The 144,179-nt window shown below is 42.8% G+C and overlaps 1 protein-coding gene and 1 long non-coding RNA gene across 3 annotated transcripts in view; one reads left to right on the top strand and one right to left on the bottom strand.

Moving 5' to 3' along the window:
- Bmp2 (bone morphogenetic protein 2) overlaps positions 1-1,831 on the bottom strand; it is a 9,734-nt gene extending 7,903 nt beyond the window's left edge. The window contains exons 1-2 of one of the 2 annotated variants that reach the window (XM_052725445.1): positions 1,519-1,831; positions 47-396 (exon numbers count right to left, since the gene is read on the bottom strand). In XM_052725445.1, the coding sequence (XP_052581405.1) occupies positions 47-389 (343 nt within the window). In that variant the 5' untranslated portion in view covers positions 390-396; positions 1,519-1,831. The remainder of the gene's footprint in view (positions 1-46; positions 397-1,518) is intronic. The other variant, XM_052725446.1, reaches the window with a different exon arrangement.
- Positions 1,832-37,343: 35,512 nt separating this feature from the next.
- Positions 37,344-107,412, top strand: LOC128101973 (uncharacterized). Its single transcript, XR_008215280.1, has 4 exons — positions 37,344-37,553; positions 80,639-80,694; positions 101,916-101,996; positions 105,974-107,412. It is a non-coding gene; the product is annotated as an uncharacterized LOC128101973 (long non-coding RNA).
- Positions 107,413-144,179: the final 36,767 nt, after the last annotated feature.

Below are 144,179 nucleotides of genomic sequence, written 5' to 3'. Positions count from 1 at the left end.
GAGTCCCCGCCCGCCGTCCCCGCCCCGCCGCCCGCCACCCGCTCACCTTCGTGGTGGAAGCTGCGCACGGTGTTGGCGCGGCTGGCTGCCCTCTCCAGCCGGTGGTCCGGGGCGGGCGCTCCTGGCTGGCCCGAGTGCCGGCGGTACAAGTCCAGCATGTAGGGGGGCACCACGGCGTCCTTGCTGGGGGTGGGTCTCTGCTTCAGGCCGAACATGCTGAGCAGCCTCAACTCAAACTCGCTGAGGACGTCGTCCGAAGGCCGGGACAAGGGGCGGCCGGATGCCGCCGCGAACTTCTTGCGGCCCAGCTCCGGAATGAGGCCGGCCGCGCCGCCCAGGAGGACCTGGGGAAGCAGCAACACTAGAAGACAGCGGGTCCCGGCCACCATGGTCGACCTGCGGACAGGGCCGACGTGAGTCACCCACGTTCCCCGCCCAGTCCTTCGCCCGCCCCCGCGGCCCCGGCTCCCATAGGGCTCGCTGGCCTTCTCCAGGATGCTCTCCTGGCATGTCATGCTCGAGGGCTACAGCCCCGATGATCAAGAGGATGGTGGACCCCAAGTCCCTTGATTCTCTCCTCCCCTCATTCCATTCTCTGCCTACATCGGACTTCTCACTTGGGGCTTGCTCTTCACTCTCAATAAAAGTCAATGACCATCAGTCACCTTTTCTTGTGACACCAGCTAGGAAGGTGGTGTCAGGAAGCGGGGAAGCCACCGGTTAGTCTGACACACTGCAACTCTTAAAAAAAAAAAAAAAAACAACTATACTCTGCAGTGCTCATTTGCACATAAACAGACACAAACGCACATGTGACTTCCTTAGAAGCGCTGTATAGAACTTCCTGGTAGGCGAATATATCTAACTTGCAGATTCATAAGCGCTAAACTCAAGATTTATGACGCCACTTGCAAGTTGTGGCCCACGCCCCAACATCAGGGTTGACCCACTGGACAGTCGGTCCTCTTCCCTAGACCCCTGTTCAGTCAAGGAACCCGTCCATGCACCTTCCCGCAATTATGTAAATGGATAGTTTCTATGAATGCACGTGTAAACTGTGACACATCCTCACAGTAAACACGCACGGAGAGCCCCAACTTTAAGTACCGTCCATAATGGACCTAGTTCTTTGGACAAACTCTAGCTAGGTTCAGGAGTAACTTAAGGACGGCCAACGTATCTCTAAGGCCTGAAGTACTGGTCTGCAAGTAATGGGTGAAATCCACTGGATTTCTGTAACTTTTTTTTTTTTTTTGTAAAGTCATTAAGTCTTTAACAGACCTAATAATATACCGAAAATTGGGGGAGAAGGACGGCCTGCAGGAGAAAGCAGGCCAGGTGGACAGGGCAGAGGGGTCTGGGGTTTGGGACGCCTGACTCCTCTAGGGCTTCGCTGCACGTGCACCGGGAGAGGGTCTGTTTATGTCCACCCGACCGGTCCTCCGTGGCGCTCAGCGCCGCATGGCGGGAACGCGGTGTCACCCGTCAGCCCCGGGTCCCGGCCCGTGTGTCCTCTACCTTTAGGAGACCGCAGTCCGTCTAAGAAGCACTCGGGGGCACGTCCATTGAGAGAGTCTCCACATGGGAAAAAAAAAAAAACTCTGTCCGAGGGACCTGGAGCAGGGACCGAGATTCTGCTGTCTTTCCTCGTCTTCTCCTCCTTCTTTGGGTGCCAGCCGCGTCGTCCCTCTCCCCGTGGGGAACGGTGTCTTGGGGTGGACCCAGGCGGCCGAGGAGCAGAGAGGTGACGGGGCTGGAGGCGGCAAGACTGGATCCGCCGGGCGAGGACACCGGCGCGAAGTGGGGAGCCCAAGTCACTCTCCCGGCAAGTTCAAGAAGTCTCCAGCCAAGTGCTGACACACAGCCTCAAGCAGGGGGAGGAGTGCGGGGCGGCAGGGACGGGACGGGAAGGGAAGGCAGAGGCAAGGCTGCCGCTGTCGTCGTCCTCAGGGACCAGCGCTGGTGGGGCGCGGGACCGGCTCCGGGAGTCGCCGGGCGAGGGTCGGACGCTCCGCGCTAGCTCGGCCGCGACCCATGGCTCGGGGCAGCCATCCTGGGAGACGCCGGGTCCGGGGAAGGGTGCAGCGAAGATCTGGGTGGCGGACGGGCCGCCACTCCGCATCCCTCAGCCTGACTCTGGCGCACCCCCATCAGCGCTCGCCAGCAGAGCCCGCACGGCTGCGGCGCCCCGGCGTCCTGGGGCGCATTCTCCAGCCAGTTCAGCCGCGTCCCGGACCGCCAAACCGGGTGACCTCGCGGTCGGAGCCCTCAGGCCAAATGTCTTTTGTGGCAGCCTGGGGTCCGATCACTCCTCTTCCTACGCGCCCCGGGCGCTCACTCTCCGGATGGAGTGGCCCGGCATTGCGGGCGCGGCTGTGCTCCTGACTCTCGGCTCTTCGCGTCGCTTCGCTGCTCCGGCTTCTCCCGGGGCAGCCGAGGCCACAGAGCCCGGCGCGCACAGTCAGGAGCTCCGAGCCGAGGCGTGCCGGTCCCTCGAAGCCACGGGTGACCCGCGCGCCGCTCGCCCCGAGGGCGTCCGGTGACCGGCGGCAGCTGGGGAGGCGACGTCCCGGGCTGCCTATCCCGGGCAGGCTGTGGGAAGCGCAGCGGCGGGCGCAGCGCGAGCCGGGCTCAGCGCGGCGGGGCGAGGACTCCGGCGGCGACGGCGGAGGCGCCGTGGCGCGGCGCTCGCGGCTTTTAAAGGGGACGCCGCCTGCCGGCTCCCTCCCGGCCGCGGCCCGAACACCTCCCCCTTTGCAGGCGCAGCGCGCCGGGGATCCCCGAGCGGGCGGGAGCGGCGTGCAGGGGTGTGGACGGCGCGCCCAGCGGGGCGGCCGCGGTGGGGCGGGGCGGGGCGAGCGCGCGGCCGCTCAGGGTCTGGTCCTAGACGAATGTGAAGCCGACCCTGGGGACCTGGACTTGTGCTCTCCGCTGCCCCGAGTCCAGGGCAGATCCAGGGTCTGGTTGCCTCTGAGTCCCCCACTGGGCCGTTATTCAACTTGAGTTTGAAGTTTTTAGGTAATAGAGCATTGAACAGAAGAAAAGAACTAACAAGTGATTAGACATCTTGGCAGAGATTCGGGCAAACACTTCTGTGTTTTGAGTGATGAGAAGAAAAGGTCAAGAAATAGCAGATACACATTGAGAGCATTATTACATTTGTATAAATATGCATGCATATATATTCACACCCACGTGAGTGCGTCTAATATAAAGAGATGTATATATTTTATATGTATTTGTTTATGTAAAATATACAAATGAAGGCACAGGTTTCTGTACATAGATATACGAATGTAAAATGGATGTCTCCTGTGTAGTGTGTAGTGTCCATGTGAGGGGACAATGGGGGTTGATTCTTTTTATAGAAGCAATCACGTCACTACTTTGGATATTTATCTCGACCCCCACCCCCACCCACAGAGGCAGGTAACAAGATAATTCCGGTTTGAGACCTTAGAATTTTCCGCCTGGCCCTGCTCCACCAGGTCTCCAGAAGCAAGACTCTGGCTGTGGCCAAGCCACTTTTCCTCAGCTGGAACGTCCCCAAAGCTGCTGAGCCAGGATTCTTTTTGAACTCTTTCCACTGCTCCCAGAATTTCGGGAGCCTTCATGCATACCACCACCTGGATGCCCACATGACCCCGCAAAGTCAAGGGCAGAATATTTTTGTAGAAGACCAGATTGGTAACATCAGCTTTTGAACTAGATCTTTCAAGTTTGCAAAGCAGAGGCAGAAAAAAGCCAGAAGCAGGGGCTTTAGTAATCTATTATCCATGTGTATTAGCTTTTCAGTTGGGGAGCTAAAATAACTCAGGGTTCCACTCACCTAAATCGGATTAGCAACCCACAGAGGGAAATGAGGCCCTGGCTGTTTCTAGAGCTGGAAAGGTCAAATAAGGTATTTTGAAGGAAGACAGTCTCCTAAGAAAAATTAAAGGACGGGAGGGAAAGATTCGGGAATCTGCTACCGTGTTGCTTTTTAAAGAGTGTTGTAGAAGTTGTCACTCTGAATCATGAGACACCAAACACAATAAAACACTCTACGCAGACACCTAAGTCAAAGTGCCGATCATTTCTGAAACCGTTCACTTCCCTATCAAGTTTAATTGAGAAGTGAACAATTGCTTCTGTCATCAGTGAGGCGGGAGAAGCAACCCAAACCCAAACCTAACCTATATGAGATTTCAATCGGAATGTTGCCTTTAGTGAGGACGAGAAGGCCGACAGCTGTTGGACCCACCCCAAAAAAAGATGAAAATGAAACCTCTGGTGATGACATCAACAATGCCTTGCAGCCTTTGGGCCTTCAGAACTCCAGAAGTAGAAATTTAGCCATTTATGACACCCGTAGTAATCAAGACTCTGAGGAGACTTGGATGCTTCTGGACAGTCGCTCCACTTGGGTGGTGCCTGGTGGGTTTTCTTCTTCTTTTGTATGGCACGCAATCCCTGAGTTGCTGCTGAAAGCCTTTCCCAGAAACTTTCCTCAAGTTTGGCCCAATTTCTCAGAAGAGCAGAACTGCTGTTTTTTAGAGATGGCTGCCCTCTTGTGGTAGAAATGAGTGCAGACACATGGGAAGTGGATCCAGTTTGAGTGAATTCTCTGAAGGAGGATTTGGAGTCCAAAGGATGATAACGTTCAGTCTGCTTTCCACGAAGCAGAAATAGTAGAGAAGCAATACAGATATTTATTGCTTTTTCACACTCCGTGCTGACGGCCACCTTCCTTCCACAGCTAAGGCTATGAGGTTACTTAATACTCCCAGGGGACAATATCCGTCTTCTCTCTGAGAATATTCAGTCCTTCTGGTCTGCCTTGATCTTACTATTTACAACGTTTCTCTCAGAATCTGTCAGTCCAGAAAGTGGAATTAACTCTAAGTTTATCATATTTAGTGTATCTGTCAGCGAATTTGTAAGGAGTAAGAGGGGACAGGGAGTATTGGGGCAAGATGTGGTAAGAGTTACAATTCCAAATTCTTCAGAAGGGACAGGCAAGTTGTATCAAAACACAGACTACTGGCAAGGACTCTACATAAAGGAGGTTGCTGCTATTCTAGTCAGTTCTTGCCAGTTTTTCAAGAGATACCGGAAATCCTCATTTGATTGTGTGTGGACACGACCTGGGATGAAATTAAGTACTTAAAGAGTCATACTTTGGCAACTTTTCCTTTAGCAGTTCAGCCCAGATAATGTTTAATTTTATTGCATCCTGCAGCTATTAGCATTCAGCATTGTTCCTGCTAGGCTGACCATTATGCAAATTAACATTAAAATAATGATCCTCATGTATTGTAAAGGTCACAGCAGGCGTGACATGATCCAACTACCTTGTAATTGTCATTCCATTGGAACCCGTGGCAACTCCCCGAGAAACCTCTTAGCCTGTCTACCATTTGTTACTGGTGTGACACCCAACCCTGGCCCTACTCACTCCTGGTTGAGATTCTTTCCTAGGAACCAGAAGCCACAGCCAAGAGTAGCATTTGCTCTACCAAGGGCTCACCTATTCAATGTTTGATTAGACACAGTAGGAATTATGGGTGGAGTGATTTGTATGCCAAACTAGGCCAGGTTGGCCAAGTCACATTGTTCTAGACAGCCATCAAATCTTATTTAATTGCCATATAGCAATATACTTGCATTTGTGACCAATGATATTAAAATGTTTTGCTATTGTTTTAGACTGTGAAGAGGGAGGGTTTAGAGGAAATAAAGGAAAGAGGGAAATGGTATAGTTATAATCTCAAAAAAAATAACAGAAGTAATTGTTTAAAAGGGAGTCAAGCACAGTATTGATGTTTTGATGTGTGAGCTACCCAGTGAGGGTTCTTCCCCCAGAGCATCTGTACGAAGAACTCCCACAGTGCAAGCGCTCATAGGTGTAGTTTGGGGGATGTAACTAGTTCATAAGGGTTTTAACTATGTCAGTGGATTTGTCTACTGACATATTCCAATTTGGACAGCTTTATTGGGAGGTGATAGAGGTGTTGGGGGTGGGGACTGGTTGAAGGAAGTAGTCACTGAAGACAGGCTTTCAAAGCTCCTTCCTGGCTTCCTACCCGTTGTTCCTTCCTGAGTTTTCTCCTGCTGCCCCTTCCTGGGTTCCTTCCTGTTGCTCTCTTTGCTTCCTGGCCACCAATATGCAAGCAGCCTTCTCCTGCGTGTTTCTTTTCCACCACACTCTTCTTCAGTTCAGGTCCAGAAAAACATGGAGCCATTTACCATAGACTGAAATTTCTGAAAATCAGAGCCCAAATAACAACTACTTTTCCCCAAACTGTTTTAGGTATTTGTTTCAGCACTAAAAGCAAAAGTAAAAACAAAACAACAACAAACTGACTAACACACATCCAGTCTATAAATCTTTATCGAGTTTCTGTGAAGTCCTTAACACTACGTTATTTGGGTCCAGTGCATAACAGACATGTAATCTCTGCACATCATTTACAGAGGAGAGCCAGTGGAGGAAGTATGATATGTCCAAAGGTAAGTAAATATAACACATAGGAATATGATGTGGACACTTTAAGAAAGCAAACAGTTGCTGAAGGGTGAAGAGAAAGCATTCTTCCTTCTGCAATGTGGACTCAATAAGTTCATAGCAAAGAAAGGGTTGTGGTTTGGGTGTGAAATATCCCCTGGACTCTCCCAGGCTTGAGCACTTGGTCCCCATCTGGCGGTGCTATTCCAGAAGGTCGTCTTATAGAAACATAGGAGGTAGAGCCTTGGTGGAGCAAGTAGGTCTCTGGGGCAGTGGGCTTTAGATCCAGATTCCCATGGGCTCTGTGCTCCCTGCTCCGCTGAGATGTGCTCCCACCTCTGTTAGTCCTCTCCCAGCATGCCTTCTCCGCTAAAATGGACTGTTTGCCCTCTATTTTGAGAGCAAAATGGACCCTTCAGTTGATACTTGTCAACTGTTTTTGTCACAGCAATAAGAAAAGTAACCAGTGACAGCAGCATTTCAGGGGAGTATTCGGGTGAATACAATAGCTGGGAGAGGGTTCGGTGGGTAAATTCATAGAAAACACCAGCAGCAGAAATTTCACGGGAACTATTAATTGCTAAATTTTCTTTCCCTTTCCTTTCTTTTCCTTCCTTCTCTTCCTCCCTCCCTCCCTCCCTTCCTCCCTCCCTCCCTCCCTCTCTTCCTTCCTTCCTTCCTTCCTTCCTTTCTTTCTTTTCTAGACAGGGTTTCTCTGTGTAGTCCTGGCTGTCCTGAAACTCACTCCATAGACCAGGTTGGCCTTAAACTGACAGACATCCGCCTGCCTCTGCCTCCCAAGTGCTGAGATTAAAGGCGTGCGCCACCACTGCCAGCTAATTTCTAAGTTTTAGATACTACCTGTTTGCCGTGTGTTATTTCCTTTAACTTTCACAAAACCCACTTCTTGGTGGGTATTATTAAGCCCATTTTATAGAACAAGGAAGCTGCTTAGGGAGGCTAAACCTCTTGCCCAAGGTCTCACATCTAGCAAGCAGCTAAAACCTGGTTTTTGCAATCATGTTAATGGTCTCTCAATTTCATACAGTGGTAGCAACCTGAAGCCAAAATATTAGGTGAATGAACACAGAGTGGTGTACAAAGAGGCAGTCCCAGTGTGGAGGTGGGTTAGAATAGGAGTAAGTCAGTACTGGAGAGTAGATCAACCCTCAGGAAGGACACTGATGGCTCATTCCAGAGGGGAAATTGAAGCCTGTCAAACGATAGAATATTGTACACAGTTGTAGGCAGAGTGAAGGAAAATGGTACATGATGGTGAAGTCCCCTGGATCTTCTGGAACCGAGGAGGGGCAACTGCAGCTGCAGGACAGTCGTCGGCAGAAATGGAGTGCTGTGGGCGGAATCATTGCTTCAACCTATCCTTCTTTCTCTCCTCAGCATGTGTCACTGTCTTCTATTGATCTAATTTCACCACAAGGGCAAGTGTATTAGGTATCTACTGCTGTGTAACAAAAGATCATAATCTCGCTGGCTTACTGCCCGTTTATTACTTCACAGTTTCTGTAGGCCAGGGCCCCACAAGGCTGCGATCAGTGTTGCCCAGGGCTGCAGTGTCTTTTGACACCCCAGTTCCTGTTCTAAGTTCATGTGGTTGTTGGTAGGATTCACCTTCTTGCAGCGATAGCTCTCATCTTCGATCCCTTCTTTCAACAAAGCCAGCGGGAGACCCTCTTTTTCTGGAGTTGACTCACCTTGGAAAGACTTGCCTGATGATATTAGGCCTGCCCAGGATAATCTACATTTTGACTAACTCACATTGAGTTAACTCTGCCTGTGGAAAGCCCTTCATTGTGGCCATATAATGGAACCCAATGAGAGTGATGCTCTGCTATATTCACAGATACAGCTTACACTCCCAGGTAGGGGACATGCAAAATCTATACACCAGGCACTCAGAGTCCCCGATCTAATCTGTAGAACTAAATGGTTCAGGTACGGAACAAGACGGGCTCTAGGGATATCAAAAGAGATCATCAGTCGTAGGATAGCTATAAACGAGGCTATTTTAGCTTGTAACTCTGGGCTGCTAGTCCGAGCAGTAAGCATCAAGGTGAATTATTTGACCAGAGGAATACCAAGGATGGAGATGTCTATTAGGAAGATAAATCTAATGTTTGGCAGAAGGAAAAGTAGAGAAACGGTAGGCACAGGATCAATGAGTAGCCTTGGAAATTATATGCATGTGTGTTCCTGGGAAGGGGGGGATGTCCACATGAAAACTGTCATGTAGGTTAGCAGGGCAGGATAAGGCAGGCGTGTAGATGGGTGGTAGAGCTTTGTGAGAGAGAAAAACCAGCAATACTTTCCAGGTTTGGACTCGAAATGGCAAAAAATAAAAAATAAAATGGTGTAGAGAGGAGCACAATCAAACGCTCAGAGAGACTCTGGTCTAAAGAGCCTTGGAGAATTCCAGAACGGGGCATTAGACCCTAGCCTAAAACTCAGGTTAGAGATCAGGCAGTGGAACATTCCTCATATGAAGCTTACCTGTCTGGAGGAGAAACGGTTGTTGAGAAGAGACGAAGAGGACGTTCCTAAAAATGTGTTCAGAGAAGGAAAATAGTGAGCAGTGTTCTGTGTTAGAACACGTTTGATGCGGGTCTTTAGAAGGGCTGACCTACTGTGGTCTCAAATGATGATGAGGACAAAGGTCCAGAAGATCCAGTGACCAGCTCTTCAGTGATGTTTCTAGATCCTAGATCCAGAAGGAAGAAGGTAAGAAGTGGTGCTGAGGAAACTGAGCAGAAGAACTGGAAGTCAGCAATGGGGAATTGGAAGGTGGGCAGTTAACCTGGAAAACTTGGATGGGAATTTAACTGCTAACTAGAAAAACTCAGCACTTTAAGCATGCCATGATTTCTCAGGAGCCATTGTTCTTGTTTTTTCAAAGACTCTTACTGGGATCTGGGGCTTTCTGATTTATCTCTGCAAGCTGGCCAGTGAGCTTTCAGGATCTGCCTGTCTTTGCCTCCCCAGTGCTGAGATTACAGTTGTTTGCCAACCTGCCAGCTGTTGATAAGCATGCTGGGATTGAAAGGTGGATTCTTAGGTTTGTAGTAAGTACTTATTATCCAGGCTACTCCTTAGTGCCAAAAATCAGTTTATAAACAAAACCTCAGTGATGTGCATAACTGTTATAAATGCTCTTCATGAGTGATTTTTCCCTCTTATATTTATTTCTAATAAGTAAGCTGAATTTAAGAATGGGAGAGGTAAGCCGGGAGTTGGTGGTGCAGGCCTTTGATCCCAGCAAGGCAAGTGGACTCTATGAGCTGGGGCCAGCCTGGTCTGCAAAGCGAGTTCCAGGACATACTCCAAAGTTACACAAAGAAACCCTATCTCGAAAAAAAATAAATAAATAAAAATAAAAATAAAAAAAATAAATAAAAAATAAAAAGGAATGGGAGGGGTGATGGAAGCCGAGAAATAAAATAAGGCCAAGTTATCAGTAGAGGAAATGAATCTCCAAATAGTAACGTCTCCTGTTTTTACGACTCATCACATACGAGCTGTTATCTTTCTAGTGATTTAAAATTGGGGGAAATAAATTTTTCTAGTGTCTGGAGACCTTTAGCTATCAACCACAGGTCATTAGCTTTGTTACAGAATTTCTGTACAAGTATTAGTTCTTTACAAAAAGCAATCTCGCTGGGCAGTGGTGGCACACGCCTTCAATCCCAGCACTCAGAAGGCAGAGGCAGGTGGATCTCTGTGAGTTCGAGGCCAACCTGGGCTACAGAGTGAGTTCCAGGAAAGGCACAAAGTTACACAGAGAAACCCTGTCTTGAAAAAACAAAAAACAAAAAAAAAAAATCTCATGTACAGAAAATAGTACAGTTGTAAGCTCAGACAGCTAGGGGTTTGTATCACTTAAAACAATTTGAATGTTTGTGCAACTTCAACCTGGTGGACCCCATAAAGTCTCTTATGCCTGGCTAGTTGTCTCTCAATTGCTGGTTATTTGCTATTATCCATAGGACCATCATGGACTGACAGACTAAGAATTCTACTCATCTTGGTTATACATTAATTCAGTGAGAGTATTGCAAATCCAACAAGAATTTAAGAGTGGTAGCTTTAAAATTCAGTTAAAAAAATCACTTGGGGGCTGTAGAGATGGCTCAGAGGTTAAGAGCACTGGCTATTTTTCCAGAGGACCTGGGTTTAATTCCCAGCACCCACATGCCAGCTCACAACTGTCTTTAACTCCAGTTCCAGGTTATCTGACACCTTTATACCAATGTACATAAAATAAAGCTAAATAAATTACTTTTAAAAATCACTTGGGTTGAACAGTAGCAGCAGCCTAAGAGAATTACTTTGACCACTAAGTCTTGGTGGAAACACCGCTTATGAATTAAAAAATTTTGCTTAGTGAGACATAAACAGTCTTCTTCCCCATTTTTTCCCCTGAGAAAACAGTGTGGGGTACATATGACCTAAGAGATTCTGAGATGTGTCTTTCTTTTAAAGAGGAGAGCGCTGTCTTGTTATGTAGCCCAGGTTGGCCCTGAGTGCTAGAATTTCAGATGTTTGTCACCAGATCTAGTGAGAAATACCATATTTCACCTTAGGGTGTTTGCTCTGCAATTGTGCAGAAAGCCAGATGTAGCAGATGTGTTTCCCCACCACAGTCCCCAGCACCCTGGCCATCCCAGTGCTTCCTTCTCTGCTAAGCTTTTCCCATTCCGTACAATTTGTTCTTCTCATGTATGCTGCTGGCCAAGCCCTCAACCAATGACCAAGGACCATTAAAGTAGCAATTCCACAGTAGCTGACCCCCAAAGCTCTCCCTGGCTCAAGACGACGACAACAATGACGACGACGTCGACGTCTGCATCCTTTGCAATCCATTCTCCCTCCTCTCCTCTCTTTCTCCTAACTTTGTGTCACTATCCATAATGTACTTACACTCAAACTCTTACCACCAAGTCAAAAACCCTGGCTATTCAACTGACAGGAGACAGTGTTTATCAAATCGCTTTGAATTTAAGGTTGAATTGCACTTCGACAAAAATGAAATGAAATCGTGGGTTTGAAATGCTGCTTGCTCTGCTTGAGTCAAGCATTCATTCATGGACTTTCACTTTTCCAGGCACTGCTAAGTTTCTGGAGTGACAAAGTCAAACACGTCAATTTAACAAATCAACCAAATAGAAGTTTATACATGGCCCGGAACCTGAGCCAAGAATAGAGTTACCACCTTCACCTGAAGGTCAGAGCAGCTTTCCTGGGAGGACGCAACACTTGCATTGGATCATGAAAATTGAGCAGGTGTTAGGCAGATCCACAGGGGTGGGGGAGGGAATGGCAGGCAGGAAGAACAGCGGGGGTAAAGGCAGAAAGGCATGAAACATCAAGATGCATTAAAGAAATGATCTGCAATTAAGTGTGACTGGACGGAAGAGGGGAGAGAAGTGCCAGCATTTTGCTGGGCAAAGGAATTTGGTCTTTTTCCCCATAGGATCTACTTTGCTCATGAGAAAAATATTGTTGGTAGAAGTGGGCATGATGGCTTGGAGTCAAGCCAGATTACAGGCGAAGACAAATTAAAAGGTTGTAATTACTTAAGCACGAGATGGGGAGTCTACACTCAGCAGCTGCATAGTGTGAAGGGGAAGGCTAGAAGAAATTGAAAAGATGAAATTTGATGGGACTTAATGGCACAGAGAGATGAAAAAGGCGTTGGAATGGCATGGTCAGAAAATGCAGGAGCATGCCCTTCTAAAAAAGAAATGTGTAGGGAAAATTCTTAAGAGAACCCCATTGTGCTCCTAAACCCAAACTCTCAATTTCCACAAGGGTCAATGATGAAGTTCTTATGGTTGTTCCTTCAAAGCCATTCATGGTAGAAAACACATATTCAAAGGTAAGCCAAGTCCTTTTACCAGGCAGGTTCCACCTTAGGGAGCCATTTGTGTTTTAACAATTCATTAACAAAAGACCCATTTGCATGTATAAAATGCTAAGGGATAGAAAAATATTTGGTCTGACCCAGAATGGTAGCAGTTATAAGACCAATAAGAAAAACAGATATGATTTCATTAGACGACTTGAAAACTAATCTTAGCAATAGATTTGCTTCCCAACAATTGAGTGTTTGCTGATAAGGCATTGACTCAGGAGATACCCCTTTCCACAATTTTTTTTTTTTTTGACAAATAAACTACTAACTCCCCAGGAACGTGGGGACTCCTGAGTATTGGTTATTTTGATATGCTGGTAAGTGAGTGATGATGGGATATGTAATAATGGAAAGGTGAAAAGAAAAATAACTTTACAATTGTGTTATGTATAGACTACAAACAATTATAGGAAAGTGTCAGTGAACAGGATTCAGTTTATTTTGCCTGTTAAGTGTGCTGGGGTTCCTATGATGAAAGTGTGGGGTCATGTATCACGAAGTTTGCCCCTTAAGCCAGCTGTTTATCTGGAAAAACACAAAAGTTGTCTATTTGTCCTGACCACTTGAAAAACTACAGAGAAAAGCAAGAAAGGGAGGGAAGAGAAGATGGGGCAAGGAGATCTACCGCATGGTTTGCTTCTTACAAAAGGATTAGAAAAGGCGCTCTGGAGGTTCAAATGTTCCACTCCTAATTCAGAGTGACTTTGGGGTTTCACACATTTTAGAGCTAACAGTACCCAAAGTGGCAGACAGACTCTGTGGTTAGCGTCGCTGTGACTTTCCTCCCTTGCATTAGGAGTGGGTATCACCGGGGAGGTAATAGAGAGATCCGAGCTTCCTTCCCACGGGGCCTCCTGCATCTTCAGCAATAAACACATGGGACACTTTCAGACAGGAATCAGCTTTCGGATGAATTGTGTCCTGCTTCATGTCCTCATCAAAAATCAAAACTTTAAATAGCAAATCTGCCATTCTGTTGATCTCATGTCCCACCTTGAATTAAACCACAAAAGAATTGAGCAAGAACAGCTTCCCCATGGTCATCTCTCTGCCTCTTTCTTTGATGGTTGTGTTTATTACTCTATAGTGCTCCATAACACAAGTATGTCTGAGTTTATTCGGTTATTGTCTGGTTTTCTTTTTAAGTAGTTCAAGTGAGGCAGATTAGCTGAACAATACCTGAGTGATTAATGAGCACTTTCAGGATTAATTCTAAATTACTTCTCTAGTGCTTCAAACTGTGTGTGAACACTATGGTCTCACCTCCAACTCTACCTAATCAGAAGCCTCAATGCATATCTGATTGTTTTATTTATTTATATTAAAACAATGAAATTAGCAAGTAAAGACTGAATCTATTCAAGATAAGTATATATAATTTCATATACATATGTGTTGTGTAAATTAATTCACAACTCCACAACCATTCAGGCTATATATTAAATCCATAGATCTTGTCCATGCTGTAATAGACACTTTGTACACTACCCTTGACCCCAAACCTCCCCATTATCCACCCTTATCCTCCAGGTAAACACCATTCTCTCTGCATCCGTGAGCATAATATTTTTGGATTCCTCATGCATATGAAATCAGAGTTTTTGTCTTTCTGTATCTCCTTTATTTCCTTTAGCACAATAACTTACTTCATCCATATTTTTGCAAGTTTCCTTCTTTTAAAGCTAGCTAGTATGCCACTGTACATACACATTACAAATTCTTCCTGATTGTGTTTGCAGGGGTCTAAATTTGTATATGTATGTGTATTTCTCTGTGTGTCCTCGAGGAGGCCAGAGGACAACTGTTGACCTTGTACTGTTGACCTTGATTTTTGAGACAGAACCCCTTGCTTCTACCTGATGCTCACCAATTCAGCAAGGTTGGTTGGCCAGCAAAACCCAGGGATCTTCCTGCCCTGGGATTACAAGCAAACAGCATGTCTAGCTTTCTATATGAGTGCTGGGGTTCAAACTCAGGCCCACCTGCTGTGTGGCTAGCACTTTCTCAACTGAGCCATCTTCCCAATCTCAACAAATTCTGATCTATTAACTTATCAAAAGATACTTGTTACTGTAACTATAGAAGCCAAATAATCCAAGATATTTTTAAATATCTTTGTTTTAAACAAAAACAAAGAACCAGAGACATCACACTGATTTAAACCTATATTACAAAGCTAGCACAGTCTAAGTGATATGGTGCTTGTATTAAAAACAGACTAATGTAGCAAGTAGCTGAGAAATAAACTCTCACACATTTTGTTAACTAAAATGTGACAATGTCACCAAAAGTACACTAAGTCTACTTGTTTGGAGGCTATAACAGAATATTTAGTAATTTATAAAGAGTAGGTATGTGGAGTGGGGATTATTAAACAGTGGCAGCCCTTGCCTACTATGTTAAAGGCCTCAGGATTTATCCTTACTTAGTCTTACACACAAACAAAACAAATACCACAGATTTATCAAAGTCACAGTTTTAGGGGCTGAAGTTCATGTCAGACAGTTGTATCTCCTGAGAGCCTCTTGTTACACAGCAGAGCTGCCGAAGGGTGAGAGGCCATGGGAAGAGCTGTCAGGATAAAAGAGGTGGTCTTCATTTATAGCCATTTGCTCCTGTAGTAATAAATCCAGGCCCATGAGAACAATATTAAATCTATTCATGAGGGTTGTGCTCCCCATGACCTAAGATTTCATCACATTTCAATATTGCAACATTAGTGTCAACTTTTCTATACCCAAATTCTTTGGGATATATAGAAATGCAGAAGGGAGAGCCTCTTCACTAGATGATGTTGAGGAAATGTTCACGTGCAAAACAATGAACTTTGACCCTATCTCACATCATAAAAAATTTAAGGAATATGTTAAAGGTGTAGGTATAAGATTTAATGTCATAAAAGAAAACTTGAAGGGGTAGTTCCTAGACATTGGCCCTGACAATGCTTTTCTTGCTTATGTTGTCCAAAAGCAGGCAACAAAAGCAAAAACAAGCAAGTAGAAATACACCAGGCTGTTTCTGTGAGGCAAAGGGGAAAACTCAAGGAAAGGTGCCCCATGGATTGGGAGACACAAGCTTAATGGGCATACTTTTAGAAGCAGTGGGTTCAGAGTCTGGGAAGTAGCATGGGGAGCAGACCACACTCTCCCACGTGGATCAGGCATCTGTCAGGGCAAAAGGAGCCTGCACCTGCAGTCTGTCCCCACAATAAAGGGGAAATACTGGCATTGCCCTTAAAACACCTCACACATAGAAAACCGAGTTTTTACTAGGACTTTACAAACACTCAGAACATTTCAGGGAATTATTTTTCATGTTAATAGCAAAGTTTATAAATTATGAAAACTTGCACAATCACATAATTTTATTGCCAACAATATTTTAAGTATTTTATTTATTAGAGAAAAGTAGAAAGATAGCTATGGTTACCCAGGTTCTCCTACTGGATTACCTAAAAATAGTAATAGACCCATATATTAGAACATTCAACATGTCTCTTGCTCACTGCTGTGTACCCCAGGCTAGCTTGCCCAAGAGCTTCGGAGGACTGTCTTTTTTCTGCCTTCCGTCTCACTGTCAGAGCATAGTGCAGTCAGAAGTTTTCTTGTATTCCTCCCAGTCCCGCAGCCACTTAGACCCAAGTAAACACACAGAGACATATTAATTACAAACTGGATGGTCTATGGCTCAAGCTTTTTGCTAGCTACCTCTGATAACTTAACTCATTTCTATTAATCTGCAAGCTGCCACATGGCCGTGGTGTTGCTGGCATCTTGTTGCTCCTTGGGTGGTGGCTGGCATCTCCCCTTACTCTCCTATTTCCTTTCTTCTTTCACTATCTCCCTTGGATTTTCCCACCTGGCTCCATCCTGCCCTGCCATAGGCCAATGCAGCTTTATTTATCAACCAATCAAAGCAACACATATTCACAGTGTACAGAAAGACATCCCACAGTAGCATAGGGATTATGGATTCCAGCTACTGCATCCATTTCTGTTAATTGTGGGGATTTGAACTCAGGTACTGAATGCCGCAAGCACTTTACCTACTGAGCCATATATCCAGCTTTCAAAGACTTTTTCCTACTCTGTTTATAAATTCACTGGTGTCTTTTCAAAATATTTTAATGGATTAATCATTTATCTTTAAATCTTGACTCCCCGGAAATTTATTTTGACTTGCCAGTTCCCCATCACATTTATTGAGTTATCTATCTGTTATTATTGGCTTGAAATGATATCTTTAGAATATAATTTCCATTTATATTTGGGACTTTTTAACTGACCTATTTTGTGCTTATCTAATTGCATTTGCTGGTCTCTTCTCACTAGAATATAATGAATATACTGCGGGAGGGAGCAAAGACAGTGCATGCTTTGCTGATAATTACGTGTATACCACTTAAAACAGTAACTGATATATATGAACCACTCCAATGCTTTATGAACATGTAATGGTAGACTTACTTTATCTGTCTCCATACAAAAATGTAGACAATAACACATGGACACATCTCCCCAGCTTTGCCCCCACTCTGTCAATATCTTGTTGCTCTTTTATCTTTACATTTTAAAGGCTGAGAATATAAAACTGGGCATGGTGATGCATTCCTATAACCCCACTACTAAGGGAGGTGGAGGTAGGAGCTTCAGAAGCTTAAGGTCCTCCTCAGCTAGCTAGTGAGTTCAAGGCCAGTGTGGGATACTTGAGACAGCTCCCCAAAATAGGAATGAGAAATGAACCTCTTGTCACTGTATTTCACATCACATTAATTGTAGTTCTCTGTTTGTGAACCCAGTGTACCCTCCTCAGCCTTCTGTGTGTGAGCCCAGTACACATACCTCAGCCTTCTGTGTGTAAATACAGTGCACATACCTCAGCCTTCTGTGTGTAAATACAGTGCACATACCTCAGCCTTCTCGACTTCTCATGCTGGAATAGATTTCATTAAAATACTGTGTATATTTCATGAATTTTATATAATAAATTAACTAACATTTACATAATACATTTAATATGTCATTCAGTTATCATAAGCTCTTCAGTAAGTATTAAGTAATTTAATCATAGCAACTTACAGCTTTGGAGTTTTTGTAGCTGGTTTGGCTGATATTAAACATACAAATCTCTTGGCTTACTTAAAATTTTTACATTAGACCCCTTTTATCTACTTACCACCATGCCCCAATATGAAGCTATTCCTCTACCCTTCAGCAATAGATATGGCTGTAAAGAAGTCTATGCCAATTTATTTTTTCTACCTACATTCCCTAGAACATCATTGTGACCTTTAAAGCTATAATTTTACAGGCCATATCTGTGTTTGCTATCACTAATTCAGTTTTTTAAATAGAATACATAACATAAAATATTGAATAGATTTCTTAGTTCACACAAGTAATATTTTCCTGTAGTCTATCCACCAAACCTCTGCTCTTTTCCTGCTGTCAGGAAATTTCCTCACATGGTTACTGGCCTGTCCTCACACCTTCGGTTATAGCCTTTCCTCTGGTAGAAGCCCAGTAGAAGTGGGGGCCTCAGAGAAATGGTGACAGGGCACCAGGGTCCGCAGCTTGCCTCCACTCTGACTCTGTCCCTCTGAAGTGGGTGCCTGGCCTTTTCTGCTCTCTAGTGTTATGTTTATTGTCTCATTTCCTTTTAAATTCTAAAATGGCAGAGTGAATTTTGTTTCAATTGACATTTTTCTTCAAACTACACATGTCTATTTATCTGCCAGGCAGTATCTCAAAGCCTGGATCAAAGCCATCCATCCCCCTCCCCTCCCCCACATAAGGATATCTGTATTATTATGCGACAATGTCATTGACAGGTGGGTTCCTCATGACCACCAGACCACTGTGTTTGAGGTAGGACCTATTTTACTTTCTACAGGGATGGTGGCAAAGGCAAGTTATATTAAAGAGATATAAAGAATCCCAGAGGCCTACTGTAGAATCAGTGGCAGTCACATTTACTGAGCACTTAGGTTATGTTAGCCACTCTGAACATAAATTAAGTCATTTCATCCTTTCAACAACACTGGAAATGGGCATATATAGAAGGTAAATAAAAAGCCTTCTTTTTATTTACCTTCTGTGGTTAAGTAGCATATCCAAAACTACTCAGGTCCAAGCCTCCGAAATGGGATTGAGATCCTAGTGCCCTCATCTAATTCTACTATCTAAGAAGAAATCAAGCCACATCACGCTCTCTGTAGATTGCATGTGCACTTTGAAAAGAAGGCAGAGATAGTTTCTGGTGAGGTCACCTTGGTCAGTTCTGTCCAGACATCTCATGCACAGCCAACCCAATGACCAGGTTTATGTACATTCTTGCTAAACTGATTTGATTTCCTATTGACCCATCCTTAAGCAATAACAATAGCTTCATGGATGGCTCCTTTAATAGTTGTCTGCACACTCAGAAGAGCAACAACAGGGCAGGAAAAGGTGAGCTGTCACTCTGCAGGGCTGTCACTTGCCTGAGTGTGTGATGGTGTGAGAGTAAAAGGCAAGTCGGCCACATAGTTAAGATCACCCCCAGCTGTGAAGGTGGAATGGATGAATCAGCCACTCTCTCTGTATTAGATGGGTGTGGAACTTCTCTCACAGGCCCCAATACAGAAGGAAATGTTCATCTTAGAAGTTTTTCTTTATGTACCAATCCAATTGTTCCCTTGGGATCAATCATAAAGAAGTATCATTGGACTCTCTAATTGTGGCAGTCACTAAAGCCACTTTTTAAAAAATAGCAACATTGGTCACAAACTCAGATTTTAATCAAAACCAGAATTCTGGTGAGTGGAGTTGATTTCCAATGTGTTTCAGTTGAGCTTTCTGGTGGTCAGCAGGATCATAAACTGAACCTGGACTTAAAAGATTTCAGCAAAACTAGTTGGGTGGTTTACAGCGAAGTTAAGCTAGAGAGCCTGCATTTCTCCCTGAAGACAATGCACGTACACACACACACACACACACACACACACACACACACACACACACCAATACTATCGCCTCATCTTCCCAAAATACTTTCCCAATTCTACACTGAGGATTGCTCAAAAGTATCTGAAATTTTAAGGTCTAAACTTGGCAACTGTACAATATTCACAAGGGAGAAAATCCAGGGGAATTAAAAAAAAAATTGGCTTAGCAATGTGTTTTGAATACAGGTAACAGAACATTTCTGTGGTGGTAAAGCTGCATCAGTAAACTTGAGCCAGGGGAATTCTTGTTAGATGTCATTTAGAAGGCTGTCAGAGCGAAGGGAGGTGTCAAAATACCAGTTGGAGCAGAGCGCTGCCTGAGAAAGACTATTTCCTGCTATATATAAATGAAGACCAAATACAGGAAGTCATAAGGTCATTTCAGCAAATAAAAACCAACCCACCCTACTGTGCATCATATATTGCAGATACTGGTACTGGTATTTTGTTCGCCGTGAGGGAATCAAAGCCTGACTAAAATTCTTTGACACTTCGCCACCCCTCCCACATGTGAGTAGGCTTGTCACTGCTGTGACTGAGAGATTAAAGCAGAAGTTACACTCAGTGACTTCTGAGGCCACATCATCAAAGGCCAGGCAGGTTCTGCCTTGTTTGCTGGAACGCTTGCTTGTGGAGTTCTGCGTGCCACGCCGCAGCACTCAGTGCCTTTGGGCTGCCATATTGGAGAAACAGAACAGCGTGCCATCCAAGATTGCAGGAGAGAGAACCAGACTGCCTAGCTTCTGACTGTCCACTGCTTCATAGTACGACTTCAGGACTGTAACGTCAACTCTGCGTGGTCCAGTTTCCTCATCTGTTCAGCTCAGAGAAGTGATACTTACCTGCCCATCAACTCATCCTCTCATTAGGTCCCTTACACAGCTGCTTAAAGAGCTGATACTTGCTAAATACTTTGAATAATAAAGCATTGAGCGCTGGACTGCTAATTAAAACATGCATGCCCTCACAGATATGCCTCACAGGCTCAGAAGCAGATCCTACTAACGGCGGTCAGAAGAAAATCATTTCTCTTTTGGATCATAGAGAACAGAGTCCCCTAGGCAGTCATTGAAAGGGCTGTTAAAACTCTGATGAACTTGAGCGGTTCAGACCAAAGGGAATAGCAGGGAAGTTTCTAAAATACTTCTTTTGCTAACATTTCCCTTCCCACATCCCTGATGTTTACTGTGTTTACATCATAGAGCCAGGTATTGCCCGACTCATGTCCTAACACTAACATATTTGAACTTATAAAATTTACAAGTCTAAAATAGTTACCAGCGTGTACTCTCCCACCCCCACCCCCAGCTTGCCTCACCCTCTGAGGGATTAGGTTATAAAAATGAATGAGGTCATCATTCCTGTTTACTGGATAATCCTACTGCTAAAATTCAGGAAAAGTAGATGAAAGAGGGGACAGCAGAGAACATTTGAGAAAAAATAAAAATGGAGAGAGACTGGTACAGAGACCAAACTAGCGATGACCTGAATTAGAGGCAAACACACAGCAGCCTGGTTGGCTCTAATCGTCTTTCAATCAGCCTTAAAATAAAACTTCATTTGAAAATGATGCTAGAACTCTCTGCTCAAAAAGTTCACTCCAAAGCCAGTTCAATGAGCTAATGTAAACAACACAAAAGCACGTAGGTGCTGAGATACTGAATACGCGTCAGTGTTCTGATCTAGAACCTGCTTCCCTTGGCCTGACAGGCTCAGTCAGGGGGAGGTTCTGTGCTAACACTGGAGGTGGGAGCAGAAGCTGTGTGGTTCTCCCGAGCTCTGTTCCTCAGTTCCCTGGTAATGGGGCCTCCCTGGTGAGGCACTGTCCCTTGGGAATACCTCCCAATGGCGGCTCCTTCCAGTGTGAGCACCCAGATCCCGGCCCTAGGGAGAGCATTTTCTGTTAACCGTAGAGCGGTAACTGATTCTTGCTATTCCCAATCTCTGGGTGTCCTCATCGCTCCCTCGTGTGGCTTCTCCCCTCCTGCCCCCACTCCAGTCCCTTTCTTCAGTGATTTCTGTTTGAGTAGTAGAATATCTTTTTTTCTGACTTCACAGATAACCACCATCAGTTCTTTATTATTTCTGACCCCAAATAGAAACAAATGGCATTGTTCATTTGACCTCACATTTCCACATAAGATGTGTCATTTACCTAAATTAAGGATGTTATGATAGGCACATCCGTTTTGATTTTTCCCACGAGATAGCATGCTTTTGATAAAGAAGCAGTATGTCCAGTTGCTCATTTAAGTATTGACATGAGGGATCTGACCAACTGCTCATATGAAGCCATGTTCTCTTACATTTAGCTTTTCTATTATCCTTAAACATACTGTTTGCTAACGCTGTTGTAACAACTGTGCAGCATGTTAAATACACACAGGGCTTGTGGTAAATAACTCGCTGCTCAGTTGAAGAAGTGACTCTCACTACAGGATTTAACAAAAAAATTAGTCTTCACACTGAGGTTTCTTTTCCCCCAAATAGACTGTATTGACACTCAGGACCACCAAGCATCTCGCAGCCACAAGCTCCTGTCACCCATTTTGTTTGCTGGTAGAACATGACCTTGGATGCTGGGTATAGACTATAGGTTAGTGAAGTCATGTCACTGTGCCCACGGGGACTTGCTCCTCAGCCCTCAGAGAGGGCTTGTTTGTGCGGCGGCAGCTTTACTGCAGCTGGAGAGTTAGCCCATATGAAAAGGTTTTCTGTACTCAGTTTCTGGATAAAGCACATTGCATCATCAGGAATTCCTGTCCTCTAACACATAGTGACCAACACGCCTTAATAAGCATTTGCCTTTTTATTTTCAGGTCAATAACGTAATGCTTTCTGTTTATTATAAAACTAGGTTTTTTTTTTAATTTTCTTTTTTTTTTCAAGCAGAAGGAAAGACATGAAATAATGATTCTAATCCTCTGACTCTGCTATATCCTTCACACATGTCCCGAGTTAGCTGAGCTTCGTATGTCAAGGCAATGTCTGCCTTAACATAAGGCAGCATTACCCAGCATCACATCTGGCAACAGCACTTGTTGTCAAGGGAAGAACCTTGCGTATCTTTCCATGAGGTTAGATGCTCTTGGAGAGGGCAGGAAATTGGCCCCAGGCAGAGTCAAGGACAGCATCCTCTTAGCAATGGAGGGGTCAAGAGCCAAAAGTTCAAAGTTATCATTGGTTAAAAATCACTAACATCAGGAACTGAAAGGCACAGATGTAGCCAACAGGATGAAGCCCATCCCAGAAAGCCAGAGGATCTGTGTCCAACCTGCAGAGCACAGCAGAGCCATCCAGCCCCCATCAAACACTGCGGAGAAAGAGGGAGGAGAAGTAGAGGAAGGCTTTGGCCATAAGCTACCAGTGTACTGAACCAAGAGATCTAGTCCCAGGGCTGCGTTGAAGGAGTTGCTCTTTAGTGTGCACGACTCTTAGCTGCAGAGTTAACTTGTTTCTTTAAAATGCTTCGAAAATGCCATGAAAAGTCTCCTCCAGAAGTAGTAGCCCCAGAGGGGTTCTGCAATGCCATAAGGTAGAGCAGGATGTTTTAGCACTCAGTTCTCCATATGGGTGGAAGAGCCTTTAGCCTCTCAATGACAAAGAGCAGATGGGTTTTCTTCGGGGAACAAGGAACTCTGTGTGTGTGTGTGTGTGTGTGTGTGTGTGTGTGTGTGTGTGTGTGTGTGTGTGTGTGAGAGAGAGAGAGAGAGAGAGAGAGAGAGAGAGAGAGAGAGAGAGAGAGAGAGAGATTTGGCAACATTGGATCTTCATCAGTGTGCTACACCAAGGCAGTGGGGTGTCCTTGCCAGAAGAGGTAAATGCCCTTTGTTGCATTCCTGGCCTTGAGTGCCACTGTTATCACACTTATAATTTATTTTGTTAATAGACAATAAGATAAAAACATGTATTATGCCAACAGTGGTATTGAGTATAGGGACCAGATGAATCTGTAACATCTACACATTCTAAAGCTAATGTTTTTACAGCCCAGTCATTCACATAGAAATCGCCTGCATGGCTGCTGTAAGCATTGCATTTCATGCCTGAGATAAATATGCTAGAAGGGCGTGAATGACACTAAGTTTGTCAGTGACAATCTACAATGTGAACAAGATCACTTTAGGGAGCATCATTATGTTCACCTCTATCTGTAGACAGCCATGTGGATATGGACTTCAGAGACAGTGATTGACTCAGCTCAGGAACGCCCTGCTTAAATCATCAGGGCTTATTTGACTGGTCCAATTGCATTTTTGTAAGAAGGCTGAGTGACACAGTCCTTACTAACTTTGGAAATGATTGCAGAATTTTGTATGAATGCTAGAACTGGGGACATGACCAATGACCTCTTAGAGTCTAGCAGGTTTAGACAGTGGTAAGTTAGACAGTATATGCTGCCCAGCAGTCCAGACTCTAAACAAGCAAGTGTGGGCTGCCTCCATAAAAAAGATTGTCTTAAAAAGTCTCTGCTTGATCTGTAAACTCCTTACACACACACACACACACACACACACACACACACACACACACACACACACACAGAGTTGGAAATACTGCTCTAAGGAATCCTGAGGACAATATTACAGCTCCTCCTATAGAAAGTTTTAAATAGACTAGAGTTAGGTTCAAAAAGAGAGGTCTGGTGTTAGAGTGGACCAGTTTAAACAGAAAAAGCATACACAACCACAGCAGTGAGGATAGTGGGCAACACAGGTCCAAAGACAGCTAAAATTAAGCCAGTGAATGGGATAATATGGTTCCGCCAGGTGAAAAGCACCTTTCTGCCAGGGTGTGGGGTCTTGAAAATTGCAGTATGATGGATGAACTGCCAATCACGTACTGTCTAAAGCACAATTAACTTCAAGAACCAAGCCTACTTCTTTGGATGGAGCACCCCCCAACCTTGACAGTTCTATTTTGCAATTTCTTAGTTTGGATCTTGTAGCTAGAGTTTTCCGGCATGGCCCACAGTCAGGACAAATCTCTGACACCCGCCAGTCCCACAGCCACTCAGACCCAACCAAATAAACACAGAGACTTATATTGGTTACAAACTGTATGGCTGTGGCAGGCTTCTTGCTAACTGTTCTTACAGCTTAAATTAATCCATTTCTATTAATCTATACCTTGCAACGTGGCTTGTGGCTTACCGGTACTTTACATCTTTCTTGTCCTGACAGCGCCTGGCAGTGTCTCCCTCACCCAGCTTCCTGTTCTCTCAATTCTCCTCTCTGTTAGTCCCGCCTATACTTCCTGCCTGGCCACTGGCCAATCAGTGATTTATTTATTGACCAATCAGCAACACATTTGACATACAGACCATCCCACAGCACTTCCCCTTTTCTTTTCTTAAAAAGGAAGGTTTTAACCTTTACACATCTCCAAAGTCAGCTTGGTATATTTGGGAATTTGGGCGTAGCTTCTCTTACTACTTCCTGCTGGAGGGGGGGCGCTGTATCTTATGGGGACACAAAGAATACTTTAGGATTATGGAGTAGTCCATGAGGGTGTATCGTCTGAGCCAGTTGCCTTGAAACGGTTCTGGATGTCGGATCATCTGGGCCATGGTGTCATCGGAGACCTTTCAGGGGGTCTTGGCTGGTCAAACCTGATGTATCTTACTCTGGAACAAATCCATAGCCTCTTGCTTTCTGTGGAAACAAAAGAGACTCTTTTCCAAAGCAACATATCCTTACATCCAAATTTTGAAGTCAAAGTATCTTTAAAATATACATACTGGTTTAACTCAGCTTCTTTTACAATCAAATATCTCTCTGCAGTTAAGAATCCCAAAGACAACACAATCCAGATTCTCTGTGTAATAGTCATCTCTATGTGGCTTATTTTTTATATTACCTTTACTGTCTCTTTAAAGACTTTATTTTAAAAAACTATTTTTTTATATAACTGTATATATTCCTTTTTCTCTCTCTTTCAAGTCTACGTATATTTTTACACACATTGTAAACTATTACATCTGAATCTGTCTTATTGTGAATCTGTTGCTTTAAACTGCAGCAGCTGTGGCTGGCTCCGCCCACCTCAGCTTCCCAACATGGCGGTGTTACGTTTTCCACCAGCTCTGGGAGCTATCGTGGGTCTATGCTTTTAGCCAAGCAGCGTGTAGCCCAGAAACCTCTCTTTTTTTTTTTTTGTTTTGTACTAGCAAAGTCTAAATCCACCACACAGCTTAATGTGCCACTTGCAGAGGCCTCATTCCCACCATACTGCTGGTGGAGCATGCATGCACGCTAGGAACCCGCCAGTAGCTCAAACCAGCAGCTGCCGCTCATTTGAGAGAGACAATTAGGAAGCTGCTTTTAGCTCTGTTTTAGAATCTTTTTTTCTCAGTTTTTAGGTGGAAACTCTTGCCAACACGTTGGGCGCCAGGATCTTACTACAGGAAACAAAGTCCAGAAAGGGATTCAACATATTAAATATCGGATTTCAAATGTTGGTTGATTAATCTCTTTGTGCCCCCTCATCTCCTAATTTGTTCTTCTCTGCTGTACCCTACTTTGCATCCTAGGAGGTGATATCTCTGGGTGGAGTCATCCCATCAGGGAACTTGTGGCTTCTGACTTCTGGGTCTATTAGCAGGAGGTTTGAGGCCAGGAAGAAAGAGATCAAGATTTACTTGTAGGCTTCCCCTTTTCTCATGAGCTTTATGCTATAGGGTTATCACTCTGGGCACTGCCATTTCCTTCCATTGTGCCTTCATACCTCAGGGTGGTCACAGCTCCTTGCTGCTGGTAGATCCTGGGGTCTCAGTATCTTTTATCATTTCTCCTAACTGCCTAGCTTGTCTTCCTCTGCTGCACACAGTCTAGGCATTAAACTTTCTATAGCCAAAGCCTTTGTTTAGGCTACTTAGCTCCTGGCATTATGATAATAATAACAATAGTTGAAGTTCAGTGCTCTCTACAGACCAGGAAGTCTAGTTTGCATCTGTCTTCTTATGCCACTCTCACATCAACTTAGAAGTAAGGAGTTGCTTTTTATCATGCAACTTTGATTAGGGAAGTTAAAAGCTTAGAGAGATTAAATCGTTTATCTGAAGTTACACTATGTAAGGGACCAACTTAAGACTCAAACTTGGGTCTCTCTGAAGATATGATAGAAATGTAGTACATCCGAAAAATTGGTTCTGAGATTTTTGAGATGGAAGAAGACTCTGGTTTCTTCTGTGAGCCCCAAGGGCAGAATCACCCCAACAAGGCAGTGGAGAACTGTGCCCACAGGTTTTCACAGTTGGCTGTCAGTGCAGTGAGAGGCAAGTTGCCATGGAAATTCTGATCTATAGCTTTTGGCAATTTCTGCAGTGAGAACGCACCCTCCATGGCTCATGCCAAGCTATGAAATCTGCACCACTAGGCATGAAGTTGGGAAGACCAATGCACAGTCAGCCAGCAAGTTGGCCTGAGCAGATGTAGATTTTGTTTAAATAAAAAGAAGAGCCATCCACATGAGTGAATCATTATTGTAAGTACCAGAGGTTTAATAAGCTGTCTCAGACCTTATAGAGAGGATTGCTGTACTTGACAGGGGCAACCATGGCACTGAATGATTTGAGTTAGGGTTACATGAAGTCTATATGAAAGAGAAAGAGATTGTTACAAGAATCTAAATCAATGAGAAGTAAAGAAGGACAAGAAGGGGGAAAAGTCAGAGGAACTAAGTTTCTTGATCCCAGTTTCTAGCCCTGTGTGAACTTGAACAAATCAATAATTACAATCTCCAAGCCTTTGTGTTTTCATCTCTAAAATGGAGGTAATAGTTCTTCCTTTTCTTGGTACATGGTTAAATATCAAAGCCTCAGAAAAGTCATAAGTGCATTTTCCACAATTCTCATTCCTATACATCCATCATACTCATACCTAGGATGAGGAGCCTACATGGAAATAATTTTGTAAACATATATAAGTATATATCAAAATAACATCTAAATTTTCTATTTTACGGTTTGAGTTGTAATATTAAAAAATGTGTATAATACATTGAGCTGTAGTACAATGTGGTTCCATGGCAATTGGCAGGAAATTAAGGCAAAAAAAAGAAGGAAATCTGATAGACTCTTGACCAGGTCTAGCTGAAGGCCAGAGGCCCATTCTGAGACACTCCTATTAGAAGCCAAGCCAGCTGGAATTGTTTGGTAACCCTGCCTCCAGTTCAGTGCTATCAGAGGAAACAAACCAGCCACCTGCCAAATTGCTTTTGGACGCACCAATCTCGGCTGGCACCGTACAGCAATATTCCAGAAGAACAAAATCGAAGTCCTCCTTTCCAAGCCCTGCATCATTGTAAGGGTCAGAGTCAGCATGTGGTTTGCCAGCTTCTCTTAGCCTCTGCAAATCATGCCCAAGTCTTCCAGGAACAACAAGAAAGCCCTGCTACCCATCACTTGCTTTGTTCTCCTTTCCCAGTGCCCTTCTTGAAGCGGAGCTGTTTGGGCCAGAGCTGCATCCATGGTGGCAGAGAGCTGCCAGACTCAACTACATGTTAGATGTCTTTCTTGACTTAGGACAGTGAGCAGATAGAATGATGGAATGTATACAAAAAGCTACTGCTGACCAGCCTTGGGTCAAAAGGTTTCACTACAAAGAACTCTAATTCTACTACAGAGGAGACATCCTCCTCAATTTTAATTTTTAAAGTTCGTTTTTGAAAAAAAAAAGTTTATTTCAAGTGTCACTACCTAATATAGGATACAGCTAGATGCTAGAGAGGTAGACAAGGAAAGACAGGTCATTCATTGCTAGACCAGAATAAAGGTCTACAAAGTATTTTGAATTTCAAGATGGAAAGACTAAGATCTCTCCAAATGACACTAAGAAAGAAATTGTCCTTTTGTTTCATTCATTTCCCCCTGACTTTTCTCTGTGTTGTCCTGCTGGGTCTTCACTATAGCTCTCTGTCCTTGTCTTACAAGTGTGAAAAATGGAGATTCTAAATCACAGAGAAACTTTTTAGATGACAAAGAACCCAGCTGGTAGGCGCTGCTGTACTTTGGCTCTAAATTGTTCCCAGCAGGCTCATGGCTTTGAATGCCTGCTCCACAGCTGGTAGTGCTGTTTAGCAATGTCGTGAAACTTTTGGAAGGCTGCATCTAGTCAGAGCAAGTGGAAAACTGGGGAAGGGTGGGGCTGGAGGTTTATATACAGAAATCCCACCACCACCTCACCTTCCTGGTCTACTGAGAGGTGAGCAAGCTGCCACCATACACTTCCACCACCTTGAAGTCATCCACTATGTTTGGCTGACCCTTCAAACCATAAACCTTCCTTTCCTTAATTTGCCTCTTGTCAAGTATTTGGTCAGAGCGATTGTTACATAGAGCAGTGCCCTATCACACTACAAAGAACTATTTCAGCTAGTGAATCTTCCTGATGATAGATCTGGGTCTATTTGGTTTTATAGGTACCTTTTTTGGTATGCCAACAGGCACTATAAGTAGCTATTTTATCCCCTATGCCAGGGAGTTTCCTTTTAATCTAACATTTCAGCCTGTTGGAGTACAAGGGGCAAAGTACTCTCTTCTGTAACTACTTCCTGCTGAGACTACAATGATGTTGTCAGGGCCCAGGAAGGTTGGAATGCTAGTCAAAGGCAAGGAGGGAATTATGCAGTGGGGCATCAGAAGCATCTGGTTCACTGATCTAGCTGAAGAGACAGGAAACATTCACATCGGCTGAACTGGTCCACTTTACCTTTTTAGCAAATCCAGGGTTCTCAGTTGTTTGGAGCATGTTGTAGTGAGCAGCTGAATTTGGATGTGTCTATCTGCTGAGACTGATATAGACTAGGGACAGAAGTTAAAATTTAGTAACTTAAAGGAAAATCTTACATTTGGAACTTTCAGGCCCATGGTCCTAGTAATTAGGGGAGAGGAGGAGTCCCAAGACCAGGAGAGAGAGAAAGAGAGAGAGATCCCATCCTCAAGAATAGACAGATAAGGAAACTTAGGCTGTATTACTTGGAGTCCTTTTGACCTGTGAAGTGGATCCAAGTCTTATGACTCCCTCAATTTTCTGAAGCTTACATGAATTTTTCAGTTTACAAAAAGACACAAAAATTTTAGATATATTAGCATTACTAATCTGTACTAAAATCCACAGTGTAGAAAAAATAGGTAATTGGTGTCTGTAAAACAGCTGGAGTAGAGTCACACTTTTGAGTCCTAGCAAAAGCTATAGATTTGGGTTAAAAAGCATGAACATTTTTTTCCTCTGTCCAGAGAGCTAGCTATAGATTGGACAGAAATTTCTTTAGCCCAATGAGAAGCATCTTTAAGTCTATATTTAGAAGACAATCAAAAGAAATCTAAAATCCTGATCTTGTGACTGAAAAGTAAGTAGTCAATGCTCTACCAGTTTATGAGAACTCCATTAATCAATGTTGAAACTCTGAACTTTTAAAATCTTAGTGTAACAATAGTGTATAATGGGGAAAGAAATCTGAAACATTTTCCATTTTCATATACCTGAAATCACTTACTTATATCTTTATAACTTGCATTTACATCTTAAATAATTTTCTGAGGCCCTCAAAACTTACTTAAGCTTTCATATCTCGAACTTTCATATATCTTAGACCCTTAGAACTTATATAGACTCTCATATCCTCAGACCTTTATATACCTTAAAATATTTTCTTAGACCCTCAAAACTTGAATAGACTTTAATATTAATTCTTTCCATCTAATCATTTACCAGAAACACAAACAGTTATTACAGAGAACAATCATTTCAAATAATGTTTCTTTAGTGGAAAGTTACATCTGAAACCTGTTTATCTTTTGATATGAAACCTGGTAGCAAGGCAAGCCCATTTGCCTTTTTTCTACTGGAGAACTACTGGCTCTAGAAAAAGCAAAGCTTGATTTTTACATATAAAATGAACTAGCAAGGTAATTACAGCCTTGGGGAAGAACCTGGTTGCCTGTTGCTGCTAAGCTAGTCCAGCCATCAATATCATCAGAGATCTGAGAAGGATAAATTATAGCAGGAAGTATAATCCAAATGGCCCACATAGCAGTTAAAATGGCAGAGACTAGTTTATTACCTAGATGGGCATTCCAGACTCCTGTGTTCTCCATGGTATTGGGGGCAGAGGTACCATGACAGCATCAATATTCAACTGGCAGACCTAGAAGGTGAGAGGCTTCCTGTGGAGGAGGAACATGGGAGAGACTGATCTTACTTTGTCTAGGCAAAGTGGGGCAATCAACTCTTCAGTGTCCTGCTTGTCCACAGTTTGGTCTGGGTCCTGGCAGCAGGTGCTGTATTAGGGCAGTCTTGCCCAGTGGTTAGCATTACCATAATCCAAGTGGAGACATCATGGTGTCCCATCATCTTCTTTGGATACCTTGGGGTCACTACTAGGAGCTAGGAGTTTCTGTCTGTCATAGTAAGCTTTTTCAATTAAACATTTTAAACCCCATATTCATCAGATCTCTGACAAGTTTGAGGACCATTATCTATTAATTATATCTGAGCTAAACAAACCTAGGCTTAACCTTGAATACATACCTAACATGATTACAAGTTTGATTATTATAGATGACTAACCACTTTTAATTGTACTTTACTTTTTAAAGTGAGCTGCATAGGTACAGAACCTTAAACAAGATTAGAATGTATATATACAGTATGACAAAAATAACCTTAAATTGGTATCAATATGCAAAAATCCATACCAACATGAAATATTTGAGACTAGTAGTTGGTTTTTTAGTTTAAAAGTGGATTCCATAATCTATCCTTTTATCCTATCATTTTTATTTTAAAAGTAGATTTAATAATCTACCCTTTCCTATATCCCCCTCCCCACTTTTTTGGAAAAAGATCCCCAAATCTAACCTCTTTTGTTTAGTTTCCTCCTTGACCATGTCCAGTAACAACTTAAAACCAACTCTCCTAAGCACTGACAAACATCCACCGAATAACCAGAAACCACCCACCTCACCTCTTAGGAATGTGGGCGTCATGTTCTCTAGACTGCTTCCTGTTGTTTGGGGGTGATGGCATCTCTAGGGGACCCTAGAAAATTGGGCTAATGGTCAAGTCCTGGGAGATCTAGCCATATTATTTTTTGTTTAGTCTCTGTGTGATGGGAAATTGTAAAGCTTATCTGAAATCTTGGCTGGAGCAATCTGTGAGGCTGGACCATCTCAGCTAGCAGCTTTGAAGTTGTTCTGGATGTAGATTTTTGAGGAAACTGTAACTGAGGCATTCTGAGACTGGATTATTTGGGCTACTTGTTTTGTCTTTGTGTTCAGTCCTTTTGTTCTGAAAACATACAAACTTTCAAAGGTAACATACATATCTGTATTAACACAAGTATGGAATGTGTGATGTGCACAAGTCAGCTAAAGATGATTTGTTTTATGTTTGAGCAGGTAAAAAAAGATCTGCCAACTTTATAAGTCCATTTGGACTGTACAACCAAACTGTTATGAGGACTCTGTAACCAACAAGATTTATCATGTCTCATCCAGTCTCAGAGCTGTTACCATGTAGAGGGATCAGCATACATGTCATCTGTCCTATAGTCTTTCCTGGCTTCCTCCCTCATGTCTGCAGCCAAGATCCTCAGGAGGTCTCCTTAGTCAAATTTGATCTTTATTAATTTTTAAGGAATCCATAGCATTTTGTTTCCTGTGGAAATAAAAGCACAACCTTTCCCAATGCAGCACATTTCCTGACTCATTATGAAGCCAAGACATCCATAAAATATATAGACTGGTATAATTCAGCAGTTCCTTCCACAATCCAGTGTCTCTCAGCAGCTACTGTTCACTCATCAGCATTTAAAAAATTCAAAGTCAACAAAGCAACATACAGGATCCAGGTGCCCTGTGTATTTCCCATCCTTACACAGTTTTTTTTTAAATATTACTTTATTCTGTCTTTAAAGATTTTATGTTAGTCAGATTTTTCTTAATTATCCTTAACAGTTTACTATAACTTACTAGCTTTCATAAGACTAGGACTTGCTGGGGTAGGGCTTGCTAGCAGGGACTGGGGAGACTAGAGACTAGCATTGCCCTTGACAAGTTAATAGGCACCACAACCAGGTATTGATGGAAGGGCCACAAGTTCCTTTTGCCAGAGATAAGAAGAATGATTCCCTTTTTAGCAAGCAGGAATTTCTTCAAGCCCCTGAAGAAATGAGAACTTTTGTCTAAAAGCCTGATCCTGGGAAAGGATTTTATAGCTTTATCTCGGTTAAGTTTGTCCCTTAAAAAACAACTTCTGGCCAGGTGGTGGTGGTGACGCACGCCTTTAGTCCCAGCACACAGGAGGCAGAGCCAGGTGGATCTCTGTGAGTTCAAGGCCAGCCTGGGCTACAGAGCCAGATCTAGGACAGGCACCAAAGCTACACAGAGAAACCCTGTCTCAAAAAAAAAAAATCTGAATTGAAGCTCCTTTAGTATAAACCTTTTAACTCATAAACATAGTCCACAGAGAGACTGGGAAATTTCCTGATCCTTTTATACTACAACAGAATATAATAGTTTCTTATATGACTCAGTTTACCAATATAGCTTAAACTTAACAAAGTTAGCAAGGATAAGGATGCTAGACATACGTTCTTCAGCATGAATAGACATTAGGTAAGGAAAGACATTCTATAAGGCAGTGGTTCTCAACCTTTCCAATGTTTCGACCCTTCAATATCATTCTCCATATTGTTCTGTTGCTATCACACAACTGCAATTTTTCCATTGTTATAAATCTCAATGTAAATATCCAACATGTGGGTGGTCCTAGGCTACCCCTGTAAAAAGGTCTTTCAACCCCTAAGGGATTGAGACTCGTAGGCTGAAAAGCTACTCCAAGCCCTTTGCCAGACTGCTTAAGTCATTGTCTTGCTACATTATAAGATAGGAATATCCCAGTTTCTGGTGTTTAGTATTTGGTGCTCATAGCTGTGGCCTTAACTTTTAGCCTTATACTTATTAAGTTCAAATATTAATAATAAAAAACATTTTATAAACTTAAAATGTCCCATAGCCTTATAAATTTAAATATTTTAAAAACTAATCTTTAAAAAATATTGTTTTTTAATTTTCTGTAAAACTCTAAACTTTCCCCTTATATCAAAAATAAAGTACCTTTTTTTTAACTTCAAGAGGGAGAAAACAGGGCATAAGCATAATCTGCATAAGGCAAAACCAAGTTCCAACAGTGCAAACAATTTAAAGCCCAATTATCTGGGGTTCACTCACAATCGCTCTGGTTTTCTAAAGAAGCTTGGATCACCAAGCCTCTTTGGCCCCACCCTTGACAGCATATACATAGCCTGCTCCATTTCATTGTGGCTGATGCTTCTGGTGACAATCACATGGCTCTAGCATTTCAAAACTGCTAAAGTCCACCATTGCAACTCGGTTCTCTTTAGGAATTCTACCTGCCACACATTTGCAAACCTCAGATGTTCCCCATGATCCCTTCTTGTCTTTAAAACCATTATCACCTGGTGACTCTTCAATTGCAAAGTTTAGCTGCCAGAGCAAGGTACATTCTTGCTTATAAAAGCATGGAGTTGCAGCTTTAATATCTTATTAAACAAGCATTGTTTTAAAATACTATCCTTCATAAATCCTGTTTTCAGGACAAGACAGTAATTACCACACAAAAGTCCATCCTAATCCAAAATATCTTGGAGACCTGTTGTTGCCACCTTGGTAGACCCACTCCATATGGTCTCTTTTAATCAAGATGGCAGTGAAATCACATGACACCCATCTTCTCTAACCCTAGCAAAGATGGCTGCCAGACACGTGGCAGCCCAAAGATGGTGAAGTCACATGACTTTATGCCCTGGACAGGAGAATATGGAGGCCTCATTGAACCCCCTCCACATCCCAGATAGGGATCCCACAAAGCAGTAACAGACGATCATTCACCAGGAGGCCTCCATAGGTGCTTGCTGCATTTCTTGGCATGGCAGTTTACTCCAACAGTCTGAAAACTGAAGGCAGCCTAGGAGCGTTGGACCATCTCAAAGCCTGTGGTTCCTCAAGCAGCCTCTCCCCTCTGCAGTTCCAGAGTGAAGATCTAGCTTTAGATTATATGTGGGTGGTCTGAATCTCACTGGAGGCCTCCAGAAAATATTAATCCCACTGACTGAGACTAAGACCACTACCATAGTTTAAAGCCAAATTTGAAGCAAGCTTTAGATAAATACTGGCCAGGTGGATGGACTCTGGCCAGGTCCATACCCACGTTCCTGGGAAATGGGCTAGAATCAAGTATGGCAAGGGCTTAAAAGGGAAAATCCATAATTCACTGCATTTCCTATCAGGTCCAATCAAGAGCAAGCATACATCCTGACATAACTCCAGCCTATAAACAATCAGGGGCAAGCATATATCCTGACGTATTTCCTGCCTGTGAACCTCCCGCCCACATGTGAGCAAGCACATCTGGTGCAGATGGGTCAAACAAACTTGTTTAGGGGAGTGAAAAACAGGGGACTTGTTATCTCCCATAAACAATAGCCTCCAGCATTTCAGGAAGTGTCTGTCCTTGGGCAAGGGGTTTGTAGATAAGAGGCATTTTTGTTTTGTGGATCTCTAAGGCATAGTAATTAAAACTTAAAATGTAACTTTGGCTCTCACATGATGAGTAACATAATTAACACACTTCTGAAACTGAAGAACAGCCCTAACCTTAAGACCTTTTGTTTTTTGTTTTGTTTTGTTGTTGTTGTTTTTATTGTAACCATATCACTAAGTATCCTACACTATTTAAGTTCTTGAGTGGTTTTAATCAGTATTGAATATCCACACTAAAGCTGCTAGGCATCAGAGTGACTGGACAAATACTACAAGGTCCAGCTCAATGGGAGCCTGGCCCACTCTCCTCTGAAGTAGACTCGGTGGGTTTGTGTGTGCATACAAAAAGAACCCAAAGAGTTGTGTGCTATCCTGGGAACTCTGCCTCTGGGTGAAAACACAGAGGAAATCTGGTGCCTTGCCAGGTACAAATGAGGTAGCTCCATGTGTGAGTTGCACAAAACTCAGTACATGAAGAAGGGTGGAGGAAATGTGGGAACAGCAGTAGAGAAGAAAGTCTTCCTTCAAGGAAGACGTGATGACCAGCTTGGCTGCCGCTAGGTTAGGGGATGACTGGAAATGCCCAGTAATCAAAATTAGCATGTGGGAGACATGCACAGTAAACTTACAAAGCAATTTCACTGAAGAGTAGAAGTGAGCACTGAAAACTGTGGGCACTCTCCAGGATGAGGGTCCACTGGGACTCTCAGACATTGCCTGAAGGGTGCAGATCAGCTATGGAAGTTTCCAGAATACTATCAGGGGCACAAGTATGTATAGCTCTGGGTGTACTGTGGAAAGTAGGAACAGAATACCCCACAATACAAAACAGGAAGTTCCCAAACAGGATGCCAAGCTAAAGAAGCCTAGAACAAGAGTGCATTCAGTAATTAAATTCATGTTAGTCTCTAATGCAAGAATTTAGGTCACCCTGGAGTTTGAACAGTTCCTGGGAGAGACATTAAGGGAATTTCTGGGATGTTTGAATATTCTTTTTTGTAGCCTGATGCTTGTAACCAGGTGTGTTCAATTTTGGAAAATCCAAGAGGTTGTATACTTGAGAAGTGCAAAGCATAATGGCACATGCCTGTAATCACAGGTCTTGGGAAGCAGGAGCAGCAGAATTTTGAGTTTGAACTCAATCTGCACTCAAGCTGAGGCCAGTCTTGGCTCCCGAACAAAAATCTGTCTAGAGTGGAGCATGCACGTGCTTACCTGCACCCTCCCTGTCTCTCTCCCAAGAAGAGGGGCTGACCATCTTTTCCTCTGTCACTAGTGTCCTGTGTTTGATTGTGGTGGGTTCCTGAGAATCTAGCAATGGCTCTAGGGAAATGTGTTGGGGGTGGAGCGTAATTTCCTCTTCTAAACTCCCTGCCTCCTTCTCTCTGCATCTCCAGCCCTGTCTCTTCCTACTAAAAGATCAGTGAACCACCCCACACCTGCCTAATATGTATTTCTATCTGAATATGACTAGGTTTACATCTGGGTTCTGAGTACAAACTACAGTACTTGACTCTTAAATTTATGCATAGTTTCATTTTCTTGCTCAAAAATGAAATGAAGAATGCATTAAAACTAAGGAAAAAAAACATACCATGATTTGAGAGCTAACTTGCATGAATACAGTTTCTTCAGCAACAAAAATGTATTTGGTATGTTCCTCTATTATTGAGATCAAGTAATGTGCCTGGATTTGGATGACACAAAATGGTTTGAATTAGAGTCACATAATTGCCATTTAGAGTGGACATAAACTTACTTGAGGGAAGTGGTGAATGAGGATAACAAAGTAACTAATAAACTCTGAAACAAAGCTGATATCTAAGACTTAAACTTCAGAGGTCTTCCAAAAAGAGCCTTTTATCCAGAGGTGGGGGTGAGAGGAAGAAGAGGAGGAGGAGGAGGAGAGGAAAGGGAGAGGGAGGAGAGGAATGGGAGAGAGGGAGAGAGGAGGAGAAGGAGGAGAGAGAGGGAGGGAGGGAGGGAGGGAGGGAGAGAGAGGGAGGGAGGGAGGAGAGAGAGAGAGAGAGAGAGAGAGAGAGAGAGAGAGAGAGAGAGAGAGAGAGAGAGAGAGAGAGAGAGAGAGAGAGAAAGAGATGCATTTGAGCAGTAGGAGTGGTTTTCCCAAGCTGATTTTTCATACAGGGATGACCCAGAGTGGGTCGGAATGTTACCATGTGATCAGTTAGGACCGTGGCCGCGACACAGTCTCAGCACAGAAGTTCAGACTTCCTGCAGCATCATTAAAATAATTGGAAGAGAAAAAAAAATGTTAAGCTCCACAAGCTTGAATCACAAGCCTCTTGGAAAGGTTAATAAGCTTTCTGCTTGTGTGCTCTCCTCCCCTCTCCTTCATGCCCTGCCACCCCCATCCTTCCAGCTCTCAGTGATACTGCGAGGGAAGATTCAAAATAAAGTGTTTTTGTTCCCAGCAGCGGAGTATCTCCTGTCCCTCTGTGGATGCCAAGGAGACTCCTGTTTATGGTGATGGTTGTGGAGCTCCAAGAGAGGGGATGCTTTCCCTCTCACGGCTGGGAGCTACCAAGCTAGATTCATGGGTTCTAGAAGAAGGCAGTCCCGCAGAATAAAGGTATGTCTGGCAGAACAAAGGCGAAAATACTGTACCTGGTCGAGGCCGGAGGGTGGGGGTGGGCGGGTTAGAGGCCATGTGCAGTCTGGGATTGAACTCTGCTAATGAGAGAGAGGCGAACTGCACAGGCCCAAGGAGAGGCAAGAGCTGGCTCTAACTAGAAAAGCAGGAACAGTTTTGCTGTGGCTCCCAGAGAGTGTCTGAGCGTGGAGTTGCTACATGACCATAGATGCTGTGCCAGCTAGAGGGCTGAAGCAATTGGATAATTGGATTTGTGTTGGGAAAGGAGAGAGGAGAGGAGAGAGGAGAGGAGGCGGAGAAGGAGGAAGGGAGGGGGAGAGAGAGAAAGGGAGAAACAGCAGAAGAGTGAAAGATATTGGGCAGAGGGGTAAGATTTCTTCTTTCTCGGCCCTCCTTGGTCTTGGACTGGTCTGTAGTTGAAGGACGATGCCCTTCAGCAGAGGTTTCTGTGCGGTTATCCTCGTTGCTCCCACCCCATAAAGCCTTGGCTTGAAACTGGGTCAAGACATGGTTAATGATTATCCTCAGCAGGCGCGTATTCTGCCTATCCAAGTAGGTATGGCTCGTGCCCGCGCAGGTTTGTAATGGCGGCCAACAGTGCTTTCAGCTTTGTGAAAACAGATGGATTTCTGTGAGCAGAGTCCCGAGCAGAAGAGCGAGGTTGACTTGATCAGAAAGACGCTCAAGGAGCAGAGGAGCAACAGGCAGCCAGCGAAACTCTTCACATCCCTCTGCTCAAACAAAGGTCTCTGGTGGATGGTGAAGGAAACGTGGCTGAGAGTTTGGATGTGGGATGCAAGCATCACAAAGGCCGAGTCCTTGACAACTTCAGCTGCCTTCTTATGAAAGTCAGTTGTGGGCTGAGTGTGCAGCGGGAAGTCCTTCTGGAGCACGGCACATCTCTTCAGCTGAATGCTCTGATGCGCTGAGGGACCTTTCCACTTTGCTTAATCAGTATCTAGTCCCAGTGACTGACACACTTTCTGGCATGATGGGATAGGCAGCCTTTAATAACTGCCATCAAAAAAAAAAGCCATGAAGGTTAACTTCTCAGTGTTTATTAATTGCTTATAAGAAGCCATCCATATGTTCTGCAGCGACCCAGAATTTCTACCTTTTGACTCTCCTCACCACCAGGACATTAAAGCCCTCCACATACTTTAGCTTTGACTAAAGAGGTAAATTGTAGAAAGAAAGCATCAGCTTTAGATGCTGCTGTTAGGGAATGATATGTACCATCTCTGCCCACATTTCACTGGAAAAACTTGATCACCTGGTCTGTGATGATAATCTTGATTGTCAACTTGCTTGGATCTGGGATCAAGCTATGGGCCAATCTTTGAGGGTATTTTCTGAAAGAGTTGGCTGGACATGGAAGACCCTCCCCCATAGCAGGCAGTGCCTTCTCCTGGTAGCCCAGATATCAGGGGATCTGGAGCAGCCACAGTGCTGCTTTTGTCCCCCACCAGCCCCTCCCCCACCTCTACTCTTTGCATGTGATGCATTTACTGTATTGCTGCCCCTGCTGTCATCCTTTGCTGACGTTTCTTCAGGGCTCAGTTTCTTCAGACTTTTCACATGGAATGAGGACCAGTGGCTACCTAGGAATCTTCTAGGCCTTCAGCCTCAGATTGGGACGGCTAAAGTATCCAGCTTTGTGAACTGAGTAGCTGTTGAGTTCTCAACCTCTCCAGCAAGGTGATAGTCATTGTTGGACTACCCAGTGCACATCATCTAAGCCAACCTAATAAATCTCCTTCATGGTATATATTCATTCTCTTGGTTCTGTTCCTCTAGAAAACACCGACTAGACCAAGGTCCAATCCAGTTTCAAAAGGGACTAGAGCTGGAATAAATGTCTGTCTAGACATTGAAGGCAGAGATTGATTTTCATGTCCCTAAGGCTAATACCCGGCGTTCACTTCTACTCCAGGGAGAATCAGCAAAGCAACTGAGGGCGGCAACAGCTTCACAGGACTAAGCATAGAGGGTGATTCCGAACACTTTTGAAAGAAGCTGAGCTCTCGGATCCAGACACATCAGTTCTCAGCCCGAAGCAGATGTCCTAACCCATCTGTCCAGGGTCTGTGAAACGTAAATTCTTATTCATTACTCCTAAATTTTGGGGTGGTTTGATGTAGCAAAGGCTGATGAAAAGGAATGTTTACTACTTCCCACACCTAAGAACTCTCTCTCTCTCTCTCTCTCTCTCTCTCTCTCTCCCTCCTCTCTCTCTCTCTCTCTCTCTCTCTCTCTCTCTCTCTCTCTCTCTCTCTCTCACACACACACACACACACACACACACACACACACACACACACACTTTTCAAGCTACTCTGATACATTATTTATTCTAGGTACATCCTATAATCTGTCCACTTCTAGTTTGTAAATCTTCATTTTGTTTGTTGGCTTGTTTTAAGACTTATTTAAATTTACTTTATGGGTATGAATGTTTTGCCTGCAGGTATGTATATGTACCATGTGGGTACCTGGTGTCCTTGAAGGCCATGTAAAACCACTTTTAAAAGTCAAAACAACCTTAAAGCAGTAACATCCATACATTACAATATTATGGATAGCTTTTACTTATTATTGTACTTGTCATCTTCTACAGACAGTGACGAATACAGTGTAAGCAGGCCTAAGGAGAACCAAGAAAATTGGCAGGATACAGACCATCCGGGTGATTTGGTGGGGCGGGGATTTCCTAAGAATCAGACGTGCTAACTTTAGGCTCACCAAAAGCAGTGGAAAGCCCTTAATTGTGGCAGAAATGGTCTCCCTGATTTAATTACACATTAGGGAAACAGGTCCAAAGGAAATTTTGTATGGTAACTGCATGAAATTATTTATAGTAGACACAGTATAGTTTCAGACACATTGGAGAATGTGTTCAAGAGAAAACACTTAAAGGACTCACTTTTTTTCAGATTAAATGAAATACACCAATCAGAAATGATCAGTGCAAGGCTCTCTCAGCTCCTCATCCCTTCCCTTGGCCAAGCACCCCCTCCAATGTTCCTTTTTCTCCTATTCTGAATGCATCAGTGTCCCAGAAATTCTGGCAGCCCTCCTAGGCCAGCTGCTGCCTCTGACCTGGACATTCCCAGCCTTCTGCAAGGTCACGGGACACGCTGTATCCTGGGATTCCTCTTGTGGACGATGGGAAGGGCTTAGAACTTCATGTTCCCCACTGCGCCCGTGACTCCATCAGCCGGTCTCTGACTGATGGGTACGGTTCACGAGCTCGGGCTTTGACTTCAAGCCTGTTGTCCGGGTTCGATGGGCTTGAATTCAATGTAATCCCAAGTTTATAGATTCAGTCCATCAGACAGCTCATGGAATAAATATCAGCATTCTAGTTTTCTAGAGGACAGTAAAGGTGGAGACCTTCAATGAGAGTCCCTGAGATCACATATAATGAATTAAATGCCTTATTTTTGTACTCCAGAAGCTGAGAAGTGAGGAATGAGTACCTTTGTTTCCCAACGGTTTGAAGTATTCTCTCTAGCTTTCTGGATCCCAGACCCCTCTTAGAGCCCAGGGTCTTACTGGATCTGTGTGAGTTGTGTCCACTGGCCTGCTTGTCTCAGCATCTTTCAGGGGAGCCTCTGCTTCACCTACAAACACCCTGGGCATCTCTAGAACGTGGGCACACAGCAAGTTTCCAATCACTTATTCTTGACTGTGCCGAATTGGAGCCTGATTACAGCTCTGTTTGGCACATGAGCTGTCAACAGATACTGTAGCCAGGAGCTCACAGTCTCTACTGGTCACCTCTTCCTTTTCCTCGTTTCTGTGAAGAAGAGACCAAAGCATATGTGCAGGTGGTTAAGTAAAAGAGAATCAAATAAAACAAAAATAAATGAAAAAAAGAAAAGAAGAATTTCAAGTTGTCGAAAAAAGAGGAACTCAGGACTGCTGGCACAGACCCAAACCTGGAAATCCAAAGAGGTTTGCCTATCACTAATGACCATATAATACGTTCCCAGGGGAGGGGCCGAGGGCAGCTATTAAAATACCGCATCTCTGGTGCTCGGCGGGAGAGGATCCTTCTGAGACACGGGTGCCGTCTGTTCTCCCTTTGGGAGTTAAAATTACAAGTGAAGATTGGATTTGCAAGGTAAAATGTTGAGGAAAGCAGCCGGGGATCTTTCTTTTCCCAGGTCAGGGTTTGGAAATGCCTTGTTGTAGATTTTAAGCGTGGTGATGGGCCAGCTTGTTAAGTGTGCTGTTGGCTGGTTTGTTGAGTGACTGGCAGGGAGCCTCAGGGAACGGAAACTAAGTCATTTGTGGAGTATGAGGTGACCAAAGTAGCCAGAACTAGGCTTTTGTGACGTCTTCCACCAAAACAGTTCTTTCTAAAGGTACTGGCAGCTGTTTCCTTCTAAGTAGACAAAGCTCTCTACTGGAGTGCTCAGGAGGTTTTTGACATTTTGAGTGATCTCCGTGGAAGACGAGACACCCTAATTTGACCGTGTCCTATAGATTTCAATAGAAGACATCCGTAAAAGAGTTTTAAAAGTAGCAAAGCTACACAGAGAAACCCTGTCTCGAAAAACCAAAAAAAAAAGTAGTTTTATTAAGGTATAATTTAACACAGATCACCCATTTTAAGTGAGTAGTTCAGAGTCTGAGCAAATGTATATACTGATAACCCATATTGAAATCAGAACAGGACATTTGGATTATTCCAAAGTAGTTCCTCTTCCCCCTTTACAATCAGGACAGTCCTCAGGCCAAAGAAACCACAGACCTGCCTTTGTCCTTGACGTTGGATTTCCTGTTCCAGAAAGCCAGACACTCATGTGGTGGATAGATTTACATGCAGAAAAAAAAACCCATTCACATAAGATAAAAATGAAGTATTTCTATACTAAGCCTATCTAAGCATCCACAAACAAGGTAATGGAGAAAAAAATGTAGTAAATTTGCACCATAGGTCACTATACAGCAATGGTAATGAGTGCTATATAACTACATGTTACAGACATAGCATGGATAGTTCATAAGTGGTATATTGAATAAAAGCTAGACATAAAAAGAGTATGTATTGAATGATCCATTAGTATGTGTTTATATTAAGTTGATAGTGGCTGCCTGTTCTTGGTATAGTGATTAGAATTGAATGCAGTGGGAACATCTATGGAGCTGGTCAAGTTCTGCTTCCTCATCCGCTTACTTAAGCAGGCATTAGTGTAAACTTTAACATCTGCTGTTAGCAATTTGTTCACTTTTTTCTTTCAGTATAATATTATTCAATAAAGAGTACTAAAAATTTTAAAAAGCTCCTTTCATATTTTCAATTCTCTACTCTCATGCACACACATACTCTCTCTCTCCCTCTCTCTCTCTCTCTCTCTCTCTCTCTCTCTCTCTCTCTCTCACACACACACACACACACACACACACACACACACCACACACACACACACACACACACACACACACATGAACATGATTGTTGGCTCGGTGTGCTGCCGATCTTGGTCCATAAAGTGGGGTATTTTAGTTTAATTTCTGTTGGTATGGCAAAACTCTCTCACAAAAGTGGCTAAAGTGAGGAAAGAGTTTATTTGGCTTGTATTTCTAGGTGGCAGTCCATTCATTATTAAGGAAAGTCAAGGAAGAAACTTAAGAAGGAACTTGAAGTCAGAAACTATAGAGCAAACTTCTTGTGGCTTCCTCACAGGATCATGCTAGCTAGAGAGAGTTAGCCTTCTTGTATGGCTCAGGACCACCTGTCCAGGGAATAGTGCCACCCATGGTGGGCTGGGCCCTCCTCCACCAATTAGTACTTAAGACAGTATCCTGTAGGCATGGCCATAGGCCAGTCTAGTCTGGGCAATCCCTCAATCGAGAATCTCTTCACACATGACTCTAAGCTGTAACAAGTTGATAATCAATGCTAACTAGGGCATGGAGTTAGTGAAGAATCAGGTACCTAGCAGTCCATATCATGGTCAGAAGCCAAGAGTAATTGTGGCAATAGGTTAAGGTACAATAAGTAAGCCATTAAAATCTACTTGTGAGTGTAAATACAAGTGCTAAGTAAATAATCATCCATCATAAAAAATGATGTTAGTCTCTGGAGTGAATCCATGGGAGTTCTGATCCTCGTTTTGACAGCATAGGAAAGGAGTGATGACACTCTAAACCTATCAGTCCCTGATTTCCTTCAGTCTCTCATATACCATAAGGATTCCTGTAACTGAATGTAGGGGTTCCCAAATTAGCCAACAGCAAAAGATTTCTGTACTCTCATTGACAAAGATTAATTCAAAACTAAATTACTTTCTTGTTGGTATAGTAAAATACTGAACAAAAGTAACATTGATTTGGGTCCCATTTTGAGGGTTCTGTCCATCACAGGGAGGAAATTATGGCAACAGGAGCTTGAGGCAGATGGGTAGTATTGCATCCAGAGTCAGGAAGCAGAGAGAAATGGATGCTAATTCTCTGCTCTCTTTCCCCTTTTTATTTAGTTTGAGATCCCAGCCCATTCACTTAGGGGAATTTCCCACCTCTATTAACCCAGTTCTAGGTGGAGTTTTCCTTTCCCAGGGCTTCTCTTAAATTACTACATGGAGACTTAATATTAATTATAAATGCTCAGCCAATAGCTCAGAGTTATTACTAACTAGCTCTTACATTTTAAGTTAACCCCTATTCCTCATTTACACTCTGCCACATGGCAGTACCTTGATTAACACGGCACTTTCATCTCCTTTTTCCACTGCATCTGGCTGGTGACTCCTCTGACTCCACCCTTTTCTTCCCACCATTCTCCCAGTTTGGTTGCCTGCTTATAATTCCTGCCTGGCTACCAGCCAATCCGCCTTTTATTAAACCAATCCAAGTGACAAATCTTTATAGTGTACAAAAGAATTATTCCACACCACCCCAAAAATAAAATCCCCCACAGTGAAGTCTATAGGGTCATTTCCATGGTGATGCTTGTCAAGTTGGCAATAAATATTGAGCATCACAATTTCACTCCTTGTCAACTTGATAGCCTTAACCCAATACAACCCTTTTAAGCCATAAGCTTTCAGCCCTTCCCCCATAGGCTCACGGTCTTCTTATAATGCAGAAGTCATTCAGCCAATTTCAAATTTTCAAGCAGTCTTTAAGAGTCCCAGCCCTGTTTAAAAGTCCAAAGTCTGAGCTGGTGAGATAGCTCTGTAGGTTAAAGTGCTTTCCACTGAAGCCTGGGAGCATGAGTTCAGTGCCCAGAAGCCACGTAAAAGTGGACAGAACCACCTCCATGAAACTGTACACACACACACACACACACACACACATACACACACACACACACACACACACACACACACACACACACACACACACACACACTTTTAACTTTTTAAATGTGTAAATTCCAAAGTCTCTTCTGGGAGTCGGAGAGTCTCTACATTCTCTGAATTGCGAGTACCTATAAGATCAAAACCAAGTTACACAATGCCAGCATTCAATGATATTAATTAAAGTCTTATTCCAAAATAGAAGTCAAGGGACATAGCTAGGGATGACAGGATTAAAGGAGGAACAAAGCCCAGCAGGGAAAATACAAAACTCCACAGCTCCACATCTGGCATCTAAGGATCCTAATGGGGCCATGTAGGTAGCTCCACCCCCACAGCTCTTCTATCTGCAGCATACAACTCCCTTTTGGATCGATTCCATCCATGATTACCACTTTCTTTAGTGGACGTCATGTAGTTCTGGCATCTCCAACATCATGGAGTCTCCACTGAAACTTAAACCCCACCTTCACAACTTCAAGCAGTGGTCAGTCAGGGCATTTTTGAAAGGACTCAGACCGCCACACTGTGTGGCCTCAGCAGCTCTCTGGAACTGTGACACAAGCCTCCCTAACCTCTTGAATACAGGATTTTTCATGCCTGCAAAACAGTACCATGTGGATAATGCTGCCAAGATCTGCTGCCAACTGAGGTTGGAGTCCAATCCTTTTAGACTATGGGGACTATGGTTTTTTGGTCTTTGCATGCTGGTCTTGGGAAAATACTGTCCTAGGCAGTTGTTTGTAAGCAGAGAACTCCTTCAGTAGAATTCTGCATTTAGTTTCTCTCCTTTCAAATGAATTTGCATTTCATGAGATGGAGCCTTCCATGAGTTGGGTCTTGTTATCAAGGTACTTTGTTCTTCTGATGTTGAGAACAGAGTTGCTCATTAATGGCACTAATCTCATTAACACTTACAGCTGCCTTTGAATCTGTCTTGTCTGTAAGGTTAAGTTCACTGGCACTCTTTTCCTCACCAAAATACCTAGTTTTTATATTGTTCAGCTCCACAGCTGGCTCTGTCCTTGTTTCTATCTGAAACTATGATCTCAGTTAACCTAATCTAGAAAAATTTTCCCATACGTGCTCAGAGCTTCATTTCCAGGGTGATGGGTCCTGTCAAGTTGACAATTGGGATAAACCCTCACAAAAATCAGGCACATAATAAATTCAAGATGCTTCTGGCAGTATTCACCATGTTGTATCACATACTTTTGCTTCTGCCTTGATTCTGAACACAAAGGTGTGTACTTTGCACTGCGTGTGGCATCATGCCAGGCAGCCCCAGTGAATGCTTCCTAGTGCAGCTCAATTCAGACACGACTCTGGGTTGTGAATTCAGTGCTTCTATTGCACACATTAAGTATTTTCCCTTTACTGAAACACAATGCTTTAATTGTGGGAAACAAATATTTTTAGTATATCCCTACAAGCATATTTCAGCACATAAGAAAAAATAAGTATATCTTTGGGTATTAGTATATTAAAATGTTTTATTTTAAATTTGGCTGTTTGAGGCTAGAGAGATGGCTCAGTGGCTGCTCTTCCAGAAGATCTGGGTTCGATTCCGAGAACAAACATGGCAACTCATAGCTGTCCATAATTCCAGTTTCAGGGAATGAAATACCCTTTCTTCACCACCATGGACACTGCACACACCTGGTACACAAAACAAACATGCAAGCAAAAATATCCATACACATGAAATAAAATAATTAACAACAACAAAAAACCAAAGCTTTAAAGAAATAAAATTAATCGTTTCAGTTGGTCATTTAAGATTTAAAAAAAAAATCACGAAATTAATTTTAAGTTAGGATTAGAAGAGAATTTCCAACCATTCATGAAATGGCCCAAACAAGATTTCTGATGTTTCTGCTCTTTTGTAGTGTATATTTACAGGAGGCAGAATTCTCAGCACTGATGATAATAAAATCAAAGTATCTACTTGGAAAATTGTTGAAAATGCTTTGTGATTTTTCAGTCTAATTTTGAGTGCCAAATCTACCTACCAAATAGTCAAACAACAACAAAAACCTTCACTTTGAAATCATTTAGACTTACAGAAAAGTTGCACAAATAATACAAAAAGTTCTTATATGCCTTTTGTCCAGCTTCCCCTGAGAGTGTGCCTGAAATGACTGCAATATAGTGATTGGAATAAGCATGTTCAGTTCAACAGAGTTTAACTGAGCAAAGGACAATTTGGAAGTTGAACAGCTCTCCAGATCACAGTTCCACACCCCAGCAGCCTGCTGTGATTGACTGAAAACAGGTATAGAAACAGCTTGATTGGTGAGAGCCCCACATTTGAATATGGCCTTTCAATTGGCTGGTTATGATAGGTTGAAGCTTGGCTGCTGTGATTGGCTGAGAATCACCTGTTCATTTTAATAGAGGGTTGGCAAAGCCTCCTTCTGTTCATGTTCTGTTAGGCTACAGTTCATGAAGAGTCAAAGGAAAGGCATCTTCAGGCTAAATTTAACTCAACATCTTGTCACCCAACTGCAGTTATTTTTGAATTCCACTGTATTTTTTCCATTAATGTTTTCTCTGTGTTCTGGGATCTAATGTAGGACTTAAGGTCCCACTGAGTTATGTATCTTTGTTTTTCTCTAATCTGTCTTCACTGAAAGACACTATGAACTATTTCACTTTTGCAGAATACTCTTCAGTTATTTTATAGTACGTCTGTCTGTTTAGATTTATCTTATTCTTCATAATTAAATTGATGCTATGAATTTTTGTCAAAAAGGGTGATGTTATGTCCTCACTGCATGCCAGAAAGAACAGTTTGAATGTCTTGTTACAAGAGTCAACACTGATCACTCACCAGATAGCATTTTACCAGAATGAGGTAGGGAAGTACGGGTTTACATGGCAGGAAGCAAGTGCACAGAGACACTGACAACTAATAACTGTGATACATCTTTATACACAAAGCACCATATTTATCACTTCACTAAAATCAATTAAGTTGATATCTAGATCACAATGGTATCACATGGCCTGGGTCTCCATGACAATAAAGGTCATTTATCTGATATCAGAACCAGTGTCTGGGCATCAGCATCCACACTATAGGATTCAAGGAAGTCACTGGAAAGATGGGGTGTCAGGAGGGAATCTGGACATTGTAAAGAGCAGGTTATTGTTTGAAGTCACTAGATGAGACCTAGCCACAGACACTACTGTCCTAGGCTCACAGGGCTTTCCCGAATTGTTCTCTTCAGAGGTGGTCTGCCGGAAGGGTTTGAGGCCCTGAGATGTGGTTCTGCTTGCTGATACTCTCATGCTACTGTTCATTTTAGAATCTTCTTTTCCATTTGCAAACCAGTGACACCTAGAAAACAGTAAGCAGTGTCTGCTCAGCTACTAACCCGTCAATGAAAGGTCTTTCCAGAGCAGCAACATAGCATGGCAAGCAGTGTAGAGATTCCCAGCCTGGCACTCCACCTCAGTCTCAACTCCACAGCATGACAACTGGGTAACTCTGAGACTCATAAAACAACACTGAGTTCTGGAAAACGTGGAGAGAGCATCGTCTCATTTATAATGTAGGATAACAATAATGTGTTCTCTCCTGACTTACAAAGGGCGTCCAAACCCATCATGCTTTATTTTTACTACACTGGATTACATCTTTTGCTACTTAGTTGGCCTTTTTGCAGGAAAAAAAATCTGCCTTTGCTGTGTCCTCACAAGGAACTCTGAGAGTTTGGGTTTGGGCTCTAGAATTGGACTCCTGAGAAGAACTGAGTGATTCGAGAGCAGCTCATAGATCTCCGTGGTGCCAAAGCCATAGCAGCCACATGATTCTTTTTTAAATGGCACTGGTACAGAGAAGGAAGCTGTCTAATGACTCAGCGGTAATTAACCTCCAACCCTCAAAATGCTTGCACATCTTGGTATGCTCCTGAAGGAAGCATAAATGCAGAGAGTCGGCAGTTTGGAGCTGGCGACCAGCCGGGATGATTGAGATTTTATGGCAAACAGTGAACAAGGATAGATTTCCCTTCTGGTCATATAACTGCTAGCAGCATTTCCAAGTAGAGGGAAATCCTGGTTTGAAATAAAACAAAGCTGTTGTAGAACACATCTTGAGCATGCCAGAGTTTGAGTGGAGGATGATTCCTCCAAAAGTGGAGGAAACAACCTGAATGTTGATGGGAATGTGTACATGTGGTCATAGTGTAGGTCACTAGGAAGCATGATACGTGGGTCACCAAAAAGAGCTTTTCTCCTGTTTTCTTGGGTGGTACCAGAGAAGCAGCAATGCCTGTTCAGGACTTCACTGCCTCATGTACAAACCTGTGAGAATGTTTATGTTCAGATGCCTGGAGATGCCACATGTAACCCCAGGTGACTGATGTCAGGAACACACAGTGGGTGCTTCATAAGCCTGTGGGCTTCATAAGCCGTGGGTGAGTTTAGAAGAATCCGCACTTGGTACAAATCCTTGGGTACAGCTGTGGGTGTGCTTGCAGTCATCTCCATAGCCTGATATGGATGTCTGCACCTTGTTTTACCAGAGCTGACAAGTATACGTTCAGCAGCACCTATCAGCATTCCTGAAGGCCTTCCGAGTGGAAAGCCTGCTGCCTGGCATCGTGATCTTCAGTTCCCTCTGTGCCAAGAACTTCCCAGGAAAACGCAAATAATGAGTCTCACTCTTAAGCTTTTCAAACAAAGAACACAAGGATTTTATTTAACCAAATGAGGCAGTATTTTTTTTTATTATAACTCTCTCCTTAAGCCAGCCAGAACTCCTAAACATCACTTTCCAAAAATAATGACTTGGAATGCTATATGCAAATAAGATTCACAACACAAAAAAAGAGCAACAGAGACACCCCAAAAGCAAGAATGAATGAGGCAAGCACTCTTGCCTGCTGTTGAGTTAGTGACACATTTCTGTCAGATAGATGATCTTAACACACTAGGACATACTCTGCTGTGTCTCCATGTACATGGAATTCCAATGGTCTCTCATGCTAGAGACTGGCAGCCTTATGAAAAAGGATGCTATCCTAATTAAAACTGCTTTCAGTCAGGCACGGTGGCTCATGCCTGTCACCCCAGCACTCAGATGGCTGCCCAAGAGGATTACAAGCTCAAGGCCAGCCTGGGCTACATAGCAGCCCTTGTCTCCAAAACGTTGCAATTCTTGGTATGTCTTGGCTTCAAGCGGTAGCACTTTAATCTTGGTCTCTGTTGTCACCTTGTGGGTCTCTTCTTTTCTTAAGAGCACCAGTCATATTGGGTTCAGGACCATCACCATTCCCGAATGACCTCATTATATGCAACAGTCCTATTTCCAAACAAGGGCACACTCTATTAGGCCTTCAGCAAATATTTTTAGGGAACACAGTTCAAAGCATGCATCCATCTACTTGCAAACATCTGTTAAATAGGAACAAATAAAGCTAAAGATGTTCTGTACATAAGGAGTTGGAGAAACAAAACAGTCGATGGCAGATATATGATAAGCAACCTATTGTCTATGATGGCCATCATGCTATGCACGTCTGTGTACCCATCTCCCAAGCACACTGCACTTATATACTGAATGGACAGTGAAGTTTGTTGGCTTAACTATTTGACCAGAGCATGCACTTCTCTACATAGGCTGTGTTGCAGTTTAATTTCTTCCTAGAAACTCTTACCACACCAAGAGTTGAGTGTTTCCCAAAGGCTACCATTTGGTTGTTTGGCTTTCTAAGAGAGAGGAGACTTTTCTGCTAAAACTCACCAAAATACTCTAATAATCCTGTTCTCTCTCGATGAATCCAGGGTCTCTTCACCTGTTGTGACACCCTCACCCACCTTGGTATTTGATGAGAGTTAGAATGACTGTGGTATGCCTTCGGTTTTCATTTTTTTTTCTAGTTCACACAAGTCAGCTGCTGCAAGAGCTAGTAGTGTACACACTTATTCTAGACAACCAGCCTATGGCAGTCATCCTAGACCTAAACTAGCCAAGTGCAGCTTGACCAGGTATCTGTACAGAGATGGAGTCAGTCTGATGGAAGCAGTTCCTTCTCTTGAACATTTCCATCACATCTGCAGTATCAGGCAACACTCCACCCCTCCCCGGATTTTAATCTCCTCTGATTTTCAGTATAACCTACCACTGCAACTTCTTTCTTTTCCCTTCCGTTTCTCTTCTTCCCGAATTAGCAATCCAGTGCATGAGCTGATCTCAATACGTATGTCCAGTGGTTCCCCAGTGTTGACTAGCATTGCCGTAGCATGACCTTATCATTGTTTTACCTCTTTTGTTTCAGTTACCCATGATCAACTGAAGGCCAGGCGTATTAAACAGAAAATTCCAGAAGTACATGAAAGTTTTATTGGTGTGCCATTCTGAGTGGTGATATGAAATGGACCCATTGCAGCTTTGTGTAGCCTGTGGCTTGAACTGTTTCTTTGAAGGTGTATCCATGCTGTACCTATGTAAGATTGACCTGTTAGTAACTTTGTAACCATCTGGGTTATCAGACAGACTCCAAGGTATTAGTATTGCTATCTCAGGGCTCATGTTCACGTACACCCGATTTCATTTCATAATGACCCCAAAGCACAGGAGTAGTGATGTTGATAATTCGGATATGCCACAGAGAAGGTAAAAAGAGATTCTTTTCAATAAAAAAAGTGAATGTTTTTGATTTAGTAAATAAGAGCAAAATAAAGTACCCTAAGGTTGCCCTGGCTTATACCTTCTGAAAGAATTGGTTTTGAAATTGTGAAGAAGGAACAAAGACAATTGTGCTATCTGCTCTCAAGCCACAGAACAGCCTTTTATAAGGAAAGGAGGAAAAAGCATGGAAGCTGTGGCTAGTGTTCAGCACCCATCATTTTGGCTGTTCACCGGGCATCCTGGAACAGATCCCAGTAGGTTACTGGGATACTATATGTGTGCGCATAGCACCGTGTTTCCTCCCTCCCTTCACCATGATTCCCGGTCCACTGATGTCACCTTGGCTGTGTGATCTACCTTGGTTCTTGGGATGTGAGTAGCTGCTTCTAGATATTCCATTTCTGTGCAAAGGCTTACAAAATTAAAAACAAACAAACAAGCGTGCTCCTCTGATTGATCCTGTGCCTTCTCTTATTCTGCTCCTCCACGGTGATGACACCATGTCCCAGATGCTTGCAGCCAGGAACAGACTAGGAGACACAGTGCCCAGTCCACACGAGATATGTCAGGTGTCATGCTGTGAAAAGTCACTAAATCTTGCAGTCGTTACATAAGATTAAGTGAAATACAGCAATCACAACCAACCACTCTCAAGTTTACCATGGTTGTGCCCTGGCGCTACACAGTCCACATTTCTGTCTCTAAGTCTTGCTGACGTCTCCTACTCAGTTGGTTTAAAAATTAACCATTAAGGTTTTGCATTTTTTTTCTATGAAGTTCCTCCTTTTGACTTCCCTGTTTCTATAAATAATGACCTTGATCCTGGAGGCAATGTGGACTTTAAACCCTGGAATCAGCTTCCAATTTCCCTCTCTTTGTTTTACTACCTCTACATTTAGTGAACTGCCAACTTGAAACTTCCTGTCTGTATTTCAACAGGTGTTTGTGAATGCCTACTCTGGATACCTTTCGTGTCTGTAGGGCTCAGGGATGATAAAGCACCAACCTACCACCAAGAAATTTCCAGCCTTATCTGGGGATAATGTCATAAAGATGATTTCAGTTCAACAGAATTCAGGCAGTGATAAAATTGTCTTGGCTACGGAGAGGAGGGATGGTTGACCTAGCCTGGGCATTCATAGAGATCACCTTGCGGGCACAGTAATCTGAATGAGCTTCCTGATTGTGGTGTTTCTCACTTCACACTTGTCCACAGCTTACCACTGCTCAGCCTTCACCTCCTCAGTGTGGCTTTGATGCCATAGGACATCAGAATATCTGTATGTATGATCCTACTAGTCCCTCACCATTCCAGTTTGCCCAGCTCTTCCCTGCTTTTCTTGGGCATTGGGTCTGGATATATCACTTCTCTTTCTCAATGCCTAACTGCTAGAACCTGCACTTATTTCAAGACTCTTTAAAAAATATCCCTTCTTCCATAAACCTTCCTCAGTTACATACAAACTGTCTTTTGTTTGTTTGTTTGTCTTTTGTTTTTTTTTGAGACAGGGTTTCTCTGTGTAGTTTTGGTGTCTGTCCTGGATCTTGCTCTGTAGACCAGGCTGGCCTCGAACTCACAGAGATCCCCCTGGCTCTGCCTCCCGAGTGCTGGGATTAAAGGCATATACCACCACTGCCCAGCTATGAATATTCTTTAAGAACTAAATCATAAATAACCAAATGAAACAGAGAGTTACCCCTGGGCTGGTGGGTTCCCTGGAGGACCTAAAAAAGAATGACTTTGAGAAGCAATTTATAGACATCCAGTGTGTGGAGACATAGCCATCCCTAGACCCAGATGATGTGCCTCAGGACCAGGATCCTGCAGAGAGAAGGTGCTATACCAAGTGGGCAGTCATCGACCCAGTGCAGATTATAAAGCAATAGTATGCAGGAGAAGCCTGAATGGATTTCATGTTTTAAGAAAATTCATGTATTGTTTACTCTTTTCTGGATTACTCCTGGGGAAGGATCGTGAAGGTGAGTGTGTGTTTCTACCCAGCCATGCTTGCCTCACTATAGCAATGCCGTAATTTCCTTTTCACACCTGTATTTAAGTGAGACATGAACAAAAATCAAGTATCATTGTCCTAAGCCTCAGCTCACACTTAATGAAAAAGCCAGTGTGAATTATTTATGGAATGTCATACTTCGGGTTTTAAATTCAATATATTGTGATACATGTGCTACATAATTTAAGAGGTGGACAGATTACAATATGGCACCTGCCCATGCTTCTCCGCTCTGTCATTTTCACTGTCTGGGTGAAGTCTCAACACATATCAGTGCTTTAGCAGAGGTCCTCCAATTCTTCCCCTTAAAATAAGGCAGAATCTGAGCCCTAAAGGGAAAGCAAAGCGTTTGGCTCTGCCCGGCACTCATATGGCAAACGATTTAACAGTCCATTCTCAGCCTCGGGAAGTCCCTGAAACATGCTGTGAGCAGAGGGATCAAATGCAGGCAGAGAAAACCTTCCCGGCTGGCCAGCTTTTGCTGCCTTCGGGTCACCGCTGCTGCTGGTGTTTTAAGTTTTTCATTTGCGCTTACTCCCAGTCTGTCCCCCTCTGCGGGCCGGAACCCACGCTGACTGTCTGGCCGGTTGCTTTCCTCTGTTTTCCTTCCCATTAGTAATTATTTATTAGTCTCTGAGGCGCAGCCCAGGATTGTTCACGGTCTTTCTCCCACTTCCTCCAGCCCATTTGGTCACCGCTGAGTGTTCAGAAGGGGAAAGTCGGCTCTGACATGACCGGTTATGTGGACCTGGAGTGGTTCACTGGAAAAGCTATACAATTACAGATTCCCTGGCACCGTCTTCTCTTAGCCTCTCGGCCAGGAGAGAGTGATTGCAGAGGAAGTGTGGTTCTAGGCTTAGAACAAACCGGGGTAGAGAAGTCTGGCCCAAGCTCTGTCTCCTGGCTTCTCCACTAACTCCAAGTCTTAAAACCCTTAGGCAACTGCCTTTCACCTCCCCCAAGGTAAGACAGCTTTGGTAACAGACACCCTCTCGCCTGGTATACATGAGTGGAAAACAGAAAACAGTCCACTGAGCTTTCGAGGTCAAAAGGGGTGTTTTATTGTGATTTGACATGCTGAGTTGGGAGTACTATTTTATCATTAGGAGGTTTCCTCCTCCTCCTCCTCCTCTGAGCAGGGACAGAGAGCTGGGGTCATTGGAAGCAGTTTATAGCAACTCTTCCCTCTTCCAACTGCAATCAACCTCCCTAGTTTTAGATTAGTGCTCACAGAAACTTAATTGGCACCGTGTTACCTGGTGATCTTGTTATATGCTGATTTCCATTCAGGAGCCTGAGCGAGGGCCAGGGCCTGCCTTTCTAACAAGCTGGCAGGGGGTGCCATGCCCCTGGTGTCCAGGCCACACTTGGCAGGTGCTGGATCCCTTTCCACCCCACCTCATGTGCGCTGCTCTCCTCTCTGGCCACCCTTCCCACTCTCCCTGTAAACTCACCACTTTTGTGTCCCATTGTCGCAGATTCTGGCACAGTTTCACGGCTTAAAACTACTTTTTCACGGGCCGGGCGGTGGTGGCGCACGCCTTTAATCCCAGCACTCGGGAGGCAGAGCCAGGCGGATCTCTGTGAGTTCGAGGCCAGCCTGGACTACCAAGTGAGTTCCAGGAAAGGCGCAAAGCTACACAGAGAAACCCTGTCTCGAAAAACCAAAAAAAAAAAAAAAAACTACTTTTTCACTGTCGTGTGGCAATACCTCACCCTTGTTTAGGTTTCTGTAACCTACTGCCTTTTCTCGCCACTGTCACTTATGATCGGATCCGTCTTAGTCACTGTGGATACCGGCCCTTGAGTCACGACGATCATTGCCAAGCTGCATCCTGTCATAGTCTAGGAGGTCCAGAGTCAGCCCCCCCTAACAGTGGCACTTACGAATATATTTTTCCTGTGTTGAAAAAGTGAACATGAACTTCAGCTCCCCTGCACAGCAGGTGCTACCGCAAGAGCCGATCCCAGACTTGGCTGCTACCCAGAACTGCAATGTGTCTGAGAACTTAAACCTTGATATCCTATGCCATGACCTCCTGTCCTCTCCTATCCCTCTACCCTCCCCATGGTGACCCTTTTCTTCTGGTGCCTCCATTTTTGAGATTCCACAGCCTTGACAAATGCAGCCTGGCTCTTTTGTGTGAGTGCCGAGCCGTGCTCAGGCACATTCTGTCTCTGGGTTTCTGTCCTGTCTTCACTGTATCTACACCATGACCACCATCACATGCCCTTATTTTCTGGAAAACTACACATGGAGGGGAAGATTCACCAGCTGTGCCAATGGGTACCAGCACAAACATAGACTCATAATATTCGCTGGGCCTTTGCACCGCCCAACCGTTCACGCAGCTCCCAAGTTCCTGAGTCCTTCATCGGGGCTTTGACTCCCTCCTCAAAACTCTGGCTGACATAACAGCCCTGAACATCCACACACCTTCCAACTCGGAAAATACTCGCTTGCAGTAAAATGAGAGACGTCTTCCTAGATGATAATGATATTCATAATACCCACTTCAGAGGGCTGTCGCCAGGATTTAAGGTGCCAACTCGTGAAGCATTTACTATGGCATGTAAGGCACATGCAGTACACAGGTGGCATCAAGCAAAGACTGTATTATTATTACAAAGTCGGATTTGAAAGCGAATACCCCCAAAGAGGCCTAGGAAGTGAAGCATGCTGTTTGGAACACAGTGGTGTGGACGCCGCTGTAGGCCTGTCTCCCCACCAAACCCGTCTTTACTGACTTCTGTCCCTCCATTCTCAGACGGTGAGATGTCCTGCCTTCTGGTATAGCCACACCCAATCACCCCCGCATGCCAGCTGTTTCTTTCTGCTCCTCGTTTCTTCCAGACTCAGATCGGTTTTCCCCATCAAATTTCTTCATCCCCAGTCTCTTCCCGACACCTTTTCCGACACGCTGAGACATATCATATAAAGTTACCCTGCGTGACTTCCAGCCTGGTCTCCCACAGCCTCCCTGCCTCATGCATTTGGTGGCTTCCATTCATTCCATTTACATACTCTGCCATTTTACCCCTCGATATTTTACTGGAGTCTTTCCTACATGAGATGTCTTTCATGGCTGTATAGTCTGGTAAACGCGGATTCAAGGTACAGACATGGGTTGAATGCCTTCACAAAGGCTTCCGGGACTCCCAGCTTCCCAATTAGTAGCCCCAACTCCAGGCATCCACACCTGGGTTTGGCTCTAGCAACTTCACCCTATTTCCATATCTTCTGGGTTATCTGTTCACACGGTGTCTTCCTTGTAGACTGAGTACTCCTTGAGGGCGAGGACCTTGCTTTCTTTGTGGTCCTGTCCTGAGCAACTGGAAAAGTGCTTGAAACAGTGTGGTGAAGAAATAAATAGGTGAATTACTGAGTAAGACTCACTCACAAAACAAATATTATCTTCTCTGCTGCCCTGGTTTCAAACGGCTTCGTTGAAGAAGGCTCTTCATCTGGGTGGGAGGCAGATACACATGTATCGCACAGTCAGCTTTTAAAGCTTACATCCGTAATAACAGTAATAACAGTACAATTCTGACATAACACTGACTATTGACTGTAGTGATTCACACACACCACGCCACTGAACCCCTATGGCAGCACTTGAAGGTAATGTTATTATCGTAATTCCAGAGGCAAGCCGAGGATCAGAGAGGTCAGGCACCTCACCAAGAGGTTGTACAGCTAGTTCTCAAAAACGGAGCCAGCTTGGCTGAAGGATGCAAGCCTCCTTTTAGTCTTTGGTGACTCGTTCCCGGATCCTGATCTCGTCTCCCCGGTCACAAGCCGGGCTTTTCCTCTAAGACTGCAACTTCAGCAACTTGCTTCCCTCCGCTGTGTCCAAGCACCGTCACCACAGTGACATTCTGTTCTGGAGCCATCCATTTCATCCCTGGCACATAATGATTATTTCTAAGAAGCCCAAGGGTTCAGAGATTTCGTTTCTTAATAACCATTAAGCAATGAAGCGCCACTTAGTACTGTTTACCTTGTGTAATTAGGTCTCTACAGCAGCCGGGCCTCCTATGCCCTGTCTTCACTGGAGCACTGCTTGAGGTGGTTGTGAATGGTGAATTCTGGTTGGTCATTTCCTTTCTGGCTTTGTGGCTAGTGACACCCTAGTGTATCATGAGTGCAGGACAACCACCTTGGACAAGGAGTGAGTGAAAAGCCAGGGCCAAGCAGATTAGGAAGCTGAGCGGATCAGGCCTAAGGTGTGTGGTCCTCTGAGGAAGTCTCTGATGGGTCAGGCCAAGTGAATGACGTCCCCTCCACCTGCAAGAAGAGCTTATAGTATCGCACATCTTCTGAGGCTGCCCAAGGGGACACTCTAGACCCTGGATTTAGGAGGAAATCAGGGTAAAAGGACTTTTTATCAAAGGTTTATTTGATCCTTATCATCGCTCTCCACCGCCAGGTATGTGGACTGTCATCTTATATACAGGATTGCAGTATGACTTTTTTTTTTTTTGAAGTCTGATTTCTTTAGACTTGAGTTGCTGGATGAATAACTATCAGAGTTTGTTGGGTTGGGTTTTGTTTTGTGAGACTTCCACTATCACCAGACTTTCCCAGCTTTCTCTGACCTACAACCTGAAGTGCTGCTGTCCATGTTATTATTGATATAATCTCTTAGCTAATAACTCTTACATCTTAACTTTATTTCCTGTTTAACACACCCTTGAAGTTTGCATTCACCTGCCACAGTACACTCAGTTAAATTGAGAAAAGATGTGTTTCCCTTAATAAATAGGAAAGCATGCAAGTGTGTGTGTGTGTGTGTGTGTGTGTGTGTGTGTGTGTGTGTAAAATAATAAATGTGAGCAGAGAAGAGATTACAATCAATTTGAATTGTCTGCACATTTTTTGGAGGTCAACTACCCTTGAATGTATATCCTCTGGGTATACTTGCTAGAAATGTTACAAGTGGGTCTTCCTGTTGCTAGTTTGTTAAAGTCTCATTATAGGATGGGATCATACCGTGAAATTTTATGTCTTTCCACAGGGCTATTTTATCTTTGAGAAGTAACCTTCAGTTTGTTAAAGGCCAAGTGCTTTGAGGATGCAGCTGAGACCGTTTTGATTTATAATTCACTTTTAAACCTTCTGACTCGATCCCTCTTATTTCCTGAAACGAGTGCACACAAAGTGGTAATGCCTTTGCTGGCTTACCTTGAGGTATTAGCCACTTCTTAGGGTTACTCCAAACAGGCTGCTCAGACCCCAGTACACACAGTTCTTCCTCCACTCTGCAGACAGGTAGACAGCCTGGAGCTCACAGAGATCTCCTATATCCCAACAATATGGAGCTCACATTTCCATCTGGGGCTGTTTACTGAGGACAGGCTGTGTGGAAGGCGGAAGTGATGGGAGAAAAGCAATTCCAGATCACAGCGTTCCTGGAAATTTGTCTCCTTGATACACTTTGATAAGAGCTGATGTTTGAATTACAACTGAAAGGGCCTACTTTCTACATGTAGAGTTAAACCCATTTTTTCAGTGTAAATAGGGCCCCTTTTCCAGTGTTATTTTTCCATATGAAGTCAAAATATTCCAATTGTAACATCATCGCCACTTGTGGAGGTTATCCAAAATTAAGTCTACTGTCCTGAATGAAATTATACAGCAAATGAAAACACAAGAATGAAATGCATGGTCCTTCGTCTGTTCTCTGCCATACATGTGGGGTACAATAAAGATGACCCATGGAGGAGGAGGCTTAGGTCAAGTTCTCTGGGAGAAGTTAAGGAAGTATCAAATTAACCCGCCTGACACCTTATCAGTCAGTTTTGAGTAATCAACTTAGTTAACATTCTTCCCATCTACAAAACATTAAGTCATGCACCATGGTTACGGAAATCTCCCAGCGACACAAGGTATGGCTGGAATGTGAGGAAATGTCAGATTAGGAGGACTTTTCCCAATAGAAGTGTGTGAGCAATTCCCTGGGGACTTTAGCCTGTTCTAATCTGAGTAAAGTCCTCTTCAATTAGATTAGGACTATCACTCATCCGTAATGTGTTCACTGTTTGATGGCTACACCAGGTCCTGATGGAAACCACTAAGTACTACGAAGAGCAACCATGCATGGGATGCCAACTGTTGTGCCGCACCATGACCACAGCACAGGACACACGACGTGGTTGCCTGGTGAACTTGGGCTTGTTCTTCATGTTTGCAAGAAGATGGGCTCCTAGGTAATCTGCTTCCATTTCCCTTTATAACAGAACAAAACAAAACAGCAGCAGAAAACCAAGAACCTCTGTAGTGAGCCCAGGCAGACATGAAGAAAACTTCCTTGACCTTCCAAAACGGGCCAATCTTGGGGGTGTGGGGGTCCTAGAAAACAGAGGCACAATAAATTCTTGGTGGATATTTAGGCATTTTCCTATCCACTAAAGATAATCCTCTGCTTATTAAAATATATATAGATATCAGAGTTACACATGAAACTCTGAAAACTGTACCTGCTTATATCTGAGGTCAGAGCCATGCTGTATGCAGTTGGTGGTCCCAGAGGCCAGCAGGACATGGCACAGCTCCCCACCCCTGGAGTTGTGGGGGTTCTGTCTCTCTGCAGTGCTTTGGGCGTGTAAGATGTTAGAAAAATTGACAAGGGCACCACTGAAAGGAAACCATGTAAGTACAACCCAAGATAGCTGTTTCTTTGCAACTTTATAGTAACTGTGCCCTTATCTCCTTGTTCCTTCAGGTGACTGCCAAATGTCTGCACAAAAGCTCCCCTCACGTCTGATTAGTGGGCATTGCCGGCCTCTCTGTTGTTTCCAGAGCAGGGGCTGTACAACTGGGTATATGGACAATACAGGCTAAGTGAGATCACACTGTCAGCCCCTCCAGCAACCCTTCTACAGAGACTTTTGTCCTCATCCGATGGAGGTAGAGGCACCTGTGAGATGTCTTTACTACCAAAAAGGAGATGGGATGAATGGCATGTCCTCCTTCACCACTGTGCCTGTATAAAACATTCCTCCTTTATATTGTTATTTTTTCCAGTCTTCTGTCCAAAGATCTGTATTTGGGGAAATCTTTTCAGCCAAAAATTTACAATACTGGCACTCTCCTACTTCCGGCCCCCACCATTAGCACAGTAGAGAGGCTTCCATCTTGAATTCAGCCTGAGGCACCCAGAATCATTCAGACACTGTTTCAGTTATCTATGACTATCCACAGCATATCACCTTTAGAACATCGTCCCTTGAAATAGCAATCATTTCTTTGTTCATGATCCTGTGTGTCAGGAATTTGGGCAGGGAAGAGTGGCCAGTCTGATACATGGAGGGTGGCTAAATCAACCTCTTGCAGCTGTACTAGTTAGCTAGGCTGGGCTGGGCTGGGCTGGGCTGGGCTGAGGGTCCATCATGACCTGGCCTTGGTTCTCCTTGTCTGAAGGGACATCTTGATTTTCCTCCTTATGGCCTCTCTTTGTGGTATCTTCTCCTTCAGCTGTCTCTCACCAGATGGCTTCTCTCTCTTTACCACGTCAGCCTGAGCTTTTATAATTTGCTGTCTTAGAATAGGAGCAAGGGTTAAAACGTAAGTTATAGAAGACTCCATGAAGTTGGGAGGGGTGAGGAGTAGGGGATAGATCAAGAAGGAGTTAAGGGGAAGGGTTAGGGGTATTGACAGATAAAATACGTTATATGCATGTGTGATGTTCTCAAAGAATCGATACAAATATTATATTAAAGACCATGTTATAAGCTATCTCTCCAAGGGCTGTTTGGAAATCCCAGAACATTCCTTCTGCAACTTTCAACTGGTCAGAGCAAAGTTCAGTAACAGCCCATACTCAAGAGATGGAGAAGTAGATTCTCCTTTTATGCAGAAGTGGTGTGACTATTGTCTCTATAGGCAATCTACTCCAGAACCTGTGATTAGAAGGCTGGCCATTGCTGTTCTCAGGATGACCAATTTGATGCATGAAGTAGTCTCCAAAGTCTTGCCTGGCCCAGTCTCCATTTGTATCTTCATCAGAACAGACATGTAATATGCCTTAGCTGAACTTTGTCCACTCAAGATGACACCTGGCATCCCTTGGTATTTACGTGTTCATCAGAACAGATATGTAATACGCCTTAACTGAACTTTGACCACTCAAGATGGCCCCTGGCATCCATTGGTATTTATGTGTTCATCAGAACAGACATATAATATGCCTTAGCTGAACTTTGTCCACTCCAGATGGCCCCTGGCATCCATTGGTATGCATAATCAGGACTTGGTCACTGTTCGTGTGTCAGAGAGAGTTTTTAAAGACATTAGTCTAGCTTTCCAAGAGAATGGAAGGAAGCGTTGATTCTCACCTGAGCTCCCTATAGCTAGCCTTGTTGCTCATTCTGCATTGCCCTGAAGATATTTCTTAGGTCCTTGGTGGTTGAGTCTGCCTCAAACTTTCCCAAATCAAAGTATAAGGGCTCTTATTTGCTTTATATGTCTGTTCTTTAATGTAGACCATATGTTTTAGCTTATTCTGCCTACCCTTTCTCTAAGTCCCATCTCTCATTCAAACAGGCTGTGCTTCATATTACAGATGGTGGAGAAAGGAAAGGGAAAACTTATTAGAATGTGTGGCTTCAGTCTTACCTTAACACCGACCCTTTGTCCCTGCCCACCCCTAATCTTAGGCTGGATTCCAAGCAATGATCTTTGCTCTCCTTTGAGAAGGGCTATGCATGACACACCCGTCGATGCATTTTTATATACAGGTGGGTACAAGGTCACATACTTTGTGTGCACCTTCAGACTTTGGTTGAGTAGCTGTGTTTGATTTGGTAAGGATAACAAGACAGTAAAAGACCTGGGATGGCATCAAGCAAAATATAATTTAGTATGATCAGAAAATCATATACCTAATATTCATGTGGAGATAAATCTACACCTCATACAAATTTCACTCATATACATGGGACTCCTTCACTATTTCCCATGGCATAATAGTTCTCAGGGGTCACAAGTCATGCCATAAATAAAGTGAAAAGGGGGCAAACTATTTCATCTAAAAAAAATGCACAGGTAAGTAATGCTTTATACTCATTTCAAGATATTTGCCCATACCCTAAGTCCCACCTATAAATGTTTCATACAGAATTCATAATTAAATGGGGGTGGGGAGTGGTCTTTTGGAAAATCTCAGAGAAGATAACAATTAATTTAGAGTAAGCTACGTGAGAATTCTGTGGTCAGGGCATATGTATTCTCCTTCCACATTCCATGTTAATTAACATCTCACGCGGACCTTATTATGGATTTGACCTCCTGCCCTTTGGTCATCTCCACCTTTCTTTCGAAAGATATGATGAAAGTATCCCATAATAACCATGCAAGTATTCAGGCCAGTGCTTCTTCCTTGGGGGGAAATAAAATCTCTCTTAACCTACATGTCACATGTATCATATTCTGTATTTTGTAAGAGGAGGATACTATCCTGAAGCATTTTGGTTACAATCCAATTTTCACATGAGTATAATACACTGAAATTACCAGTTGCTATGCATCCTGTCTGCCAGCCACGGAGATACAGAATGTTCTACAGAAACAGAAACAAATCTGCAAAAAAATTCATGTGTAGCTTCAGCATTTCTGAGGCCACTTACTAAGTTCATTTTTGATGGACAACAGAAGCACCTAGCCCACCTTTAATAATTTATTACTTTTAAAGAGGTTTAAAGAGAATCTTGAAAAGTAACCTGATAGTTGAATCTGAAGGTAGCTGTGGCTTCCCACTTCCTGCACACATAATTCAACAGAAATTCATTTGTTAAGGTGACCTTCATCACACTTGACATTTTACTAATTTGTCTCATTTCTAAATTATCAGGGACGAGATCTTGGCTCTAAAGAGGAAAATAAAATAATATAATAACACCCTGGGTAGGTAGAGTATCTTTTATCAAAGATCTCAAAACACCTGGCAAGCATTAATTACCTCTCCAAACATGTGAAGAGTAGATGTGGTTGTGACCATTCCATCATGCTGATGAGGAAGCAGATGCTGGGTCAGGGATAGGTGACTTAAGATAAACTACTCAGCCTTGATGAGGTCTGTACTAGAAAGGAAGAAAAATTACCAACTTCAAGGCACAACATGTTGGCTGCTTGCCTACCTTGATTCATCAGCTGGAGGCATCCCTGTTCTGGCTCAACTATAACCAACTGTTTGTGTTTCTTCCTTGCCTGGCCATCTCTAGTCTCATCACCAGGTAGCATAGCTTCTATTTTAAGACAACTTTGTCCAAGCTGAGCATTGAAAACTGGGATTCCTGGATACCAAATAAAAGGGGACCAAGAGACAATTAGGTATCACACGTTGCTTAGGCCTCCAGAGGATTTGTTGAAGTGATAGTTTGAGTTGTCAGCTTAAGACTATGTCAAGCCTGACTCAAATTTTAATGAGTTGTTCTATGAGAAGATGCTATCTGGTCCTAGGGCATTTCAATATGTTGGATGAAGAACTGCTCATTTTTGCCTTTCTCAGTGGACATTATACTCCACAGTGGGCAAAGCCCTGTATTCACTAGGTAGGTTCATGGCAGCCTGTCCTTTTTCTCCCTCATCTCTTTAAGAATTTTTCAGTGAAATACTCAGTTTAAGATTGACTTCAGAGCCAGGACAAAGCTACCTCATACAAAGCTATGGAGATAGCCTTATGAAGGAAAGTTCTAGAAGCTCCCCATCTGTCAGAGTCCCTGAGAGGGCAACATGCCCCCTTCCAGTATTAATATATCAAACATTTAACAAACACAAACCCATTTATCATTTTGGTTATTCCTGCTGTTTCTCTCTCCCAGTTGGCCTTCTTCAAGTAGGCAATGAGCAAAAGATTAGGCCTAAAACAATGACAGCCACTGTGGAGTAAAATGTGGATCACAAAATAAAATCGTGATAAGTTAATTCCATGTAACGTCACTAGAGAGAAAGGTTACTCACAGCTGAGGGAAAAAAAATCTTTCTTTTCCATTGACCCACTCAAAAGCAGCCATGATGTCACCAGGGCTGGCTATCTGGTGAGCTTCCCCGGAATAGCGGCCTCTGGAATTTAGCAATAAGAGGAAGGGGCCAGAGGAGGTTTTAAAATAGACCTGGATGGTGGTCAGCCTGGTTTGCAGATCTGCTGGCTGTGTAGCCCATGGCCCGCTGGGAACTGCAGCGCTGATGTGTTTTACTTTTCTATTTCAAGCCTGTGACTCACATTACAAATATTGACTTCTATTTCTCTATTAGCATCAGGGTTTTTTTTTTTTTCTTGAATCCTCTGAATTGACATTGACTATAACTTTGGTTAATATTAAACCTCTTGGGTCAACACATTTTTATAGCCGTGAGCTGCAACCACATTGAGTAGGGATTGGCAAGAGGTGGTTCAACCAGGAGCAGGACAGGAGAAGTCTCTTCCAGTCCCATAGCCTGCCTACTCACTGCTCCCCCACCCCCAACTCCTGCTGCTCACCTTTCCAAAGCATCAGGAAAACCCTTCAGGAAAACCCTTCCATGGCTCCACACTCCCGAAGGAGGAAGGTCTGAAGTGCACCCACCCAGGTACACCAGGGCTTGAAAAACTTCCCCCTTACAGACCTCGAATATTTCACCAAACAAACTACCAATGAACCCACCTACCACCTTCTCTGAATTCACTCTACCCTTCTTATGGCACACAAGTAAACTGGCATGTAAGCAAAATTTCACCCACCTTCTCCGGCCTCCTCTGTCGCAGGCTCTGATACACTCATCTTTTTATCCTCTCTATACCTAGCACCCCAACCAGGCCCAGGAGAGATACTGAATAAACATTTGCTGAGCTGAATTCCATCTCGGGTTGGTTTGTTTCCTTTAGGCACATGATTACTAGTCATATGAAGTAGTTAAAACAGCCATACAGCAATCGGCTGAAGCAATGTGTCTTAGGGAAACTGAATGGGTTGTGCTAATGTCCAGCATTTCAAAAGAAAGCACACACTAGTAGAATTTTTACCCTATGTGGGATACCAAACTAAATTATTTACAGTTACAATAAACAGAAAATGTAAGTCAGAGGAAGCCATAAAAATGGGGACACACAGGGAGGGAGCAAGACAGCCTCGCTGTCCTCCAACCAAGTCGGCTGGGGAAAACACACACCAGCACCAGGAGGACACAGCTTCCAGGAGATGCAGCTTCCTTCCCTTTTTACAGCTTCAGCTGTGTGACGATGATGACGACGGCGAGGACGACGGGCAAGGAGAAAGCAGCGGAAAGGTAGGGAGAGGACCTGAAAGGCAGGAAGGATTTTCAAAGAAGGGAAAGCAAGCTCAGAACCCAGTATCTCCCCAAACAGAAAAACAATCCCTTGACAATGTCAGATGACTTTGACCTCTCTGCTTCACAGAACTGGAAACAGCCAGATAAAGCCTTATCCCTTTGTTTACAGAGAAGGAAATAGAAGGCCAGGGAAGCTAGATTGTTTCTCTTCCTAAGGGGGCAAGTGCCTTAACAGAAAGCAGGATTTGGGGCATGCTGGTTTGATATCCTAATCAAATTAGCTTGAAATTCTCCACATACGCTGTTGATGGAGTCCTTCCAGTCAACAGGTGTCCGTCACCCCCAGGTCAGTGTTTGCGCATGTTTTTGGTGCTGAGGATGTAGGAACGAATTTTTTTTATTGAGTTAAAATAAATCTAAGAATATGAAATAGTCCTTTAATTTCGAAGGATGGGAGAAAGGGGGTGTTGGACCGAATGACTCTAAATTAGTTCATAGTATGTCATCACCAATGTTTGACAAGACTTCACATCTTTCAAAAGTTTGATATTTCTTGTTTATATGTTATTAGCTATGCCCACTGATTGACATCTGCACAAATGTGGCCATGATTGGTTTCCTTGATCTGCAATTTATTCTTAGAGGATTGTTAACCTATTGTCAATTGCCAGCCTGTAGGCCTCTTTGACAATGTGGTCTAAGTATATAGAAGTATATAGGTGTGGGAAGTCCTCTGCAAGCCCTGATTAATCTCCTGGCCAGCTTCATGGTTTCACAATAACAATAGTTGGTCAATTTGCAATTTGGGCCTTCCATCGGCCTTTTTTTTTTTTTTTTTTTTTTTTTTTTTTTTTTTTTTTTTTTGTCCATCCTGAAATGCAAACACCTAATAAGTTTTAAGAAAAAATAAAAGAAGAAAAAAAAAACTACTTGACAGTCCACCTTTCTAGAAAGCCTATGAGAGTTTAGTCAGTTTCCACATGGTGTTTACTAACAGACAAACAAGGGACTTACATTTCCATTGGATTATATCCCCGTGGATGCCGCAAGTCCATATCTTCCTGTTGCTGAGACTTAATGCAAACAAAACTAAATTAACAAAAATAATCCCTCAAAAGGAAAGCAATAACACTTCTCATATGGCTCATTTTCAATGTCAATAGATAGGCTTGCTTCTTCCAAAGGAGCGTTTCAAAAAGAAGAAATGACTGGAGAAACAAAACACAAATTAGCCATGCATTTTACTATAAGACTGAAAGGAAAACAGATATTACAAAAATAAATTCTCCCATCCATTTGTGCGTTCTCCCAAGGCAAATGGACTAGTCCATCTTCCTCTTTCCATAAAGGCAACTATAGTACATTTATAATATAAGGAATTTTTGCCCTTTGGTGCTAGGGAGTGAACTCTAGGCCTTGTGCCTATGAAGCACACACTTACCCTGAGCTGTATCCCAGCCCATTTGTGATAGAGCTGAACAAATACTCAAGTGTGTTAGGAACCCAATTTGAGATGTGAACAGGCCATCCATTAGAATGAACGAGGTCTTCACCTTGCTGTAGACTTTCCATGGTTAGCACATCTTTATGGGCCCTGGAAAATCAATGTTTCTCATTGTGAGCCTACTGTCAGAATTTTCCGAGCATCATTCTTTGATCCTGCAAATGATTTCACTGGGCATCAACCACTGGCTTTTATTATTTCAAAGATGCGAATAATAATAATTTCTACACATTGATCCAAAGTAGAATGAGTGACAGGTCAGAGTTGTTTGTGTCTTTAGAAAATCAACTTGGTACTTAGTCCTTCGGATTTGAATATGCTTTACTTCCCAGAACACAAAATAGACCAGAGGAGATGAGTTCACAGCATCACGCTGGCTAATCTGAAGTCAGTTGATAAAGACAGAGCAAAGAGATGCAGTGTGGGCCCCTCTGGGCCTCATCTTCACAACTGTTCTCCCGGCAGCTGTGATTTAGTGTGATCAGGAGATGTTGGCTGGTGGAGAGAAGGCTGAAAGGATTTCAGAAACATTCTAAACCTCTGTTCCTAAGGGCAGTTGGCCTTCGAAGTGCCAAGAAACAGAGTCTTCCTCTGGGCTCAGGACATCTATCTACTAATGCCAGCAATTTCAAGGTTGCTGGAAAGCCTTGACAAATTTTTGCTTACAAACAGTGCAATTAGCCCCCAATCTATGTAGGACTGTATGCTCAGCTTCCCTTTCCTGATCTCTCTCTGCTCACAAGACCCACAGGCCAAAAATACACCCTCTTTACCACCAACAAGGCCACAAAGCCCGTCATAGGGACTGCCCTCTGAATGCCCTTCCCGTTTCTGCTGCCTTTGCTATCCGAAGTTTCTTTCCTGTTGGGTTTTCTAGCTTAACAGTTAGCATAGGCAAAGTGTCCGGAGAGAAACTGTGTCCCATGAGCTTCCTGTGCACCATCTCGGGGAACTCCCACCTCACATACTGAATGGCCTCCCTGCCTCGGTTTGTGCCACCTTAAACCCTACACTTAATTCTCCTGTGGAAGACTTGAGCTTTCTTTCCAAGGTTCCAGGGCAGTTGCTCAGACCCAAATATGCCTCAGGTCCCCAACCTTGCTCCCCTTTCATTGCGTGCACATTTTATCTAAAGCATAACCATTGTGCTGTTTCTAATTCTAACTAGACCATGCATGGGAATTCATCAAATTGAAGCATCTGTGCTAATGGAACTCTTGTCTTCCAGGAGACTGCCTTAACCTAGTGTGAAAGGACACATTTTCAAAGGTTCTTCAAGACCTACAAAAGTAGCCATTCCAACGTAGTGCAAAGCCTGGGGCCAAGTCTGTGAGGAACACCTCCTTGTGACACCAGCAGGCAGATTTCTGTGAACTCTGATTCTGTTTCCCACAGCTCAGCCTTTCCTGCTGCCTTCTGCTCTGCTGCGTGGCCTTTTTGTGGCCCTCTGGAAGGACTTGATAAACCATTGACCTCAATTATTAAGTGTGGGGCAGCAACAATATTAAACCTGACTCTTGGTTCCCTGTTGAGCTATCATGTGTCTCTCAGTAACGTGGTAGAAACCTTTTCCTCACCCCATGTCCTTCCTATTACCCTGCAGCATGTCCTGAGCCCTCTCAAGCAACCCTAGAAATTCAATCCCAGTCTCTCAGGACTGAAATGGTTGGACACCTGTGCCGGTGGTTACAGGTCAACACTTCATCAACACGTTCCTTCCTTCCTGAGCAGTCTGATGGTCACCCCAGGTCAACGGGGTTATTCTGTCTCAATCCGTCACTAATCATTTCTGATTCCTGGGAAGCAGAGTCGGTCACAGTCTTACCAAAGGAAGCTGAGTCATCCCCAGCAAAGGGTTGCTTTTGTATTTTGCTTTGGTTTTCTTTTTTTTTCTTTTTCTTTCTTTCTTTTTTATTTTTTATTTATTTATTTATTTTTTTTTTTACAAAACCAATCTTTAGGGAAATTTGGATGTGATAGGAAGCATCTTCCCTCTTAACCAGAAGAGTCTGCAATATCTAGGATACCTGGTTCCCCTTGAGATAGTCAAAAGGATATCGAGGAGAAACTCCACCCACAATTAAAATAGTCATATGAGCAGGTCTGTAGCACAGCTATTTTTATTTAATCGAAATATTCCCTCTTAGAGGAAAAAGGAAGACCCCTGTTACTAAGGATATACATAAGACTGGGGGAGCTCAGGAGGATACAAGATTCACAAGGACCCTCCCAAGGGTATGGAGGCAGTAACCATTGGTGGAGAGGAAATTCTCCAGTGGCGTGGCCTGTGAGACACTTGTGCTCCTATGAGTAATCTCAATAAACTCGGGGTTCACCAAGTTACACTTGGGTGGAATCATTCCTTTGGTGTGTCATTGGTACTCTTCCTGGAATGATTAAATATTTGCTAGGAGAAATCACGCAAAAATGATTTTATGCATACAGTTAGCAAACACTGTGTAGCATGCATGTCTTCCATATTGTTCTCATTCTAGAGGTGAAAAGATATAGGCAGAGGCAGAGTATGTTGCTAAATGTTCACAACCGACTTTCTAGGCAAAGAGAAGCAGCCCTGTGGCCAGTTTTTGCAGAAATGGAAATGGCATTACATCTAGGAGACTTTAAGTCAGTGAGCACAGAACTGAGGGGAGAACACAGGGTCTTTTATCAAACAATTTCCAGCCTACTACTAGGTCCAGAGGTGGCCAGCTCCTCAATGTCACATAGCTTGTGTCTTCTATAACTGAATTCTAAATACAGGGCAGACTAGCTCCAAAAATCTACCCTTCTACCCACTACTAAAGCACAGCCAATGCCAGCTAGAAGGGTCTCCTCTGATTAACAGGCTGTTTAAAATGTTTATCCTAATTAATCAGGTAATTTCACAGATAATGACAGTGGTATATTTTGACAGAGAACAAATGACCTTTCAAGTTACTTTTGGATCCCTGTATCTTAGACAGCGCCTGCATGCTGGAGGTCTCAGTAGAACTTGGCTGAGTTGAATAGATTTCTACTAAAGAGATACAAGATACTGAGTGAAGTCCCAGGAAGACTAAGGATCAGTATTTTGGGAATGAGACTAGTTTGAAGTGGGAATGGGGAAGAGACATCTTCAAAGAATAGCGATTGGTAGATGGGCTTCTTGCAGCAGCGACTTGCCCTTTGCCTTTTCTCGTGGGCTGCTCTTGGTACCCAAAACCCTTAAGTGCCTCATGGTTAGGACACCCACCCCACCTATTAAGAACTTGTTTTCCTTCTTTGCTGAATTAGGCTGCCAGTGAGTCACTCTGGTTTGGCTTTCAAGTAACAGGTGGAAATGGGGGAGGCGGGGCACCCTTTGCAGATCAATTGCCGCAGCTTCTTGAGGTGGGAACCCAGGATGACTGAGGTCTCATCACATTGCATCTAGATCAAGGGACCAATTTTCAGTTTCTCCAAATGAATACTTCGAGACTCTTTTTATCAAAATACCAAACTGGCTTTCCTTGGAGGTGGAGGAAGATGATTGGAAGAATCTGTAGCATGTCTCCATGACATTTTTTTAAGACATAAAATATAGTGAGATAACAACCATGATATGATGCTGGTTTAAAAAAAAAGGTCTTCAGCTTGGTATGGTGTCCATGTGTGAAGTCCCAGAACTAGGAAGGGACCCTGTCTTCCAAAAACAGACAAACTCAAACAAAACCTAAATGTTCATCTAGGTCACATGTGGCAATCGTATACATGGTGTGATCTGACCTGCATTCAACCCTGAGAAGGCAGTTTTAATCTATTTTCAAAGTAAGAGACCCTCAGTGTGCCTCTGTCTCAACAAGAAGTACTAGTACTGTCTGACCGTTTCAACGAAAAGACAGCTTGCATCTAGAGAAAAGCAGGGTGGAGGAAGGCCTTGGGAAGCATGGACCACCAGGTCTAGCAGTGATGGGGGAACCACCATGACTAGCAGTGATGGGGAACTTCTTCACCCTTGTCTACACTAACCAGCAATTCAGAAGGAACGGCAGCAACCACATGGCCATTCTCAAAGAGCCTATTTCCTGTCGAACCTGAAATCCACATGAAAGAATGTGGGGTACAAATGCCCCACTCCTGCTTCCATTAGCTGGAAGCAATGGGGAATGGAAGTGGTGGCCAGAAGTTAGCTTTGACACAAGGCAGGGCAAAGAGTGGTGAAGGCCATGTTAGAAGAACAGAGATCAACCAGCACGTGATGGGTATCTTCCAAGCTTTCATAGTGAGCGCTTGATGGACTCTGGGGAAAATAGAAGCATTATGTGCAGAAGAAACAGATAGAGACCAGAATCTGGGTGGCCTTGAACAAATCTCTTCTGTCCCTTTGGTTGGGGTATTTTCACCACTCAAATGGGAAGTAAGACTTAATTAATTAGGAGAGTCTTCTACTTAAATGCGTAGAGTTGTTTTTTTTTAATTTATTTAAAACTTTTTTATACACTATGTTTTGATCATATGTTCCCCTTCCCCCGACTCCTTCTAGATCCTCCTCTCCCCCTACTCACTCTTATTCTTTTTCTCTCCCTCTTTCTCAAAAAACAAATCAAGAAAAAGGAAGAAAATCAAAATAGATAAACTAAAAAAAAAGAAAATCAATGAAAAAAATTCAAAACAAAACAAATAGTATGCACATACACACATGAGGAAAGGGACATGGAGTCTGTTTTGTGTTGGTCAACTACTCCTAGGCATGGGGCCTTCCCAGGAGTGTGGTTGATAAACTCAGTGACACTCCATTGGAGAAAACTGATTCTCACCTTCCCAGCAGGCATCAATTGCAAATAGCTTCTTGATTAGGGGTGGGAATTAGGTCCAGTTTTCCTTCTCAGTGCTGGACTTCTGTCTGGTATGAACCCGTGCAAGTCCTGTGCATGTTGTCACAGCCTCTGTGAGCTCATAAGTGCATCCATCAGTCCTGTTGTGTCTGGAAGACACGATTTCCTTGGACTCATCCTCCACCTCTGGCTCTTACAGTCTTTCCTTCTCTTCTGCACAGATCCCTGAGCTGTGAGGAGAGGGGTTTGATGAAGATATCCCATTCAGAGCTGAGTGCTCCAAAGTCTCTCATTCTCTGCACACTGTCCAGTTGCAAACCTCTCTGTTAATTATCACATATTGTAAGAAGCAGCTTCTCTGACAAGGCCTTAGTGAAGCACTGATCTATGGAAACAGCCGTGTGTCATTAGGATTCATTTTATTACTATGTTTCTTTAGCAGAGTAATAATAATAATAGGTTTACCTCTAGGACTATAACTTACCTAGTCCCAGGTTCATGGCCACTTCAGCAGTGGCAGGCATGGGTTAAGTCATATGGATTGTGCCTTAAACCCAGTCAAAAGGTGGTTGGTTCTCCTATAACATTTGTGCCACTATTACACCAGTATGCCTTGAAGGCAAGTCTCTGTTGTAGGTAGGTTTTAGGGCTTGTAGCTGGGTGAAATTGATGATTACATTTCTCCTCCAGTAGACTACAAAATGCCTTCCACTGGGAGCATTAGTCAATGGGGGGTGAAACTTCTATTTGGGCACCAGCTCAATTTCTCTGTGTTTGATGACGTAAGTTAGTGGTGTCTTTAGGAATTCGGTCTTAACATCAGGGTGCTGAGAAGAACCAATAAACAACAAGATGTAACCCATTCTGGGCAATGGACGTTTTACTTGGTGACATAAGGTGTCTAGTGGGGACACTGTCTCCCTCATTTCATAGTGACTCTATTTAAATCCCTTTCATATACATACACATATTTCAGGAAATTTCTGGAGTAGTAGGTTTCTATATAGATTTTCAAGATGCTGTAGCACTAGTTATTCCTCTCTGTGTACTCCTCTTTACCCTGCCCTCCCAATCACCTCCACATATAATCCTCCTACTAGTCCCCCCTTTATCTCTTTATAATACTATACTTTATTTCCTCTTCCTTGGAAGAATCCCTCTCTCCCCTGGTCTCTTACTAGCTACATAACTGCTGTAGTTATTATAAATGAAACACATACACATATCTAAAGCTTAAAAGCCAACCTCCACAGGTAATATTTGTCTTTTTGGGTTCTGGGGTACTACACTCAGGATGATTGTTTCTAGCTCCGTCCATTTACCTGTAAATTTCATAATTTCATTTTCTTAACAGCTGTATAATATTGCATTGAGCAAATGTACCATGTCATTATCTATTCATCAGTTAATGGATATCTGGGCTGTTTCCAATTTCTGGCTATTATGAATAGAGCAGCAATGAACATGGTTTAGCAAGCATATCTGTAGTAAGATGTAGTATATTCTCAAAAGTAGTATAGCTGGATTTTGTGGTAGGACAATTTTCAGCTTTTTTAGGAAGCTCCACACCAGTTTCTACAAGAATTATACAAATAGTTTGCATTCCCATCAGCAATGAATACACATTTCCTTTTCTCTACATTCTCACTGGCATGTGTTGTCTGTCATTTGTTTTATTGATCTTGCCCACTCTGACTGTGGTAAGATGAAACCTCAAAGTAGTTTTAATTTGCATATGGATATCAGTAAACATAATTTACCACATAAGCAGACAAAAAGTACATGATCATCTCATTAGATACAGAAAATGCATTTAATAAAATTCAACACCCCTTCATGATAAAAGTCCTGGGAAGACTAGGGATACAAGGGACTTACCTCAGCCTAATTTACAGCAAGCCCACAGACACAGAATACTAAATGGAGAGAAACTCAAAGTGTTTCCACTATAATCAGGAATAAGACAAGGTTGTCCACTCTCTCCATAGCTAATTAATATAGTCCTTGAAGTCTTAACTAGAGAAATAAGACAACCAAAGGAGATCAAGGGGATTCAAATAGGAAAGGAAGAAGTCAAAGTATCCTTATTTGCAGATGGTCTGACTTTATACACAAAAAACACTAAAGATACCACCAGGGAACTTTTATAACTGAGAAATACTTTCAGCAAAGTATGAGGACATAAAATCAACACACGAAAGTCAGTAGCCTTCCTATTTACAAATCACAAGCAGACATAGAAAGGAACAGGGGAAACAGCACCTTTCATAATAATATAATCTTGGGGTGACTCTAACCAAACAGGTGAAAGACTTGTATAATAAAAACTTTAAGATTGAAGGAGATACCAGAAAATGGAAATATCTCCCATGCACGTGGATCAGTAACATTAATATTAGCAAAATGGCCATTCTACCAGAAGCAGTCTACAGATTCAATGCAATCCTCATCAAAATTCCAACACAAAACTTTAAAAAACAATCTTCAACTCATATGGAAACATAAAACCCCCAGAATAGTTCAAATAATCCTGAATAATAAAAGAACTGCTCGAAGTATCACCATCTCAGATTTCAAGTTGATTTTATTACAGAGGTATAGTAATAAAAACATCGTGGTACTAGCATAAAAACAGACACTTTGACCAATGGGATAAACTTGAAGAACTGAACATAAGTCCACAAAACTATAGACACATAATTTTTTTACAAAGAAGAAGAAAATGCACACTGAAGAAAGAACACATCTTCAGTAAATGGTGCTGGTCAAACTTGAGGGCTGCATGCAGAAGAATGAGATAGATACGAATTTGTCACCCTCTACAAAACTTAATTCCAGATGGATCAAGGACCTCCACGTAAGACCAGATATCCTGAATCTGACAGAAAAGAAAGTAGGGAATATGCTTGAACGCATTGGTACTGGGAAGAACTTTCTGAATGGAACGCCGATAGCACAGCCATGCCGATAGCACAGCCACAAGGAACAGTTAATAAATGGGACCTCGTGAAACTGGAAAGCTTCCGTAAGGCAAAGGGCACCAGCATTTGAGCAAAATGGCAGCCAAAGAATGAGAAATTATTATTGTTATTGTTATTGTTATTATTTACCAATCATACATCTGTGAGAGGGTTAGTATATAGAATATCTAAAGAACTAAAACAATTGAATGTAAAGAAAACAAATTAATCAATTAAAAATGGGGTAAAGAACTAAACAGAAAGTTCTGACAAGATGAAACACAAATGGCTGAAAAACACTTAAAATTAAAAATACAGTTTTTTTTATTTTCCCCAAATGATACACATATAACATATCTGGTTAAAACTGAAATCAATCTCTCTCTTTTATCTTAGCACAAAATAAGACCTATTATATATGAAACAACAAAGTGAACCAGAGTGATAGTTTCTGAGTCATCACATGGTAGCATAAAGAAAAGGACACAGGAGTGAGAATTCATGCTACCTAGGAACTGCTCCTAAATAGCTCAGGGTATGTATGTTGGCAGGGGTCGGGGGAGGGAGTGGAGGTGGAGCTGTCTCAGGTAACAGGCATCATCTCTGTGTCTAAGCAGGGCACAGGACTGCAGAGAGTTCACAGGGCTGGCAGCTTATGCCATGCTGGTGGATAAATGTCCACATGTCTTAAGGTTACTGTTGTTATGATGAAACCTGTAACCAAAAGCAAGTTGGGGAGGAAAGGGTTTATTTGACTTACGCTTCCATATCATAGTCTATCACTGAAAGAACTTAGGACAGGAACTTAAAAGCAGGGAGGGAACCTGGAGGTAGGAGCTGATGCAGAAATCATGAAGGGATGCTGCTTACTGGCTTGCTCCTCGTGGCTTGCTCAGCCTGATTTCTTAATAGAACCAATGACCACCAGACCAGGCATGGCACTACCCGCAATGGGATGGGCCCTCCCCCATCAATCACTAATTTGAAAAATGCCTTACAGCCAGATCTTATGGAGGCATTTTCTCATTTGAGGTTCCTCCTTTCAGATGACTCTAGCTTGTGTCAAGTTGCCATAAAACTAGTCCATCATACCAAATATCAGGATACATAAATCCCTGCAACCATATATATATATATATATATATATATATATATATATATATATATATGTATAAGACATGTATCACATATACATATACACATGTACATACATAACACCTAAACACACAAACATTGGACACTTGTTCACCCATATGTACAAATAAGCACATACACATAAGCACACATAGGTACATTCATACTTATGACATATATACAGTCACAGGGCACATATTAAATCTGTGTAACACTTTGTGCCATGCCATGATTTCCTCATTTTTTTAGAAGGTAAACAGGGTCTTACAGAAGCCTTGAGGAATGTCCAAGATCTGGAAGTTGTGACTTTGTTTAGCCACTTGGGCAATGTATTTTACACTGAACAAATTCAAGGAGACAGACATTGCTGGAAAAGCCTATACATCACATGCAGGGAAAGTTAGTAGAGAAGCCGTGGAAACCTATTAAGGAAAAATTTCTTCTGGTCAAGAGAATAGAATCTCTGACCTAGGTGAGGACCTAACAGTCTAGCTGGACTGGGTCAATCATGCGACCAAGGGACCACCCCTCAGGAAGAAGGGACCACCCTTAGGAAGACTGGCTCACTTTGAGCTATGCTACAGAAACAGAATAATGATTCATTAAGTAAGATGCTATGCTTTTCCTACCCAGAATTCCTGCCCCTTGAGTAGTCCTTACAAGCTACCACGAGGTTGCCATGATGTTTGTTGGATCTGCTCACCTTTCTTGGTGGTACAAGCTTTCCTTTTTTCTTTTGGATGCTGGCCAGGAAATAAGAATGTTCTTTCTCTAAAGTGTCCCCTTACCTCTTGCCATGTGGCTGAGTGGCATCAAATGATAGACCTCCATACTGAACTCAAAAGGCATGTCTTTCCTCCCTTTTCTCCTCTATTCTGCCAGCTACTGAGATCAACAGCTTGCCTGCCTTGGGGTGTTTCTCTTTTTAAATTCTAATAAAATTGTCAGTGAGCTTCCATTTGAGTCATTTCTTAAATTTGTTCATTGATAAGACTGAGAACCCCAAGAAAGGACCCAGATTTCCTCAGTCAGTCTGTGTCAATGTATGCTTTAAAGTGGTATTATTCCTTACAGAATTTATGTAAATGACAGTAATGGTGGCTGGCATTTGGAATGTGGTAGGATCACTAGACATCTGGAACCAATATTTTCCCATATACTTTGCTTCTAAAGGAATGACAATTGCCATTCTTATAGTCACATTCTCTGAGAGGAGCAGTTAAAAGACAGATGTCATTGAATTGAATGAAGTCTTGCACATAGACAACCATGTCCCTGAATATTCTTCCTGGCAAGGCCACCATGAATGACTCTTGTTCTCATGAAATTACCTACAGGGAGTTTGTAACTCAAGAATGGTTCCCCACAGCTGGGCTCAGTCAGAGTTCTGATCCCCACCTGTACTGGGACGCTAACACTCCAGAAGTAACCCTTAGCTCATGAGCTAGGGGAGGGAAAGGAAGAGACACCCAGGCCCTTTGGTCCTAACCAAGGCAGTTCTGCTCAGTTTTCTTGTTCATAGCCCAACTGTCCATCCACTGCTTCCCTTTGCTTTCTCACCAAATTTTCTCATGCCAATCTTTGCCGAAAGACCACTTTGGAAGAAGGCAAAGGATTACAATGTCTATGTGCAAATTAGAAAAAGATGCTGCCTCCCCCTCCTCCAGGCTGTTTTGCAAATGTTGGGCATGGACTTGAATCCCAATGCCTTTCTACTTTATCAGACCCTTTGTGCTGTGCACATCCTCCACCACTGCCCATGCAGACACGAGCGCCACAAACCTCACTTACTTCATGCAAAAATTAAATGAGCGGATGTATAAACACATAACCTATAGTTTGTATCACAGAGAGCCTTTCCTCCTTTCTTAATACCCTGTTACTACTTTGTCTCTTCATCCTAGTGAGGGACTTTGTGCAAAATGTGTCAGGAATGCTGATACCATGTTTCCATCACAATAATAAAAATCGATCACACATTACATACTAAGAATAACACAGTAGAAAGTCCAAGTCTCAGTTTTCTCCTTACAACTTCTAAGTTTGATTGGGTGAATGTGTTTGTGGCTTGCTTCAAGCACTAAGAATGTGCTCAGGTAGCCAGGGAAAAGACTCCTGGGATGACGACGCTGCTGCCGAGAGAAAGCCTGGCCTACACCTGCAGCTGCTGTGGCACCTCCTGCCATCCTCTCCCCTCCCCCAGAGGATGGCAGCCTCCTAGAAGCTGAGGGGAAAGATCACATGAGGACAAGGAGCTTTATCTGCACTGGTCTCCCAACTCACCTGCTTTACCTGATTTGACTTGTTAACTCAGTGAAACAAGTGTTTTGGCTAACATTTTGCCCCCAAATCAACCACTCACTTGGACAGCGTAGAAACACAGGCATTCTGTGACATAAGATCAGGGGGCTATGGTTCCAAGCTGGTGTGTGTTGAGGAGTCATGGTAAGAAGGTAATTTAAAGTTTGCTATCATTTTGAGGGGGCAGGGAATGATGTTTAAGCCTCTTATAGTTAAGATTGGGAAGGAAATTGACTGCTTGTCCTGGGTCCATCCCCCTGAAATGTGTTGCTGTTTGCGTATCTGTTTAAAATCTAGGAAAACCTGATGTCTGTCAAAAACAAAACAAGACAAAAATGTCTGCTTTTCATTCTGTTGCTTTCAGGGTTTTAGCCTTCACAAGCTGAATCTGTTCTCTGTGCAGAGGTGAGAACCCGAAAGTGGCCTCCACTGGGTAACAGGGAAGCCTAGGTGGGGGTGTTGCTGTGGGAGACCGTGAGGCCAGACAGCGGTTGCAGAGAGTTCTTCTGAGGATGAGTGATTGATGAGCGCAAGCTCACAGGCCCAGGAGTAAATGAGTCAGCCACAGGCACAGGAGCAATGAAACGGGGGTATTCTCTTGAACGCGTGCTTATTTTGGGACAGTGTGATGCTCTTCTCAGAGGGAGCAAATAAAGTGTTCGTGGAGGAGACCGGCTTACGTAACTCATTTCTAAAATAAGTGGATGAGGTCATCGAAGGAATCAACAGCTTAATTAAAGAAGTCAAACAGAATGGATGTAAACACAGCTGGCCCTTCTTCAACATGGACTAATGCTATCCTGAGCTTCACTACTTGTAAGCTGTGTGGATGTGAGTAAGCATTATGGACCTCAGTTTCTTTGAATATAAATGTAAGAGTTGTCCAAGGCAATGCTCTAGGCATTCTCCAAATCTAACATTCCTTAATTCTACCATCAATTAGCACTTCAGCAATGACTGTAATAACAATAGCAGCTAATATATAAGCCCCCGGGAGAATCTTTAAAAGATTATATCAAGACACATGATGTCAACAACTCCAAAGGAGGAGATTGCTCATTCTTGGCACTAGGGTTTTTATGTGTTAGCCTGTGGTGTCTAGCCAGGACACAGTTGACCCATTATAGAATAGTTACATTCTCTCTCTCTCTCTCTCTCTCTCTCTCTCTCTCTCTCTCTCTTCATATATATATATATATATATATTATACACATACACATATATAATATATCTGTGTGTTATATGTGTGTATGTATATATGCATCCATATGTATAGGTATGTCTGCATATGTACATATATGCAAATATGTATAGACATATATATGCATAAACACACAATACATATATTGAATATTGAAGCTTCTTCAGTAGTAGGCAGGTTCCCATTGGCTCCCATGTGAATTTTTCCAAAGGTCTTCGGAGATATTTATTTCTCCTTTAATATTTATTCCTCACCTCCTCTACCCTGTCCTTCCACCATCCACTCCAATTTAACCCTTCCTCTTTCAGATTTTTTGGTAATTGAGGTCCCTACACCCTCAAAAGTTACAAGCTATTGACAAAGATATTGATTACCATTCAGAATTTAATGTTAAGACCCTATTGATAAAGACACCACATACCTGAGTCATAGGATATGGAGAGATCAAGCTAGTATTGACCTAGAAGCGTTATCCCTATGGACTAGCTTTTACAGTACTAGTAGGTGATATGCCAGAGGAGAAAAGTAATTATAAATCTTACCTATCTACAATAAAAACTGGCCTGGCAAGACATACTCACTGGTGCAATATGTCAGGAACATCATGGTAGTAACCAAGCACTTCCTGACTTAAATCCTGCTTTGCAAGATGAAATCCATGCCTGGTACCATTGTTGGGCCAAGAACCTGTGGTAGACAGGTCCTAGCCCCTAGGGGAGAACCTACTACTACTATTCTGCTAATTGAACATATCTTTATACCCTAATGACTTATCTGTCATAGAGAATGACTCTTTCAATTATCATCAGAGAAATGTCTATTTGCAGTAAATAGTGATTAATAGAAAGGCCAATAACCAGCCAAGGTGCAGAAAATAAGAAACTGTGGAATGCTCAGACCAAAAATAAAATATCTATGTTTCATGTTCCCTCTCTTTCCAGGGCTCAGAGATCACTGCAGAAGAGGGGATGGGAAAGACTGTTAAGAGCCAGAAGTGGTAAGCAATACAAGAAAGCCTCTCCAGCCATCTACACATATGACCTCACCATGGTTATGACAGAATGTGTAAGTCCCTTGAAAGCTCAAGCCAGACCAAATCATAACATGAAGAGGGAAGGTAGACATTAAGTCCTATCCCTAGCTGAGGAGCTACTACCAATTGGTAGCTGCTGGGAGGGAAAGATTCAGTTTCTATGAGTGTCTCCACTGGGAAGTAGAACATGCTCTAGGGAAGGCCAGACATCTGATGGATATGGACAGCACAAATCGTATTCAACAGGTGAAAAAGGAGGACACAAAGTTGAGTAGATAGGGAAGGGATCTGGGAAAAGTTGGAGGAGGGGATTAATATGGTCAAAGCTCATTGTTTGAAATTACCAAAGAACTAATTTTTTAAAATGATGTCATTGTTTCCTTCAAGCAACTTCAGGATAAAGGTTGGACTAGCAAGGAGTTGGATTGGTTGGTGCCTCTGTGGGAAAGGAGTGGCTTATTCCAAATGGTTGAACTGGGAATCCTTAGTGTAGGCCTCAGCATGGGCATGTGGGCAGAGCAAAAGCAGCCAAGAGGGAAGGGCTGGTCCCCAGGGCTGGTGACAGTAACAGGGAGCTGAAGGAGGCATTGGGAGGAAATGAACAGCCTGGACAAGAGGATGGGACACCTGGCAAGAGTTGGCCACAGATGATCTCTGCCACCACTAGAACCAGAGAGAAGTTGGACATAAGTGGAATAAACTATGTGGCCTCCTACTTTCTCTTCCTGCCCCTACATCCTGCCACAGTCTCCCACTGCCTGAACATAGCCTTGGGGGCCAAGTGAGGGCAGAAGACTGGAAATAATTTGATCAATCTAACTGGGCCACTGACCGAACAGAGGGTCAGTAGCCCAGAAGGACGGGACTGCAGCAGGGCTCTCTGAGTGTCATCACCACACACCTCCTCACCAGGTCCAGCAGCAGCATAGGTGTTAAAAGCAAGACCACAGTGTAGTCTGATCACTAGAGTGTGGGAAATTCTGTTTCACTATCAGCCAGTGCCATGTGATTGTAGCTGTCAATGTGAATGTCATAACAATAACTCAACCTGTTTGCTAGCAGACTGACTGCATTTAAGCATCTGTCCACAGGGGACATGTCAGTGGGCCTCAGAGTTGAGGGAATGTGACGGGCTGTGGTAACGGAAGGACCGTGCATATATGGCTTGTCATAAATAATAGAATGATGTTTAACTTTGGAATGTAAATTCTAAGAAAGAGGCTAGCTGATATCTATAAACGCACAGGTGTGCACACAGTGAAGTTCTACATCTCACCAGTACACCCCTAACCCACACATCTCTCTCCATGAATCCACCACACATCTAACCCTGTGCTGATAACTATCCTCAGTCCATTATGCCTGGCGACTTCTTTCCTCTCTTGGTGAAACTGGATTTCTTCTTCAGGAAATAAAGCAAGGTTCACCTCTCCTTTTGAGGCTTCCCTACTTCCCTGTTCAGATTCTACTGCCCTTTCTTTTTACCAGGGTCTACTGTAGCACGTAGACCTTGTAAAGACTTGCGTTTGCGTCTGTGCTGGACTGTGGACTCCCCAGGAGGTCTGCTGGTTAAAAGGAAAATAATAAATGAAACCCAGGAACTAACATTTACTTATTACCTACTCAGTCACAAGCATATGGAAAAGTTGGGTAATCCCCACAAGAAGTCTACGAAGTAGGTATGATTTGCTCCTGTTTTACAGATGGAGAAACTAAGGCCTGCAAACACTTATGTGCCTGAAAGGTTACTTCATACCGCATGAACTTGTAGATGTTTTGGGATGTTCTATATGTGAACAAGCTCTTTCAAATACAGCATGTACAAAGTACTAAAATGTGGGGTACAGGTTGTTCATAACTGTGCCCAAAGCCCAAAAACAGATGAGCAACTTCATTAAGAAATGCTTCCATGGTGGGCATTGGAAACAGAAGCAAAGAGAGGAAGTCATGCCTTAGAGCTTTCTCTTGAACAGTGTACATTGCTTACACACACACACAGGAAGTTAAAAGGAGTTACATCTGCCAGCAAGGTTTATTTGCTTATTCATATGATATCTATCTTGGAAAAGTTTGATTTAAAAAAAGTCCTAGCATTTGTTAATTCTAAAACCTAACTTCAACGGGGTTTTCTTGTGTCTTTGATTATGGATTAAAAAGTTTTCCAAACTCAACATATACACCAAATGCTTAATATCAGTATATCTATATCAAATGGGCAAGCTGCTAACACCAAATGAATATCAAATGAAAGTTTGAACAATGAAGGCCTCCTGAATTGTACAGAGAAGGGGGGTGAATACCAGGGATCAGTATCTGAAGGACATCTCAGGTCAAGGTCTGAAGGTTCCCAAAAGTTTATGCTTCTAGCTGTTGAAAATATATTCCCCAGTCAAATCTTTGCTGTGGGATGGTCTGTATGTCAAATGTGTTGCTGATTGGTCAATGAATAAATCACTGATTGGCAGTGGCCAGGCAGGAAGTATAGGCGGGACTAACAGAGAAAAAAGTTGAGAGAACAGGAAGCTGGGAGAGAGGAGACACTGCCAGCCGCCATCAGGACAAGGAAGATGTAAAGTACCGGTAAGCCACAAGCCACGTGGCAAGGTATAGATTAATAGAAATGGATTAATTTAAGCTATAAGAACAGTTAACAAGAAGCCTGCCACGGCCATACAGTTTGAAACCAATATAAGTCTCTGTGTTTACTTGGTTGGGTCTGAATGGCTGTGGGACTGGTGGATGAGAGAGATTTGTCCTGACTGTGGGCCAGGTAGGAAAACTCTAACAACAAATGGCGCCCAACGTGGGGCAAGAGTTTCCACCTAAAAACTGAGAAAAAAGATTCTAAAACGGAGCTAAAAACAGTTCCTAATTGTCTCTCTCAAATGAGCGGCAGCTGCCGGTTTGAGCTACTGGCGGGTTGCTGGCGTGCGCGCTCGACCTGCAGTATGGCGGGAATGAGGCCTCTGCAAGTGGCACATTAAGCTACATGGTGGATTTAGCCTTTGCTAGTACAAAACAAAAGAGGTTTCTGGGCTATACGCTGCTTTGATAGAAGCATAGACCCACTATTTCTGAGAGTTGATGGCTCCCAGAGCTGGCAGAAAATGTATCACCACCATTTTGAGAAGCTGAAGTGGGCGGAGCCAGCAGCCACAGCACCAGCGCCGTTTCAGGTTTAGAAGGCTGCAGTTTAAAGCAATAGGCTCAAGCTAATATAAAAAAATAAGCCACGTAAAGATGGCTACCACACAGAGAATCTGGATTATGTTCTCTTTGATATTCGTAACTAAAGAAAAACATTTGATTGTAAAAGCTGTTGAGTTATGCCAAAATGTATATTTTAAAGGTACCTTGACTTCAAAATTTGGATATAAAGATATGTTGCTTTGGAAAGGAGATTCTGCTTTTGTTTCCACAGAAAGTCAGAGGCTATGGATCTGTTCCAGATTAAGACACATCAGGTTTGACCAGCCAAGACCCCCTGAAAGGTCTCCGATGACACCATGGCCCAGATGATCCAACATCCAAAACCGTTTCAAGTCAACTGGCTCAGATGATACAGCCTCACGGACTACTCCATGATCCTAAAATTTTCTTTGTTTCCCCATAAGATACAGCGCCCCCCTCCAGCAGGAAGTAGTAAGAGAAGCTACGCCCAAATTCCCAAATATACCAAGCTGACTTTGGAGATGTGTAAAGGTTAAAACCTTCCTTTTTAAGAAAAGAAAAGGGGAGGTGCTGTGGGATGGTCTGTATGTCAAATGTGTTGCTGATTGGTCAATGAATAAATCACTGATTGGCAGTGGCCAGGCAGGAAGTATAGGCGGGACTAACAGAGAGAAAAGTTGAGAGAACAGGAAGCTGGGAGAGAGGAGACACTGCCAGCCGCCATCAGGACAAGGAAGATGTAAAGTACCGGTAAGCCACAAGCCACGTGGCAAGGTATAGATTAATAGAAATGGATTAATTTAAGCTATAAGAACAGTTAACAAGAAGCCTGCCACGGCCATACAGTTTAAAACCAATATAAGTCTCTGTGTTTACTTGGTTGGGTCTGAATGGCTGTGGGACTGGTAGATGAGAGAGATTTGTCCTGACTGTGGGCCAGACAGGAAAACTCTAACAACAAATCTTTTTTTTTTTTTTCCTGCTAAAAAGCTTAGGATGTCCAACTGCTGAATCCCCACACGGTAGAACTCTACCGCACATGGCTTCGTGTTAAGAAAAAACAGCAGTGAGGCCACTACCCATTCACACTCCTACGAGGCTGCTGCTTACCTCTTGCCTCTGAAAACTTTGGTAACCACACTCTACTGACCCCCTTCTCTGTACAATTCAGGAGGCCTTCATTGTTCAAACTTTCATTTGATATTCATTTGGTGTTAGCAGCTTGCCCATTTGATATAGATATACTAATATTAAGCACTTGGTGTATATGTTGAGTTTGGAAAACTTTTTAATCCATAATCAAAGAGACAAGAAAACCCCGTTGAAGTTAGGTTTTAGAATTAACACTCATTTTGTGTGCCTGTGTGCATGTATGAGTAGGTGTGTTCATTTGTGTGAATGTATGTGTGTATGTACATGTGTATGTAAGAGTCTCAGCATGCATTGTATGAATGTGTGTGTATATGTGCATTGTATGAATATCAGTGTATGTGTTGTTATTTAGTAAACAAAACTGAGGCCGAAAGCCACAATAGAAGTTCAAACAATCAGAAAAAAAAAGCAATGATATTTGATACTAAATTTAGATGCAGTTGCACCATCCTCATAGAATGCAAGTGAGCTGGGAAGACTGACTGGTGCTCACCCAGCTGCCAAGTGTACGTAGAGGTGACATCCTTGACTGTTTCCTGGGTGTTCTGTCCTGTGATGCCACAATTCTGGACCTCAAAAGAAAGAAACAAAACAGAAATTAGCTTCAGGCTTAAGGATTGATGGAAGTATTATATAGTCACTTAGAATACTCCGAAGGAAAGCAGCATTTCCAGTATTCTGCATATCAGCAGTGCAGGGTGGAATTAAGTCTGGCATAAATATGGACAGAAAGAAAGAATGTTCAGAAGGAACCAATATCTCAGTAGACTACTAGCAATGTCGGCCTCTGGAGTCTGCTCATCCCATCTCCTCATTGGGTCTCCCAGCATGGCCTCACTAAGCACCAGAGGTTATTGCATTTTCTTTTTAAAAAGTGACTTTGATGTCCACCATTTCCCCCAGTTTCCACTGGGAAATGCCACTGAACTCCACTCCTCAAAAGTAAAAGAATTACCATATGGAAATTTTAACTAAATTTTCATACTCAATATTCTAGAAGGCCCCAAGTTCCAACCCTCGACATCTTGGCTTCTGTCTACCTTTCACTCTTTCCCAGGTCTCTCGCCTCTCCTCCCACCTCTGCCTCTGTGGTCTCCTCTGACCCTCAGGGAGGGTACAGCATCACTGGGTGCTTGCCCACCAAGCACCAGTCTTTAGAGGCAATCTGATGCTTATCTTTTCAAAAGAAAGCATCTGATTCAGTCAAGGTCACACCAGAAAGGACCCTGTGTGTGACAGTGACTGACATGGTTGCATTTGGGACAGCCACCTTACCCTACTGCCACAGCACCTTAGATCACTAGGATCTTAATTTGCTCTTAGCCTGAGTGTTCCAGGGTCTTTCCTGCTTACCTTTGCCACAATCCTTCTTGCCCCCTAAGTGAAACACCTATGTTTTCTGGTCTGTGCTGACTCTTCCTTGAGGATTGAGTTTGCATTTGAGTCCCCTACCCAACCAAGGCCCATGTGTGGAAGGCTTGGGGTCCAGCCTGTGGCGCTATTGGGAAGGGGTGGAGCTTTGAAGAGGTGGCACCAAGTGCGAGAATGTTAGGTCACTGGGAATATAGCCCTGAAGGAGAGATTGAGACCTGGCCCCTTCCTATCTATCTCTCTACTTCCCAAAACGATCAGGTAAGGAGCTTGTTCTGCTGAGTGCTCTCCCAACATGCCCCAGGACAATGGAATCAACCAACTTCAGATCCATGAGCCAAACCAACATTTTCCCTTAATGAGCTGATTAATCCAGCTACTTGCCATTTTAGCATACAGTGATTAATACAGACTCACTACCATCTTGGAGTCTCCTTCAGTCCTTCCCTTTGACATGAGATAGTTGTCATTATTATTGTCTGTGTCTATGTACTATGTGCCAGGTGGCATCCATGTTCTTTGCATGCATTTCTCATTTAATCCTCAAACACAAGTTTGGGGTAGTGTTATTATTATCGCCACTTAGACCAAAGTTTAAGCCCCAGAGTGGTTAAATAGCTTTCCCAGGCTTACACAGCTCACAAGTAAGAGACAAAGACCAATAGGAGCCATCTAAGTTCACTTCAGTTGGTGTCTCAGCCTATCTGGCCCCGGGTGACAGCCCACACCTTGTTTTGTTGTTCCTGGTGGCTCTGTGTCTTTCTGCTCCACCAGACTGCAGGTTCTTGGACTTGTTGCTGCTTCCTCATCAGTAGGACCGCACTGGGGTCCTCTTGGGTGTGGAGGGGATAGAGAGCACATGCAAAAGTAATGGAGGATCGTGGTCAGACTTGGGATGACGTTTTCCAGGCTCCTCATATTTTCCCTGGTAGCCTAACCCAGTTTCCTTCTTTTCCTCATGAGTGTTCACTGCGAGGAAACAGCCTGACCCCATGCCTGGGAAGGTTGTGTGCATCATGGCACATTAAAAAAAAAAAAAAAAAAAAAAAAAAAAAAAAAGCCTTACAAACAGCAAGTGTCTTGAAACCCCGTACTATATTCCCATTTCCCCTACCTACCTTCACCCAAAAAAAGCCAGAGAGTTATGAAACTTGTGCTAAATATTGAGCCATTAAACTTAGGAATATTGAGGGAACTGTTTTCTTAAAGGCTTATTTTTTCAGCTCTTCTTGTTCTGCCTGAGTGTTTTTAGCAGTTTAAACAGGTTGGGTTGCCCACAGGATCAGGGCACAGGTTTTTTCCACCCCGTAGGTTGAGGTATTCATTCCCACTTTAAACCTCTCTAAATTTATTTGCCAGTATTTTCCAAGGAGATGTATTTGCAGGTATGTTCAGGATAGAACTGGACATTCATAGTATTGCCTGAGACTGGGAGATGACAGCTGGGCAAATTCAAGGTTTTAAGCTTCATCCTCAGGCTGACCTTGGGCAGCAATGGAAATGTTTACGCTTTGCAAAGCTTGTTATGTTCTGTGTGTGAGTGGGTCAGTGTGTGTTTGAGTGGGTTAGGTGAGTATGTGGGGGGGGTTAGGTGAGTGTGTGTGTGTAGGGGTCAGGTGACTGGGGGAGTTGGATAAGTATGTGGGGGGGGGTTGGGTGAGTGTGGGGGGGTCAGGTGAATGGGGGGGTCAGGTGAATGAGTGGGGGGGTTTGGGTGAGTAGGGGGGTCGGGTGAGTGGGGGGTCAGGTGAATGGGAGGTTGGGTGAGTATGTGTGGGGGGGTTGGATGAGTCGGGGGTTCGGGTGAGTGTGTGTAGGGGGGGTTGGGTGAGTATGTGTGTATGGGGTCAGGTGAGTGGGGGTTTGGGTGAGTGGGCAGTCAGTGAATGCATGTAGGGGAGTCAGGTAAGTGTAGGGGGGTTGGGTGAGTGTGTGTGTGTGTGTCAATGTGTATGTGAGTGGGCCTGGTGAGTATGTATGTCTATGTGTGCAGTTGGGTCAGTGTCTGTTTGTGTGTGTGTGTGTGAGGGGGGGGGAGAGGGAGATGGAGAGCACTGATGTTGATAATAATAGAATAATTGTAAGAAGGGGTCAAGACCAGAACTCGTGGCCCCAGGAAACTATTATCAACTTTGGGCTCTGGAAGAGAAGCCTAATATCTTATTACTCCACTACTAAACTTCTTTGTGGCTTTTCTGACACTTCTGATGACTGTCTATCCATCTCCAAAGCCACCATTACCTTAGCAACTTAATACAGATCTACCAGTTTTCTCTTTCTTAGTTTTTGGAGGCAAGCTCACTGAGGTATAATTTATTTAGCCAGTTTTGACAGGCATATATAGCCATGTGGCACAGAATAGTTCCTCACCCTGTAAAACCCCTTGTCCCCTTGTCCCCCTCCTCCTAAGATTAGGGTTAGGAAGGTCCAGGCAGTCACAAGCCAGTGTTCTATCCTCACAACCTCGCTTTTTCATAGGTATCATCATATTTTGGGGGACTGTTTAGTTAGTAGTCTTTTCTTACATAGAATACTGTAGCTGAAGTTTTCTCCGGTCCTGCCCAGTCCCACAAACCCTGCAGCTGCTTATAAAATAATCACTCAGAAGCTTATATTAATTAAAACTGCTCCACCATTAGCTCCAGCTTATTACTGACTAGTTCTTACACTTAAATTAACCCATAATTCTTATTTATGTTCAGCCACATGGCTTAGTACCTTTTCTCAGTTCTGCCTTCACATCTTTCTTCCTCTGTGTCTGGTTGGGGACTCCTAACTGAGCCTTCCTGTTCCCAGAATTCTCCTTGTCTGTTTATCCTGCCTATACTTCCTGCCTGGCTACTGGCCAATCAGCATTTTATTTATCAACCAATGGGAGCAACACATTCACAGCATGCAGAGCACCATCACCCATCAGAATGCCATATGGAGATTGCTTCACACTGCTGCTCAAGATAATAGGTTGTTGCTTTTTAGTCTTAGGAGCCCACTGACTGGCTGCACCACAGCATGTTATTGGCACACCAGTTATTTATTCATTAGTTCTCTCTATATTTTATCAGTTATCAGTAAACTCACTACAAACAACTACATGTAGCTTTGTCCATGAGCCTCAATTTCCATTTCTCTTGAGTCAAGACTCAGAAGTTGGATTCCTATTTTGTACAGCAAATATAATTTAATAATGTGAATACATTATGATGTCTTTAAAAATAACCTATAATTTATTCACCTATCTAAATTTTTTTTAAAGTCAACATGCCCCCTGATCTTGTCTGTTAATGCTAAAGAATGTGATGGGTCGGCTGAGTCATGAACCCACTTTAGTGAATACAAAAAAGTAGATGACCTGCAGAAGGTCCCTGCCTTTGCATCTGTATAACGCTGCAACCATGTGCCTATGTGACCAGCCCACTTGTTACTTTCAGTACAGAATTCAATTAATCATAAGAAATATCCAATATTTTATAATAAAGTAAACTTTGCATTAAACAACCTTAACATAAGTGTTCTGAGCTCATTTAAAGCAGGTAAGGTGGCCTTAAATGCCTATGATATTCAGTAGAGTGACTGTGTTTTAAGTTTTAATGCACTTTGGACTTAAAAGGTTTTCAGATTTGCAATGGGCTTATGGGGTCTTCATTCCTCTGTAAGTCCAGGAATATGTGGTATTACAACTTGCCAGCATCATTACACTATCCTTTGCCATAGCGCTATGGCCTGTAAGGGTCAACTTATCCCCAGGTTATATATGACTAAGCCTTTCTGGCTCATGAAAGAACCAGGCCTTTTTGTATGGATTTCCCCATTTCCCTGAGGAGATGGAAAGGCCTGGAGAACTGAAGAATGACCTGGGATATAGATGTTCTAGTACCTAATTCCTACTGCCACAGTGACTTAGCATTCTAGTACACTGGCTTAATGAGACTCAGTATCCTACAGTCTGGGATAGGGCTGTCCTATTGACTCAACCCATTGCTTGGGACTAAATGGGAAGTGTCACATAGGAGTTAGAGCTCCTAGTCTCAGGGCATCATGGGTCAGGGCACCTTTCTTCCCAAGAATGGCAAAGGCCATTATTATGCCAGTCCCTCGGTAGAGACTCTCATAAAGAGAAGCCACCTGACTAGCCCTGTGAGACACAGTGAGTCAGAAGAGTTTGAAGGGTCCCCAGGACTCCTGCCACTCTTTCTGAAGGTGCCTGGTGACTCACAGACTCCCTTCCATCTAGAATAATTTACAAGTTGAAAACACTGTTGAACATGTAACTTGGTCCTTCTCAAAGGTGTTAATAGATGAAGTCATTAATCTACCCATGGGCTGCATTACCCTCAGTTGCCCCACCCCCACAATCATAATTCTTTAAGGAATTTGTCTAGGATGGCTTTTGAGTGTCCTCTTGTCCCTTATTCTATACAAATAAACTGCTTTCCCTGAAATCCTCATTGTGAGTGTCATTCTAGGAAATTTCAACTAAGACAGACTCTCTTGTTTACACACACACACACACACACACACACACACACACACACACACGTGCATTTTTTTTCCTAAAGGCATCTAGAGCAATTCACCATATCCAAAAGAAGTACATGATTCATTTCAAATAATTAAACAGACTGGCTTCTCCTGCCAGCTTTTGAGGTTGAAGAATGAACAGAGCCAGGGCCAGAGGCAGGAACAAGACATGCTCCCTGATCTCCTTTGGAGGAATCTGGAGTTCCCTGGTGGAGCTCTAGCAGCCCTGTGGGGCATGTAGCCTCTGGTGGTTTCCCCTTCACTTTATAGAGGGTTAGAAATTGATCTTGAGATAACAGGATCCCAGTGTGCTTTGGCTAGCTGCTGGGTTTACAAAGGTCTGCCCAGGTATCTGGTTGGCGTGTGTCCATACCTCTTCCAGCCATTTTTCTTCTTATTAGTGGAAGCATCAGAAGATACCGTACTAATAGTAATAAGGGACACTATGACACATGCTCCTACCTTGTGAAAACCCCTTTTCTTCCCTTCCTATAACTCATGTCCTCTACAAGCCTCAGAATACAACCCCACTTGCTATTAAAGTCAGTCTACCGGAACCTTAAACTTATGCACATTATTATTATTTAATTGGTCACAACTTCTCACAATCTATAATAAATAAAGACATTAAATTCCAAGGAATATTTGTATTCGAGGAGATAGGTCTACTCTTTACAAGGAACCCCAATAATTCTGGGTGCCATAAGGGGAAATTTCAGTCAAAGTAGTAAGAAAAAGCATGAAGCTAGTAAGTGTTGACCATTATTCTAATAAAACATTACTCTGTGTGTCTCATCACGTAGATGAGGCTCTGGCTATTGAGTTTATATGAGAACGCAAATCTTACATGCAGACCAAAGACAATATAAATCTTACAAGCATATAGGATGGACACAATTGCTTTTAACTGTCCATAAAAGTAAAGGTGTGTACCTCTCTAGAAAAGGTGAGCAGCTGGGGGGGTCATTCAAACAGTTTTACTCACTCATTTATGACCTGTGATTCCCTGTGTCCTCAAGTTACTCTAATGTATGGAACACACACACACACACACACACACACACACACACACACACACACACACGCACATACACACAGGAGTAAACATATCAAATCAAATACACAACAAATTTTTCATACACAGTATCAGTATTAAGGAATATCATCTATCATAGTGGTCTGAGGCTTATTTTGTGCTCTCAAGGAGTCGTGGAAATGTATAGACAGAAACACTGGGTCATAGCAGGGCTTTTATCAGTTTACTGAATCTGAAATTCAACACTATCATAACTCCCAATGTTCTCACTTCCTTGCCTTAGGAAAGGGGGAAAATTCATTTTCTTCAGCAGAAGAAGACCACTGTCTCATTCAACAAAGCTTGTGTTTGATCTTCATGTGCCTACCCCCTAGCCAAGAAACACAGGTCAAATCCCAGCTCCTGTGACAGGAAAGAAATATAACCTTGAACTTATTAAAGAAGCGGTATGGATGTGTCATTGCCATGGAACACTGCCAGACAGAGCCACTGGCTTGTGAAAAGAATCCACTCAGTGCACATTAGCAAGGACTGTGAACACCCATCGGTTCCACTGTCTGGAAAGCAGAGATGTCTACATGTAATCAGACCACTTCCTTCACGCACAATTGACAATCGCCATCCTCTATAAGCCAAGTAAAACTGTCCCAGGCTGGAGGAGTTGGAATTGTGCATTCGCTGTTAGCCTCGCAGATGGTTGAGTCTGGCATGCCCATTCTCAGGGATGCCACATTGTGTCTTCCAAAGAGTAAGAGTTTGGTTAAATAGAAAGTGAGATAAATATTTTGACATAAAACAAGACTCCAGCTTCCAAACTCAGGAGATAGTTCAGTAATTAAAGTCCTTGCCTTGGAAACACAAGGACCTGAGGTCAATCCCCAGAAGCCACATTCTAAGGGCCGATGTGGAGGCATGCACTTGTAATTCCAGCACAGGAGAGGCAGAGACAGGCAGATCCTTGGGATTTACTGACTAGTAAATAGCTCACTTAGCAAATTCCAGGCCAGTGAGGAACTCTGTCTCTAAAAACTGGACAGCACCTAATAGCAACCCAGATTGACTTCAGGCCTCCATACACATGCGCTCTCTCTCTCTCTCTCCCCCTCTCCACCTCCCCCACCCTCCACCCCCCCACCTGTCTCTCACACACACAGGGTTCAGCTTCCCAGCAGGATTCCACACTAACTTGGATATGATTCTTACCATTCTAGAGAAAGCCTTGAAGTAAATTGTGAGACCTGGAATTTCATGCAGATGAAGAGCCTCTTTTTATTTTTTTTCTAATTCACTTCATTCTCCAAAACAATCTCTCCTTACTTTGCTTCCTTTATTTATCCCTCCTTCCTCCCCTCGTACTGCGTCTCCACTATTTTATCACAGGATAAAACAGATCCAAGAGAGGAGCAAACACTGTGCCCTCAGTGAGGACTGATCTGAGCCAGATCCTAGTTAAGAACAAAGCACATCAGCAGCCAGGGAGAGGCCTTGCGATCCCTTCAGTCAGCTCTTCCTCCATGAGGAGCACTGCACTTCTCACCCAGAGACCCACTTGTCCCCCATTTGTCCCCTTTCTGCCTGTGAGGTGGAATTACACAGATGTGCTCTTCTGTACCAGACTTTTTATTATCTTTAGTGCTGTTTGTATCTTTCCTTCGTTCTTGTTGCTTCACAGTTATACTGTGTAGACATATGGACACACGCATACCAATAAATACTATGGTCTCTTTGTAAACTGTAATGCTTGTGGGCATTTGGGTGATTTCCAGTCTTCAGTATCATAAATTGTAACCATTATAAACCTTCTAGAACAAGTCTCCGGGTGATCATAAACATTTGTTTCCTTAGAGAATGTACTCAGGAATAGAATTTCTAGATCTTATGTCATGCTTAGCTTCTGTAGATACAGCAAAACAATTCCACAAAAGCTGTACACTTAGCATTTTTAATACTTTAGCTATTCTGGTACATGTATTCTTCCATTTTTCAGAATTCAAAAAGTTTTAGAAATATATCATGATATCAAGTATGGCCTAGGAACAAATACCAAAGCTTGATCTTGGAAATGCATCTTAGAAGAGGGACATAAAGCAGTATACACAGCTAAGGATGATGAGAGATGTGATGAAGGTCAGTGAATAACACAGTAGACACATCAAGGAACACTCATCAACTCCTCTAAGGAGGTGATAAAAGATCTATGAGTTGAGGCTGGAGGGATGAGTAGTATGCAGAAGAGATGATGAGCGGGTGGGTATAAAGAGACTAGAACAGGTTGTGAGTAGCTAGAACACTGTTCACACTGTGCAATGATGGGAAAACCAGTGGAGAAGTCAACAGAGGCCACATGGAGCAGTGGGGAGCTGAGTACTTTTTCTTTATGTCTTCCTGATGTTAGAGCGATGTTAAAAATGACTTGATCATAATTTTAAGGTATGTTACTTGCAACTGCACTGAGTCTGCGAGGGCAGAAGAGGTAACTGATGGTGTTGTATACCAAAGCTTGGAGAAGTGGACTTCCTTGTTTAAGATTCTACTGTTCATAATAGCCTGGGTTCAAATCTTGTCCCTAGAATGGACTGGTGATGTGATGCTGGGAAATTAAGTATGAGTTTGTCATTTGTACAAGTAGGTCCAACATGCCCTGTGTCCTAGAGCAGCTGGAGGGAGATTATCCAAGCAAAGGCCTCAACTGAAGTCCAACATAATGTAAGATTTCTAAGGGTGTTAATTACTAGGTTGAAAATTGGGGATAAAAAAGTAGCAGCTGGTGGCTTGAACTTTCTGTGTGGAGCACTAGGCATATTTTATGTACAAACATGGGCAGGTAGTACAGTTGACATGCTTGAAGATGCTCTGTGATTCCAATATGCATCCATGTATTCAACAAATTGATACCACAGATGTTCTTTATACAACATGGACAGCTGATATAGTCAATGTGTTGGAACACATTTGATTTTGTTTTCATCTTCAGCAGGCACAAGGCTCTTATGGGTAAAGCTAGTGCTACACACTCCAGAAGATGAGCGATAGAACTACTTCTGCTGGTCAGAGTGACCCCTTTACAATTGACTCCTTACCCTCAAGACGTGAAGAGAAAGCACTTGACTGTGTATGGGGTATGGCAGGGAAAGTGTCTAGAAATAACAAATAAACAGATTCAAAGAGTAAGTTGAGAGGAGGCTGTAAACGTAAAAAAGCAGGGGATGGAAAGATAATACACAGAGACAGCACAATGATTAGAAGCAGCCATACAGAGTGACTTTCAGAGGCCAGCTCTTCTGGCTGCAGTATGCTAGTGATAGGACAGTCGTCATGTACCTATTACTGCACTCGGAAGACTTTATGGGGTGCTAACTTTGTGCAGGAAATGTTTCAAGTTCTTGGGAAAGAGTCATCTGGGTAAGATATTCCTTCCATCTTGGGTTCTATACTTGGTTTGTCAAGAGAGGTGAGCAATAACTAATAAAAAAAATGACAAACAGTGATAGGTCCTGGAAATGAGGTACAATAGAATAATGTGATGATGTGCTTGGTTTAGACAGGAGGGAAAAGATGACAAAATACCTCAAAGAGGTGACATTGGAGTTAAGGTTTTAAATTTGTAATAGTACATTTATTTGTGTTTGTGTATATGTGTGCACGCACATGCATGGGGGCCAGAAGACAACTTCCAGGAGTCCATTCTCTCTTCCACTACGTGCCTACGAGGGACTGAACTCAGGTTGTCAAGTTCATCAGCAAGGCCTACCTGATGAGCCATCTCACCACCCCTAGAGCTGTGGTTTTCAAAGATTAAGAAAAGAATGTTACAAGGAAAAGTCTTTGAAGTGGAATTGGATTGGAGGGGCATGAGCTTGAGAATGTAAGTGATGCCTGCTCATGTAGAGTTTTGGAGTTTAAAGCCAGGGTAATTTTATTTCAACTTCAATGGGAAGCCAATGGATGGGGAGGTCAAGAAGGTAAATGGTATACCCGAAAGCCTACTGTGTGGCAATGGAGATTAGAGCAAAGGAGTAGAGAAGTCTGGTGTCTGGGTATTCTCTGAGGTGACGTCCATTGTATCTGTTTTATATTAGTAGGGTCAAGACATGGATAATATCTATGTAGCTTCTCACTCTCTCAGTCAAAAGAGAGGGAAGCCCATGTTTACTAGACTATCCTGAGAATACAATGGTTTCAAGTCACTGAATAAGGACTCATACAGTCAAAACTACCCATTGCTGCTTCCCTGTCAACCTGTAAAGATGGAGCAGTACTAGCCATGTTTTAACCAATTCAAAACAAGTGGAAGGAAGTAAAATGTTCATCAAAAGTAAACAAATAGAACAAAAGTAACCAGGCACCACTAGTAATTTTTATTGCCTTTTCTGTGGCCAGCAAGGGGGTTTTAGGTGAAATTCCCCCTTGGGCCTCCAGCAAAGAATGACTTTGTTCAAGGCAAGTAGCTTCTCTCCCTGTGTCTCTGTGTGCCCATGGCCACTGGGGCCTGCCTTACTTTCATCTTGCTAAACGAGGGTCATGACATGGAACACCTTTCTGTTGCCTTGATTTCTCAATAGAAAAGAGATGTTTGTCAGTCCATATTTCAGGCTCCAGGAAATGAATGTGAGCAGCTCCACTAGAGAACAGCGGTAGTGTGAAAGACAGGGACTGAGTCCGGGCTGTCTTCAGCATCTTCAGCACTTCCATGAAGGGGGCTGCCATGGTTTACATTAGCAAATAATCACAACTGACCAGAACTGTGAATCCCCAAGGCACTGTTAGGAGGTAGGAGAAATTACAGAATATGTGGACTGGTCTTAGCTCTATGTTTTTAAAATTATGAACCGTTGGTGTCAGCGAAGATAAACTATGAACTATAACTAGGATGTTATTTAATTTTATATTTTGAAGTGGGAGGGTGGGAGATTTTCATTTTTTTGCTTTAGATATCTTTGCACTGTCTGAAATTCTAAAATGAGCAACCATTCCTTCTATAAATTAAACAATTATAGAAATGACACTAAGTAAAAATAATTCACCAGAGAATGATCTTAAAGTGCATATTGTCTTTCTCTCTGTTATTGCCACACCCAGGAGTGGAAATCTAGAATAAGAACACCTATGACCACCTATATCTGGCAATGTGAAACTGTCTGTCCATTGTCTTAGCATAATTCTGGAAACTCACCATTCGCTACTCATTATGGTTTGCAAATTCATTTAATTATTAGATTAAAAGATTATGCCGGGCGGTGGTGACGCACGCCTTTAATCCCAGCACTCGGGAGGCAGAGCCAGGCGGATCTCTGTGAGTTCGAGGCCAGCCTGGGCTACCAAGTGAGTTCCAGGAAAAGGCGCAAAGCTACACAGAGAAACCCTGTCTCGAAAAAACAAAAAAAAAAAAAACAAAAAACAAAACAAAACAAAAAGATTATTATGCTAGAAAAAAAGAAGGCAAGTAGGAAATTTCAAGACTGAACTGATGGAAGCCGAATGCCTTCATTGCTTATCTCTTCACTGGCATAGCTTAAAAATTGTTTTAATTTATTGCCAAGAAACACAGATATAGAAACATCTATTAAATGTTGAAAGAGTTGAGATTCTTATATAAATGATCAACATCAGTCTATTTCTAGAGGACAAATTCCATACTTGCTACTCACACACGAGCTTCCTTAGTTAGCTCAGAAATTTCAGTTTCGATGTGGGCAACTATAAATTTAATTTTGTGCTAAGAATATGTTCAAATTACGAGTCACACCAGGGTGGAGTTGGATGTCAATGCCATAGCTCTCGTTTCCTCTCTGACTTCCTATTTTTAATTTAATTTTAAAAAAGGCTTTTGGGAAGCTGGCATTGTCACTATATATTCTTGTGTGTGTGTGTGTTTGCCTTACACTCAGAGGAAGCATATCATTAAGCTAAATGTGATCAGAATTAAATTTATGATGAAGTACCAAAATATGCTTCATCCATCATCTAGCAGAGTTGCTATGAGATTATTTCAGAGCTGATGAGCTCTGCAGTCCCCAAGAATTATTGCTTAATAATATCCACAGTTTTTATAAGTGACAGTCTCTCCCTAATCTTACCTCCCATTTCCTCCTCCCACTCAACCACTACCAAGTAAACAATGTCTAGGAAACCAAATCTGTCTATTTGTGGAGCTTTCCCTGCTGATTCAGAAATGCCCATGGATAATAATGCAAGGCTAGGACATTCTTTACGGTTTTAACTATTTTAAAAAAATTCTTTACCTTTTTACTAATACACATTTAATATTTTCAATAAGGGCTTAAAGTTACTGGGTACGAGATGGGCATAACGGCACACACCTTTAATCCCAGCCTCTGGGAAGAGGAAGAGGGCAGATCTCTGTGAAGTCAGGTCAGTTTGAACTGTCTGAATAATGAGTTTCAGGCTAGCCAGAGCAACATATTGAGACTTTGTCTAAATTAATAAATTAATTAATAATGGGAATATTTTAAAAATTTTTGTAATTGAGATATATCATTGACAAAATTGGTTTACTATATATATTCTATATAATAACATTTATGCTCCTATTCATTTGAAGACTTAACACTCTTATTAAGCAACAATTGCTTTATTTTGAGAGGAAATGTTCACAACTGAAACCTTCTAATATATCAACTTTCTCAATTGACTGAGTTATTTGTGCTCTTAAACGAGAAGAGTTTAAAATCTACTGATTCAGAAGCTTTACTGAATTCAACTATGCGTCATTCATGGGCAATCTTGCCTCTATACATGTAATCTTACAGCATCAGAGCTAGAAAAAAATAAGCTTGGTTTAACTTAATCAAAGTCTTTTATTTTAAAAACATTAAGAGGTAGAGATGACAAATGGCTTTCCCAGAGTTTTTATTAGTATAAAAAGTCCTTAGGGAGAGTATTTAAGTCAGGCTTGATGATGGTACATCCTGTAAACCCAGAACTGGAGAGGTAAAGGCAAGTGGACCAGGAGTCAAGGGTTATTCCAGGTAACCTAGCATGTCAGAAGTCTGCCTGAGCTGTTTGCAACTATCTCTCGATAAATAAAGAGTAAGTTTTAAAGTACTTTTCAAAGTAACCAACATATGTAATACAAGAGAATGACACATAGAATAGGACTTCAGTGGTGGCTAAACTCAGTCACGGATATGGTTCTGGCTGTCCACTCAGCAAAAGCAGAATACATTGTCCTCTACAGAGAAAAAGATACCTCTGAGGTATGTCAGATCATAATGCCATTTTGCACACTCCCATTGAAGAAGAATTTCTTGTGTTTAAATCAAATGATGGTTTAAAAATAAGGAAATAAGGATAAAAAGGAATGACTATTGGGAATGCACATTTCCTATTCAGACCGTCTGTTCCCATCTGACTCCCGATTTTTTATTGATTAAGATTAATTAGAAGAATGCTTCAGACTAAAACCCAAAAGGGCTAATAAAAAGTAAAACAGTCTACAATGGAAGAAGCAACGGTAAGAGAAGGCAGATTGAGGTTTCAATGGACTCAATCATTCTGTGGCCTCTATTTTTAAACATTGAAATTCTAACCCTTAATGTGATGATATTAAGAACTGGAATTTGGAGAAGGAAATGGAGTCATGAAGGGAGAACAGTCAGGAATGGTATTAGCACTCTGAGAAGGCCTTGCTTTTCCACCTTGTGAATGGGTGTAGAGACAACAGCGGTCTAGACCTGGAAGAGACCCTCACAAGAACCTGCAACCAGGACTTCCAGGTCCATGGGAAAGTGTTGTTTATGAGCCACTTGTATGGTATTTCTTAGAGCAGCCTGAGCTGAGGCACAGCTGTAGGGAAAGAAAGGAGGGAGCCAGGAGAGAAGAAGAGTGAGCAGGGCGAGCAGGGAGCCGAAGTTCAGAGTACAAACAATAATCAAAAACTGTTCATCTGGAGCTGCTAGAAAGTAAACACAAGGGAATAGCATCACCACTTCATCATCCAGGGGGGTTCATTAATGACGCCAGAAGACATGTGGGCATGGTTATGATCCTGACTGCAGTGAGGATACATGCATCACTAAAACATCACATGCAGATATGGCAAGAGTTTTTGTTTAATGCATTCCATGCTTTGGCAATTTTTCTTGACAAGGAAGAGCATCCCTTACTAATCACCCAACAACTAAAAAGCTGATGGTGCCTCATCTTTTCCAAGCCTGCCTGATGAGGCCAGAGAAAATTCATGGTTGGAAACATAATCAAACACTCTTGCTCTTGTCTGATGTGTCCTGAGGTAGGATGGGTCATGAATGGCCTTGTATAAAACTTCAAGCATTCTGAGGATGGAGTGCCTTCTCTGGTCTATGGTTGAAATTCTATACCCTCCAAGAGCAAACATTCCCTTCCTTACTTGGCTGTTTCAACTTTCATATACTAGGGGAAAGAACATTTCCTTTGGAACCTTCCAGAATTTTCATGGTCTTCCTAATGTGTCCTAAGGTGATCGTTGGGACTTAAGACATCCAGAAGGAGAAGATGATTTGATTTACTTACCAAGTAAATTCAGGTCCAAAGGCGTTCCACAGGCTCTTAAATTGTGAACAAGTTATTTCTCTCCTGTTATTAGAAGGTATCACATGCAAAGATGGCAGTTCTGGTGATGTCTCACCAGGATCAAGAAAGTCAGGACACTTCCTTTGCCGTGTGATATGAAGATTGTTCTCCTGGTGTAGAAAGCAAAACAAATTCCTTTCCATTCTAAATGTCATGTTGCAAACTCTGTGAAACTTGCCCCCTGTCATATTTCTCTAGATCTTTTTCTGGCCTGATCAATTTCCAATTTCTTGAACTCTGATGGAATATCTGCATTTCTCATTAATTTCCACAGATGTATTTCCCTTCTCTCTAAATGGAGTCTTGGCATTCTGTGCTTGGTCAGGTTTCTCATCTACACACCTTATACCCATTACTACAGTCTTGGTAGGATGGCCCCCTCTACCTTTACCACTCTCAGACAACGAACCTGGACAAACAAGGCACAATGAAGGCAGGCAATCAGAAGCATGTATGTTCTTTATTTACTGACGACTTCCTATTGTCCATCCTATCTTGAGATATTTTTAAATGGACTAGCCTTTCTCATGAACAACTACACCAGTGGCAGTCCCTTGAATCACTTGTGCTAATGGGTGATATCAGAGCTCCTCTCTTGAGCTGCTTAGCACTGAGTTGAATGAAAATGAGTTATTCCCATTAAGCTCTGCCTGCAGTATACAACAATATACAAAGAAAATCAGCATCATTTTTAAGCCACTAAGGTTTGGGGTAGCCTCTTATGCATGATACTAAATAGGAAAAGCTATAAATCAAGGGAAGTTGTTAAACATGACTTAATTTTAGGCATGCATTTTGATGGGGTAATAATAAAAAATAAACAACTACTAATAAGAAAGTAATTCTTTTCCTTGAAATTCTCATAGAATCTTCATGATTCTGGTTTCCTTTTTTCTTATTAAGAAAACTTAAGAATATTTATCATCTTTTCTCTTGGCATGTGATTTAGTCAGTTCACTAATCCCACAGAAGCTATGAGTTGGACCTTCACACAGCTATCAGTATTTCACATGACTAGCTCTCTTGTGATATTCTCAGAACTAGATAGAGTATTATCCTGGGGCTCTCATCTCCAGAAAAAAACCCTCCTCTGCTTTTGATCTATGTATCTATGGTGGTCAGAATGAAAATGGCTCCCATGGACTCATATATTTGAATGCTTAGTCACCAAGGAGTGAAACTATTTGAGAAGAATTAGGAGGTATGGCTTTGTTGGAGTATGTGTGGCCTCCTTAGAAGAGGTGTGTCACTGGGAGTGGGCCTTTGAGTTTTCCAAAGCTCACACCAGCGCTCTCTCTCTCTCTCTCTCTCTCTCTCTCTCTCTCTCTCTCTCTCTCTCTCTCTCTCTCTCTCCATGCTGCCCGAGGATTTGGATGCAAATCTCTCAGCTACTGTTCCAGTACCATGCCTGTTTGCTTCCCAACAGAATGACTAACCCTCTAAAACTGTAAGTAAATGCCCCCAAGTAAATGTTTATTTTCTTTTATAAGAGTTGCATTAGTTATGGTGTTTGTAACATGAATTGCTAAACAATCTTATTAATAAAAAAAAACCTGGAGCCAGATATTGGGGTGAAAGCTGAGAGATCAGAGGATAGAACAAGCCACAGCCACAAGTTCTTACTGCTACAAAATCCTCAGCCCAAGAGAGAGCTACTTTCTGTATACTCACACCTATATACCTTTCTGTGCCCTGCCATCTTATTTCCTCTCCCCACCCAGCTACACCACTTCCTCTTTCTGCCAACTCTATCACTTCCTGTCTGTCTGTATAAACTTCCAGACCTCTATGGTTAACTAGTGCTGGGATTAAAGGCGTGTGCCTCCACATCTGGCTCTGTTCCCAGTGTGGCCTTGAACTCACAGAGATCTGGATGAATCTCTGCCTCCCGAATGCTAAGATTAAAAGTGTGTGCTACCACTGCCTGACCTCTATATTTAATATAGTAGCTGGTTTTATCCTCTGATCTCCAGATAACCTTTATTTGTTAGAGCACAAATAAAGTATCACCACAAGTGTCTCTTCACAACAATAGAACACTGACTAAGACAGAAGTTGATACCAAATATGAAGTATTGCTGTGACTGGTTTGAAAATGCTGTTTGTTGGAGGGATATGGAAGACTTTAGGATTTGGGACTAGAAAAGCAGTTGAATGCTTCAAGCAGGGCTTAATGGTCCATCTTAGTAGGATCATCAAAGTCAATGGTACTGAGGGTGATGCGGACTGTGAGGGCCCAGCTCAAGAGGTTTCAGAGGGAAAGAATATTATCAGCTAGCCTAGAGACCATTCTTGTGATATTTTGGCTAAGAATGTGTCTGCTTTCTGCTCTTATCCTAAAAATCTATGGAAGGTTAAATTGAAGAGTTTTTGATTAATGTCATTGGCAGAGAAGATTTCAAGACAGCCTAGTATTGACTGTGTCATGTGGTTATTATTGGTCACTGTTATGCAGATCAACAACAGAAGGAGCAAGTGGTATTATGAATTATTGCATGGGGGTTCCCTGAGCGTATCCTGTGAATGCAGGGAAACATGCTGGGCAGATGCAGTGGCAGGCTGGGCAGATGCATGCCATGCAAGCATGGTGGCAGCTAGTCATTCACAAACCAGATCCTACATCCACATGGAGAGTTTATTATAATAGAGAGATAAAGAGAAAGATAGTAAAGAGAGAGACAGAGAAAAAGAGAGAGAAGGAGAAAGAGAGAGAGAAAGAGGTTGCATACCCTGTCTTTCATTATATTCCATACAAGCTTGGCTAGAGCAGGCATTTGTTAGATGAATGGACAACAGTGAAGGGTAATTAGAAGGTCCCTGTGCTTGCACGTAGAAAACTGGCTTCCACTATTGTCTTGTAGCTATATAGTTCTAGAAGCAAGGTCCCTGTGCTCTATGCTTCATATGCAATTTGGGTGGTAAAAACATGACCTCTGAAAGCTTCCTGCAACTCCCTTCCATGGCCTAAGCTTGTGAGGATCTCTCACGGCCCGAAGTTCAACTTTAGCCAAGCCTCCTACTCTTTATGCTGTTTTGTTTTTTTTAACCACAGAAGTTATATTCAGTCATTTTCATATTTGAGCTATAGTTTCATCAGATAAAGTTATTTGTTTGGGGAACATTTGGTTCTGTCAGGCACACCTCTGTTCTCAGTCTAGCCTGTCTATCCCAGACACTATCCAGACAACCTGGGGAACTAGGCCTGACTCTTTACTGTATAACTCCAGGTAACTCTTCATGGCCCAATGATATTATTGATTATCCAATCCAAGACAGCAATTACATCCAGAAAACAGGTCAAATCAAAATCATCCAAAGTTAATAAGGACACTCATTGTTATCTAAAGCCCAGAGACTATCAAGGAAAAAAAGTTATATCCTCTTTATTTTGTTAGCTGAAGAGCCACTGATGTACATACTATGAGCAAAAGGCTATGATAACATCAGTACTTTAACTGTTGTAGTAATTTTTGCACAATATATTTGATAACAACAATATTCAGAGACTGGCTAGGAAAAAGCATTTCCCTAGAACAAACTCAACTGAGAGAAATCAAAGGCAGGCCTATTCACTCAGTTGTGGTTAGGTTTTATCTCCATGTGTATTTAGTTTATATACTTCATGAATAATCATTGTTTTCAGGCACATTTCAGGTTCCCAGAAAGAGAAAGCAGAAAGTGAAGAGTCCCACCTTGCCCCTATTTTAACATCTTGTGTTTGGTGTGGCTCATGTGATACAGATGATGAAATCTTTATCCATTACTATTGACTAATGTCTACCATCGCCATGAGAGTCATATTGATGAACAAACAGTCTATGGGTTTTACCCGCACATGATAACTTTTGTCCACACTTTTAATGTCGTACCCAATAATTCAATGCCCTCAAATCATGGGGTGTTTCACCTGTTTATCCCTCTCTTTCTTCTTTCAGTCTGACATGACTACTGATGTTTTTCTTGTCAAAAAAAATTTTCCTGTTTCACTTTTTAGATAAGTCACATAGTTAGAATCATAAAATGCATAGCTTTCTTAGGCTGGGCGTCTTTCATTTAGCAATAAAGGTGGAGTTAAGCTTTCTTTGTGTCTTTTTTATGGATTGACAGCTCTAATTTCATTCATTTATTCATCCAAAGACATCTTGGTCCCTGCTAATTAATACAGAAACTGTTACAAAATTGTGGTCAAGACAGACTGGGAGGCACTAATGTGCATGATTTCAAGAACATAATATGGTTTTTCTGGAGAGGTGTCTTCAAGTAATCCAGAACTTCAGGGATGACAGCTTTCTCCTTCCCTATCAGGAGTAATGCTTCATAAGCCTGCCTTTTGTGATTTTTCTTCTGAACCTTTTTAGTGGGCTCATAGGCAGTAGCCATGTTGTTTTTTTCTACTCAGCTTCTCTTCTCTTGAAACTCCATTTTCTCTAATCAAGCAAAGAACTTTCTTATGAACATGAAGAACAAAAACAACACACTCATTGTCCTTGTCCTTGGATGTCTGATGTAGGCTCCTCCAGACCCACAGGTAGGGTGTCGACTTGCTGTATGTAGTTCAGTGTGTTTCAGCCTCAGCACTTTTTGATGCTCTCTCTGTACTGGATAATTATTTGTTGCCAGGGGCAGACTTTGCACTCTTAGCAGCATCCTTAGAAATATCCTGGCTTTACCCACTAGGTACCAGGCTTCTCCCCTAAAAATATCTGTAGATATGTCCAAATGTTCCCCAGACATACGTTGCACTACCACCATCTCTCTGCTTATGAGCTTCTGTCCCAGGCACTAATTCTGTCTACATTGTCATAAAAGTCCAAAAACAACCTTCATCACTCGACACCAACTTCACTCTGTTTTTGTGACTTATTGTTCCAAGTTACTGTTAGAAATGCTGCCTTCCAGAAAGTTCCATAGAGAGGAAATGTCTTTTCTGACTCGACCCTTCATTATTTCCCACCATCTTTTACCCACAGTAGAAGGCTTCCTGTATTTTCTGTTTTTGTTTTTGTTTTCTTTTCTGAAATGGCAAAATCCAACTTGAATACACTTTTCACTGTAGTTAGCCTTCTTCCACTGAAGTAATCAGTGTTTAGTATAAGCACATTAGTCAGATGTTCAGCCCTCGGACACACAGATGGTGCTGTTACAAGGTCCTGGATCTATTAGCCTTGCTATTTGGGGCCTGGGCCCAGGCAAAGATCTTAGCAGGAATGAGTGGCAGAGCAGATTCTTTTATCCTGTGTCTGAGAAGCTAAAGACCCGAGTCCCTCAACTTTAACTCACAGGCCTTTGAGGGGTGTTGAAGATATACACTTGTGAGGTATCCTTCTGGACAACATTCCTCATTTATTTACATATACTTATACATGAAGGTAGGACACATGTACAATGAAACATGCCATTACATAGCATGTTCTGTTTCCACAGAGTGCCATTTTCGTTTCCTGATTCCAATGATGTCTGGCTTGAACTTAGCTCATAGAAGACCCCTGCATCCCTTGTGCCAGATGGATTGGATTAGTGATCAGGACTATAAAGAAACTTCAAGACAGTTGGGGGCAAAGATTTGGATGTTTCTGAGATCTGTGTGCTGTATACAGTTGGCAAAACACATGGCAGTAATGGCTTGTGCCCCCATCAAGTCACTGCTCATCTCTTAAGATGTATTCAGGGCCTGTGTCGTCCAAGTCCACAATGCATCAGCTTGCTTCAAGTGTTTGAGAGAGAACTAATCTTCAAATTGTCCAACCTCCTTTTACCTCAGAGACATTTTTATTTGTTTATTTTATATCCTGCCTCATTCCAAAAAAGGTTTTGAGGAGAGCGAAGAAACTGAATGGCACGGGTCAGTGAGAAAGAAACTAGAAACGACATTCCCCAATTCGACACTATTTTCTGAAACAATGTCAAGCCCTTACAAGGATGGGAAAATAGCTAAGTCACATACCGTGAAAGTCAAGGATTCTCTCTTAGGGAATAAGTGTCCTGGAGCTACTGTCCTCCCAGGACATTTGTGAGCTTAGCAGTTTGGAATGTCAACAAAAAGGGTGATTAGGGGCAGAGGCCTGCAGGAGGCTTTGTGGCCCACTCATTGATCAACGCATGGAGCAGAGACAGAACTGGAAATTGTGTGGAAAGAATGTGCAGACTAACCACTTTGCATTAACATGCATGAGACATTTCTCTTTCCCTAGCATGAAATCAAGTATAAACAAGAACCCTGAGCAAACAGGCCTTCTGAATACTGTACAGTGAGAGGATGAGAATCTGTTCCATAACTGTTTGTTTTTCGGTATCTTTCACTGATCAATCTTGCAAACATACAGTCCAGCCAAGGAGATGCGATCTTTCACTTGGTTTTGTAATATAGTTCAAAGCCACATCTGGGCTTGAATTTTTCTGTGTTGATTCATAAGAAGGAAAGAAAGTCGAGACGAGAGTGAAGAAAGGAAGAAGAAAGGTGCAAGAGCGTGGAACGTAATGGGTCCTGCTGGAGCTCTTCACTCTGGAGGGGTTTTAGGACCCGGTAACTGGGTAGAAATTTGCAGAAGGTTTTGAGCTTACCAAGCAACAGTTGCCACTAGCAATCTCTGTCACAAGCTGTCCAGGATATCTCAGCTATTGTTGTCCTTTGTAAAGACCCACAGGAGCGGACGATGGAGAGCACCTGCATCCATTCTGCAGTCCCCCACTTTTCCTGGGGAACATAGGCCTCAGACCACTGATTATGTTGTAACTCAAGCACTATGGCTGGAAATAGACGCAAGACAATGGCTGACCAAACTGTGGAAAATGCGGCTGGCAATCTGCCCAGCCTAGAGCAGCAACAAGGATACATATGTCAGACGTGTGTGTGTGTGTGTGTGTGTGTGTGTGTGTGTGATTTCAAATATTCTAGAAGCCATATTGAAAAAGTAAGAAGAAATAAACAAAATGAATTTGAATAATGCATTTTAGCTATTCCAATGTATCAAAATCAGTAAAAATGTAGCTAATGAAGTCATTTGTATTCATTTATAAAAAAAACTTCTATTGTATATCCTTTGTCATACTTTTGGTTATTGGCTACCATATTGGACAGAACAGTGTCACAAGAAAATGGCTATAGATTTTAACCTCCCAGGAACCTAGGGCATTAGGACATACCACCACACATCAATGGAATGACCCCATTAACATGACTTGGGAACCAGAGACAGGAGTTAGGAGAGCTGACTCTGCTCATTGTGGCCAGGTAACTGTGTGACCTCGGGAAATCAGTTCAGTCTGCTGTCATTTGGCAACTGTGTTAATTGTTCTACAGCAGTGGTTCTCAATCTGTGGGTCACAACCCCGCTGGGGGTCAAACAGCCTTTTCACAGGGGTCATATATCAGTTATCCTGCATATCAGACATTTGCTTTATGATTCATAACAGCAAAATTACAGTTATGAAGTAGCAATGAAAATCATTTTATGGCTAGGGGTCACCACAACATGAGGAACGGTATTAAAGGGTTGAAGCATTAGGAAGGTTGAGAACCACTGTTCTATAGAATCCATTGAAATTGAAATACCCATGGATTCTAGACTGTGAAAGATACTTGTGCTAGCTTGAAAGACATCGCAATCTCTACAATAATTGCTCCCATTTATGATGAAGCCCGTTTCTACTTATTCAGAATGGATTGGACTTATGATGTGCTCCTAGTGAATAGGGGGGGTCTGGCAGAAGTTACAAGACATCACTTTTTTGAGTTAGGCTATAAAAAGATTGTGTTGGGTTCTCCTGTCTCTCTCTGCCTCTGTCTCTCTCTCTGGAACCACCAGCTATCATGCCAGGAGGCCATCTAAACAGTCTGTAGAGAGGACCTATGGTAAGGCACTGAGGCTGGCCTTCATCCTTGTGAGTAAACTCGGAAGCTGATGATTCTCTACTTGAGTCCAGAGGTGACTTACCCAATCTAACAAAACTACAGTCTCACAAGAGACCCAGAGCCAGAACTACACTATTAAACTACTCTCAAATTTCTGGACTTTAAAAACTAAGGTGATAAACGTGCATTTTGAGCAGCTAAGTTCGGGAGAAGTTGTTACACAGTAACAGATAGCAAATACAACACTTTTGATGAGTGAAAGGCAAGCTGAATAAATAAAAAAGCAGGCTGGCTACAAGTTAAACAGTACACAGTCAGGCATTCCATCTTACATGAGTATGTCCAGGAAGCAGCCCTAACAGCTGGCTCATACACTACAAGAAGTAGCCTTAACTCATTATTTCTGCACACTTAGCACTGCCCCCAAAATTTCATGTGTCTTAACTCATTTAATTTCACAAGGACTTATGAAGTGGGCCATATTACTAATACTCTATTTCACAGATAAGCAAATGCAGTCGTAAAGTTGGGCAACTCTCCTAAGATTATATAGGCTGCAAAAGACAAAACCAAGATCAGAACAACAGTGGTAGTCCTCCCCACCCCCATGTTTTCCTAGGAAGTGTTCTTGACAGAAGATTGGTGGGGGTTCTCTCCTCTCCAAGGCTCACTGTACAGAAATGATCCATAGGCATAGCCAAGAGCCCAGATGTGGGGGCAGCCACTGTTCTTGGCTCTCTGAGATAGGAAGGTAGAGAGACAAGGTCATCAGAACATGAAAGACTTATAATTTGGGTAGAATATGTTTCTCAGGCAGCAAGCACAGAGAGTGGAGACATTTTAAGTGTATGACATAAATGGACAGAGATGAAAACGTGGCCCTAAACCACAGCAGATAACAAGTAAGGCCAAGGTCAGCGAGCATTTCCTCACAGAACATTATGACATGTGACCTGTGCAGTTTCCTCTAAGATCTCTTTACGACAATACTGGAAGAGGGAAGAGGTGAACTTCATCTGAGAGGGAAGAAGCATGCTTTAGAATAGACTGGTTTGAAATCAGTTAGCCTTGTCCAGTGTCAGTTATAGAAACTCAGGTGATCCTCCCCCCCAGGCATACCCTCAAAATTCTCCAGCTGCAAATGAAGATTCATAACGTACTTGGTCACTTGTTGGGCCTTTGATAATCCATAGTGCAAACTGACCTTGTTCAACGTGTCCCTTATAATCAGCAGTTCCCTAGCATTGATGCTGGCAGCTTTTCACAGTCGGAGATCAGTGAGGCACCCTCTCATCAACCTCCTCACCAGATAAGACAAAAACCATTTCAAAGAGAATGTTTCTTTAAGTGCAAACAGTTAATCATAAACAGGGACCAAATGCCAGGGTGTCTAGCTTGGCTTTTTGTCCTGCCCAGAAGGTTCACTTGAAACAGATGACAAAACTATTCCAGGGGCAAAATTTAGCCCAAGGAAGGAGGCAGAATCCTTCCATCGGTAACTAGAGATAGGAGCATTTCACAGTCACGGGCTGAAATTCTATCTAGAATTTTATTTACTCTTTGGAGTCAAATACTCTATCCATTAAAGGATGGTGAAGCACAACATGCCCCATGGTACACAAAGCATAGGTAACCCTAGTGCTGACAACACCAGATCACTCTGCTGTTGCTTGCTAAGTTTTTGATGTTGGTCAAGAATAAAGAGCTATAGGGTTTGTGGTTGAACTTCAGAAGTACAGTGGTGTGCTAGTAAATTATATCTCAAAAATGTATTGTTTTTATTTTCATTATGTAAATATTCCCACCACACAGATTTCATGCTAATAACATGTCATTCTTGACTGGTATTGAGATGGTTCAAGTTGATTCCACATCACAGTTGAATATGATTTTAGGATTTGAATTTTCCTAATGCTCACTACCTAATTCTGACAAAACGTCCAGTGTTAACAGATCTTATTTGGGCCAAATATTTCATACTGTATCAACAGTGACTCCTGACTTAACATGAGTTTAAGGAATCTTGTGACAGCTAGGTCCTGTCTCAGAAGGTTACAATGAAGGTGTTAGCTACATTTGTGGTCTCTTTTGAAGACCTGGCTAGAGATCCTTCGTTGGGCGCCATTTGTAGCTGGAGAATTTTTCTCCAGCTCCCACCACCAGGTCCCGCCAGTCCCGGAGCCCACTTCTAAAACAAACACACAGACTCTTACATTATTTAAACTGTTTGGCCATTACTCAGGCCTATCATTTCTAGCTCTCACTCTTATATTCAGCCCATTTCTATTAATCTTTACTTTGCCACATGGCTCGTGGCTTACCAGTACTTTACACCTTCCTTGTCTCAGCAGTGGCTCCAGCCGGTCTCCCTTTCCTTCCACCTTCCTCAATTCTCCTCTCTCCTTGTCCCGCCTATACTTTCTGCCTGGTCACTGGCCAATCAGTGCTTTATTTATATCGAGCGATATCCACAGCAAAGGATCAACTTTCAAATTCAATCTAGAGGATGCAGAAAGTTAGCTAGAGGCTACTATAATTCCTTGACATGTGACTTTGCTCTGCTTGAGGAAGGAGGGGTGGGAGGAATGAAATTGGAAGTCTCATCACTTGCATCATATTATCTTTGTAAGAAGCAAGTCATGGCAATTCACATTCAAAGGAAAAAATACACTAGAGTATGAATAGCAGGAGGTACAGATCCCTGTCAGCTGCTTTAGAAGCAACATATCATGAGCTGTTAGGCTACAGTGAGTTCTCTGTATCCATGGGCTCCACATCTGTGGCTTCAACATACATGAGAAAGAAAATGTTTGAAAAACAAATGTGCCTGTACTAAATGTATATGAACTGCTTTCTTGCTATAAACTATTAAGCAACACAGTACAACAACCACTTCTTACACAGCAGCTGAATTTTAAATACAGTTAGTAACCTGGATATGATTTAAAGCACTTAGAAAAATATTCACAGGCCATATACAAATACTATGCCCTTTTCCATAAGAGATTTGAGCATCTTCAGATTTGGACATCTGTGGAAGTCCTAGAACCAATCCCACATAGATATTAAGAGAAGACTGTGCATATGAAAAGGATGCCACACTATTCATGATGAACACATTTTTCCTAATTAAATTATAAGCAATATGAATTATGACAAACTAAAAATGCTCAGTAACTTCTCCCTTTCTTATCCTTAAGGTACAGAATTGAGAAGAAATGATCTGCAATTTGCAAGCTGATAGCTAAAGAACTTCAATTTGGCTAATAAGATGCTGAAAACATTTGAGGTTCTTTATGTATGAATGTCCTCTCTTCTTCACCTACCTGCTGCTTCTCATAAAATCAGTGCCCGATGTAATATTTTTGGCCCGGTTCCTTGAATGATTTGCATGTGGTACTCCTTGACATTGACAGTGGCAGTCTAAAGTTCACTTAACAATTTCCTTAATATCCATTATTATGAAGCTTATTCTTCATTAAATAAACCACTTATTTAATGTGTGTGTGTGTGTTTTAGAAGCAATCTTAGGTAAGTCATATGACATAGAGCTGAGTAAAATATACCCCTGAGGTATGTAGCCTGATCCAAAGCCCAATGTTCATTTTATTTTTTCCTCTCAACCTCTAGTGTTCCCCCCAAATAGCTAATCTGATAGTGTAGCAGAAAGCAAAGTAAAGGACCAGGAATACTCAAGAACGAAATCTTCTCATACAAAAGAGCCCTTTTCCTGTGGCACTAAGGGTGTATGAGATAGTCCAGAAAGATCTTCAAAGCATAGCCAGGCATCAGAGAGGCTAACAGTGGCATTCAAAGTACGGTCTCCAAATCAGCAGCTTAGTATCATTGGGGATATACTAGAAAGCAAGTTCTTGCCTTGCTTTCTGAATCAGCAACCCTGTGAACAGGGTTTGTTCTGTATGAAGCTGTTAGTTCCTCTTCTTTGAGAGCCACCCTACCAGAGCACGTCATAGATGAGATGCGTCTAAAGGGTGACTGCTCAAATACCTCACTGTACGGTCGTGAGGAAACGGAGGTGACAAACAGTGATACGGTGGTTTATTTCACTAGGTAGTGAGAAGCTGTCTCCTTGAAGCACGGGTATTTTTTGAGTCTTACTATTTTAGGCAAGCTGTAGGCTGGGGCTCTGGTGTCAGCCCCCAAAGCTCCTGCCTAAACTCTTTGCTCTCCTCAGAGTACATCAAGTACCTCGGTCCAGTCCTGCACAGCACGTCCTGCCAGGCTGCTGGGTGTGGTCATGTACTCAGAGGTGTGTGCTGGAAGAGTTAAACAATTACCAACCTTTGATGGCCTTCCTGCTCTTTAATGCCACATGCCTGTCCCATTACCTGTAAAGGTGAGCTCAGACTGAGGCTCTGATCACATACCTGCCTGGACGCCTGCCAAATACATATGGGGCTGCGATCAGACTGCCAGGTCTGGCACCTCATTTACACAATTAAATGTTTGGACAATCAACTTGAACCTCCCTAACACAACTCACCCTGACATACAGGATCATGGTGAAGGGTCTAGAAACCCTGGCTCAGGTATAACCTTTGAATGACACAACGGAATGCGCAGACCTAGCAAAGACACACCGTGTGAGCTGGAAAGGAGGTCAAAGGTAATGTCACAATGAGAAGTGTGCTTTGTAGGGGGAGGGATCCGTCATTAGTCAGAAGAGATATGGAGATACATAGCCCTGTCATCCCGTATCCATGGAGACAGAGAGATGAGAGTCTTCCAGAACTTCTTTTCCCGGTCACCATACCCACTGCTGAGCCTGGAGATCAATGATGTAACTATGAGGCACATGTCCTCACCTGGCTTGGTGGACACCCTTTCAGTTGTACTTGAACCCTGTGTCAGTTCCCAAATATGTTAAAAAGACTTGCTCTCAGGAGGATGGAGGGAGCTGACCATGTCTTAATCTGAGCCTGGAGTTCCATGTCATTTAAAAGCAAATGGAGACCTTAGTGCTGTTTCATGAATGATTTGTGAAGTCATAGATGTCAGCTGTGATGTGGAGGTCTGTTTTGAATGGTACACCCCTACAGGAAAAGTGAAGGGCCCACATTCTGAACATTGTTGAAAGTATTTTTAAAAAGCAAATGTCTCTCCATTAGCCATATACTATACCACTTAGCGGTAGGAAGGAGGAAGTCCACTTTTCTGTATTTCCTAGTTCATGGTGACACCTAATCTCAGTATCTCTCTTTGTCCCAAGTCCCCTCAACTTGGACAAGAGAACAAAAATTGTGAAGATCTGATTCACAGAATTCTAAAAATTCGTAATACTATCTATATGGTATTCTCAAGACAGAAGAGCTGGAGAGATGGCTCAGTAGATAAAGTGTGTGCTGTGCAAACATGAAGACCTGAGCTCGAATCCCCAGAACTCAAGTGAAGCTGGATGTAGCAGCAGGCATCCATAATCCCAGTGTTCCCTCCACAAGATGGGGAAACAGGAGGTAGAGACGGAGAATCCATGAAAGCTAATGAGTCAGCTAGCCTGGAAAATACAGCAGACAATAAAAGACTGTCTCAAATAAAGCCAAAGGAGAGGGAAACAAACAAGAGTCATGGCACAAGCCCATACTTTCACCCACAAATATGTACACACACACACACACACACACACACACACACACACACACACACACACACGCATACACACACAAGGAACCTAATCTTAATCATGCTTAAATTCTCATGTTCTAAAGCCTATGTAAAAAGCTAGTGCCCACCCCACACATACACCTGCACCATGTGCAGCCTACAGATTTATTTCATACTACACATATAGTGTTTAACTTGTTTTTAAAGTAAAGGAGTATTTGTTTGTATTTCCAGTGACAAATGATTGAATTCAAAGTCTCATATAATAGACAAGCCCTGTACCACGAAGCCACACCCCCAGCTCTGAGGTAAAGCTTTGAATCAGGTACCACGAGGATTATATATTTTCAAAGAGTGCTGTAAAAACATCTCCTGCTCCACATGTTCTTCTGGGATGTAAACTTACTCCTGAAGCAACAGACAGAGTCTAATTCTCCTCCACTGGACTTCAGATGGATTTGTCACTGTCCTGACCAAGAGATTAAGACTGTGAAGTAACACCTTACAACCTCTAAGACCAGATCTTAAAAGGCCATGAAGCATCCTCCTTGTTTGAAGGGATACTCATGCATGAAGCTCTGAGCCACTGTGGAAAATGTTTGTATTGGTTAGATTATATTGTCAACTTGACACAATCTAGTGTCACCCAGGAAGAAGAAACTGTAGTTTAACAAGTTCCTCAATCAGATTGATTTGTGGGCATTTCTGTGGTACATTTCTTTGATTGCTACTTGATACAGAATGGCCCATCCCACTGTGGCTAATGCCATCCCTGGGCTATAGAAGAAAGTTAGCTGAGCATAAGCCAATGAGAGAGCTAAAGAACAAGCCAGTAAACAGCATCTCTCCATGGTTTCAGCTTTCAGCTCTGCCCATGGGTTCCTACTTTGGCTTCCCTCCATGATGGATTATGATCTGGAAGTATAATATGAAGTGAACCCTTGCCTCTCAAGTTGTTTTTGGTTAGAGTGCTTTCTCACAGCAACAGAAAACCAAACTAGGACAATGCCCAACTGTAGCTGGAGAGTTTTCTCTCCGGATCCCACCAAACCCTGGCAGTCCGACAGCCCACTTATAAAATAGACACACAGAGACTTTTATTTAAACTGTTTGGCCTCATGGCTCAGGCTTCTAGCTATCTAGTTCTTACATCTTAAATTAATCCATTTCTATAAATCTATACCTTGCCACGTGGCTCGTGGCTTACCGGCGTCTTCACATGCTGCTTGTCATGGGGGGGGCTGGCAGTGTCTCCTCCTACCTTCCTGTTCTCTCAGTTCTCCTCTCTGTTAGTCCCGCCTATACTTCCTGCCTGGCCACTGGCCAATCAGTGTTTTACTTATTGACCAATCAGAGCATTTGACATACAGACCATCCCACAGCACCCAACTTCTCTGAGGACACCATGATGAGATAGAGGGTCTCCTCAATTGGTAATTCTAGTCATTGAGTCTTTCCAGAAAGGTCTCTAAGTAGCCATTCAGATGGTTCCAATTTCCTGGCTTTCCATATTATTAGCTAAGACTTCAGACATGGAAAAGCAGAACCAAGGCAACCCCTACCGTGTCTGTGAATACAAGGATCTATGGGAAGTAATAGTATGGTTGTTTCAAGTGGCTATGTTTTGAGGGAATTTATTATTTAAACAGAAGGACAAAGTTTTCATATTTTTCTTAAAAGAAAGTACCATATTTCCTGGAAAATTCAGAGGGTAGAAACAGACAGAAGTTCTAGGTCCACAAATGATTTAGAGAGCCATTCTAAACAGGCTGAGGATTGTTGGCACATTGTCAAACGTCACCTGTTGTTTCCTTTTCAAGGGGGAAATAGAAGGCAGAGAATGTTCTGACCTCTTCTATCAGCCCCATCTTGCCTGACTCCTTATGTGTCTAAGTTTGCAACCCTTGCCCTAGAATAGAGAAAGCACACGATAAATATTTGTTGAATTTCGAAATCCATCCATTCCTCTTGCTGATTTTATATTTATCTCTGTATTCTTGCAGATAAAAATTCACTTTCCCACAAGTTTAATAGAGTAGAAGTCCTTCATGTTTTCTTTCTTTCCTTCTCCATTTTCCATCCTCTTCCTTCCTTCTATTTTCTTCAATCCATTTTCTGATGCTACAATAAAATACCTGAGATGAGGGCATTTAAAATGAACAAAGCTTTACTTGCTTTATGATCCCGGAGACTGGGACATCTAGGATCAAAGGGTTGCATGAGGTTAAGGCCTTGTTTCTGTACCATAGCACTGTGCAAGCATCATGACGGGAGATAGCAAGGGGAGTGAACCTATCTCTCCCTTTGTAGCTACCCATCCTAGTGATGGTGGCTGTAAACCATCTACCAGGGCGACAAGCCCATCACTGAAGGCCTTTTGCAGATCTCACCACTTGATATTCTAAAAATGGCACTTGCATTTCCACTTGAGTGTAGCAGAGATGACTTCCTCCACTCTCCGCCCCTCCCTCTTTCCTTCCTTCCTACTCACATTCTTAGAGCTGCATCTATGCTTTTATACCACTGAACACTGGCTGCCCATTCACCCCCAACTCTGAATCCAGGGCGAGATTTTAAACCTAGAAAAGGCTTGTTTTCTTAACGGAAGTATCATCCTGTTAAAACGGTACCTCCTTCAGAAAAATTGGGGAGTTCTTCAAAATACTGAACCAGGCCACCTCTCCAGACCTGTCCATTCAAACTGCTGAGCCAAGTACAACAATCTGCACTTCACTGAATCCTTCACATGGTGCTGCTGCCCACTGTAGTATTAAAATAATCAGCCAAGCCTTCTTCAGGTAGCTAAATGTAAAGGGAAAGTTCTGTCATTAAACATAGGGGTGAAATCCAGGAACATACACAGAAAGCCATGAGAACTGAGAAGGTGGTGAGAAGTTGCTGTTGGTCCCTCTAACAGTATAGCTTGGGGGAATCAGCGGCATCAGCACAGGCTGAGGCAAGGCTCTTTGTAGATGTAACCAACCGTCTTATTAAATAAGAAACACAGAGCCAATTCAGAGAAGAAAGCCAAGAGGTCAGAGCTAAGAGCCTTACCCTTCCTGCTTCAGGGATCCTCTTCAGCCAAGAGAGCTCTCCGAAAAGGGAACCTACTTCCTGTGTGTTTGTCTTATATAGTCTTTCTGTTCTGCCTTTTCATTGGTTGTAAACCCAAACACATGACTGCCTTGTCATTGCCTGTCTGTAGAGACTTCCAGGTCTTCTATGGTTGGTACTGAGATTAAAGGCATGTGTCTCCAATGCTGGCTGTATCCTTGAACACACAGAGATCTACCTAGCTCTGTCTACCAAGTGCTGGGATTAAAGGCGTGCGCCACCACCGCCACGCTCTTGCTATGGCTCTAATAATTCTGACCCCCAGGCAACTTTATTTATTAACAGCTCTTCATCATGGTGTCTCTGAGACAGGTCTGGAGAAAAGTTCATAAAGTATATGAACTAACGGTCATCTGAAACATTTCTTTTCCTTTAATTATGAATGTAGGCAACAAACCACAGTAGCAAGGAATAGCAAGACACATTACTGTGTCCCTAAAAAACAAAATCATAGTTATTTTTATATCCCAGATAATTCATTTTTACTCATCACTACTTCCAAATGATGATGGTTTTAGGCTTCCTGCTATAATGTATCATTTGATTTACTATTAAAGGAACACATGCATTATTACAATTTTAAAATGTTTTGATTTCCTTGTCAATGCCATATATTCCATATTATGGCTTTAATATACTTCAGAAGGGATACACAGGCTTCTCCAGACTGTCAAAAGTCCAGGGCCCAGAAGCCCTGGATGAGAGAGTCAGGCAATTTGTGTCACAAGCTAGCCTGGTCCCCCCAACCCCACTGCAGAGATCCAACCTGCTACCTCTTGCCTGAATTTCTCTCTCAAGAAGGACGGAGCTGAGGCCATCAAAAAGGAAGCCCTGGAGTACAAGCCAATGGGCTAGAAGCTATATAAAGCCATTTATCCATCTTTACAAAATATTCTACAAACTTCAGGGTTTTTTTTCAATGTAAACATAAATACATCTATTGTTCAGAGGAAGAAAAGGAAACTCTGTAAGACAAATCAGTATATATTAATATCAATCATTGGTAGTACTATTAATTATCAAAGCTACAGATCATGTGTATGAATAATGTTATAATGTGATGCTTATAATCTTTATTGAAATAAATACAAATAATTACAATAAATTATAATGATAATAAATTATAATAACAAGTATTAGAATTAATTAATTAATAATTACAATAGATTACAAATAATCTTTATTAATTATAGCTCATTGTTAATTTCTAATGATTTCATGATAGCTAATGGTATTAATAACAATATTGTATCCTGCCATGTACCAGATCATAGTCTGTACATTCTGTTTTCAGTGTCTCATGTAATCTCAACAGAATCTGCTACATGGACATGATTGCTGCTGTTATTTTCTACATGGAGAAGTCTTACCAGAAGCCTAGCTATCTCCTTGGAAGCCTAGCGTGTATAGGGAAGCTTCTCTGGCAGAAAGCGCATGGACACCCTCCTTGCCTTCAGGGCTGCTGGTCCTCACTGCACCACATGGGTCAATGTTTCCTTCACTCTACACATTCCTGGCTAGTTTGAATTAGGGAAATCAGTCATGGCGTCATGGAGCCTTCCAGGAATTGAGGAGGAGCGGACTGAGCTTCAAAGCCTCTGAGTTGTGGAGTCCCCAGGGCTTTACTTAGGCACAGAATTGAGCAAAGATCCTTCTGCTATCCCTCATGTCTTCTGCAACTTGAGTCAGCAACTCAACAAAAGTCAAAAAAACAGTCCCAGGAGGTGTGGTTTGACCAGGAATAAATAAGGCAGGGAACATTTGAACCAAAACGCATAGAAACCTAACAACCAGGATGTGCCAGGACATGCCAGCTCATGACTTGCAAAGGTTACAGCTTTTCATTGTGAGCACTCCCATCACCTGGTTAAAATAAAAACAGTAACTACTGGGGTTCTCCTGGGCTTTGGGGCTGTGCTGTGTAAGATCTACTGCAGGGAAGAACTGTGAAGCTAGAGGCAAAATGAACATTTTCTTCCCTAGCAAAAAAAAGGTGCAGGGTAAGGTGAAGGCTGGAATTTCCCTAACTGATTCTGTGACGCCAAAATCAACGTTAGGAATGAACTGAACTGCCGTCTACAACAGCATTATATAAAGTCATCTGTCTACATCAGCTGCTGCTGTCACAGGCCCGTGTTTCTATCAAGGGTTTAAAGCAAACATTTGGAGTGGCTAAAAGAACAACATGGTATCTGACTCTGTTAAACCCGATTCACTCACAAAATGGCCTTACGAACTTAAAATCCTGGGAGGGGAGGAGAGAGGAAAAGACAAGGGCTCTTTTATTTAGCACCTTGTTCACAATGAGAATTGGCACAGAAACCAACCACATACATTAACATAGCCTGGGCTAGTTTAAAGCTTATGAATACATTTCTGTGGGAAACTGTGAATATGGAAAAATCCTTTCTCTTAGGTTTGCTTTTTCCAAAAAAGCAGTGAGTCCGGGGCTCCGTGTGTATTCATAACCTTGCACTGAAATGCCAAGTGAAAGTCAACTGGGGAAAGCCAAGTCGGAAGGAGACTGGGACCTAGTAACCTGGAAACCAAAGCTGAGGAAGGAGAGAGGTCTGCCAAACTGACACCCGAGGCAGATTTCACCACCCGTCAGGAGACAGGCATCTGAAGGTTCTCTGCCTCTCCCTGATGCTACCCATGCTCGTGGAAGAAGTTTCCTTGAATCAAGGAAAGGAAAGAGATGTGTCCCAAGTCCTGTTCAAAACACAGTAACCTCTTAAAGGAGAACCATGGGACCGGGGGTCGAGAACTGCACATAGCAACAGCCAAGCATCTGCTATAATAAGTTTGTCACTCGATTTTGATCATACAAACCTTTCCTTGAATAACTTACCATTGAGAAGCATAACGTTATCGATTCCTCTAAAAGCTACCTTGAAGATAGAGGCTTCTGTAGCTATTTCTTCAGGCTTTTGTTAATCTTCAGAAACTAGTAGACTCATTATGCAACAGTTTCCCTAGGGAATAAGAGGCCCAGCAAATTCATTCACACAAAGAGGAAAGTAGTTTGGAGATAAATGGGCTAAAAACCTTTGTTCATAATGCAGAGCATCCTCCAACAGTATATTTGTCTACTGTCCATCCTTTCATATCTTTTTTCACACCCATCTCTCCATCCATCTACCTAGCCATCCATCTGCTATGGGTCCCCTCAATAAATATTACTGAAAGCCCAAATAGCACTCTCCACTGAGTATACAAAAGTCTGCAGATGGCCTAAGATGGTTACTATTCTTGGAATTCATCTTCAGTGCATAACCAGAAGAGTTATGAATATTGATCTTAGTGTAGGACAGAGGACATACAAGGTCATTACTTGGGAAAGACATGATGTATGAACCAAGAATGGGATGCCAAGCAAATACATGAGAAACCATTTTGCTGGCAAAGAACATATAAAGAAATAGAATGTTGAAAAAACTATCCATTAGTGTATTTCTAGGAAGCACTTGTAAGTATTCATAGAGAACTTCTCTTGTGGCATGGTCTATACTCACACTATAACACAGCCACACCCTATCCATTCCCTCCTCAAATCCAGCTGGGAGGGCAGACAAAAGAAACAACTTCACTCTAGATCAGGGTTTTCAACCCTCCTAATGCTGCTGTCCTTTAATACAGTTCCTTGTGTTGTGGTGACCCCCAACTGTAAAGTTATTTCATTGCCACTTCATAACCATAATTTTGCTACTGTTATGAATCGTAATGTAAATATCTGTGTTTTCCTTTGGTCTTTTTGGGTTTGTGACCCACAGGTTGAGAACCACTGCTCCAGAGTGAGACGTAATGCCAGAACAAAAGGTTGGCCTATAAGCTTAGGAGGAAGCAGAATAGACAAGTGATGTCTAAATGCCCACGTGAGCAGTGATGCCAAACATTCAGGGTCTTGTACCTCTACTGAAGGTAAGTAAAAACTCAGTGTTCAGTTAGGAAGAAGCATGCCAATGATTGCCTTGTGAAACTATGCTAGTGGCACTTAGTATAGGCCAGCCTATGGTAGCTAGTGGTAGAATCAAAGAGATGACTAGGTGTAGCTGAAGTTGTCCTGTGTCTCACCCAGTCCACAGCTGCTCAGACCCAAGTAAACACACAGAGGCTTATATTAATTAAAACTGCTTGGCCATTAGCTCAGGCTTACTACTAACTAGCTCTGGCACTTAAACTCAGCCCATTTCTGTTAATCTATATGTGGCCACGTGTTCTATGGCTTTACCTGTGTGCCATTACATGTTGCTCCCTGGACGATGGGCTGGTGTCTCCTGACTCAGCCTTCCTCTTCCCAGAATTCTCCTTATCTGCTTATCCCACCTATACTTCCTGCCTGGCTACTGGCCAATCAAAAGCATTATTCCACAGCAACTCGGGCTGTCATTCAGGCAAGATGGTGGTGACCCACGAACTGCGACGTTTCAGTGGAGGTGAGAAGACTGGTTGATGAATAAGAGCTGCACAGTGGAATAGGCAGAGCAGGAGAGAATAAAGGAGGTCTGTTTCAGGGAAACGAACTGATGGGAAGGAAGGAAATGTGTCTCTCTGTTATTTTGCAGAGTGTGCACTTCAGAGACTGGGGAGATCTCAGAGAGACAGTAGCTTCCAAGCTTGTGGAGGCTCATGTTCATTACTGGGTGGCCGTGGGTGGGCTGCTTCTGAGACATGATGCTCACCCAATTCACCTGACAAGAGAGAAGCAGTAGTGGAGGCAGCTTCCAGAATGTCAACTGCATCTTCCACTCCTGCTGCTTGCTCTTGGGGAGATCTCAGCCTTTGTCTCCTTTTGCACTGTGCCTCTCCTCGGCCAAAAGGAGGAGAATGACAAATCTTTGATATTTGGAATTACAATTTCTCAAATCAGAATAAAATTAGATATTCATAAAATAGACACAAAAATATTAAAATACTTTTTTTTCAAATTTAAAGTCTGAAAACCATGAAATAAATTTAGGTGACGTGGAATATACCTGTAATCCTAGAACGGGGAAGGCTGAGGCAGGAGGATTACTACTTCAAGGACAGAAAGAGAGGAGAGGCGAGCGGAGGAAAGGAATGGGACAGGAGGAGACGGAAAAAGAAAAGCAGGAAATAAAGAGTCGAATGGCCTGAAATCATAATGCTTTGGCAAATCCATATGCCTCATGTTTCAAAAGATGACAAGCTCTCCTTGCATATGGGTTCACGACACAGCAGTCACCACCACCCATACTGATGCTGTCACTCATATGTGCAGGCCACTCTTCACTGTATGGACAGTGGTGTGTCAACAATGACCTTGGACTTTCCGCTAGTGGACTTCATAAATTGCCAATCGGAATCCCTTATCTGATCAAAAAAATTGGCCCTGGATAACACACCACATGAATTTGTTGCAACTTTCCTCATTTTCTTACACACACTTGGCAAGTGATTTCTTTTTAAAATAAAGTAGGTGTCGTTTTTTTGCCAGTCACTCACTCTGCGTATAACTCTGAGCAATGTGTCCAATGGTAAAATGGACCAGAGGCTCTACCAGCACACGCGGGTAACAACAGTCTGTGCAGCTCATGCATCGTTTACCAACCCCTCCACTGCTCTCCTTTGTTGCAGAAAGAAGTAGGCAGGAGAGAGAATAGGAGGTGGTTCTTGTTATTTTTCGAAACCAGTTCATCTTTTCTGATGAGTCACATCCTTGTGTCTAAGCCAAGTTCTTCCATGTCCCCACTTGGCTTTAGGAACCTGGGTGTAACTCCTGGGTCATGATCCTGAAGACAGAGCCTGACGTTTCTCCGAAAACAATTTGGGCCCCTCCACCCGTGACGCAATGCTACAACTCCATATAAACCAGTGGGAGCTTTTACGGGTTGACTAATATGTTAACACCCTGTGATCCAGAAGTGGAGTTGCTTAAACTTTTTTTAGGCTGGGTCATGTAAACTATGTCTCCAACAGCGATTCTAGAGATCTTAATACCTTCTGAGATGCTGCAGCAGGCAAGGATTTGTGCAGATCATACCTATTTGGACCTAGAAGGAGATCAATTCCTAGACACTGATGCTCAGCCTTATGCCATCTTGTATTATAAGGACTGTACCTAGTTCCCAGGATAGGAACTAGGAATTATAATATTTGAGTCTTGTAACTTGTGAACACAATTCCATTTAGCCACATTCAAAGTGATGAATGAACTCCCAATATAGGTTGTTTTCCTAACACTTGTTGTCCAGGCTGCAAGAACCACGTTATGCCATCTCAACAAGTTCTCAGTGTGTGGGCTAATCTCATCCAACCTTTGCAGACAAATAGAAACAAACAAAATCTTTAAAAATTCAACAAACAAAATCCAAGCCAAAAAAAAAAAAAAAAAAAAAAAAAGCTCTTTTCCAAAACCAAACCTAGGAGGCAAATGTATATGAACTGCAGTCGATTAGTTGCTATGTGGAGCACAGACTTAGTAAGTATACCAGTTCAGAGAGGAAAACAAGCAGATTGATTAGTGATGTCTGCCATAGGCTCAGAATCAGGAAGTGCTGGCCTTAATGCCCTGTTTGTTAGCTACTCCTATCGACTGAGAATCATTTCACTGCAAGTAAAAGGGACACAATCCTAAGATAATGTGTCCTCTACTGTATCCCCACTGCCCTAAGCATTCTATCTCTCCTCAGTTAAGAAAACCTTATCACTGAAAATCAGAGGAACCGACAAGAGAAGAACACCTCCCTCTGTATGGGACACTCTCTCCTGTGTCCTCCTCCCTGAGCATCTGTCAGTGGCTTCGAACTGTGTATGCTTCAGATTAGAAATCTTCCCCCAGCACAGGCTGTATTTTAATTGCTTATGAAATGCCTTTATCTCAAAATTAGCAAAATTGAAAAAAGAAACAAAACAAAAACAAGCCCAAAATTCTTTTACTTTTTGTACTGGTACTAGACTTCTACAACACATCATAAATCATCAAAAATTCAGCAGCTTATAAGTGTTCTTATTTACATTTACTTATTCATATTAGCATCTATAAGTTATACATAATAATGGGGTTCATTATTAAAGTTTCATGCATGCATATAATGTATTTTGATTACCATATCCCCCCATTTCCTGGGATGAGAAGTCAAAAGGGTTGGCAAGGTATTTATCAAAGAGGTTCATATCTGAAAGCGTCTCTTTTTGTGATCTTTCAGATGGAAAAAAAGTCCAGTTGTCAAAGATCCCATTCCCTTGTGTGGGCCACTCTGGGAGTCACACACTCCTTGTCACATGGCAAAGCTAGCAGTGGGAAGTGCCATCATAACCTAATCTCTCATGTCCCCAGTGTTTCTTGTGAAGAAGATCCCTATGCCTTTGAGGGACTCATCAAATAGCTTCAGACTTAGTCAAAACAATCCCTTTCTCAAAGCCCATCCAGGGAGGACCTTAATTACTCTATCAATCCCTTCAGGGCTGCAGTGACATTAATACGTGCCTGGAAAGTAGAGTATGTGCACATACCAGGAGATGTGAGCTTGTGGGAATGTTTTGGAATTCTGCACAAAATCCTAGTTGAGGCCCTGACCATCATCACCACAGTGGTCCTCTGGCTGACTGGAACTCATGTCCTTAGAAAATGATGTTTACAGTTCTCACCAGCCTTGCTTAACCTAGAACCATTTTCCCTCTTGCTTCTAGGTATTTTATTGATTATGAAATAGCCTATTCACCATTTGCTTCTGAGCATGCCCCAATACTCCCTTTCAACTGTACTGGTCACTCTTAGTGACCTCAGGGCCTGCTGCTTAAGACTCTCTTCTGGAGAAAACACATCTACCATCCACAAAAAAGCAAAATAACACTGGAGTGAAACTATGAAATCCCTCTGCTGAGAACAATTGTGTTAAGATTTCTTTTCACCTGACATTTCCAGATATGCATGATTCTTGATTACAGATATATCTCTGAATGAGTGATACACAATAGATAGTTAGATGGATAGATAAATGAAGGTTGATAAAAATAGAGTCAAATATATAAATATATCTGTGGAGGAAAGAAAAGTAGATAACAGATAAATGTGCTAGCTTCCTGGTGTAGTAGAACATTTGCCAACCAAGGGGAGGAAAGATTCATTGTATTTATGGTTTCAGTCAGTCAAAGCAGGGGTTGGGGGGTGTCTTACATCATGGCAGACAGAGAAAAGAGTAAAGCGGCGGTCCCTGAAAGCACACCCACAGTGGTCCACTTCCTCCCAGTAGGCCCTACCTTCTGCCTTCCACTACCTCTCAACAGTCTACTGAAACATTGAACATGTAAATGAATTCAGCCATTCATTAAGTCAGACTGTCTTTGGCCTATTGTCTCTGGAAATGTCTTCACTGACACACCCAGAGATATGCTTTCTCAGTCTCCTAGGAATCCCTCAGTCTAATCAAGTTGACAACCAAGGATAACATCACAAAAACCGTAGCAACTGTGATCCATACATCAACTCTTGGTAGGATTCAGCCCAGGGTGGTCTGATTACAGTTTGCTTGGGTTTATTTTCAAGCAGGTCTGTAGACTTCTGGGTTAGGCAACTCAAATCCTCAGTTATTATCAACACCTCTTTTCCTTTGAGAATGAATCTTTTTCAACCTATCCTCACTAGCTTCTCACGATTTCTCTTTTTGTTTCAGACCAAGTACTCAGAAGCATATAGGTAATACATATGTCCATATTTAAATGACTGTGGTTTAAAAACTCAGTGTAATTCCCATGAAGCCCATCGCACATCATAAAGTACATGCAAGTGACTTCTATTAGCAATAGAAGGAAGGTTAAAATCTCAGTGAGCCTATATGGGGAAACATGTACTTTAACCAGAAAATATCCATCCTTCACACTGCCACAGAAAATAAATTCTTGGGCTCAAAAATATGAGGTACATACTTGAGATTCCATTTGTTTCCCTCAAGTCCCTTTTCATTCAAGAAAACTGCCAGTACTACGATAGTTCTCTTACTTGAAATTTTGCTCTGAATAGCTCTGTCAAGTGTCTAGTGTATGGTAAACACTGCACCGTGTGCTCAAACTTTAAACAATAAGAGTGAAAGAAATGCACATGGGAAGAAATGGTACCTGCCTCAGTAAATACCATACCCAATGTTTTCAAAATTCAAATGGGAAAAGACCCGAGTCAATGTAATTTTTACACCTATCTGCTAACAAATCCTGGATGTCAGCTCATTAATAACATGGCAAAAGGAGAAACTGACAAGGATAAGGTCTCCCAAAAGTCAAGAAATATCTAATCTGCTCGAGTTTTTAGAGTTCCTATAATCTTAAACAATAAAAATATTAGCCCTGAGCATCCCATGGTGGCACTTTCAATCCAACAATGCAGTGTGACATTTACAAATGCAGTGCACATGTTTCTGAACAGTGTTACTTCGCAGAGTGCTGGAGACTGAAGGGTTGGGGGAAAGGAGATACATTTCGAGCTGTTGGACGGCCATCTTTGAATTCACTGTCAGTTACTATAATAACCATGTCCATGCAACCTCATCTGGAGAAAAGACCCTTACTTATTAACTCATTTCAACATGAAAAGCAGACATCTGAGGTTTGCTAGAAGGTCCACATTACCTGGCCAAAGAGGGGAAGCAGCTGCCGGTTTGGACATGTTGAAGTCAGGACCCAGCCCCACAGGAGAAACGATATTGTACTTAATTAAACAACACAACATTCTTTACAGTTAAGATAGTTTTCCATCTCTCATCATTCTCATCCATAAACCAAAACACTTCCTGCTAGTAGTCATGACAACCCCTTTTAATGTAAATACAAAGTATTCTCTTACTACCTACAGAGGATTTGCTAGGCCTATCACACATAGGAATGAGTCCCCAACCAGCATAGGCGAAGAACCTAGGGCTAGAAGAAATTAGGCAGAGATGCATCTGTAAAGGAGATAGGAAAGAAAAAGGGAGGGGAGGGAGGGGAGGGAAGGAGGAGGAGGAAGAAAACAGCCTGACTTTCTGTAAGGCAGGCCAGGAGGAGTTGTCTAACAGGGCAGGAAGAGAAGTGCAGATCTCCAGGCCTCTCTCCCCTCCACCTGGAGGCCGCCAGGGCTCTGGCCCTTCCCAACAATGCAGGGATAGGGGACTCCAGGGGCCAGTGCAAGGTCTACATAGCTGTGGACACATGTTTACAGAATTCCGAAGGCACAGGAATAGCTGCTGGACTGTAAACAGAGTTCACAAAACTCCCCTAGCTCAGAGATGTTTTCATGATGCCCTGGGGACTCTGGTGAAATCTAAGTAGATGGAAAGGTTCAGCTATTTTGGAGATTTCTTCGTGCTAAATAATCGTCTGTAGATTGGATGCAACAGAGAAAAGAAAATGCAGATATTTTCACATTGACATAAATCAAAATGGCTGAATGTTTAAAAAACAAACAAAAAAGGACCCCGAGGCTGAAACCAATTATGGAAATTCTCAGCCGAAAGGGATCAGTCATTAGATCATTTATAACAAGGAGCATGGTAAGTACATGAGAGCTGCTGTCCGTGACAGAGCTACCAGAAGTGTGGTGATGCTTTCTTTCTATTTATAAACATGATCATAGTAAGGACTGTGGAGAGGCAAGAGAGGGAGGATGAGTTGGGGCCACAGCAGCCTCCCTCCGATGCTTCACTCTGATTCAGGAGACCGTGTGTGTCTGCACAGCTGACGGTGAAGGTGGCCGTCATTCCTCCTGTGATTCTGTCCATTGACTCCATGACTCTTGGGATATTTGCTTTTATTAACCCATTCACAGGCACACAGGAGAGCAACGCCCTCCTCACCTGCCTCATTCCCGACCGTCACTCTCCAGAGAGCTGCTCAAGCTTCCCTTTCACAAGGAAGCCGCTGTGACCACAGACTTCCCACACAGTCAAGATAAATGGATATCTGATAGCCTCTAATTACTTTCTGTCTTTCCCTGGATCAGGCTTCCCAAAGGGCAGCAGTGATGTCTAGTACACTCACGGAGAGAACTCCAGCACCTTGCAACCTGGCCTTAGTGAATACCCGGTGAATCATTTATTTAGGAAAAGAGCAGCAATGCACTTTTAGGAAATCTTTGTAAAGGACAGAACACCAATCTATATTTACAAAGATGCCCAGGAGCACTGGTGCCATTCTTGAGTGGCATCTTCGTTTTCCCTCGGGGTCACACACATGGCTGCCACAATCATAAGCACACGTACTCTTAACAACTGAGCTTAAAGCTAGCAGGAGGGTGAGTGTGTGGGAGGGGATCACATCTCAAGCACTAATCTATTACTGGAGAAGAAAGTCTTTCCTTTGCAGCCTTCTTACCTCCCAGAAGCCAGAGTATGGTTATGTGCTCTTGACCGGCCTGCAAGAAAGGTTGAGTAATTTTGTCTCTGGTATTTTTTCATATCTATAGTAAGGGAAGAGTAGGAGAGTGGCCACTGGATAATAATGAAATGTCTGTCAGAAAGATCTTAGTTGGAACTTCTTCACTTATTATTTTGGAAAAATTCATTAAAATACAAGCACCATTGTTCCGTGAGAGCACGGAGAAAACGCATCCCTCATACAACTTCCCCTGATTCAAAGAGGAACTCATTCCACTGGAAAAGAATTCTCTGTTAATAATTACATCCAGTGTCTGGTAAGAACGCTGCCAACATGCTAGGTGACCTTGAACATTGTCGTGATGTTGTTTACTGATGGCTGCTGCCCATTGGCTGCTGTTCTGTGGTGAAATGACTATTCCGTCCAGACAAGAGTATTCAAGGCTTTAGGTGAAGTTCCCTCTAGCTGCCTCCTATTTGTCTATTATTTATTTTTTTCATTTGTGTGTGAAGCATTGAGAATCACTTCACAGTTCTTGCACCCAGGACCTGCTTCCTGTCACCATTTTAGCACTGCTGGCTTTTCCACCATACCCGATGTCATTTGACACTACTGACCATTCAGTCTCATCCTTTATTCTACTGGCTCAACTCCCCAACACCCCTTGGCCTGGCTTCTCAGTCTTCCATTACTCTCTGAATGTCTTTAGTCAGTCAGCAGTCTCGGGCCTGAGTCCTGGTTCCTCCTCATCTTCTCGGGCCATCTTTACCATCTCCACAGGCTGCCTCATTGTAGGCTGCCTCTATTATCACCCGAATCACTGCACCTAGTTCATTTGCTTGCCTTGGGCTTGCCCCACTGATCCATCTTCCACTCATACCCAAAGCGTTCTCCACCTTGGAGCTCGCACTTTCCATTTCCATGGCAGTTTGCCCTAGTTTTCTTTTTAAAAGTCATTTGGAAGGTATTCCCTTTGAATTGGTCTCTCTCCATGTGTCCCAGGGTCCCCCATACATGCACAACAGTCTCAACCTCGCTTTGCTCAGCTTTCTTAGTCGACTACACAGAAAGAGGCCCATAACCCTTCAGTTGGGAAGAAGAGTTAAAGGATTGTCCTGGCTTAGGATCTCTCTCTCTCCATCCCCACCCCTCTTCGTCTCTCTCTCCCTCTCTGTGAGTGTGAAAAACATGAAACACATGAGCTGTAGCATGCACAGAGGTCAGAGGATGATGTGCAGTCAGTTTTCTCCTACCGTGTGTGGAAGGTGTAAATAATAACCATCATCTATTACCATTCACTACCTATCTCTTTACATCATGTTATAATAAGTAATAATGTTAAATAATAAATGTTATGAGGATTTTTGTTTAATGTTATAAAGCAACAAAGACAGGGAGGGGGGTGATTACTTAATCGTTTTGACACAGCCACATCACTTTTTTTTAAAGATTTCTTTATTTTATAATTTTGTCTGTAGGAGTGCTTTGCCTGTGTGCATGTGCGTGTGCATGTGTGCATGTGTGTGTGTGTGTGTGTGTGTGTGTGTGTGTATGTGTGTGTGTGTGTGTGTGTGTGCATTACTTGTGTGCCTGGTGTCCATAGAAGTCAGAAGAGGAAATCTGATACCCGGGGACTAGACTTACCTGGTGGGCCACTCTGTGGAGGTTGACTATCCAACTCAGGTGCTCTGTAAAAGCAATAAATGTTCTTAACTGTGGAGTTAACTCTTCAACCTCAATACAGGGGGAAAAAAGCCCTGAATCTTCTATCAGTTTATTTATTCGTTCAGTAAGCAACAACTTGGAGTGACCCGTTACATGTAAGGCATTGGGGACCCACAGTTCCATCTGCATGGATTCAAGAGGGCAGTGAGTAAGGGTGATTGTGATGAGTGAGAAAACATCTACTACACAAAGGACATATGCATACTTTATTTCTAGGTGCTCTCTGAATCCCAGAAGAATGAAATTGCCCTGTGTGAGTCTTAAATATTTCTTTCAACTCCTTAACTGAGAGTTTAAATTTAGACATGCCCTAAAAAAAAAAGTGCCTAAGAGTGTGGTAATTGTCCAACACATTGCTGTGAGTTTGGGAGGAGATTATTAGCACGTGGGCCCCGTATTTAGAGATAATTGTTCTAGAGTAGTGATTCTTCATCATGGTGAAGTCACCGTGAGAGAAATTCTTGTGAGCAGCAATGTCTACGCCTTACCCTCAGAGACGCTAATTTATTGATTTGGGTGGAGCTAAGAAATTATTAACTTTTTAAAGGTGATTTTTAACATGTAGCCAGGGCTGAGAAGCATTGGTTTAGGAAATAGGTTAGATCGTTATAAAAAGTAAGTAGGCCAGATCTTTCAAAGTCTAAGAAAGCTTCCCCTCCCCATATTAACCCCATCCTGAACAACACCCCAACTTAGACACATTGAAAGGACAGCCTTGCCACCAGCTCCCATGTACTTATCTGATCTCTGTTCTAGCATCTCAACACATTTAAATCCTCCTGCTGATGAAAGCGTGAACTGGGCTCGGTTTAATAACGGGGTTTTCCCATTGGCTGTGTTCCCAGCCGGAATCCCCGCCCTTCTCTAAGCGCCTCCCCTCCTGAACACTGTCTATCTAGGACAGTTTAAAATCTCCTTTCCTGCCAGGAATCTATCTAATTACATCACACGGCTACGGAACCTCGTCTTATAAAAGGCCTTTAAGAGAGATGTCTTCTTCTTGAACCAGAAAGGAGGGACCTGACACTCCCGGATGGCCTAGTTTGGAAAGGAACCTTTATCTGCATGACAATGGTTCAGAAGAGAAGATCCCCACCTCCTTGCTGAGCTTTGTTTTGGGCTGAGCAGGTACTCATCAGGGGACCAAATCTCATCCTCCCTGATGGCACAGGCAGCACCTTCAAAGTAGGCCAAAGAATTTGGAGCTTGTCTAACCAGAAATTCTTACCCACTCCCAAAAAAATGCATATCCTGTTCATCCGAACGATAATTAGCACCTGCTTCCACCACTGAGCTCCTGTGGGATTTGGCAAGCTGCGCTCACTGTTTTCTCTAGCCGGTCTTGGCCACTGCTGCCTAATGAACCCAGTCACATGGCATGCCACCTAATCTAGACAGGGTGTTGCTGGACTTCAGTGTGACTGCCGCAACAAAACCATTAGGAACGCGTGGAGACTGATTCCAGCATTATAGGTTATTGAAACTCAGAGAGAACCCAGAAATTACCTAATTCACACGTTAATACTTAAGGATTCGCTGCCTGTTTCCGATTTATCGAAAAGAAGAGATCTTCCTCCTGGAAAACTGCGGGTTACACACAGTTTTTCATACACTGTCAGGAGACTGGATCACAAAATCCCTGGCTCCCTATTAAGGAGCCCTGATACACCTAGCCTCCCTTGACTGACACATACTTACGCTATGGATGTAGTCCAGAGAAGCAAGAGATTCTCTAAAGGATGCCGAGGCTCTGAATTCCTGGCTCTAGTCCCAGGGGACTCATATCCAAGATCACTGCTCCCTGATCCTTTCTTGGATGTTTAGGAATAGATCAGATACTTTCTGGGGCCATTGTTCTTCATACAAGGACTGCTGTGTGTCATCTTTCTGTCTACAAGCCATCTTTTTTTCTAAGATGATCAGTCGTTTTCTTTTGACTGCGTAGCCTAGGAATAATGACCGGATCTATTAAAAATATTCCCAAGCATAGAAGCAAGGGGGTGGAGAGCCTTAAAGAAGCACGTCTTCACCAGAGCGCCACCTGGTGGAGCATTGGCAATACATTCAGCCTAACTGTTGCCACACCAGTTAAAAGGAACATTTACCCTTTCGTCTCTCTTTGATATCGGAAAAGCAATTTTATCTAGACTTTTTTTTTTTGACACAAATAATCTTTTAAAAATCACCAGATAAAAATCAGATTCAAAGATAAAGTGATTACCTAAAAAAAAAACCAAACCCCTCAAGTTTGTATTTCCCAGTTCGTTATGCAGTCTTCCCGTTCTCTCCTTTAACATCAGAAAAATCTAACAGTAAGGAGGTGTTTCCAGAGAACTCATCTCCAGCTACTCTGGAAGATAGGAAGAGCCTTGTGTTAGTGGGGTCAGTGCAGCAGGGTCCCATTATCTGCAGGCAATGGAATCCCTCCTCTATCTCTGCCATCTAGGGACTGGATAACTCCTGGGAATAGTTTAATTGCTCCCCTCTGGGCACAGAGAGAGCTGGAGGTAGTGACTGTGGTCCAATATGTTGCTGGATGACTCTGACAGCTCACTCAAACTTCCCATCTTGAGTTCCTCTTTTTAAGTAAGGAAGATGTAACCATCTCTAAAGGCCCTTGTTGGGAAGCAAATGAATAATTTGTTCAGTTTTGTGGCCCTTTTGCCCAATGCCATAATATAGGCTTTGCTGGGAGAGTTTTTCATGGTTCCTGAAATGACTAAAATAATCTCTATATTTTCCCAAAGATATAAGTTGTTGGGAAACTTTCTAAGTTATACACACTAAGCCTTCTGTTGGCCAGGTTTACTCTACAAACTTGATAGCTTAATATTTATTAAGTTTCAGTGGAAATGACTTAGTGGTTAGAATACAACTCTACCAAATTTAATATGAAATATAAAAGTTAGCAGATATTGAGACCTAGAGAAACCAGATATTAGGGCCCAGGAAACTCAAGTTTGAATGGCATGCTTTCTCTTCAGATGTGGGATTAGTTAGGGCACAAAACCATACATGAAAGAACACAGCAAACGCAGGAGCTGAGGTTTTTGTTTGTTTGTTTTCTTAAATTTTACTATACATTTCTCTCTCCACTCCGTGTGTGTGTGTGTGTGTGTGCGCGTGCACGCGCGCACGCGCGCGCATATGCCTGTGAGTACACCACATGTGCCCTGACACACATGTGGTGATGGGGGAAAACTTGTAAGAGTCAGTCCTTTCTCTCCATCTTAAGGGCTTCTGGGATCCAACTCGAGTGGTCAGCTCTGGTAGACAGTGACTTTTGCTGAACCATCTCACAAGCCCAAAGGAAGTGTTCTATGATTTTTGTTTCCTGCTTACTTGTTTGCTAGATTATTATAGCCCTGGGGCTTGAACACATGGCTCCATGCATGCTAAGCAAGTACTGTACCACTAAGCTGTATCCGTAGCGCCAGGATCCAAGGTTTTATTTCTATCTCTTATCACAATTGAGAGGGAGAGAGAGAAGGAGGAAGGGAGGGAGGAAGGAGACAGGGAAGGAGGGAGGGAGGGAGGGAGACAGGGAAGGAGGGAGGGAGGGAGGGAGGAAGAGAGGAAGAGAGAGATTAAGGAGTGAAATGAATAGAAACCTTCCTTATTAGTCATTTGAATTGAGCAGCTAACTTTGGGACATTGGGTGCCATGCCTCACACTCATCCATGGGCTGAAAGAACCGGACTTGCAAAACCCCACCTACAGAGGCCATCGGTCTCACCTCCCTTATCTGGAAAGCCCAGGCCAAGCCCAACTCTCTGTGTGGTCAGACTTATCTCCCCTAGCAGCATTTGGACCTAAGGACATCTTGTGCCATTCCACCCCAAGCCTGAGAATTCCTCTGCATCCGGGTGCTATGTATTCCTGTCTCCCACCTAGTAGAGAGATGACCGGCACTGACAGACACGTCAGTGGTTCTGGGGTGACGAAGAGGAAGGCCGGGAAGTCAGCATGTGAATGAGTCCCATGGTTCCCGACTTGAAGGCTACATGAGCAGTGGAGACAAACAAGGCTGCGGTGAAGTAATCTCTAGAAGATGCTCTGTAGAGTTGGGAAGCTGTGAGTGGAGATAAATTATCAAAGCACAGCCGTGCTAGGAGAAGACATTCCTTCCCAGCTGTAAAGTTTAGAAGGCTCCATGTGCGAGTTTTCTTTTCTTTTGACGGGGAAACAAATAAAGCACAAATAAAGAGATCTCCTGTTTATAGTGCACATATTTGCTGCAGTTCAAAGAGAATATGTAGACCTGTCTGAGGGGCATTTCGTGAGTAATAAAAGTAGATTTTGATTGACCACACTAGCCCCAATTGCCAAATGAAAAGATAGCCAGAACAAACACAATAGACATGCCGGGGTGGGGTGGGGGGGGGGGAATAAGCAAGGTATTTAAAAATAGAAACAAAAATCTACCAGGTGAGGTTATTTGGGGGATTGTATGAATGCTGCATTTTTGACTTTTTAAAATTTACAGTCTCTGTTGACCTAGTTTTTCCTGTCAAGTACACGTTCATAGCTCTTTCTAGAACTGTTTCTTCCTCTCCTTCAGCACCGTGAGAGAATGCCATTTGTAAAGTGGAGCATTGTAAAGCTTGTGTCCGTTTGAACACAGGCAAATGGGCAGTGGCAAGAGGAGACATGGACAAGAAAGGCAAAAGCAGAGGGAAAGGAACCGGCTTTGCAAACACAAGGGCCAGCCCCAGCGGGGTCAGTTGGTTAAATGTCCCTGTCCCTTGTCATTAACCTCTAAGTAACTTCATTTTGTTCTAATTTTCTTGAGGAAATGACTTGAGAGTTGATTGACTATTGCTCTGAGAGTAAAGCAGGCCAGTACCTTTAAACTATTGAAAATGGGCCCAGCAACACGGCTGGAATATATTTGAAGTACAATAATTGTTTCTTATTTTGGATCATGAAATCATGACTGTGGTTTCCAGGTGTACCATCCTTTTTAGGTTTCTGTCTAGAACTGTGACAGTCCTCAGACCAAGGACCTAGGTGTCTGATGGATATGAAATGTCTTATTAATATAATTTCTTTTTACTTGCATAAATAAATTGTACAAAATAAATGAGTTTCATAATATTTTTACAGTACACAATGGATTCTGACTGTATTTGTCCCACCCATTACTCTCTTCCACCCCCTTTTTTTTCTTGTCCTAAACTCTTTTCTCTCTGAGCAGACAAATGACCATTCATGATTTTCTTCTGATGTTCCCTCAAGAGAAGCAAAGAAGTCTGATTGAGCTCATCTTGCTGATTCATACCTGATGCTTGAAAAAACTGAATCACGCCCATTGTGTTTGGTCCACGGGTCGGATAGGCCTGTAACTCAAAGTAAGGACCCTCATTTCTCACATTGCCAGGCCAGAGTCTCTCAGATGATAGGCATCCTGTGAGGGGAGTAACAGAAAGTCAGAGGAGATTTTGCAAAAGAAAGAGGGAGGGGTGTGGTGGGAGAGAGAGAGAAAGCATAAAAATGTGTAAAAAGATGGTCCTAAGAAATAGATGTAACAGCAGCTCCAATCTTCGGTTTCTGTTAGCTTTGATAAGGACAGTCCACCTCCTCCATTTACTCTCAAGAACACTTTCCTTAGCTTTGTCTGTTTGTTTGTTTGCAACAGGATCTCACACTGTAGTCCAGGCTAGTCTGGAATTCTAGGTAGCCCAGGCTGGCCTGGAACTCAGTAGGCAGCCCAGGCTGGCCTCAAGTTCAATGCAATTCCCTTGCTTTAACCTATTGTGCTCTGGGGGTCACAAGTGTGTGCTGCCATGCCCGGTTCTTGGTTTGTTTGCTTATAAAAATTTCCTTCCTAAACTGCGTTTGCTCTTTCAAATGCTGTTAGTAAGGGGGAGCAAGCTGGCATTGTATAATCAAAGTGCACAGCATCTACACGATTATATTCTGACCAAGCAGAATCATCTGACTAAAAGCATGTGTTCAATGACATCATGGTGTCCTCAGCAGGTCCCAACTTAAATATTTCAACTAGTTATGAAAGAAGACCCGAAAGATTTTAGTTTTCCATAGCTGGATGCACAGGACCATGAGCAGTGGTGCAATGGATGCTTGATGATACTACATTAAGTAGCATAATGAGGTAAGATGGTTCGAGGTTGTTGTCTCCTTGGAGTATGTAAGAAACTGGCAAGCTTTCAACTCAACACTGCAGCATGCAACGGGTTACTGTCATAGGACATCAGGCTAATCGGAGATTGTAGTGTAAGATTTTCGGATATGAGCAATCTCAGGGTTCCCGAGGTCAGACAAAAGAGCATGAAAGAATAAGAACTGTCATCCTTCATCTTGGCTCCCAAATCTGAGACAGTTGCCACATGACACTGTGAACCCGGTCCACAAAACTCAGCACTGCTCACGAGTTCACTGACTGAAAAGAATGTCCCTGAAGGATGAAGGCAGGACAGAAAAGCCTCTGCAGGGACTCCTCATTCTGTACTTGTGGTTTCTCTGGGAAGGGCAGTTTCATGCTTCGTTATCTCCCTTAGTCATGGCTTGCTTAATTGCAAGAAATAGAAAGCCATTCAAACAAGCAGAAGCCTTGAAATAACATCACGGAAGGAGAACAGGGAAGTGCTGCTGCTTGTCCCTAGAAGGTGGCTTCCGCGTGTCCAGTGTTAAGCCAGAGACAATGTTGTTCAAAGGGGCTTCCTTTGTAACTGTTGGATTCTATTTAGACAAGAATGAAAGTTAACTGACAGTGTGATGACAGGAAGCCAGCCGCGGGAGTGTCTTGTGGAATGGACCAGATACAGTGATAGAAATGCAAGTGAGCGAATGATCCCAGTGGTTCCCTAAGAAAGAGATTGTGGGCCAAGAACACAAGGCCAAAGCTCTCCCCTGCTCCTTTCCATTGCTACAGCTGAAAGTGGGTGGTCAGTGCTAGGTAACAGCAGAGGGGCCAGAGAACCTTTCTATTGACACTAACCCCTCCTTCTCAAGCTGTCAATCAAGTCTTGAGTTGTTCAATAGCCAAATAAATACAGTGCTCTGTATTGAGGGAGGGGGCAATCTCAGAGCATCCCACGGTTCAGTAAGATGAAAGAGAACACTGAAGAGATTAAAAACAGAAGTCAATAAGCATAATCACATAACAGCTCCAGAATAGCAAACAGAGTCAACCCAGGACAGGTATGCCATGTCACAGGAAGAAAAGGCCACACACTCAGAGCAGGAGATGCAGATGAGGATGAATCATGAATCTACTGAGGACATTAACAATTCACAAACAACAAATCCTCCTAGTAAGCAGTAATCACCTCTGTGGCTATATCTGATCTCTATATGTGGGTTAGAACTGGTAACGAAGCATCGGTTGTAGGTAGATCAAGGGAAAATTAATGAAGGAGCTATAGGAAGAGTGGAGAGGAAAAGGGATCTACCTCAGTGGACCCATGGATGATAAAAAGTGAAGACAATGTCAGTAACTTACAGTCTTTGCCATCAATTCGCATCAGCACCCATGTGCTCTCACATCCTGTGACCATAAATACAGAATTATAATTGGGTGGGGAACAGCATGCCTGAGGTAGGGGTGGGAGGAGAGGGTCTGCAATTGATTAGTAAGCTGTCCCTTAACATTGAATTAAAAACTAGATCAACACCCTAGACCCAGGCTCATGGGATCCTTGTGGAACAATAAGGGCTTTTTTTTTTTTTTTTCAGGGAGCAGAGAACAAATGGCAAGGCCTTCGGAACTACTACTGATGGTCCGACCCATGCTGGGTGACTTGTTTGCTCTTAAATTCTTCCTCTGCAAACTCGGTCTCCTGGACTTGCTTATGGGAACTTAGTCAATGAAAGGGACAGAGACAATAAGGAGATGGGAGAGGAAGCTGGGGTGGGCAGGGGCTCTGGAAGGAGCTGTGTCTTCTTTGTTTCTTTCTGACTCCCAACAGGAAACCTCTGCTGATGTTATCAGTTGTGCCCTGTGGGTGGTTCTGATTCCCGGGTTCTGATAAGGCCAAATCTTCACTCCACCCGGTTAGAAGTAGTTGGATTCTTAAGCTGCTCCCCTTCTGGTCTTTGGGTGTTTTTGCAGTTCTTCTAGCATTTTCACAGCTGGTCCCCTACATCCAATTCCTTCTACTGAAGGACCCAACATTGCCTCTGTGCTCTTGCCTGGAAACAGACTGATACACCCAGGGAGCACCTCTTCTGCCTCATAGTGCATGTTTATCAGGCCATGCAGCCACAGGATTCCCACCGGAAGTTACTAATAATTAATCTTGGTGTCAACTTGACTGGGTCTGGTATCAACTAAGAGACAAGTCTCTGGACACATTTGTGATTGATTGTCCTGATTAGGTGAGCCGACAGGAAAGGCCTACCCTAAATGTCCATGCAGCCCAGATAGAAGGGGACCCAACAGGAAAGTTTGCTTTTTATCTGCTTGCCTTCATGTCCCACCCCGCTTGTGAAGCCTTCCAACATGGACAGAAGACCAGTGGCTCTCCAGAGATGTCCTAGACTTTCACTACCAGTTTGGGACTGCTGGCGTCCTTCAGCCTCGTGCTCTGGGCAGCTATGGTTCTTAATTCTTTCCATTGTAAGACAGCAACTGCTAGACTACCAAACCATATCGTGCAGGCCCATCTAATAGTTCTCTTTTAATATATACTCATTCTATCAAGTCCCTTGCTCTAGAGAACACTGACTAATACAACTATTGGAGGAAGCAGAACATGGAGAGTGGCTTAGGCAAGACACAAGAATGGTTTTCATCTTTCAAAGACAGTGCCGGGAGAGGCGTTGACAGTCACTTGGTAAAATGGTGGAGTTCTAAGACAGAGCCAACAGCCTCTAGAATTTTCTTCCTATACCGAGAAGAGGGGTAGGCGCCGTACAACAAGTAACCCATGGTGGACACTATTAGGTGACAAGCAGGGTAGTAAAAGTGAGTGACACGGGAGGAGTAAACAAACAGTGACTGGGAACACACTTGGGAAACGAGAGAATAGAATGTCTCGCACAGGGGAGTACAGAAGGATTGCAGACAGCACACAGGGACCTTTCCTTGAAGTAGTTCAAAGCTGGAATTTGAACACACTGTTACAGAGCTCCCCAAACCAGGCTCCCCGTGGCCGTCATTGAAGCTGCTGAGCAGAACAGACAGAGGGCTTCGCAATCTGATTAAAAGTGCTCTGTTAAGAGAGCCCAAGAGTCTACGCGCTAGGCCCAGCAGCCCCAACTCAAGTCATGAGACTGCTTTGTGGTCAGTGTCAGGCTGACCCAGATGACCAAAGGCCGGTTTCCCACAGACCCCTTCTTCTACAGTCCCCCAGTCTGCTTCTCATCTTAGAAGGGGGAAGTTGATCTCATTTTGGTTGATTTTTTAGTAATCCCCTCAAGTTAGCTTCTGAGTGGGTTTAGTTAATGGGAGGCAATGTCGAGATCCTGGAAGGTAAAAGATAGACGAGAACCAGAGTGCTCCACCTCCCACTTTGCCCCCTTCTCTACCACTGCCATCCTCCTTGCCCATACTTGGATTTTCTTGGTGGGTCAAGCTTTAACTCTATCCTGCAGGGGTTCTGTTTTGCATCACCGGACCTCAGTCCTTAAGCACCCAGTGAACCCCTCTCTTCCCCCTGTTCCTCCAGTTCCTGTGGTAAAATATTCCAATGTTGCTGATTTCAGGGCTGTCTGTTGTACTGTCTGTCAAGCGTTGCTTCGCTTCAACCTTCTGTATAACGGATTCCTTATAATGGAAATTTTCTGTTTGAAAACTAATTTATGGTCTCTGAACTCAACTCCGACTAAGGCATCAACTTCATTCAGGTGGTGCAGAATCACACAGGGACTAGATGAGTGACATCCCGAGGTCAGCTTTTTGTTTTGTGTATTTTTGTGTTTTTGTTTTTTAAAGTGGAAAGAGATTGGAACTGGCTGGGAACTCACTTTGTAGCCCAGTCTAGTCTTGGGCTCACAATCCTTCCGTCTCAGGTTCCCAAACGCTGGTATTTTAAGTGGGTGCAATCATGCCTGACTTATGGTTACAGTTCTTGATCCTAGATCCAAAATCCTGCTCATATAGTCTTTATACTTTTTGAATATTTTCTTTAGTTACACAGCTAATCTACCTCTTTTCAAACCAGAGAGCACTAAAGACAATGAAATTGCAAAAAGAAAAGAATAGATTATAATTGTACTGCTTTCTTTTGGTGTATTTTAGAAATCAACATCAACCTTGTATTGCTTCTCCTCTGTTTTATGAGCAAGTACTTGATAAACGACTCTAAGCTGGGAGGAATAAGTGGCTCCCTTTTCACATAACTAGGTTGTGGGCTCTGACGAGGATTTTTCTGTCTTTTAGGAGATGTTCTGAGAGTATTGCTTGGTTAAAAGCAACTCAGATCTCAATGCCATTTACTCTAGTCTCAATAAAAGTATAGCTCTTGGTGGTGGGATAAAGGACTTTATGGTTAACATCTGTGTGGAGCACTCAGCTCAAAATGGTTGGTCCTTTCCCCAACTCCAGGTTAGAAGTATGCAAGCATATGTAACAGAAAAGAGAGACATTTGCCATCCCTATGTCTTCTTTGGGAGGCCATGTTCAAGGATTTTCATTCCCTGCTTGCTTTCTCATTGTTGAACTTGGAGTGTTCTTTACATATTGTAGACACAAGACCTTGTCCAGCACACGATTTGCACGTGGTTTCCTAACCCATTCCCCACCTTTCCATCCTTTTAGTGGGTCTGTCTGTCTGTCTGTCTCTCTCTCTCTCCCTTTTGTTTTTTCAAGACAGGGTTTCTCTGTGTAGCTTTGGAGCCTGTCCTGGAACTCTCTCTGTAGCCCAGGCTGGCCTCAAATTCACAGAGATCCACCTGCCTCTGCCTCCTGAGTGTTGGGATTAAAGGCATGCACCACCACTACCCAGCCTGTGAGTCTCTCCTGAAGCAAAATGTTTCTAGTCTTTTTTTTTTTTTTTTTTTTTTTTTTTGGTTTTTCGAGACAGGGTTTCTCTGTGTAGCTTTGCACCTCTCCTGGAACTCACTTGGTAGCCCAGGCTGGCCTCGAACTCACAGAGATCCGCCTGGCTCTGCCTCCCGAGTGCTGGGATTAAAGGCGTGCGCCACCACCGCCCGGCTTGTTTCTAGTCTTTTAAAATAAGTTTTTAATCATTTTATTTTTATCATATGTATTCATGTGTGTGTGTGGTATATGCAGTATGTAAGTGCCAGCGCCCGTAGAGATCTTCAAATTCTGGACCTGGAGTCATAGGTGATTATGATTCTCCCAACATTGGTCCTGGAAAGTGAACTCAGGTCCTCTGCAAGAGCAGTATGTGCTCTTAACCCCCAAGCCATCTCTTCAGTCTCTGAAATGTTCTGAAATCTGACGAAGTCCAATTTATTCTTTCTTTTATGAATTATGCTTCATATGGTCTCTTGCATATAAATTCTTTGTGTAAATGCCTATCTTACCTCAGCATTTAAAGAGAGGATATGGTTTACAGAGGTTCTCCGGAAGATTCCCTTCCCTGGAGCCACAAACTATTCCTATAAAATGGCGTGGTTCACAAAGTCTATTCTATCGCATAGATCGATGGCATCAGATCTACGTAAGCAGCAGCCCCAGGTGACAATGGCATGTCCGCAGTGTTTATGATCTAGTCAATCCTTTCTTTGTTTTAAGTCCAGAAGTGACTTTTCTTTGTATTAAAGTTGCCCTATGACCTTTTGACCCCTAGGGAAGCTGACCAGTCCAAAAGAGGTCTAAGGAGCTCATTTCCTGATTGTCCTTATCAACCTGTAACCAGCGAGCTAGCTGCTTTTCTTGTTTGACAATTCCCTTTGCACCACAATGTTCCCTCCTCTCAAACACCCTCCGAGTCTCACTATAAAGTAGGAGAGAGATAACAGGAAGTGAAGGAAACCGGTTTGTGCTGTGGTCAACAGCGCTGAAGTTAATGTGTCACTATAAGGAGGTTCAGAACGACATTTCAGATAGCCCGGTCCTTACCATAGCTTCAGTCAGTCCTGGCTCTCTGCACGGCTTATGCTTACCCAGAAATACTTTCCTTACGGTAGAACCAGACAAGAACCTTCATGTGTGCGCTTGTGTTTTATCAGCAATGTAATAAATCCATAGTCACCTTTGTCCACATATATAAGACACCTGTGTCTACATTAAAAAGACACTTTAATTATAGGTTTTCGCTTGCATTAAGCCCAAAGGATTCTGTATTTAATGTATGCACTTAGTGTAGTATATTATGTACAGGATTTCTTTGGTCCTCAGCAGTAGAATTTGAATCAAGGTATACTTTGGTTCTGCTTGCACACAATATCTAAGAAGAAACTAGAGAGATCATGAGACAGTGTATGTGAATATATCCTGGCTGTGTTATGATCGGCTGTTAGACTCTGTGTTAAACAGGGTAGGACTCCTAGCGATCATAGCTATTGTCATCAGCCTTGCACCACCCGCAAATTAATAGTTGTTTCAAAGGACGGTGATTATTCATGCGCTCTTTAAATTCTCCCTCTGAGCATGGAGCAGAATATGGAAGGGTTTGGAGGAAGGGAAGAGTAGGGGGAAATGATGTAATTGTATTCTAATCTCAAAAATAAAAGAAACACTCCTCTCTTTTTTGTAATACTATCTTAGTTTCCACATTCAAGCCAATTGCACCTCTCTGCAGGTTGCCTCAATGGAACTAACACGCCTTACTCCGCAGGTGGTTGAGTGGTTTTGACCTGGCTAATAAGAATACTCCATTGAGCTGGCCACTCTCACCGTTTCAAGACGGGACGCATGGTTAATTTCAGGTAGCTGAATTGAGTCACCTCAGAGCTTTGGTCGGGAATTGTACTCCTTGTCTGGAGTTGTTACTCGACACCACGGAAGAATGGGGTTACATGTCCATCCCTAACAGCATGTGAGGAAGTCGAGGCACAGTCAACAGACAGGAAATGGGGAATGATGCTGAGAATGCTCAGAGCAGTTGTCAAGTTTCTCAAGAGTGGTCCCACTTCGGACTCTGACACTATCGGGATGAATTTCTACCATTTGCACTTAAGGGAATGTCCATCTCCACCCCCCAGAGTCAAGCATTTATCGTAGTGTTGAAATGAAAAGAGTGCTGTGTTCTCTGTCCATGAACCAACTCTCTAGGCCTGATGATGGTTCCGATACTGTACCAGCTAAGAACACACAACCCTCTACTTCCGGATTTTTGTTTTTCTCATGGATACTATGAAACCTCTTTTAAAGATCATGATTATTGCACCACATACATGATATCTGGTGCCTGAAAAAAAAGAGACAAGTGTGTTACAAATCCAATTTACTTTCCAATTGTTGAGAATGATTGGCAGTTTTGTAGTTTAGAATTGTTCTTTTCTTTCCAAAATGCACACTGGGTTCCCTGTCGAGAAAGTACTATACAGACTTCTGTGTCACTAAGGCAAATGCAGCCTCCCACTGTAATGGCCCAACAGTTCATGTCCTCTCTTAGTTTGCTCTGACAGCTCCAGGAATAAGCCATAGTACTAAGCTCAGGCCAATAAGCATTTTCTCCTGAGAGTTTGAAGTTTGAGAAATCAATACCATGATGACAGATGCATTTTTTTGGTTGTTGTTGTTTTGTTTGTTTGCTGTTTTTCTTCATTGGGCACACACTTAACTTTTATTTGCTCTTCCCATGAACTTTGGTGACACTCCTATAATCCTAGAAAAATGAGAAGCTGGGACAGGAAGCTTTCAAATTTGAGGCCAGTGTGGGCTATTGTAAATTCCTGTCTCCAACAAACAAACCAAGTAGTTATTGCAACTTTTTATCGCTCACACTAATACATGAAGGATGACTATTGTTTTTCTGAAATCTCAGATGCTTTCTAATTAATAACCAAGCCCAAGCTTCTTCTCTGTGAATTTCTTTCACCCATTGGTTGCTCTGACTCCTCTTGCCCTGCTGGGAAATGTGGAGGTGAGTGATCTCTTCTGCTGACAATGGTTTCTCTGAGGCTTGCAGC

This window comes from Peromyscus californicus, unplaced genomic scaffold (assembly GCF_007827085.1).
Source record: "Peromyscus californicus insignis strain IS unplaced genomic scaffold, ASM782708v3 Scaffold_7__1_contigs__length_154581171, whole genome shotgun sequence".
Lineage (NCBI taxonomy): Eukaryota > Metazoa > Chordata > Mammalia > Rodentia > Cricetidae > Peromyscus > Peromyscus californicus.
The sequence above is the reverse complement of the archived record's forward strand: the minus strand, read 5'-3'. Positions and strand labels throughout refer to the sequence as shown.